This window comes from Coffea eugenioides, chromosome 2 (genome assembly GCF_003713205.1).
Source record: "Coffea eugenioides isolate CCC68of chromosome 2, Ceug_1.0, whole genome shotgun sequence".
Taxonomy (NCBI): Eukaryota; Viridiplantae; Streptophyta; class Magnoliopsida; order Gentianales; family Rubiaceae; genus Coffea; species Coffea eugenioides.
In genome coordinates, this window is record NC_040036.1 from 14,524,948 (window position 1) to 14,630,289 (window position 105,342).

At 36.7% G+C, this 105,342-nt stretch overlaps 13 protein-coding genes, 1 non-coding gene and 1 pseudogene across 18 annotated transcripts in view; 7 read left to right on the top strand and 8 right to left on the bottom strand.

Annotated features, from left to right (window-relative positions):
- LOC113757198 (GDSL esterase/lipase At1g28610-like) overlaps positions 1 to 4,037 on the bottom strand; it is a 12,208-nt gene extending 8,171 nt beyond the window's left edge. Inside the window, exons 1-5 of the mRNA XM_027300606.1 lie at positions 3,752 to 4,037; positions 2,915 to 3,121; positions 2,627 to 2,787; positions 2,249 to 2,525; positions 1,938 to 2,132 (exon numbers count right to left, since the gene is read on the bottom strand). Of these exons, the coding sequence (XP_027156407.1) occupies positions 1,938 to 2,132; positions 2,249 to 2,525; positions 2,627 to 2,787; positions 2,915 to 3,121; positions 3,752 to 4,037 (1,126 nt within the window). The remainder of the gene's footprint in view (positions 1 to 1,937; positions 2,133 to 2,248; positions 2,526 to 2,626; positions 2,788 to 2,914; positions 3,122 to 3,751) is intronic.
- A 1,777-nt stretch (positions 4,038 to 5,814) lies between these two features.
- On the bottom strand, positions 5,815 to 17,234 carry LOC113762315. 4 transcript variants are annotated; one of them, XM_027305706.1, is made up of 14 exons: positions 16,881 to 17,234; positions 16,076 to 16,192; positions 15,512 to 15,644; positions 13,905 to 14,001; positions 12,558 to 12,601; positions 11,379 to 11,535; positions 10,836 to 10,907; positions 10,177 to 10,260; positions 9,124 to 9,225; positions 8,087 to 8,134; positions 7,726 to 7,851; positions 6,763 to 6,855; positions 6,309 to 6,519; positions 5,815 to 6,212 (listed from the first exon to the last, which is right to left on the bottom strand). In XM_027305706.1, the coding sequence occupies exons 1-13, from the start codon at positions 17,173 to 17,175 to the stop codon at positions 6,412 to 6,414; spliced, it is 1,476 nt and encodes a 491-aa protein (XP_027161507.1). In that variant the 5' UTR covers positions 17,176 to 17,234; the 3' UTR covers positions 5,815 to 6,212; positions 6,309 to 6,411. The 4 variants fall into 4 exon arrangements, with proteins under 4 accessions (XP_027161507.1, XP_027161508.1, XP_027161509.1 ...); XM_027305707.1 differs by having other exon boundaries at positions 5,815 to 6,235; XM_027305708.1 differs by lacking the exon at positions 9,124 to 9,225.
- A 906-nt stretch (positions 17,235 to 18,140) lies between these two features.
- LOC113761253 lies at positions 18,141 to 22,203 on the bottom strand. Of its 2 annotated transcripts, none has more exons than XM_027304152.1 (5): positions 21,836 to 22,203; positions 20,800 to 20,970; positions 19,811 to 20,375; positions 18,820 to 18,986; positions 18,141 to 18,577 (listed from the first exon to the last, which is right to left on the bottom strand). In XM_027304152.1, exons 2-5 carry the CDS (start codon positions 20,890 to 20,892, stop codon positions 18,380 to 18,382), a joined length of 1,023 nt encoding a protein of 340 aa, XP_027159953.1. In that variant the 5' UTR covers positions 20,893 to 20,970; positions 21,836 to 22,203; the 3' UTR covers positions 18,141 to 18,379. The 2 variants fall into 2 exon arrangements, with proteins under 2 accessions (XP_027159953.1, XP_027159952.1); XM_027304151.1 differs by having other exon boundaries at positions 18,820 to 18,989.
- Positions 22,204 to 25,648: 3,445 nt separating this feature from the next.
- Positions 25,649 to 26,619, bottom strand: LOC113763304 (uncharacterized metal-dependent hydrolase HI_0454-like). Its single transcript, XM_027307069.1, has one exon. The coding sequence runs from the start codon at positions 26,597 to 26,599 to the stop codon at positions 25,727 to 25,729; it is 873 nt and encodes a 290-aa protein (XP_027162870.1). The 5' UTR covers positions 26,600 to 26,619; the 3' UTR covers positions 25,649 to 25,726.
- Positions 26,620 to 28,658: 2,039 nt separating this feature from the next.
- Positions 28,659 to 31,786, top strand: LOC113763303 (annotated as a pseudogene).
- Positions 31,787 to 35,950: 4,164 nt separating this feature from the next.
- Positions 35,951 to 37,873, top strand: LOC113757208 (GDSL esterase/lipase At5g03980-like). Its single transcript, XM_027300613.1, has 5 exons — positions 35,951 to 36,236; positions 36,678 to 36,884; positions 37,010 to 37,170; positions 37,272 to 37,548; positions 37,665 to 37,873. Exons 1-5 carry the CDS (start codon positions 35,951 to 35,953, stop codon positions 37,871 to 37,873), a joined length of 1,140 nt encoding a protein of 379 aa, XP_027156414.1.
- Positions 37,874 to 47,621: 9,748 nt separating this feature from the next.
- LOC113757217 lies at positions 47,622 to 48,104 on the bottom strand. Its single transcript, XM_027300616.1, has 2 exons — positions 47,819 to 48,104; positions 47,622 to 47,755 (listed from the first exon to the last, which is right to left on the bottom strand). The coding sequence occupies exons 1-2, from the start codon at positions 48,102 to 48,104 to the stop codon at positions 47,622 to 47,624; spliced, it is 420 nt and encodes a 139-aa protein (XP_027156417.1).
- Positions 48,105 to 52,322: 4,218 nt separating this feature from the next.
- Positions 52,323 to 52,429, top strand: LOC113764246. Its single transcript, XR_003467528.1, has one exon. It is a non-coding gene; the product is annotated as a small nucleolar RNA R71 (small nucleolar RNA).
- Positions 52,430 to 56,325: 3,896 nt separating this feature from the next.
- LOC113757245 (LRR receptor-like serine/threonine-protein kinase EFR) lies at positions 56,326 to 63,415 on the top strand. The gene is made up of 5 exons (XM_027300620.1): positions 56,326 to 57,244; positions 58,067 to 58,138; positions 59,258 to 61,255; positions 62,513 to 62,868; positions 63,249 to 63,415. The coding sequence occupies exons 1-4, from the start codon at positions 56,326 to 56,328 to the stop codon at positions 62,854 to 62,856; spliced, it is 3,333 nt and encodes a 1,110-aa protein (XP_027156421.1). The 3' UTR covers positions 62,857 to 62,868; positions 63,249 to 63,415.
- On the top strand, positions 62,931 to 64,645 carry LOC113757252 (probable LRR receptor-like serine/threonine-protein kinase At3g47570). Its single transcript, XM_027300625.1, has 3 exons — positions 62,931 to 62,947; positions 63,523 to 63,661; positions 63,818 to 64,645. The coding sequence occupies exons 1-3, from the start codon at positions 62,931 to 62,933 to the stop codon at positions 64,643 to 64,645; spliced, it is 984 nt and encodes a 327-aa protein (XP_027156426.1).
- A 2,300-nt stretch (positions 64,646 to 66,945) lies between these two features.
- LOC113757264 (LRR receptor-like serine/threonine-protein kinase EFR) lies at positions 66,946 to 74,631 on the bottom strand. The gene is made up of 6 exons (XM_027300632.1): positions 74,515 to 74,631; positions 70,839 to 71,877; positions 70,639 to 70,710; positions 67,666 to 69,669; positions 67,177 to 67,516; positions 66,946 to 67,066 (listed from the first exon to the last, which is right to left on the bottom strand). Exons 1-6 carry the CDS (start codon positions 74,629 to 74,631, stop codon positions 66,946 to 66,948), a joined length of 3,693 nt encoding a protein of 1,230 aa, XP_027156433.1.
- A 2,123-nt stretch (positions 74,632 to 76,754) lies between these two features.
- Positions 76,755 to 79,162, bottom strand: LOC113757274 (probable LRR receptor-like serine/threonine-protein kinase At3g47570). Its single transcript, XM_027300639.1, has 2 exons — positions 77,248 to 79,162; positions 76,755 to 77,098 (listed from the first exon to the last, which is right to left on the bottom strand). Exons 1-2 carry the CDS (start codon positions 79,160 to 79,162, stop codon positions 76,755 to 76,757), a joined length of 2,259 nt encoding a protein of 752 aa, XP_027156440.1.
- A 10,601-nt stretch (positions 79,163 to 89,763) lies between these two features.
- LOC113757285 (receptor-like protein 35) lies at positions 89,764 to 90,991 on the bottom strand. Its single transcript, XM_027300646.1, has 2 exons — positions 90,073 to 90,991; positions 89,764 to 89,846 (listed from the first exon to the last, which is right to left on the bottom strand). Exons 1-2 carry the CDS (start codon positions 90,989 to 90,991, stop codon positions 89,764 to 89,766), a joined length of 1,002 nt encoding a protein of 333 aa, XP_027156447.1.
- Positions 90,992 to 93,908: 2,917 nt separating this feature from the next.
- LOC113757294 (receptor-like protein 35) lies at positions 93,909 to 94,691 on the top strand. Its single transcript, XM_027300655.1, has one exon. The coding sequence runs from the start codon at positions 93,909 to 93,911 to the stop codon at positions 94,689 to 94,691; it is 783 nt and encodes a 260-aa protein (XP_027156456.1).
- A 190-nt stretch (positions 94,692 to 94,881) lies between these two features.
- Positions 94,882 to 102,546, top strand: LOC113757301 (receptor kinase-like protein Xa21). Its single transcript, XM_027300663.1, has 6 exons — positions 94,882 to 94,921; positions 96,739 to 96,810; positions 97,122 to 99,125; positions 99,260 to 99,390; positions 102,189 to 102,315; positions 102,407 to 102,546. Exons 1-6 carry the CDS (start codon positions 94,882 to 94,884, stop codon positions 102,544 to 102,546), a joined length of 2,514 nt encoding a protein of 837 aa, XP_027156464.1.
- Positions 102,547 to 105,342: the final 2,796 nt, after the last annotated feature.

The following is a 105,342-nucleotide window of genomic DNA, read 5'->3' on the forward strand; positions in this document are numbered from 1 at the left end:
AATTCAATTTAAGAGCCAAATTTATCGTTTAAGCATAGTGCAGAAATATTTCCTACGAGTGCAATTCAAAAAAACATGAAGAACGGCTATTCAGACACCTTAACCATGTTGAGCCCAATTCAAAAAGTTGAATTCAAACGACAGCCCAATCTCTAGTCTTGCCAATGCTTTTTTTTTTTTTTTTAAACGACAACTATCTAATCTACTCCTATTCTATGGAAGAGAGGGAGCTTAAAGAGACTTGTAGAAGAATTGGAGGGTGAATCATCTGACTAGACAAGTGCACTGCTGCACCATCTGAATTTTTTTAAGAACAAAAAACCATATGTTTCATGTGCGATGTGATGTACTAGATCCTGACCTAGTGGACGGAGAGTTTCAAACTGGCCATTGAACCAAGGTCCAATCGTTTCTGGTCTGACCAATGCAAGCGAAAAAACTCCCGACTCCTGTATCTTGAGCATTTGTTCTCAATTGGTCACCATGTCTAGGAGATGCATGCTGAGCTTGAAATCAGAGCATGTCAAAGTTGCAATCGAGTACTAAGACAGCTACACCTTCGATCTTCCCAAGGCTTTCCAAGTATCAGAGATTGACATGCTGCCATGAAAGAAGACCTGAGTGCCACTGAGCATGTCAACGTTGCATGTGTGTGGTTTTATTACAAGTCATGAACAGGCAATCTCGTACTCCTACTATTCTACTTTAGATCCTCGGCCCCCAATTCAGAGCCTCAGCTCGTCCTCGTGCTGGAAATGTTATCATGCGTATTAGTTGCAGCAAGCAACAAGTCAGGGTGAACTATTTTATGGAATGTCATAGTTTAATCTTACCTCATCCAAAATATTAAATTATCTTAGCAGAATGCCAATTATATGCCTCGCTAAAAATGACGAAAAAAATATTAAATTATATTATTCAAGCTTTATTTAATTTGATGGATGCTGATTGATCTCAAACTTGAGCATAAGTCTGGATTCAATCTCATATAAGTAAATGGAATGACAAGCACTTTTTAGCCAAATCAAGCTCAAGGATCAGCCGTTGACAGACAATACAAATCATTCCACAATATAATTAGTACGGTTTGGTCCTTTTTTCCTACTTAGTCTTGCTATGATATACCGATTGGCCAAATTCAGGAATGGTTGTACTTTTGAGACACAATATTGATCCAATAAGTCAAAACAGAATGCAGGCATTACCTATTTATCTGGATTGCACTTGCAGGGCACAAAGTATATTTTTGCATTGTATATTCTGCCAAAAACAGATTAGGAAAAAAGTTGATTCACGTATTTCGGTTTATGGCACGATGACGCCCATTAATGCTCGTTAACGAACTATACAAAAACTACAACAGCGTAAAATGGAATATCTGCTACTTCTGTTACATGTACATAGCAGATCTGATGCATCGCTTCCTGCTGGACATCACTACTACATTCCCGAGCTTTGTGTTTGATTCAAGAGTTGAGGACACCTGATTGCAGATTGGGTTTTTTGAGTTTATTAGGCGGTTATGTAGAAAGTTTGGTTTGTTATTAAATACGCAGTGCGGCCCTGACCTTGATAATCAGCTTATTGGCGCGTTTGTTTCAGTATTGACATTTGATACATAAAATTTGTGGGTTTGATTCTTTTGCTCCTTAAGTTAGACGCCTTGATGCTTGGATTGGTAGCAGTTTACAGAGCTTTTCGCCAAGAACTAGATAAAATTATCATAATCTTGAACCCAGTATTATAAAAACTGAAAAAGTTTCATATAAAAGTAAGTGGTCAAACAGTTGGTGATGAAATTAGTCACACAAGAGCTTCCCATTAACTAAAACTAAACTAAGCTACTGGACTGAAAAAGCAAACTGGGACTCGAGTCCTACTACTGTAGGAGCTTGAAGAAGAAGATAAAGTTGATAGAATTGTTCAATGATGGCAACGCAATTTCCAGAAAAGATCAGCTTGCAACCAATCCACTATCATGCGGTAAGCCTCCTGTGTTAAATGAATTCCATCCCAGCTGACGTATCTATCGGGATCACGGCAAGCCTTAACACCTGGAAATCCACACATTCGCGTCTCATTGAAGTTGTACAGCCCTCCAACTCCACAACAAGCTTTTTGTAGCTCAAAACCTAATAAGACAAACAAATTAGATGACCAGATGTGGATGCTTCAGATACCCCTTCCTCCTACCGGAAATAATTGATTTCTTTTAAGAATTCAAACTGGTAAATACTAACTAACATACCTTCAGTTTCACCTAGATTGAGAAGCTGTTCATATGCAGCGTAGTAGTCTCCATAGACGATTGTTACATACGGGTACTTCTCTTGCAGCTCGGCAATCGCCTTCTTCAGGTGATCATTGTGGAAAGTTGCAAAACTGTTCAATAGCCATATGCAATGATTCTCATCGAACTCGTCTGCTTCGCTTTCCAGCCCAAACTTTGTAAGATAAATTGGCAGACATCCCATTGGAAAGTTCCCAGGAACCACTATTGTCCTTGCTCCAAAACTAATCACTTTCTGAAATACAGCATTGAAAGAAAAGGACAAGCAATTAGAAGCAAGAGAATTAAAAGCAGCAAGAGTGCTAATAAGAAGAGGAGGGGCCTGCAAAAGCTAACCTCAACAGCATGCTTAATTTTAGCGACAACTAGAGGTACCAACTCTAGAATTCTAAGCGTATCTCTAGCCTCATCCAAGTACTGAAGGTATGCATAATTATAATCGTTGCCTCCGATTTCACCGACCATAAATAGAGCGTTTTGAAGCTTCCTTTCACAATCTGTTAAACAAAAAGAAAAGGGACAAAATTCAGTGTCATGCCAAAAAAAAAAAAAGTTAATAGAAGTTGAGAAAAGTTGAATGGCTGTCACGATCGAATGCATGACACATATAAAATTTGAATCTACCGTTGTGGCAAAATTTGTGAAAGTGATCTTTCATCCACTGAAGCTGTACGTCAAGGGAACTGTTGGTCACTGGATTTCTAACATGATGACGAACGAGAACAGCTGATGATAGTGCTGTAGCACCGGCTACCGCAAAATTTGCTCCATGCTCAAAATTTGCCTTTGTATCCTTGATCGGATTCAGGAGAGGTAGACCGAGCGCCTGGGCTGTGTTAAAACAACGATCCAAATATTCAGTTAGCGGATATGATTATGATAGCCTACATAAACAAAAATAACTAAATAAACATGGAAGGCAAACATCGATGATGAATCACCACTAGGAACATCAGCTGAAGATTGCAGATAAACATGATGCTGCAGGGTTAACCAGTATAACTAAATGGATAATTAGGGCAAGAATTGCGCATGGTTTTCAGTTAAGGCAGCCAAGAACTGTAATAATAATACTCTGGATAATTTACAATCTAAATTTCCTTGTAACACACCAGACGGTGATAGTTCGAATTTTTTCCATCATGCATGCAACTCATTGGCATCTACGTCCTCCACGCAAATTATTTATAACAAAAACAAAAGAAGAAGAAAGAAAGAAAGAAATTCTTTGCCAGATTTTGTCGCGGAAAAGACAATCAGATATGGAGTGAGTTGATAAAAAGCAAAGCTCTATATCAAGTGTTCAAAAGAAGAATAAACCATACGAAGAAAAAATTAAAATAGCCTGAATTGTGACACACACACAAATAAAAAAATAGCTATTGCAAGTTGGTTGGCAATACTATGAAGAATTAACAGCGGGAGAGGGAGATCAAAAGAATCTTATATATATATATTTACCAAAGTAGTCAATCATGAGAAGTCCATCAGAGCAACGGCCGGTGGCTTTGTGGTGGGAGAAGGTCTGACCGTAGGGGTTTCTGGCGAAAGGTAAAGCGGCTCCAAGTGGAGATTCCCTGATCAAATTCCCAGTGTCTGATATGGAGTCCCCAAGCTGGTACACTTGATCAAAACGGCAGGCACTCAGGAGAGGACTAGCATCAGCGGATGGTGAAGGAGAAAGAAGCAGCAAAGCAGATGCAATAACAAAGAAAACAGCACCAATGCTCGTGCCCTTGACACCCATTATTGCTCAGACAACAACCAAAAGTTTAACTATGTAATATTACTGCGTGGTACCATCAAGGTTGCTTGCTATGTGATTATATAGGGTTGAGAAAGTGTTATAAACCTGTTGGAACTTGGATCAACAATTCGAATCCTAACTGGATTTGTTCTGCAGATGTCAAGCCAAAACAAATACAACCAAAGTAGCACTATACAAAAATACAATAAGCAGTTTCCTAGACGGAATTGACTTGTTTTTAGATTAAGGTCTCTGATCCTGCTTTTGTTGATCAACTTACAGATCTAGCACCAATTATACTAGGATTCAAGTATAAGGTGCAATTCCACTAGGGACGGAAGTGCATAGAAGTTGTAATGAGACAAACACCTTTTCTTTGCAAACTACACTACATTTTATTCCGGACCACCTGTAATTCAAGTTTGACTAACTCAAAAAGGCATTGCCTGGAGCTCAATTCCAGTATTTTGGACAATGGTACCACCCAAAAATTAAAATTTTCAAACTTTTGGAATTATATCATCATGGAATTACTAACTTATTAACTATTGAATTCCAAATTATTTGCTCAAAAATCAAAATCAAAATAGCAGAAAAGAAATTCAAATTTCTTAATTCAATTTAAGAGCCAAATTTATCGTTTAAGCATAGTGCAGAAATATTTCTTACGAGTGCAATTCAAAAAAACATGAAGAACGGCTATTCAGACACCTTAACCATGTTGAGCCCAATTCAAAAATTTGAATTCAAATGACAGCCCAATCTCTAGTCTTGCGAATGCTTCTTTTTTAATTTTTTTTTAAACAATAACTATCTAATCTACTCCTATTATACGGAAGAGAGGTAGTTTAAAAAGACTTGTATAAGAATTGGAGGGTGAATCACCTGACTAGACAAGTGCACTGCTGCACCACCTGAATTTTTTTAAGAACAAAAGCGATATGCTTCTTGTGCGATGTGATGTACTATATCCTGACCTAGTGCACGGGAGAGTTTCAAACTGGCCATTGAACCAAGGTCCAATCGTTTCTAGCCTGACCAATGCAAGCCAAAAAACTCCCGACTCCTGTATCTTGAGCATTTGTTCTCATTTGGTCACAATGTCTAGGAGATGCATGCTGAGCTTGTCAAAATTGCAATCGAGTACTAAGACAGCTGCACCTTCGATTGACATGCTGCCATGAAAGAAGACCTGAGTGCCACTGAGCATGTCAAAGTTGCATGTGTATGGTTTTATTACAGGCCACGAACAGGCAATCTTGTAATCCCATTCTACTTTAGATCCTCGGCCCCCAATTGAGAGCCTCAACTTGTCCTCGTGCTGGAAATGTTATCGTGTATATTATAGTTGCAGCAAGTGACAAGTCAGGGTGAAATATTTGGTGGAATGTCATAGTTTAATCTTACCTCCTCCAAGATATTAAATTATGTTAGCAGAATGCAAATTACATGCCTCGTTAAAAATGACAAAAAAAAATATTAAATTATATTATTCAAGCTTTATTTTATTTGATGGATGCTGATTGATCTCAAACTTGAGCATAAGTCTGGATTCAATCTCATATAAGTAAATGGAATGACAAGCACTTTTTTGCCAAATCAAGCTCAAGGATCAGCGTTGACGGACAACACAAATAATTAGTACGGTTTGGTCCTTTTTTCCTACTTAGTTGTGCTATGGTATACCGATTGGCCAAATTCAGGAATGGTTGTACTTTTGAGACACAATATTGATCCAATAAGTCAAAACAGAATGCAGGCATTACCTATTTATCTGGATTGCACTTGCAGGGCACAAAGTATATTTTTGCACTGTATATTCTGCCAAAAACAGATTAGGAAAAAAGTTGATTCACGTATTTCGGTTTATGGCACGATGACGCTGATGAAACTGCAATTTCTTGCAGATATGCCATAACATGCGATGAAACGCCTCTACTCTCTAGAAAAGCAAACATAATGATAGGAGAGATGAAAAAGCCCATTAATGCTCGTTAACGAACTATACAAAAACTACAACAGCATAAAATGGAGTATCTGCTACTTCTGTTACATGTACATAGAAGATGGGATGCATCGCCTCCTCCACCTTCCTGCTGGAGATAGATGGTATGACTAGCAACGTTCCTTTCCCAATCTTGGATGTAATCTGAACATCTTGCCTTCAATTAACGGCTGCAGCAAAGACAACATCATTGCTATCCAGACCCCATTAGATTCAATATAAATCATATGACTTTATCCAAGTTGTTGTTATAGCATGTTCCTTACCTTGAGGAGAAAAAACCCAAAGTATGAAGATCATAAACAGAAAAAAGTCTCCACCATTTGGCTCCCATTTGTCATTGCTAACAAAGAATGATCAAGTCTTGACTCATTTTACATGAATGGGAGCATGTAAGAGGTTAGAAAGTGCTTCGATCAAAGATTCTGGATCAAATATTACACCAACTTTTGGGTCAGGTATTGAATCAACAGTTACCTACAGAGTTCAATAAGAACACATACACCATCAGAAATCCGTACAAGAAAAGAGAATACAAAAACCTGCTAGCAGATGTCTGCTCAGCTTGTTGTGTTGCCGAGGCATAATTGCCAAGTGCAAGTGATGAGACAGATTCAACGCTCACAAACTTCAAATTCAAGATTATCCTTATGATGTGTCTATAGACAGCAAAATTTATCTTACTTCAGCTAGAAAGAAAGCATAATGCCATATACATACCACGTGGAATATCCCTTGGGCAGTCAAGACTTCAACATCAACAGGAATTTGACCATCCTTGGGAACCAAAATTGTGTTTATGTATTGGTTTGGCTGTGAGAAAAAATGAATCATTATGAGCAACAGGACTTCATCCCCGTTTGAAGGATCATGTCATGATTTTAAGCATTGATATATGAGCCAAATTTTTGCGGAAAAAAGGAATAAGAGAAATATTTATTAAGGAGCTTATGTCATCGTACAGTAAATTAACAAAAGCTGAGAAAAGTGCAAGCATGGTTTTTTTTTTCTCTTTTTTTCAAGAAAGCAATAAATAAAAGACAACGGCATGGCCCCAAATTTCTAACTTTTGTTGGTGAAATGGGCTTACTCTTCCAATTCATCTCCAAAATTGTAGCCCCACTTGAATGACAGCCAAACTAGATAGAATCTACTATCAAGGAATTCTTTGGAATGAAACTAAATGAAAGTTCATTCCCAGCAAATGGAGGGGCCAAATATGTTGCATATCCTTTGAAGACACTACATAAGGATTGTCTCAATAAATCCTATCCTCCTACATAAGAATTGACTGAAAGACTGCAATATGAACTATAAAAACAAGTTTCATGAGAAAGATAAGAGAAAATAATATTTAAACTATTCAAAAACTTGCAGCATAGCTATACTTCCAACGCAAAAAAAAAAAAAAAAATCTGAGAGCAAGGCATTTTATTCCTTTCTATTATAAGGGCAACAGAGACCCTATGTCTCAATAAATTCCATCCTCCTAAGCATTGACCTGTCTACATCAGAATTCCTTACTATGAAGTATTAACAAAAGTGGCAGCAAATGTATATCTCAATCAGTCAAATTCAGGCGCATGACCCAAATAAAGTAGAGCAAAGCACAGTAAAAGAAATTCATATTTCAAAGAATCTCTATTTGCGAACATCACCGCAATGACTTCTAACTCTACTTACAGTATTCTTAAGACAATTTTCCGGGTCACCGTAAGTTCGATTTAGGGCATCGGTAATTGCTGTGACAAAGCAAGAAGCAGTAAAGCCACTAGTTTCCCGATCAGGAGTACCATTTAACAGAAGTACCTGGAGAGGCACAGAATCTAAAATAAGATTAAAATGATAAGAACATCTCAAGCTCTAATGCCATACCAAAAATTATATCCCAAAATGAAGGTACCATTCACCTTTAAAATAAATGTAACCAACCATGAAGAAGATTTAGAAAATGCATCTTTCCCCATCATAGAGAGATGAGGAACACACAAATGACTTGAGTATCAACTATATGTTAAACTATATTTCTAAAAGGAAGACCTACCTTTGGACACCACCTCGATGAGATAATTTCCCCAATTCCACGTAAGACCTAGTAAATTTAGAAAACAAAATACATGAAAACCAAATCAAGCTGAGTCCAGATAGTATAGTTTTGTTTGATGAAAATTGAGCTATCAAATTTGACATCACTAAATATAAGAGGAAAGAAACTACTAGCATATATGATTTGTACAACAAGAATGTTCTGTTTCAGACTGAACAAAAAATAACCAAATATGATGAAATACAAGGCAACATAGGAATTGAAAGCAAACCACCATTGAGAGAGAGAAACATCTAGTGGATGGGCAAGTTCCAAGAGAGATATACATTTTACAGTTTATAAAGCAAGTGCATTTCCCACTGGTGTCACCTAGTTTTGTCACATGTTAGAATTTCAATATTAGCCTTTCAGAAAAGCATATAATGCTATAAACTTTCTCACAAGATATGACTAATAAATAAACCATTTCAGGGTAGTTTTGTAACTACTGGATCACATTTTCCTGCACAATTCCACAAAAAGAGGTATTTTCTATGTGAAATCATTTTTAAACTATGCACACATGTAAAGTGTTCCAAAGTCACTAGTAAATATGGAAGGTACTTGATAAAAATTTGACAACTGTCATAGTATTGATGGAAAATCAAACTAGAAAGGAGTACCCATGTTCTGGTGTTGATGCCTTAATCATACACTAGCAGATGTCACATTAATGAGAAAAAAAGGAAAAGTGCTGTAAACACAACATTATTCCCTGACTGCCTATATTGCAGGATAGTTTTAATGCATACTTGCTTGGCTGGTTAGCCAGCCCAATTCCTCCCAAAAAAAGGCCACTTTTGCGCTAATGAACAAATACACTTGGCAGTAATGCCTTCATAGTGTAGTAACTAAACCTCCCAATACTGACACTGCAGTAATTAGTTACTGCATAAAAATTTGCATCTTTAATGATTCCAGTCTCCCAGGTTTGCCATCTATACATGCAAATGCACAAAAAGAAAGTTTTAAGAATAAGGATCATGTGAAGTTACCAAGGAGGGGCAAATAGAAGTAAAGAGGGATCCCATGGCAAATACAATGCAGTCAACACTCTGTAACTTTTCAAAGACAGTTGGATTTACACTTGGGAAAACCTGTTACACGTCCGAACAGCATAAAATCAGCAGAGAAATACAATCTAAAGCAAATGACATAATATCTAAACAATATACTCCAGAAAATTTGAAGAACCGACTCTCTACAAACATTGTAGCACAAAAAAGATAACCACATTGCAATATTAGCTTGACTTTATTTAAATCAACTCCAAAAACAAAAGATGCAAGAGGCCATATGCAATGCTTTTCTGCCACTTCTCCTTGACCTTAATTACAGTTAAATATTAGTGAAAAGGAAAAGTCAAGATACTTTTACCAATTATAGAAACTAACAACCACCATATGATTTTTTTCCCTTTGACTACCTTATGAACTTTTTTCAGAAGAAATTGTGTTCTTTAGAGTTGGAGGGGGGGCAAAGACAGAGAGGTGGAAGGAGATGAAGAGCCATCTGTGCACTTAAATTTACTGTTCTATTTGTTTCTTAAAGTGAAGGATCATACATCATGAAGAGCGTGTAATGGATATGAATGGAAATTTCTTAAGTTCCTCATTTCTGGCGAATAGTGGGGTAGGCCAGGAGGGATCTACACAATCTAGTATTCTACCTGGAGCTCCTAACTACTATGCAATTTTTAGATCTCAGCACCACAAGAACCAAAAGTTTGGTTTGCAGTAATCAAATATTCCTATCAATACTCCCCCTTCTTCCCTGAACAATTGACCTGATTTAAACATGCAGGTGATCCCCTTTCCCTGCCCTGTTTTGACTCTCTATCTGTTTGACTTAGACATTTTGACAACAGTATGCTAAAGACATCTTTATGTCACCACTATAAAGATGCAAACCCAAAACATCCAAAGATCATGTACGAACAGGGTCACAAAATATAACAAGTTCCAGCACAATTTCTTTTAGTTAAAATTGGATAAGATTATAGCTTCAGTGCTCTTTAACCACTTCAGGCAAGTTAAAGCATCACTTACCTCATGCAACAAATTGCAGCCTTCGCTTGACATATAGAACACTCGTTTTATTCTTGCCGGAAGAGCCGAAGCAGAAGAGCTTCCCTATCAGTATAAAATCGATAAGTAAAATCAAAATTACTTTTGGCTACCAGATGGGGCACAAAAATACAAAAAAGTGCATATTCTAAATCCCTGTCACATTATAACTGATGAAATAAATTCCAGAATCATAAATCAGACTTGAAAAAGGTCAAATTATATTGTTGAACCCATAGGTTGACCCTAAACCAACAATAAGGAATAAAAAATTCCCCATACTTTTGAAATTTAATTATTTTTTATGGATCTTGAGACTCTTAATTGCAGTTGAAAATGACTAGCTTAGATAACTAAACCGAGTTTTCCTCAAATACTCCCACACTTTTTCTTCGTGATAAGCAATATTAAAAAGTGCTTAACCATGTAGATGTGTTAAAAACATGAACCCCAAACATGATTATTATGTCAAGCAACAAAATTCCCATAAGATTGTGAACTAGTACAAACAGGAAAGAACAAATGCAACAACAATATCACATGTACATTACAGTGAAAAAAATAAAATAAAATTAACACAAGTAGCGTACAATAGAAGATGCAAGTTATACAGTTCCTGCATCAGCAGATATTATGTGTACCTTATCTATGGTCTGCACAGAACACTTGCTTGGATGAGATATCTCATTTTGCCCACGAATAATAGTTCCATCCTGAATATTAGAAACACAAACAAGAAATGCAAGTCATCTAGACATTTTTGGTCATCATCTTTGTTTGGGTTGTACACTTTCTTAATTACATACTCCCTCCCTTTTTTTATAACTGACGTTTAAGAAATTTGCTCTAGTGTACTTTTATCTGTCGTTTTATTATCCCCATACAGTATTAATTATTTTTTCACAATTTTACCCTTTTATCTCTCTTTTCCAATGCAGGGTTCTTAATTACTACTCCTAGTAATTATTGCTTCTCTCTTTGTAACAATCCTAGTAATTAATGAGGGTGAATTGGACAATTAATGAGGGTACAAAAGGAAAGTAGTGTACAGATTTAAGCAATGAAAAACTTTTCTTAATTGGTGTGCAAAACCTTAAACGTCAGTTATAAAAAAAGGGAGGGAGTAATTCACAGCCCTAAAGAACATTGACTGAACTTGTCAGTTAAAAAGCTACTAATCATACCCATAATTCACAACCCAATGTAAGCCTGTCATTGGTAGATATCACTGGGAGGACCAGACTATCTGTGGGAATATCTGAAACACGTGAAAACAAAAAAATAGCAGCATCTAGCGACCGAAAGAATATGCGTGCTCCTGCAAAGAAGAAGTTCCCAATGCTGCAAAGTTCATGTAAGTTAGTTGACAAAATATGATCGAAGGTATACCAAAGGAAGCAAAAAATATTTTTTGAGTAACCAACAAACAAGCAATTATAACAAAAATAAAAACACATCTAACAACTGATCATTGTTCAGAAACTATTACGAAACAGAACAAGAGAAAGTCCCTTTAATAGTGGAAGCTCAGACAGGAGCTGACACTAGAAAATCAAGAGAGCCAAAACAAATGCTGGTCTAACAGTGCCAGAGATAATGTAATGGGGAAAACAAAATTAGCACCAATTACCAGATCTGAAATTCTGACACCAATTAGCTCTCTACATGATTGACTATACAACTTACAGCACATCTTGCAACTTCAAAATAGATTAACAATAAATTAGAAAATGAGAGAAGAAATAACCATAACCTTTCCACTTTTAGTTTGAAAGATTACAACAAGAAAGGCCTTGACCCATTTTGAGTTAGCCATGAGAAAACATACTATTAGCCAAAGTTGCACAAATACAAATTGAAGAAATAAAACATATGCAAACTATTATAAATTTCTGTGAATGAACATAATTATTTCTCACACAAAGCTGCATAAGTCCTCCATACTTGTTTTTGCTATTTCATACATATACATAACTCAAATATCATTTTCCCAAAAGAAAAGTAAGTTTAGGAAATATATGTTTATAGAAAGTGCTGTATTTAGTCTTCACCATGAAACATCAATTAGACAAAACATTCTTGCTGAAACATTATCAGATAACATATGGATAATAATCCAGACAAGAAAAGTATAGGACAATATGATGGAACTCAACCATACAATGCTATTTCCAATATACCAGTCCATATGACCCTCTACTATACCCTGAAGATGAAGCAGTAGATGTACTGAAACTTAGCGAAATGAAAACGGTAACAAATGTATCCAAGCAATAAGCTCAGGAAAAGTTAAGAAAATGAAGGAAATATACAACTGAAATATATAACAAATTCATAATTATAGCAAATGGACCATAAGATACCTTCCATTACTAAATGAAAATAGTTCATCTGCATGACGAAGGATCTGCAAACAAAATAAAATAATTATGATCGATTATATGCTAAATTGATGTACAAATAAACAGATGAAACTTTCTGGAAAAACTAAAAGCACAGACAAAACAGGAGGAAAGAAAGGAAATAATTTTGTAGAGATTATAAAAGGAATATCAAAACTAATTCCATCTGAGCATGAAAAATAAAATGGTCAAAACAATGTAATGTTGTACAAAATTACAAAAGTTTCAGAGATGTGGTTCTGAACCTTTAGACAAAATCTAAAACTCAAGAGTACATCAGCATTCAGGGATGTGTCAACTTTTCAATCATGTAAAGGGGAGGTGAATATGTATCAATTGTCAATATGCAAAATACTATCACCAACAGTGAATGCATGAATTTCCTAATAATACAAATTGATCAGAACATCCAAAACATGCATCTTTTTTAATTTTAGTTCAATCTCATTCCAAAGTACACCATGTTAATCAATTGGATTTTTAATGTCGAAATATCTCTTGTGATTTGAAAGTGCTGCCAGTGCCAACTAGTGGCCCCAACATAAAATGCCTTTGTTTTAGATGCTTTATTATCTTTCTCTACTATATAGTTGAAAATGCTCCCTTTTTGTTTTCCGTGATGGTCTCAAACAAGATGGAACTCCCTTTCCTTTGAGGAACTCTTGCATATATGACATTACTCCAAAGCAAAAATCATTTGTGCAACTATAAGATAAGACTATATCATTCAGAAAACTAAAGTGGAATTTACAAAAGAGATGGAAGGCAAGTTGAAAATTTCCAAACATTCTAAAGATCACCTCTTTTGATACAGGATTTGAACAAAGGATCAATATTTTCTGGGAAAAAAAGAGCTAAACTAATCTAGAATGAGAAAATGCACTATTACTGAATGTACCCATGCAATATACTGTACAAAAAATGGACCGGAAATGTCACAGCAACATACTGCTGCATGCATATATGCATCATATGTGACAAAGGAACAATAAAAGTGAAACCTTAAACACATATACCCTCAATCCCATGTATTTTGCCACCTCAAGTTTGGGCACGATTTTCTAGGACTCCAATATATACTGGTTTCAATAATTAATTACCTTACAATTAAAATAAAAGAAAACATAGTTTTGTGTTTAGTCAGGGTAGAATTGGAATGTACATGACAAATTGTTCCCTTGTTTGGAATGGTGACATCTTTTATGGGAATGGGTGACAAAAATGAACGCAACAGAGGAAACACAACTCTTGTTTGACATGGAAGTACTGAAATGGAAGTTGACATTCATTCCAGCAATGCAAATGGACCTGATCTTGAAAATACACCAAGAAAGCTCGAATAGTCTCCCTGTATGGTTTTGAAACACCTTTCCAAAGAGGGTGCTGCCCTTCCACAATATCATACCTGTGAATTCTCAGCATAAGAACACAAATATATACAAAGAGTAAAAGAAAACCAAGATACATATTATCAATAGGCAAAGAAACAATTCAAAAGAGAGACAGGCACAGAAATCCAACCACCAAATAATTTGGTTACTGCTGAACAAGTCATGTAATGGACAACTATGAAACAAATGAAATCATTTTTGTTTCTAAGAAGTGAAAATTACCAGACCTTCAGCTAAGATTTCCAACTTAATTAGATGAAAGACTTGGTTTTATCCTCATGGATATTCGGCACTATTTCAAATGGAATCTGCTAAACTCATCCCCAATAGAAGAGAACTTATTTTCAATCATGAGTTAGATAACATCAGGAGGGCAATGAACCATCTCCCCATTATGCTGAATTAATTGGTCAATCTAATCAAGTAATTTTGTATATTAAGTCTAAACAGGAGAGAAGGGCTTGATGTAGGTAGAAACCATTTACGCCATCTTACTGCTGCAAAAAAGAAGTTCCCACGTGTGGAATCTGTGCTTGATAAGGTCAAAAGAGAGACTTTCTGTGGTAAGCCTCCGCAACCTTTCCTAACAAATAGATGCGGGAGAGACAAGGCACTCCAACATCAAGTATAAAAGTAATTGTTTAAGAAAAAAGAGATCAGACCAAGAACCTAAGTCTTTGAAGTCTCTGAAGTCTTTGAAGCTATAACATGGAAGAACGAATGGGAATCAACAAGCTTCCAAACCATTTCTCCATTTCTCCCTTCTAAGTCATCCCATAATTGTTTCGCATCCATATAGATTGATTTTCTACATATGGTACTCAAACATGCAACTGGAACGAAAATCCCTGACTGATGTTTTCAATAAAAAACATATTTTAATTGCTAAAATTGAATAAGTCAACTTCAGCATGGGTATAACTTGCTTATAAATGGGCTTAACAATAGTCTCGATTTTGAGTTCCCTGAAGGAAATGTATCTTACAAGAAGAAGAATAAAAAGTCTATGGCACCTCCTTTGAAGCAAAAGAAAATAACATGACAACTGAATGAGGATCCTTCCTTTTCTTTACTCTAAGGAGGAGTCGCCTAATTTGAAGGACTATATTTAGGAGTCTTTATACATATCTAAATCTGTTTCCTGTTAGATCCATATGTACTTCTCCCTGCAAATGCTCTTGCAAAGGTAACTTCGACATTTATTTATGTGTATAGGTCCTCCAATTGAAACTTCATCACGGCTTTAGCGAAATTTAGAGATCTTTGAGCTGCTACAGCCGACTGCTATTATTCCATTCATGTAAGTACCAGCTCAGTTCCTAAATATGTCGATTGTTTACTTACCAAGTTTCAACAAGTATGTGTTACACCAATCATTAGGACTTAGAACCAGCAAATTTACCGGTTCAATTCCACATAAAAGGGCAACATATTTCTGGTAAGCAAGATAAAATGAGTTAAAATAAATCCGGAAGCACATAAGCAAACAGAAAAGACCTAAGCAAGCCAAACTTTTACTCCCACCATTCTGATTTAGCTACTTGTGCTTCAAGAGGTAAGCGATAACCGAGCAATGTTCGGACTGCAAGAGCCTCAGAAGTGCTTTGATCTGACAATCTCAGACACCTTGATCGAATGTCTCCAACTGCTGGACCACCTGCAATACAACCATCCACAAAAGCATGCCATAGTTCACTGGCTCTGAGGAACATGTGAAGTATAAACTGGAAGTTTTTTTTTATGCAAAAGGGTATTTCTTAGTTGTAAAGTAGGTTTCGGACAACTGTATCAGCATGCAACAAACATCAGATTAACTATTTAACTAACTTCCTGCTAGTTTGCAAAAAGTCAGCTGAGGATAGGTACTATTTTTTATAAAACAACCTTGCAGACCAAACTTATCAGTAGGTCAGGACTTCAGTATCACTTCAAGTGGAGATATTCCATCCTATGGTGGTCCCTCACACTCAATCAATTGATCATTTCGCCACAATTGAATAGTAGGCTATAAATTAAAGAAAAATGGAATAGGAAGAAATTTATGAAAATTAGTCCATTTTATAGGTTTATAGGTGTAAAAATATTTACCAAGAACACGAACAATCTCAGCAGTACTTCCTCCATCATCAGAGACAGGAAGAACATGGGCAACACAAGTAGTTAATTTCTTAAGCTCTTCTACAACTCCATTAAAGGCCGTCCCACCTGTACCAATACCAAGTACACATGAGAGCATGAGTTTAAGAGCCAAAGCATACTAATATAGCAAAGTGATGACTAAAAACTTTCAGCAGCCTTCACGCAAATGTATAATCAGAAGTTTAACTACTGATGGGGGGGGGGGGGGTCCATGATGTTTTAATAGTCAAACTGTGTCTAAGCTTTCAGAAGATGCAAAAACTTCGTGAACAATCTAAGGAAAAGAATGTGTACCTATAAAAATTCCTCAATTTTTTGAAGCCATCAATTATTTCTAGCATATCATGACTTGTTTAGAATTTGTTTCGTCAAAGTCTCAAAGACTGCTTTGGTTTCTATACTTTCTTCTGCGTCTATAAAGTCTCAGCCATTCTTCTAGTTATTGTAGTTCAGTACCTAGAAACAAGCATGGAACTCGTGCACCCTAAATCCCAAAAGAAAATTCCCTTCGAGATTTCAGCAACACCCTTCAAATTATGCACTCAAAACAAATGGGAATTATGCACCCAAAACAAATGGGACCAACAATACTTTTGATCCTACTTCATAAACAGGCTGAAATCAAACTCCCAGTTACATAATATCACAAACAGAATTTCTCGTAAATTGGCCTAAGAACACCGACAACATTACAAGAAAAGCTGACGTTTCTTCCAAGTTGGTTGGGCAGAAAAAGCAAAATCAAGCCACATACCTGAAAAGACGAGAAGGGACGGCTGATTATTACGGGGAGACGAAGAACCTGAGGAGCAGTGGGAGTTTTGAGCGATGAAACGGATGGAATTACTTGGTCCATTTGGGATGGAAGACATTAAAGAAGATGAAGAAGAAGAAGAGAAAAAGAGAGGTTTTTTGGCGGTGAAGGAGAAATTGCAGGGTGAAGGTAACGAGAGAGAGAATGAAGGGCAAGTCCAAGAAGTGTGGCTTGACAATTGAGAGAAAAGAGTTGTGGGTTTTGATGACGAAGGTCCCAAGCAACTGTCCGCCATATTCCCGCTATTCCATGAATCAATCGAATCAGCGGTTGAAGCAAATAGCAATCCTCGCTTTGTGTGTTTTTTGGAAGCTGACACACTATCAACGGCCACCTGCTACTATATATAGCTTTCCTTTTATTTTTTTTTTTTATTTTTTTGGTTTTCCTTCAATGTGGCGCAGTTTGTTAAAGGAAAGGATTCCTTTAACAAGCATCTATTAGACAAATTATTAAAGGGTCTGTCTAACAGACACTTGTCAACATATATTTTTTGAAAAGATTAATTAGAAAAGTGTATAAATATACTTCAGGTGATAGACTTTTAGAAATATTTTAAGATTAATTAGAAAAAAATATATAAACACAATGAATGATAATAATTATTAGTATGCAAAAATTATGTGTATTAATAAGTGCCCATCGGACACCGTTAAAAAAACCGTTTGTTAAATACCACTAATGTTGATTTATTACCCCAAAGTAGTAGTATAATATTCATCATCTTGATCTTAATAATTGAAGAATGTACTAACATGCAAAGAAATAGATGACATTTATGCTCATCATCTTGGTCTTAATTCATAATTTTTACTTATGCTATAATAGAAGACCAACCAAATAAATAGTTGACATTGTATAAAAGCATTTTTACTGAATAATGCATAATAAGTGTGAAATGATACATTCAAGGATCTAAGTAAAATGATATAGGATGATGTTTTGCTTAATGTTAATTTATAGGATGATGACAAGCAGTTGAATGTTTGAATTATTTGTGGGGCTACATTGTGCTTGTGGCTTTTTCTTTATTTTTTGAGGAAGTAACTTCTTGTTTACATGACTGAAATCCATATATCATGCACCATAATCTTTTGCAGAAATAAGCAAGTATTCGTGATTTTCAAAATTTTTATTTCTTGCATTGCATATGTATGACTTGGGAGTTCTACTATAGGCTAGTTTGATTGCATTGAGAAGAACCTGGAAGATACCACATGGGATTATACAAGCACCAAAAATACAGACACACTCAGAAAACAACTTTGTTTCAATATTATTTAGATTGCAAAATGCAAGTGGTGCTTTTCAGCCTGCCTATTCACAAATCATCTCGATGTCCTAAACTCGAAAAACAAAAGCCCTTAAATCGAGGCATTTACATTATTGCCTTCAAAATGAGATTCCGAGTTTCTGGTACTTGTTTGTTCCATGGAAGCTTAAACGATCACCCAGTCAGATTCACAAAGCTCCTCATCCAGTAACTCTGATTCTCCAGCAAGCAAGGCTTGTGATGGGAGTTTGTCCTCAGGTTGATCAGATTCTGCATTAAAACCCTTCGAGCCAGCTGCCCTCTCACATTCACAATGTTTCTCAAGTTCCATTGCCAAACAAGACTTGCATGCAGATGCAGTTCTCTATAAGTAAACAAAGAAAGAAAAATACGTCAACAAAATTTACTAAGAACATTAGGCTAATTCAACCCTGCAGATATGAATTCAGGCTGCCCAAAAGAGAGGGAGAGAGAGAGAAGGGGGGGGGGGAAGAAGCATGCATGCGCGCGCAAAGGATACGTAGATGAAGAACAAGACTTAGGTGTTGTAAAAGGTCAGCGAGGGGAATAAATGTGGAAAACAGACACTATAAGAAAGAAGTGTACATGATGAGCCTGGGGTTGCTCTGGACAATCAGATGTTAAATGATATTCGTTGCTGTCCAGCACAGTGGAGCTATCCTCAATCTTCAATTTGTTTGGCAGCTGCATAATACCCAGGTCACTAACATGCTTGCCCTTGGTCTCCTCTGCTGTGTGGCCATTTAGTCCCTCTGCTAATCAAATTGAAAGAAGAATACTCATCAAATGATGAGCACAACTATTTTTTCATCAACTCTTAATTTAAAAAGATAGAAACTGTAAACACGTTTTATGGTCAATTCACTCATCCCTAACTCAACCAACCAAAATAGTAGAGGAAATACCAATAGCTCAGGATTTCAAGCATGCAAGACGTTCAAATTAACTATTTTGAGAGGTAAAAGAAGTACTAAAAACTGCCCATTGTTTTACTACTAAACTGAAAGGTAGGTTACCAATCAATTTCTTCTCTACAAATGACAAATAAAAATTTGTAATGAATCCCAACACCAACTCCTCACTCCTCCCCAGGGCTGAAATTTCACAGTTCTGCAACTGTCAGCAGTCAGCAGAAATTCAACATAGGCCCTGAACAGATTTTTTCAAAATATTATATTTTTAATCTAATTAGGCAAAGGGCAAAAATTACTGTGGAAGGAAAACAAACATGTTAAGATTGCATAAGTAACTGATCCCAAACTTAAGCTAATTATTCTTTTATATTTCAATTGTTATTCCTTCCATTTATCACTTAATTCCATATTGCAGAAAATAGATCACAAAAAAGAAACAGGAGAAGAGAAAAGAAAAGACAAAACTAAGAATTATGTGAAAAAGAACATCAGCCTATGAGACCCGTTAAGCAAGTACAGCCTAAGACTCAAACCAAGACATAAAAAATTAGCAACAAATAACTGCATAGCAATGTCTGGAACATCCAACATTTTCTGATGCAGAAAAAAGAACAATGAAACTTAAGCAAACACGAAACAACAACAAATAGAAGACTACTTACCATTGATTAATTCTTTTGACAAGGTGCGACCAGAAGAAGACAATTCATTCTCCAGAAGTTGACGTGCGTTAGAGCCTGGAGAGACAATAGCATTAGGTAAAGGCTGGGCAGTTGATAATTTGGCTATGCCATCTTGAGGATCAAAGTCATTGGTTTCCCCTGCTTCTTTCTGAACACGAAATCCACCACCCCCATGACCTTCAAATTTGAGAATTTCAGATGAAAATTCTGTCTCCTTAACACGATTTTCCTCAAAGCTCATTTCCCTTCCATCATTGGCTTTTAAAGTAAATGACAAAGTAATATCTGCCTCTTCAACAGTTTCCATCAAAATTGGTTGGTTAGAAGAATTACAATCAGATGGTCCGTCTTTATGGCCTGCATTGGCTTCTTTATCCGGTAATCCACCGGCATGGACAACCCTTTTTGCATTTTCAGACGTAGTAGTTTTCTCTTGCAAGGAGTTTATTATACTCTCAGGGAGCACTTCTTCCATGAACTCTGAACAGAATTGTTTCACATTTGCCCCTGCTGTAAGCAACTGGTTTTCACCATATTCAAGATTCTGTCCGACAAAGCAATTAAACCACAAACAGTCAGGTGATTGAAGTTCACTGATCATTGAACCAGACTAACTGATCAGATCAAGCAAATAGGAGGTAGTGGACTATTAAACACAATTGAAGCAAAAACACAATTATAATATCTTGTAACAACAAAAAAAGGAAAAGGGGAAAAAAAATCTCATTGCTAGAATAAATCATGAAAAACTGTAGACAGCTCCATCCACAAAATGCTCATCCTGAGATGATAATGCACTCTTGAACAAATTGAAAAGCCATGGAATTCATCAATGTTATATTTCAAACTAGCCACAAAAATTCAATCCCCACAACCACCATAAGTACTGGGGAAATAATAGCAAACATAAGAAAAAACCAAAACAGTTGTTTCAAAAGTAACAGGAATCAAGAATACAAGTCCAATACCTCCTTTACAATGTCATCGATCTCTGAATAGAAAGTTTCAAACTTTTCCCGTATGTTTCCAATCCAGGATAAACTTTTCACTCGAGTATCCATGACCAGTACATATGCTAGGCTTCAGCCAAATAACACCAAGACCAGAATGCCTTTACCTACAAAAATAACTTCAGAAACCTGCAAGGAAATTTCCACTTCTTAAGGACAAAAGTGAGAAGGCAATTTTATGCATAACCACTTCATATGCCAAAGTGTGTATACATCACTGTCCATCGTTTACTAATTACTCGAATGTTGAGTACATATTGCGAGATATCACTCGGTCATTCTATATATGTTAATAATTATAATATAGATACAAATTGGAAATGCAACCGAGGTAGCCTGACAAAACAAGAGAGTAAATAGATGCCTATGCATGTCCAGACACACAACAGCACAAAATACTGCTAGTGCCTCTGATCAATGCATAAACGCAAACAGAGTACACAAAGGTTCAGGAAGGATAGGCTTATGCGGTCATCAACTAGCACCTTATACTTGCTATTAAGGATCTAACCGCATCCCAGTAATGCTGACTGGGAAATTTAAGCAGGGACATATCAAGGTTAGATACGACAAATTAATGAAAGGACACTCATAAATAAGAATAGCTCCCCCTTCTGCTTCCACCAACCCAGACAGTAAACTTCTTAGCTGCCTTGGTTTCACAATCGAATGTCTAACAAAAACTATGTTCCTCTTTTTTTTTTTGGTGCCAACATCTGGTTCAACATTTAACTATGATCAAAAGTCAGCAACCACAATCTTTAAATGAATTCAGCAAAGTCAATCAATTAAGCTCTAAATGTTACTAGATTATCAGCTTAAACAACTTCCAATTTGTCATTACCAAAGCAAAACATATCAGCCGCAAAAGTAATCCAAGAATAAAAAGAAAAAAGAGTTTATAACTAAAAAGACCATCAGATGAACCTTAAAAGAAGGAAAAGAAAAGAAAAAAACCCTTCTTTCTCCTTAAATTAAAGGTTTGATCACTTACAAGTTCGAATTTTTCGCCACCCCAGACGCTGAATTCTTCAGAAGATCGACAAATTAGCTTGAACCCAGATGAATTTAGCATCAAACACCTCCGGAAAAGTAGTTTCTTTTACCATGTACCGATTACAGGATGTAACTGGAAGAGCAGCAACGAAGGCAAAACCTAGTTCAGTTAGAAAGTAGCAGTAGTGGTAAGTAGCAACAGAGAGAGAGAGAGTAAAAGAGTTGAGCAACTTTAATGGGTTTTCGGAATTTCCGAGGTGCTGTAATTAAGGAGCAATTTTTAGGAAGCCCCATCTCTGATTTGAAAGGATTTGATTAATCCGATTTTTCTTTCCTCATCCTTCTGGAAATTGAAAAACATATAAGCAAAAAGAAAGGGCTTCAAATCCTCTGTTCCCAAAATAATCTCTGTCCCTTCTGTCTCTTATTTGTATAACTGTCACGTGTCCCTAGCTTTTTGTTAACCCAAACTCTAATAAACCGATAATAATCGGCTTATAAGTTTTGTTAACCCAAACTCAAACAAACCGATAACTCAAAACTTTTTTTTTATTTTCTTTTTAATAAAAAAGAGTCTTGTTGATCATAAACATAGAAATCAATTAAAACTCTTCTTTATTTTTGACCCCAAATCATCTTTTTCTTAAACCTTTCCCCAAATCATCTTTTTCTTAAACCCTAACAAGTATTTTGATTCACTCATTATATCTTTAATCTTGCAACAAAAAACCTCAAAGGATCAAGCAGCAAGATTCAATTTCATCTTTATCTAGGTAAAACAAGACTCTTTTTTGTTAAAAAGAAAATTAAAAAAAGTTTGAGTTATCTGTTTTAATTGATTTTGAATAAATTTGTAAATCGATTATTATTAGTTTATTTGAATTTGGGTTAACAAAAGGTTAAAGACACGTGGCAGCTGTACAAATAAGGGACAGAGGGAATAAAGACTACTTTGGGGGAAAGAGGATTCTAAGCCTGGCTCCTAAAATTTCCCCCTTGGAAACTTCTTCATTTTTTGCAACACTTTTAAGAGTTAAAAACCTATTAATTGGGCACATAACTTGATGTAAGAAAATTCTACAGTCCAATACATTTGGGTCCCTAGGGGTAATTTTCTTCTTTTGTTTGCCTTTATCTTCTTCTTCCTTGTATTTATTTATTTTTTCATATTTGACGCGCTTTCTTCTTTCTACTATCATGTCTATCGCTTTCGTTACGAATATTTGCATATGCAGATGACTTTTTTTTTTTAATTTGCTTTATCATTTGTTATTAATCTTTTTGGTAAAGAATGCGTACACAAGAAAAGTCAACAAATGATTAGTTATAATACTCAAGGTCTCAAGCTATGCTCAAACCAATAAATACTATGCACTAACCGGTAATTGTTCAAGGCTAACTATCTCTTTTGACAAAATCTCGTACCTTTAAGTTTTTTCTTTTTTTGTTTTTTTGAAAAACCTTGTGGACTTGAATTCGTTTAGATTGCTATTTTTGAAATTTTTATAAAAAATTATATTGTAGTAATTTTGATATATGTTATATAAAAAATAATTAAAAAAATATGATAACAAAAAATATAAAATATTTTAGATGAAAAATTACAATCCAAACTAAGTACTGCTCCACTGGTAATACTAGGGATGGCAATGGGGGCGGGTGCCCGCGGGCAACCGCCCCACGGGGGGCTCTCAGGGCGGGGGGGAATTTTTTCCCCTCGTTTAGAAACGGGGCGGCCACCCGCAAAAAAAAAATTATATATAATATGTAATTTAATTAGTTATAAACTTATGATAATGATATTATTAATTAGATGTATTATATAATGTATATTAGTGTATGTAATATAATTAATATTATCAATTATACGAATAATTAGACATGTCTACTAATAGAATTTATTAATTAGTTAAATTTACTAATACATTTATACTAAATTTCTAATTACACTTAATAGAATAACACTTTTTTCTCAAAAAAAAAGCACAAACACAATAATGAATTAGTGATTGTATTTGTACCAAAAGTGAAAACTTAACTATTTTAGTTGTATTTATTTCATCATGTTGGATTGTATTCAAATAATTTTTGTTTGATTGTTTTTATGAGTTTCAATTATAAAATTAAAATAAATAATAATTTGATGATGTGTTGATATTTTAGTATTTGATTATTTATTAAAATTTAACTATAATAAAATTTTATTAACCCAACAAAAAAAAATTTATAAGCGGGGCGGGGCGGGGGGAGTTTGTAGGTATCGGGGCGGGGAATAGGGGAGGAGTCCCCCACCCCAACCCCACCCCGTTTCCGTCCCTAGGTAATACCAACCACATTGTACCAAAAAAAAAAACATTTTTGGCACTTTTCTCATGGTTTTAAATGCAATGGTCTATACAAATCACCATATTTACACAGTAATTTTCCGTTTGACCATTTCACCCTGAGGCCAACGGAATCTAATCATCCATGTTTGGTAAACTAAAGTGAAAAGACAGGTCAGAAAGTTGGCAACGTGCTCCCAAAATCGTGTCTAGGTGATATTGGTAGTTTGCCTGTCTAATTGTAGGATTGTCATTGTCCATGTAAACAAATACTAGCAAAAGGGAAACTACCAATAATCCTTTTGGTGCATCTAATTCATTTTCTATCCATTTTTCTTCAGCTTTGGTGATTAAAAAGTTTTACTAAGTTTTACCATTTCAATCCATTTCCTTTATTTTTGTTTTTAACACAAAAAATTGAGCCAAATAAGAAAAGGATAAATCTTTTGTATACTGATTATATATACACTAGTTTTAACTTTTTATTCTTTTGTTTTTGTTCTCTTTATCTATCTCAATCCGCATTAGTTGTTAAAACTTCAAAATATGTTTTTAGTTTGCCCTTCTACTAACTAACTCCATTGAAGAAGCTAAATTTTGACATGATCCTTTTCAAAACTATATGAGAATGACATGTAATTTTAATGACTAAATTGAAAAATTGGAGGGCCCAAATCATCGATATATGTGGACATAAGTCGATAGCCGAAGTCTAGGTACGAGGTTTGAGACCAAGTACTTGAATTACTAAAATGAGCACATCCCATCAAAAATGAATCTCCCACTCTGGATTGTTTCTAGAATCAAAAGCAAAACCTTAGGACTCCATGATCATGAATACTTGCGTTTGTGGAGGATGAGTCACCAATGCATGGGCCTCCAAAATGGACAACTCATATTAGATTTTACAGTGCACGTTTTCGTACATTCGCTATTTCTATATCCTAAAAAAAACATGTTCAGTTTTGTCTGTACAGTACTTTGAAGAATGTGTACAAAATTGGATTAGTCTTGTTCATTCAAGTGGTCCTATCTGGACCATTAGCACTATCCTGTAAGCAACGAAAGGGAAATCAAGAGGACTATGAATTATGGAAAAATACACCGTAATTCTCATACTCCAAACATTCTTTTATGAAAACTCAAGCACATCCATGAGCAAAATGACTTAAGTGAACTTTGAAGTGATAATTGGATACAGTTTTGTTTTATTAATTTTAATTCAATTTTTATGTGTATTTTATGATCCAAATGTCCCATCAAATGAGCCTGGCAGATGAAGGAACAGGATATGGATGATTTTTATTTTTTTTTGTCGACACAGGGGTGTCCGGGTCAATCCTTACGGGGTCCGACTAATTCTTACGGGACCCGACACAGGGATATGGATGATTGAATAATATATAATCTGTTGCAGAACTAAGAAGCAGACTTTTTGACAAAAAAAAAAAAAAAAAAAGAAGCAGACTTGATTCATACATCAGATAAGTTGTAACATTCCATATGATATGACAATCTATCCTTCCTGATTTCAAACTGTTGTAATCAAAGCACAAATGTGACCTTCAAGCAGAAAATTTTGAACCTTCATAAGAGAAGATGTTTCTTGCATTCTCATAGCTTATCTGAGCAAGTTCTTCTTTGTCCATCTCAAGTAAAAATGCAACATAGTTAAGCACATGATGAATGTTGGCTGGATGATTTAGGGTATCTATTGCCAACTCTGATCTGTCTCCTCCCTCATCTTGGAGTATAGAAGCTTCCTTGGCAACAATAGGCAAACAACCTGAATGTAATGATTTTGGTAAAGCATCTGGGGCATCAGTTTCTAGTAAAATTCTTTCAAGAGGAATTGCCTGCAGAATCTTCTTTGCCTTGCTTTCTTCCACAGGCATAAGATGCCCGGAAATCGAAAAATAAGCACCAAGATTAGCTAGTTCAGGAACTAATTCAGCAGAACCCATGTAAGAATGAAGCAAGAAACCAGCAGGGAATGGCCCTAAAGATTTCAATATTTCAATCATATCATCAAAAGCTTCCACACAATGAATTGATGCTGGCCTATTGAGTTCCTTGGCAAGTTGAAGCTGCTGACTAAAAACTTCAAGTTGATCTGCATAATCAACATGACTTGCCCATGGTGCTTTGTCCAATCCAATCTCTCCAACTGCAGCTTCAGGGGTCCACTCGAGAAATTCCTTCAAATTGTTCAGCCAATTGGGAGTTCTGTCAGGGATAAACCAGGGATGGAGACCAAAGTTTGGAATAATACAAAGATTGCCTCCACTCATTTCTTTCACCGACTGCCAGTCTTTTTCAGAAACTCCATTGACAGCAATATGGACTACTCCTGCATCAAGGGCTGTTTTGATTATCTGAGGGGAGATTTTATGGATTCTTGGATCTTGGAGGTGACAATGAGCATCAAACAATTTCATCCCTCTATGTTGATGACCTATTGATGCTAGCTATCTTTGGCTGGTGGATTAGTAGGTAGATTGAAATGGTCAACGGCTAATAGTGGAAGCACCAGCCGAACTCCTCATAGCTAATTGATTGTAGCCAATTATTGTGAAGCTAATGTTTATGTGGAGTTTTTTTTTACCCCTTTCTTCTTCTCGTAATCCATTTTATGGTACTATCCAATATAATTCTTCAATGTTTATACGTTTTTAGTATATATAAAAGATTTCAAATCAGAAACTTCTCACTTACACTTCCTTTTCCTATATTACCCAACCCATTCCCCCGAGGCGTTTATGTAGAGTTTGATTTCATAGCAGCAGCAAATTACAAATATCCTCAGCATTTCTCCATTATTTCACCTTCTCTTGATGTAAACTCAAAAAAAAAAAAATTTAAGATACCCACAAAAAAACAAAAAAAAAAAACTTATAATATATATCTTGTCCTGAAATTATTTTTTAAAAAATCTAAATTAGCCCCTTGCATTCATAGATTAAAACCTCATGCATGTGGGGTCTCATTTGTAATCGTGGGTCAGAAATCTTCCATATGTATTTTGTAATTAGAGGGATTGAATCCAGAAGTAATTTAATTATTCACTTAGTATATTTAATCGGGTCGGTCACATGCCACTGTCTGTTCTAGTGAGTACGTAAATCATATTGATCAGGATGCAAACAAGTGAAAAAATAATTAATAAAAAAATACCAAGAAGAAAAGAAACTTACAAACTTCGGAGAATCGAGCTTTAACCTCGTAATTTCCGATTAAAGCATCTTTCTTGCGCCGCAAACTCCGAGGAAGAATTTTTGGAACCTTAAATTAAAGCTTAATTCCATTAGAGTCCTTCAACAAAGCCAAAATCTCAATTCAGTCTATCAAAGTAAAAATCCGGAGCCAAATTTAATTATTGTATTGCTATATCAAAATTGTTTTACACTCGATCAATCTTAAATTACACAGGTATCATCAATTTATGGTATCTAATAAAAAACTTGGACTTTTATCACATAACCCAGTAGAAAAACTTGGATATTTTTAATCTCCTAACACTTCCCTCGCATTTCACTTGCCAAATGGCTTAACCTAGTTTAAAAAAAAAAAGAAAAAGAACCAAGTCATTTAGTAACTAGGCTTAACTTAGTAGAGAAAGAACTAAGTCACGGGTGAACCAATAAATACGGTAATAAATAAGGAGGAGGGGGATGGGTTGAGCAATATGAGAGAGGAAATATAAATGAGAAATTTTTAATTCAAATCCTCACACTTATGCTAAAAAATAGGTAACAAACAAGCGTGTCTGATACCACGATAAAATACTTGAATTTTCATCTCATAATCAATTGACAATGAACAAGATAGTCCAAGACCTTATATATATGACTAACAATCCTTGAAATATAATTTTTAGTCTCTAACCAATTTTTGTTCATGGACATCTCTACTAGGAAAGTTCTAGCGAGTTTGTTTGAATATTAAATTATTTGACAAAATTTATTTACTTTATAATCAACACATTTTCTAACTACTTGAGTAATTTTATCCTTTCGTTCTATTGAAAGTGTCATACTTTCCATTTTAGTATATTCCAAAATAATTTTCAGATTGGAGAAGTTAAAGCACTTTTTAGTTTCTCTTTTCAATATAATCCTTCTTTTTAATCATACGTATATTATCATTCAAATTTAAAATTTGAATTTATGAGGATAAAATTAAAAATAAAAGTATAAACATCACAATCAAATCATTATTTTTAAAAAGTTGAATTCCCAGACATGACTAAATAATTGGGATGAGTGAGTATCACAAATAATCAACTGTCCAATCACGCTCAGTAATGTCCCGAATGTACCTTCCGTGCTGGATCGGTTGACTTTCTTTGTATCGTTGTACTTCAAGTGTAGTTTTTAAGACTTCAACCTTTGCCAAAGCAACACATCAAAGCAAGATCCGCATTAGATACCACCTTTCTTCACACCATTCAGTATCAATCAAGAAAAATTTTTCTGTGGAAAAAGCACGCAAAAAACAATGGATAGCAGCAATTCCTTTACAATAGAAGAAGCCACCATCCAAGAAATCCACCAAGCATATGCAGAAAACAAGCTCACAACGAGGCAGCTAGTCGATTTCTACTTGCAGAAAATCGACACCCTCAATCCCACTTTGCGAGGTGTGATTGAAGTTAATCCTGATGCGAGGGTGCTAGCAGACAAGGCTGATCAAGAAAGGCAGAAAAATGGCGGTGGATCTCTTGGGACATTGGGAGACTTGCATGGGATTCCAGTGCTGTTAAAAGACGTATTTGGGACCAAAGATGAGATGAATACAACTGCAGGGTCCTATGCTTTGATGGGCTCAAAAGTTCCTAGGGATGCTGGAGTGGTGGAGAAGCTGAGGAAGGCAGGGGCTATCATTTTGGGTAAAGCTAGTATGAGTGAATGGTATAAATTTCGTTCTCTAAGTGGAGTTCCTAATGGTTGGTGTGCCAGAGCCGGCCAAGGAGTGGTAAGTACTAGTCGCATTTATGCTGAATACTAGCATTTCTTTTTTTACCAAAATCTCCCCCTTTATATAGGTTCCCTTGATTTGCATTCCTTTCCATGCCCTGTACTAACTTATGTTCGTTGATGCTCTGCCTGAAAGGCATTGTTACCTTTGATTTCGACTCAAAGTTTATGAAAAAATATATTAGTGTAAGAGTAAAGGGTCTCAATATATTTACATTAAAATGTTTGTTGCTGGTGTTCTCTTATATAGATAAGTAAAGATCTGTAAATTGTAGAAGGTTATTAATTTTAAAAACATCGGAAGTTTAACAAGTCTGACATTTTTTTTGGCAAACGGAGAGTTAAAATTTGTCTTAGTCCTAAAATTGGTAATGTGAGGAACATAATACTTTGATTTAGTTCATCATCCCAAAATGTACAAGACTGTCTTTTTGTTTTTGTGTATGCACTAGCCAAAGAGTTTTGCGAAAAGAGAATCAGGGCATGTACTATTTTCAAGAATTATTGAAAATGGCGTAGTAGCTAGTTTAGTTGGATGAACATTAGGATGGTTCCATGCTGGGACAAGCAGACCAAAGATTCTCTACGAGATTTTAGTGTTCTTGAGCATTTCCAGCTAATCTAGTGTCTAAATTGGGATCACATGAATTCTAGTTTGATTTGTATCATGCCTAAATTGGGATCTCATGAATCCAACCTGGACAGTACGTTCAAAAGTCAAGGTTGTGAAGATTCCAGCTCAACTAAGGGGTTACACAAATATTTCCCTTGCGATGGTTCATTTTCTTTGACGCCTACTCTGCTATATTTGTTGTCATCTCTTTAGAATCTCTATATGGATCTTTCTAACTTGTCGACATTAATTTATCTCCCGAATATGCAATCAATTCTGTAATCTGATTTTGGATTTTATTAATAACATGGTGAAATTCAGTTAATCCTTTTTTTTTCCCTGAAAATATGCAGAATCCTTATGTTCACTCTGAAACACCTTGTGGGTCAAGCAGTGGATCAGCAATATCTGTAGCTGCAAATATGGTGGCAGTCTCTTTAGGAACTGAGACTCACAGCTCCATCATCTGTCCAGCGGATCACAACTCGGTGGTAGGTTTCAAACCAACCGTTGGGCTTACCAGTCGCGCAGGTGTCATACCAATGGCACCACGCTGGGACACCGTTGGGTAAACACATGCTTCTAATGCTTCATAAATCTGCAAATTTTTCACTAAAGGATGATTGTTTTGTGATTATGTGATCATGAATCCAAATGTGTTCTAGACTCTAAAATGTGCCTGAGTTGAACAGCTCTCGCACTTACTTTTAACTGAGAACACTCTTCTTATATGGTTTTACAATGCAGGCCGATATGCAGGACCGTGTCAGATGCAGTTTATCTGCTTGATGTGATTGCAGGTTATGATCCAAGAGATGCAGCGACCATTGAAGCTTCTAAATTTTTTCCCAATGGAGGTTATGAACAATTTCTTAGACGAGATGGTTTAAGAGGAAAGAGATTAGGCATTGTTAGACATCCATTTCTGGAAAAGATACATGATTCCGCTGAGAGTGCATCCTTCAAGCATCATGTTGACAAAATAAGGTTAGAAATTAATACAGCTATTATTACTGTAGGGATAAATGAAGGAGGCAGTCGTAACTAAATGACATGCAAATAAAAGAGCACCATGACCGTTTAAACATAAAAAGGGCTAGTGATCAGTTAGAAACAACCACCAACAGCCTTTATTGTACTAAAAATTAGCAGAGCTATTCCTAATTTTATGTCTATGGTCTATAGAGGAGGAAGTGAGCTGAAGACTAAAAGGGCTACAAGACCCTAACGGCTTGAAATGTTGACATATTTCTATACCTTGGCTGTGATGTTTTCTTGTGCTTCTATATCTGTAAATGCCAACTGAATCTTCTTGAAACTTTTAAAGACAGGAAGGTGCAGTGGTAGTGGATAATCTGAAAATAGCAGATGTTGAGACATTCTAGAACCCAATCACAGTGGCGAAATATTGGTAATGATGGCTGAATTCAAGACTTCCATTAATGCTTACCTGAAAGAGCTGATTGATTCTCCTGTCAGTTCACTGGCTGACATAATTGCCTTCAATGAGAACAACCCTGAATTGGTATTCCACATGACTTTATGTTGTTATATCATCACATATGCAACTATGTCAAATGAGCTTCTTAACTTTTGTGCCTCTGCAATGCTCTTTTCATGCCTTCGTTAGAAGAGTAAAACATTAGTCTGTGTCGCATTTGTATACTAGGAAAAGCTCAATGATCATGATCAGCACACTTTTATCAGTGCCGAAGGAACAGAAGGATTTGGGGAGCAAGAGAAGGCTGCAGCGGAGATGCTGGATAATCTTTCTAAAAATGGATTCGAGAAAATGATGCAAGAATATCAGTTGGATGCAATGGTAACACCAGGATCGTGTGGCTGTGCTGTTCTCGCAATTGGGGGTTTTCCAGGAATAACTGTTCCAGCTGGTTATGGAAAGGATGGCATGCCATTTGGGATCTGTTTTGGAGGGTTGAAGGGCAGTGAGCCGAAGCTGATTGAAATTGCTTATGCCTTTGAACAAGCTACTAGGGTACGGAGGCCTCCTCCTTCCTTTGTATAGGAAAAAGCATACATGCATTGATTAGGTTAATCCGGCCAGCATCATCTTGAAATTTTTCGAGTGCAGCGTGGAGCGACGCTGATGCTTCCAATTTCCTTTATGAATCTGTCTTTGGATTTTCTAGCATAACCAAAACAGAACTGAAAATCTGGTTGAGACACATAACATGTTGAAAGTATTTAGCCCTTTGATTTTCTATAATCCATGTTGAAACCAGATAATGTGTGTGCTTTTAATGCTGTTTAACATCAAGTGCTTTGTACTTTCGCCAGGGTGCACTGGCAGTGTCAAGTAGTGAATAACAGAACTGCAAAGAGAAATGATAGCTAAACTTCCCCATTCTCAGCAGTGGGCAGATTTTGAAGCAAGACTTGTTCCCTCATTTGCGTGGTTCCCTTTTACTTTTGGTTCAAAATTCAGTTCATTTGAACTTACATTTCTGCTTAATATTATCATGTTTTCTCTTTGCCTTTTTTCAGTCGATTTACAATCTTACTCTCAAAAATCTACATCACGTCACAGAATGTCCTCCAGTCTTACTATTGGACTAAAGTGTTCTTCCAACAAGAAGATTTCTTTCAATCAAGAATGCATTGGCAAAGATGTCATTTTGGGAAAAAAAAAAAAACACCCCTGCTGACCTTCTAATTTGGGATGATGTCAGCACAAAATTATGAGAAAAACCCCAAAATGCCCATCAAAACTCTTAACATTTTTTGTTTCTCTTTTTCCTTCTCACAAAAAATGCCAAAACGATGATATGTTATCACTTGTCACAGCAAGGCTCGCCGAATTAGGCGACTTAAGCAAGACCCTACAATTATCATCATTGTTAAAAAGCCTTGAAGCTTTAATCCCTCATTAAAACATTCTAGGAATAATTAATCTCAAAATCACTACAATAACAAAGTGATTATAAGTAAGCCATATTTTCTAAAGGTCTTCAACAAAAGAGTTGTCAAGCTCCACAAGAATAGTAAAAAAAATGCTCATTTGATTCATTGACACAAATTTAAATAAAATTTCCCATTAACAATTAAGGCCCATTAGTTTCGTACCTCCATATTGTGTTATCTATTGTCACATGATTCTTTTAATTTCTTAACATGCCAAAATATCCACACAATCTTCCTCTTTTTCTATAATTAAAGTGAAAATTTGATGGAAAGTTGCCTCTGTAATGTTATTGATTGAAATTTCAGTATCACTCTTAATTAAATATTAAAGATAGCCGGGGGGGGGGGGGAACCATTTTATATAAATCGCAGCAAAATTATGTGTATATATACGCAACAACAACAGGGAATTTAGTGGACACCATAATCTAGTAGACATGGTTCTAGAGTTCGTCTATGTCAATTGCCATAGCCGGAGTTATTTTTCTTCCATTTTCAACTTTTCATGAAACTAAAAAAAAGATTATGTAGATTTTTTAAACATTAAAGTGGTCATGTATAATATAACAAACTATAGGGGATAAACAGTAATTTACCCCTATATTATCACATTACAAAACCAATGAATGCACTCACTTTACAAACAAATACAACAGAGGTGAAAATAAATCGTGAAAAAATAATCGATGAAACAACTGACTACTACATAAAATTGCTTGTACTTACTGGAATTGAGCTCCAGGCAATAATGCCTTTTTGAGTTTGATCCTTTACGAAACAACTTTAGTTTTTCGGCCCTATTGGTTATGCTTGGTGGCCCTTGTTTTCTTATAACACTTGTATTGTGTTTAATAATCTCCTGAATCCAGTCCCTCATGCAAGTCGCTTGAAAATGAGTCAACGTTTATGCGACCCTGGGCTTAGCGTACTAATTTCATTAACATCTTCGAGAAAATTATTCCAATGCACAGAGACTATGAAGTCCAGAACAAAAGAAGCGCCACATCTGGAGCCGGAGGCGTTTTATATTTTACAATTTGATCTTTAAGTTCTCAAAGTCTCTAATACGTAGAGGTGAGCAAACGGTACAAATTCAGTAATTCGGTTAGTTGAATTCGGTTAATTTGATTATTTGACTTATAAAAATCTAAATCGCTTTTAATTTCGAATTGGCTATAACCGAATTCATTTCGCAACCGATTTCGAATTCGGAAATGGTAATGAATTCGGTTAACCGAATTCATTTATATATATAAAAAAAAAAACTGATGAGATAACCCTGTTATGGTCCTGAAGGAAGTGATTGTGTAATTTTTAATTTACAAATTGGGGCTCCTAAATTATAATACATTCATTATGCTCCTCAATGATTTAAAAATTATTACTGATTTGATCCCTAAATTTATTCATAATTTAACACATTACTTATGTTCTAATCATTTTGTGGTTTAATTGGCATTTATTTGATCACTTATACCTAGAATCCTTAGTCTATGATTTAAGGAACACATAAAAAGTGATTAATTTAAACTAGAATAAACCTTAGACTGTACAATGATTAGTGATAATTTATGAATTTATAATTTGCAATGATTAATAATAAGTAATATTAGTTACAAACTTACAAACTACAATGATTAGTGATAAGTTATATTAGTTACAAACTTATAATTTATTTCAAATCAAAATAAAACTTATTTACTTACATATGTTATTGTGAAAGTCAATACACTAATACATTGATTCGCAATTCATATGCATTCACTTACACTGCTTAGTTGTCTTGTCTATACTTAAAGTCTTAAGATTAGTGAATAGAGAATTTGAATTTTTATGTTAAATATGTAATGTAAATTTAGAGCATACTAATACTTGCAAGTTACAGGTTACGCATTCAAATATTCAATAATTCAAACATGAATGATGTATCAAATTACCAATATCTAAACTCTAATTACTAATTATATTTATTGTTTAATATTTAGTATTATACATATATGTATTAATTATTATCTAATTCTAGTCATGTTACTCATGTATAAAATAATAAGTATTATAGTTATGTTATATTGTTATGTATTACTATATATTTGTATTATTATAGTCATATAACAATTAACAAATACTAAAATATGTTGTGCATTATTATATATTATTATTATTATAGGTACATGATAATACCATGTACTAACTATTATTAATAGCGTTTACCTATATAATATAATAATATATTAGTAGTATATACTAATACTAAATAGCATTTATCTATATATTATAAAATTTGATAAACTAATTTGGTATTCGAATATGATAATGCGGTACCCTATTTCATTTTACTGAATTTGAATGTGAAATCGGTTATTACCAAATTCATAATCCCATTACCTATTTCATACCATATTAGAATTCGGGGAATTCGGTACGTATCGAATTTGTACCAAATTACCAAATATCTGATTTTAAATTATCAAATTGAATTTGAATTCGGTTATGAATTCGGTATATACCGAATTTGCTCACCCCTACTAATACGCAGTTGAATTTGCAATTTGATCAGCAGCGGTACAAAACTATATTATTTAACCAATCTTTGAGCCAATATTCCATTCTCTCTTTACCAGAATGAACCAACATTGAACTCGTTTATTTTTTAGATTTACTTCACCATCCAATTAGAATAGATAAAATGTGTACTCGTCGTCAGGATCAAGAGCATCTGGGTCAAAATGTACATCCATTTTCACCTGAAGAATTAAAAATTTAAGGGGGAGGGGGGGGGGGAGCGGCATTTTTTTTAGTAATTACAACATGTTGAGCTGGAAAATAATAAAATCATATAGTATTATGTTAGTCAAACTTGAATTACAGGTGGTCTGGAATAAAATGTAGTGTAGTTTGTAAAGAAAAGGTGTTTGTCTCATTACAACTTCTATGCACTTCAATCCCTAGTGGAATTGCACCTTATACTTGAATCCTAGTAGAATTGGTGCTAGATCTGTAAGTTGATCAACAAAAGCAGGATCAGAGACCTTAATCTAAAAACAAGTCAATTCCGTCTAGGAAACTGCTTATTGTATTTTTGTATAGTGCTACTTTGGTTGTATTTTGTTTTGGTTTGACATCTGCAGAACAAATCCAGTTAGGATTCGAATTGTTGATCCAAGTTCCAACAGGTTTATAACACTTTCTCAATCCTATATAATCACATAGCAAGCAACCTTGATAGTACCACGCAGTAATATTACATAGTTAAACTTTTGGTTGTTGTCTGAGCAATAATGGGTGTCAAGGGCACGAGTATTGGTGCTATTTTCTTTGTTATTGCATCTGCTTTGCTGCTTCCTTCTCCTTCACCATCCGCCGATGCTAGTCCTCTCCTGAGTGCCTGCCGTTTTGATCAAGTGTACCAACTTGGGGACTCCATATCAGACACTGGGAATTTGATCAGGGAATCTCCACTTGGAGCCGCTTTACCTTTCGCCAGAAACCCCTACGGTCAGACCTTCTCCCACCACAAAGCCACCGGCCGTTGCTCTGATGGACTTCTCATGATTGACTACTTTGGTAAATATATATATATAAGATTCTTTTGATCTCCCTCTCCCGCTGTTAATTCTTCATAGTATTGCCAACCAACTTGCAATAGCTATTTTTTTATTTGTGTGTGTGTCACAATTCAGGCTATTTTAATTTTTTCTTCGTATGGTTTATTCTTCTTTTGAACACTTGATATAGAGCTTTGCTTTTTATCAACTCACTCCATATCTGATTGTCTTTTCCGCGACAAAATCTGGCAAAGAATTTCTTTCTTTCTTTCTTCTTCTTTTGTTTTTGTTATAAATAATTTGCGTGGAGGACGTAGATGCCAATGAGTTGCATGCATGATGGAAAAAATTCGAACTATCATCGTCTGGTAGATGCCATGTTTATTTAGTTATTTTTGTTTATGTAGGCTATCATAATCACATCCGCTAACTGAATATTTTGATCGTTGTTTTAACACAGCCCAGGCGCTGGGTCTACCTCTCCTGAATCCGATCAAGGATACAAAGGCAAATTTTGAGCATGGAGCAAATTTTGCAGTAGCCGGTGCTACGGCACTATCATCAGCTGTTCTCGCTCATCATCATGTTAGAAATCCAGTGACCAACAGTTCTCTTGACGTACAGCTTCAGTGGATGAAAGATCACTTTCACAAATTTTGTCACAACGGTAGATTCAAATTTTATGTGTCATGCATTCGATCGTGACAGCCATTCAACTTTTCTCAACTGCTATTAACTTTTTTTTTTTTTGGCATGACACTGAATTTTATCCCTTTTCTTTTTGTTTAACAGATTGTGAAAGGAAGCTTCAAAACGCTCTATTTATGGTCGGTGAAATCGGAGGCAACGATTATAATTATGCATACCTTCAGTACTTGGATGAGGCTAGAGATACGCTTAGAATTCTAGAGTTGGTACCTCTAGTTGTCGCCAAAATTAAGCATGCTGTTGAGGTTAGCTTTTGCCGGCCCCTCCCCTTCTTGTTAGCACTCTTGCTGCTTTTAATTCTCTTGCTTCTAATTGCTTGTCCTTTTCTTTCAATGCTGTATTTCAGAAAGTGATTAGTTTTGGAGCAAGGACAATAGTGGTTCCTGGGAACTTTCCAATGGGATGTCTGCCAATTTATCTTACAAAGTTTGGGCTGGAAAGCGAAGCAGACGAGTTCGATGAGAATCATTGCATATGGCTATTGAACAGTTTTGCAACTTTCCACAATGATCACCTGAAGAAGGCGATTGCCGAGCTGCAAGAGAAGTACCCGTATGTAACAATCGTCTATGGAGACTACTACGCTGCATATGAACAGCTTCTCAATCTAGGTGAAACTGAAGGTATGTTAGTTAGTATTTACCAGTTTGAATTCTTAAAAGAAATCAATTATTTCCGGTAGGAGGAAGGGGTATCTGAAGCATCCACATCTGGTCATCTAATTTGTTTGTCTTATTAGGTTTTGAGCTACAAAAAGCTTGTTGTGGAGTTGGAGGGCTGTACAACTTCAATGAGACGCGAATGTGTGGATTTCCAGGTGTTAAGGCTTGCCGTGATCCCGATAGATACGTCAGCTGGGATGGAATTCATTTAACACAGGAGGCTTACCGCATGATAGTGGATTGGTTGCAAGCTGATCTTTTCTGGAAATTGCGTTGCCATCATTGAACAATTCTATCAACTTTATCTTCTTCTTCAAGCTCCTACAGTAGTAGGACTCGAGTCCCAGTTTGCTTTTTCAGTCCAGTAGCTTAGTTTAGTTTTAGTTAATGGGAAGCTCTTGTGTGACTAATTTCATCACCAACTGTTTGACCACTTACTTTTATATGAAACTTTTTCAGTTTTTATAATACTGGGTTCAAGATTATGATAATTTTATCTAGTTCTTGGCGAAAAGCTCTGTAAACTGCTACCAATCCAAGCATCAAGGCGTCTAACTTAAGGAGCAAAAGAATCAAACCCACAAATTTTATGTATCAAATGTCAATACTGAAACAAACGCGCCAATAAGCTGATTATCAAGGTCAGGGCCGCACTGCGTATTTAATAACAAACCAAACTTTCTACATAACCGCCTAATAAACTCAAAAAACCCAATCTGCAATCAGGTGTCCTCAACTCTTGAATCAAACACAAAGCTCGGGAATGTAGTAGTGATGTCCAGCAGGAAGCGATGCATCAGATCTGCTATGTACATGTAACAGAAGTAGCAGATATTCCATTTTACGCTGTTGTAGTTTTTGTATAGTTCGTTAACGAGCATTAATGGGCGTCATCGTGCCATAAACCGAAATACGTGAATCAACTTTTTTCCTAATCTGTTTTTGGCAGAATATACAATGCAAAAATATACTTTGTGCCCTGCAAGTGCAATCCAGATAAATAGGTAATGCCTGCATTCTGTTTTGACTTATTGGATCAATATTGTGTCTCAAAAGTACAACCATTCCTGAATTTGGCCAATCGGTATATCATAGCAAGACTAAGTAGGAAAAAAGGACCAAACCGTACTAATTATATTGTGGAATGATTTGTATTGTCTGTCAACGGCTGATCCTTGAGCTTGATTTGGCTAAAAAGTGCTTGTCATTCCATTTACTTATATGAGATTGAATCCAGACTTATGCTCAAGTTTGAGATCAATCAGCATCCATCAAATTAAATAAAGCTTGAATAATATAATTTAATATTTTTTTCGTCATTTTTAGCGAGGCATATAATTGGCATTCTGCTAAGATAATTTAATATTTTGGATGAGGTAAGATTAAACTATGACATTCCATAAAATAGTTCACCCTGACTTGTTGCTTGCTGCAACTAATACGCATGATAACATTTCCAGCACGAGGACGAGCTGAGGCTCTGAATTGGGGGCCGAGGATCTAAAGTAGAATAGTAGGAGTACGAGATTGCCTGTTCATGACTTGTAATAAAACCACACACATGCAACGTTGACATGCTCAGTGGCACTCAGGTCTTCTTTCATGGCAGCATGTCAATCTCTGATACTTGGAAAGCCTTGGGAAGATCGAAGGTGTAGCTGTCTTAGTACTCGATTGCAACTTTGACATGCTCTGATTTCAAGCTCAGCATGCATCTCCTAGACATGGTGACCAATTGAGAACAAATGCTCAAGATACAGGAGTCGGGAGTTTTTTCGCTTGCATTGGTCAGACCAGAAACGATTGGACCTTGGTTCAATGGCCAGTTTGAAACTCTCCGTCCACTAGGTCAGGATCTAGTACATCACATCGCACATGAAACATATGGTTTTTTGTTCTTAAAAAAATTCAGATGGTGCAGCAGTGCACTTGTCTAGTCAGATGATTCACCCTCCAATTCTTCTACAAGTCTCTTTAAGCTCCCTCTCTTCCATAGAATAGGAGTAGATTAGATAGTTGTCGTTTAAAAAAAAAAAAAAAAGCATTGGCAAGACTAGAGATTGGGCTGTCGTTTGAATTCAACTTTTTGAATTGGGCTCAACATGGTTAAGGTGTCTGAATAGCCGTTCTTCATGTTTTTTTGAATTGCACTCGTAGGAAATATTTCTGCACTATGCTTAAACGATAAATTTGGCTCTTAAATTGAATTAAGAAATTTGAATTTCTTTTCTGCTATTTTGATTTTGATTTTTGAGCAAATAATTTGGAATTCAATAGTTAAGAAGTTAGTGATTCCATGATGATATAATTCCAAAAGTTAAATTGATGGATGAATTTCAATACGCACTTATTCAACTCACTGCAGAACCTAAGTCCTCCAAATCCTTTTTTCTCCAATGAGATTTGGGTAGTTTTCCCCGTCAAATGGTGCCCTAATTTTTCCTAATTACTTTCCCTGGTTTGAAGAAAATTGAAGCCAATTTTAAATTTTAAATAAGCTTTGGCTTGTTCTTCCAAAATTGATAGTCTTTCGTGCAGAAAAAATTGTTATCCTATGGCACCAACGGAAAAAATTATTAAAATTGAAGACAACACTTGAGGTAGAGGAGGCAAAAATACCCAAGATCGAATGGGTTCCCATACCCATATTTAATTCGGGCGGGATGGCTATAAAAATATGCGATTGAACATTATTGAAAATATACCCAATAATATCCATTTAAAATATATGTCTACTTGGGACTCTCTTCAGACTCCCACGAGTATCTATCAAAATAACAAACAGTCTTTCTTTCCCATTTTCTTCAAACCTCAACCAGCCAAATTCTCCAAAGTTCAGTACCCACATCTGAAGAAAGCCCATCACGCTTCCACAAAAAGTTAGCAGACACGATGGAATTAGGGGTGGCAATCGGGTCGAGTTCGGGTTGGCGGGTTGGGTTGAGACCCGGGTATAACAGAAAACCCGCTGACTCGAACCTGACCCGCCAATCCGAAACGGGTCAGGATACCTGACACGAACCCGAAAATTTCGGGTTGGCGGGTCGACCCGAAATGACCCGAAACTTAATTTTAATTTATTAATTTATCACTGTAATTTCTAATAAAATCAATTTCTCACAAAATTAATTACATAATCAAGTAATAAAAATTTAAATAAATAATTCCAAACCAAATCTAAAATAAATTAAACACCATAAAAGTGTTTTATCCCAAACCAAATATAAAATAAATTAAAACAGTATATAAGTAAAAAATAATATAATATATTATTTGTCCAAATATAATAATTTCAACTTCACACAAGTTAAATAAATTCATTTAGGATTAAGTAATTAATGCCTTTAAAAAAAAGAATAACTTAGTTTAGTTAGATAAATTATTTTTATGTTTATTAAATTATTTTTAATTCGTAAACAGGTCTTATCGGGTCATATCAGGTTACCCACAAGTTGACCCGAAATAGACCTGTTTTCTTTTCGGGTTCATCGGGTTCGACCCGATTCTGACCCGAACTCTCGAAACCTCAACCCAAACCCATTAATTTCGTGTTAAGTTCGTGTCGTGTTTTCGGGTCGTGTCGGAAATTGCCACCCCAAGATGGAATGGCCTTAGAATTGGAAAAATTATTAGCTTGGGTCTGGAAGGTTGAGGACTAAAATAACATACATGAGTAGATGGATTGGCAGGTTGTCGAAGCCTGTACAATAATAAAATCAAACCTAATTGCCAGTTAAAATGATCAAAACCCAATTCCAAGTACTGGAGTAGGGACTCTAGGTGTGCAATGGGTTACTTGATTCACCATGTTCCCGAAGAGTTTGCTTGATCCGATATATCCGAATGGGATGGTTTTTTTTCACAAATAACTATAAATTTGTAAACAGGGCAAGTAGAGTCGTATCCTCAGGGATTGGGTATATTTGTCTCTTAAGAAATCCAAAGTAACACAGGGGGTGATTTTGTAGGAACGACGACAATCAAATAAATGTAAATAAGAAAATAAAAAAATAAATAACTAACTAGAAATTAAACAACAATTCACTGAACTCAGAGTAACAATAATTAAAGGCCTAAATCAATTAAAACACGAAAACAATTAAAAATAAAATAAAGTAGGCAACTAAAAGTCAAATAGCAATTCACTAAAATCAAGATAATAGCAATTAAAGATCTAGCCAAGGAATAATTGCAGCAATGGTTCACCTAATTGATCATCGATACACAAGCAATTTCAATTATTTATCAATAAATAGGTTATAACTGCCAACCAAGCGATGACAGTCAACCCCTCCTTACTGTGTCGGTGATCAAGGTACGCCCGTTAATCACTGCTCTAATTGGAGAACAATCCTAGGTACGCCCGTAAGATTTAATTCCCCAATTGCCTTTCGTATTAGAGGAGCCTTCTTCTAACCAAATAACGCACTACCACGGTTATTTCAGATTAGCCCACGTATCCCCCTGACACAAATCTAATCATGCCAGTTGTCACTAATTCAAAGCAATTAAATAATTACGGATTTAATGCCCTAATTGACAATAGATTGTCAGACTAACTAATCATCCGGATCCAAGACAATCAATTAATTAAACAATCATAAATACTGCAATAAAGGGATATGCGAATACTAATAAATAAAAGAAAAAGATAAAATTAAATCGATCTCACATTTTTAGGTGAACCAAAGCCTCCGTCGTTCCTTGACTAGAGTGAAGAAATTAGTTCATATTTAACGAGCAAAACCCATGGAAGATTGCAGCAAGAGTCGCGGCCATTATCACAGAGATTGGGAAAATGCAATTCGTTTGCGCGATGGAGGATAATGAAGCTACAGAGAAGAATTCAATGTTCCAAATCGTCCCTGACATGCGAGGGAAAGCAAACCCACTAAAGACGAAAAGCTAAAAGCTAAATAAAAAATACTACAGAGCATAATTCAAGTCTTTTCTTTTGTTCATGACATACGTGAGCTCAATATATCCCAAAGCTCTCCATGGAAAAGTCAACAGAAGCTAGCCTCCAATCTCCTGACATGCGTGGGAACAAGCCAAGAAAGAAAAGTCCACCCCTAAGCTAAAAGACGAAAAACTCAAAAATAATCAGAGAGCTCTTATCATCTGCAATCTTCCATTTTGTATCTGATAGTCTCCTCCTTGCACTGTGCGGCGGCTCCCAGGGAAAACAAGACGTCGGTCCAATGACCGAAAAGGGCTTGTGTCCCTTTTTCCAAAAGTGCCCTTGCAAGCCTTCTAATTTATTTCTTTCCCGATGACTGTCAAAGTAGCAGTGATTGTGGTATTTTTGATCTACTCCCTGAAATAAATACAAATTACGAAAAGTGAGTAGAATCCAGCAATTAATCCACATCAAGTCAGGTAATAGGAGAAATTAATAATAAAATAAAAAGTGAAATTGCAACCTATCAATTCCCCCCACACCTAAACCATGCTTGCCCTCAAGCATAAGAAAAGCACACAGACACCAAAATTTGATAATGGTCATTGCTCTATCTACCAAACTGCCAAGATATCAAGAAAAACCATATGTCGAGCACTAGTGATTAAAATCCGAGAAGCATCCCCCCAGTTAGCCTCTAAACCACAAATTCCTTCAATTTCCAAATTAGCTAATCTAAGAAAAAGGAATGGCGCATAACATTTATCAGCAAACAACCCAAATATTAACCAAAGTCTCCATATTAGGTCCATAAATCGGCAAGCTGACCTCTAACACACTAACACAACCTGCACTATTTTTCTTCTTTTTTTTTATCACATTTCTATTATTTATTCTTTTTCTCTTTTTTTTCCTTTTTTTTTTCCTTTTTTTTCCATTCTTTTTTTTTCCATTCTTTTTCCCCCTTTTTTTCCTTTTATAAAAATAACAACACAAAAAGACTTAGTCTCTAGTCATTAGAGCCTTTTGACGCGAACTCCAATATTTTTAGATGAAGGAGCCCGGTTACTCAGCTCCTATTGCTATCCGACCACGTACTCATAGAAAGTACTACCTTTTGACGCGAGAATCGACACTTTTAGGTGCAGATCCCCGGTTACTCAGTAGTAACTAATAGTGGAGTACAATCAAACTTATTCACAGCCAAACAATGCAAAAACGCAAAACAACACTAAAAATAAAAAAATAGGAGCAGCTCGCCTCATTATTGCCAAAAATAAAAAAATAGGAGCAGCTCGCCTCATTATTGCCAAACATGGAGAGCTAGAGTCAATATTGGACCAATTCACATTAAAACGCCAACAGTCATTCCCTATGCCTAGAAAAGTTAACAAAGAGATCAAAAGAGTCAAGTAGTCCGATATTCACCAAGGAGATGTTTTGGACTCAACCACATTAACTCGATACACTTTTATTTTAAAAACTTGGCAAAAGTAGAGTTAGAATCAACATCCCAACATCAAGTCCAGGTGTTCACATGAGAGATAAGCACCAAAAAGAAAGAAGGAAAATGAGCGACAGATAGACAAATGATGAACTAGAAATAAAACTAAAAACTAAAAACTACTAAAACTAAAAACACTAGCACCCCATTAGACCCCCCCACACCTATAGGACACATTGTCCTCAATGTGACAAATAAACATCAAAAGTGGGAGAAAGAGCAGCAAACTTCCCTGAAGTCGGGTCAAAGTGGTGGGCGAGGCCGAAATGGAGGAGGAAAACCCGCATGATGCAAAAATTGCGCCAAATTCTGCGCTATGCCGGCTACATTGAGGTCGATGTTGAGCATCCGAGCCTTCAAACTCTGAACCTGCTCCCGGAGTTGTTACCATTCAGGAGCCCTAGGTGGTGGAGGTGGTGGGGCGGAGGTAGACGGTCTAGCAGTGTCCTCGCCCGACCCAGGGAATGAAGAGGGTCCCGCCTGTGTCGAAGGCTGCATACCCGATGCTCGAACTGGTCCCGGAGGGGTAAACTGGTGGAATATTTTGGGCAGGCGCTCGACGACTCCCATTTTCTCTAAGTAGTCCACGTCCAGGCGCTTCATCTCAAATGCCAAATGTAGGTCGTGGTCATCCAGATTAAGAACTCCCAACTGGGTCGCCAAGTGGGTGATGTAGGACCCAAGGATCAGAGGTTTGTTCTTTTTGGTCAAAACAGTCTTGAACTATGCCGCCAACCAATACCCCAAGTTGACCTTGATATTGTTCTTCATACTCCAGATGAAGAAAAACTCAGGTCGAGAGAGTATACCGGAGCTGTCCTTGCGCCCCGAGTAGCTGTAGGCTAAGAATCGCTGAACATATCGGGCACTAGGATCCTTAAGAAAGGAGCTCCTAGACCTAGAAGGGTCGTAGCGGTGCCGATCGACGGACATGTCCTCCCACACATCATGGTAGCGGGAGAGAAATGGCTCTATGTAATCACAGGCACTCTCCGCATACTCCCTAGTCTCAGCATACTCTCTAGTAATAAATCCAAATGCCAGATTGAACTGGGTAATGGAGAAGTTGAACTCCCGACCCATTAGACGGAAATGAATGACATTCGGTATTTCAACGGTGTATCTCGTAGGCAACTCGAACTCAAAGGTGGAGTAAAACTCCCGAATCAGCTCAACAAAAGCAGGGCAAGAAATATCAAAATACGGGCGCCACCCAATGGCGGTGAACATCTGATCAACCTCCTCCCGTATACCGAGGGCAGTCAGAGAGAGTTTATCACAAGATTTACAGGATATGATACGCCTCTCACAGACCTTAACGTATCTCTGCTGATCGGCGGGTCTGGTGAAGGTCAAGTGCCCCCCAAAGTGAGCTGGGGTATCTACCTGAGCACCCCTACCCCTACCCAAGTGGGTTTGAACACTAAAAGAGGAGGGTAGGTTGGTAGGTGTATTCACAGGAATGGAGGCCTGTGGAGGGGGTTGAGACTGAGAGGCCCTAGACCTAGAGGATGATGTTGGTCTCACCATTTCGTCTAACAATAAACGCAAACCAACAAGAACCCAAATATAGAGTTGCTAGCACACAAAGCAAGTAGCACGAGCAGGGCAATAGCAAAGCAGTAGTCCCTGAATATGCACTCAACCACCAACAAATATGAATACCCAGTGCCCAACAGTGAGTCAATTGGGGCAGCAACTGGCACAATTGAATAGAGCAAAAACACAGATAGAGTCCCTCCAATTCAGAAATTGAACACAGCAACCAGGATGTTATCAAGAGGTCGATAAAACACTACTAATGCCAACAAGGAAGTCAATTGCTGAATTAACTCAACCAGAATTTCACCAATCACTACCCTGGCCGAGTTGCCTTCCAATTATCACAGACAATTGTAAAATCCACCCCACCCAAAAACTAAACAATTCCACCTCAAAAATTGAACAAATGTCCCCAGCAGTGCACCCGTAGCAAGAGCCCCAAGGAGTCAACAATCTAAGCAAGAATAGTGCAGAAGCCAACAATAACAACTTAATCCCAAGCTTTCAGCTTCCAATCAGTTAGCCCATAGAGTAGATTAAACCCAGTGAAGTCAAAATACCCACAGAGTCGAGGAAACAATTGCAACAGCTGACCCACAGTAATGAAAACCCCAACTATACCAAGTACGAACGCGGAATTGGGAAATGAGTTTCAAATACCTCCACTGACCGATAGGTGAAGAAGGTGGAACTGGTGGCGGCTAACAAAGGGGCAGCTGCGTGCAGTTGACGCTGGGTTGGGCGGCGATGAAGTAGAGCTGGGGTGGAGGTGAGCTATCCGCGCGGAGAGAGAGAGAGAGATTCGGAGGAAGAGAGAGAGGCGGCGTGCGGCAGAGGCGTCGAGCGGTGGGCGGCGGCGGTCTCGCGCGAGGGCCTCTGGGTCTCGGCCAAGGGGGAACGTCAGCGCAGAACTGGTCGTCTCGGTAGGGGTGCAAGGAGAGAGAGAGACGGTGGACAGCAGCTCGCGACACACAAGTGGAGAGTCGCGGCGGCGGTCGCCTTGCTGCGTACGACGCGTGCGCAGTCAGTCGCGGCCGCGCGAGTGACCGAGAGGGAGAGAGAAACGCAAGAAGGGTCTGCGGTGGTGGGGTGAAGCGAGGCGCGCACGGGGGCGGCATACTAGACCAGGGTTGCGAGGGAGATGCGCAGAGCAGCGGCGGCGCGGGTGGCTGGCTATCGCGTGCGGCTGAGAAGCTGGGTTGCGCGCGAGCTGGTGGCACGTGGCCGTGGGCAGGAGGCCGCGACTTTGGAGGAGATCGGGTGGCAGCAAGGGCGGTGGTCACCAAGTTGGAGGCGCGCGTTTAGCAGGGAGCGGCGGACCAGCAGAAGAACAGAGTAGAAGAAAGAAAGAAAAGAGAAAGAAAGCAGAAGAAAGAAAGAATGAAAAAGAAAGAAAAAGGAAAGAATGAAAAAAAAAGAAATTTTTTTTTTCTTTTTGGAAATTTAAGCTACGGTGAAAATAAAATTTTGTTTTTTTTTATTTGCAAGACCTTATTATTACATAACTTATTTTTGAAATTAAAAATTAGAAAATAATAGAAAATGAATACATAACTTATCTCTTTTTTTTTTGAATCCTTACCTTTCCCGCGAACGGGGCGCGGCACGTCAAGAAGGCACGGGATAAGGAGCTCTTCAGGTCGCTTGACGTGGGCACGTCATGAGAGCAAGAGAGCTCTCTGACCATGAGCTCTTCATGGGACTTGACGCAGGCACGTCATGAGGATCGAAACCCCTTCTGATGATTCTGATCGGGAGTTTCCTATACGTTATGATGCGGGCGCGTCATAAGGGAAGGAACCCCTTCTGACGCTTCTGATCATGAGCTCTCTACGGTCGCGTCATTAGGGCAGGAACCCCTTTTGACGATTCTGATCATGAGCTCTCTATACGTCATGACGCAGGCGCGTCATGACAGAAGGACACCTACAAATCATCAAAACGAAAATTGAAATCCGAAATCATTCAAATTCAAGGAAAACATATTTAAACTATCACACGAAATCAAACAAACAATTAAAAGCAACAATTGGGTTGCCTCCCAATAAGCGCCTTTCTTTAATGTCTTTGGCTAGACATGGTAAAGTGTCACTGATTAGGACACGGTGGTGCGTCTAGACTTATTGTCTCCACTTCTCCACTTGAAAAACTTTCGTAATAATGTTTGAGACGGTGTCCATTCACCACAAACTTGTTGTCTGTCTTAACACTCTGGATTTCAACTGCACCATATGAAAACACGTGAGTAACAATAAAAGGTCCAATCCAACGGGAACATAGCTTACCTGGGAAGAGCTTAAGCCTGGATTGGTACAGGAGGACCTTCTGACCAACTTCAAAGGTTTTTCTAGAGATTTGTTGGTCATGAAATACCCGACTCCTCTCCTTGTAAATTAGTGCATTTTCATAGGTTTCGTTCCGGATCTCCTCCAATTCTTGTAAATTCAACTTTCGTTGGGCACCGGTCTCTTCTAAGTTCATGTTGCATTGCTTTATCGCCCAAAAAGCCTTGTGCTCGAACTCCACTGGCAGGTGACACGGTTTCCCAAATACTAGTCTGTACGGTGACATCCCTATAGGGGTCTTGTAAGCCGTCCGATAAGCCCAGAGTGCATCTTCCAACCTTTGACTCCAGTCCTTTCTATCCGGTCACACCATTTTCTCCAAAATGGACTTAATCTCCCGATTCGATACCTCCGCTTGACCATTGGTCTGAGGGTGGTACGACGTTGAGACCCTTTGGAGTACACCATACTTGCAAAGCTATGATTTTGTTGCAGAAGTGTGTTCCCTTATCACTGACAATAGCTCTTGGCATTCCAAATCGCACAAAAATATTAGACCTGATAAAATCTGTAACTACTTTCGAATCATTAGTCCGGGTGGCCTTGGCCTCCACCCATTTAGACACGTAATCGACTGCCAACAAAATATACACAAAATCAAAAGAGGTAGGAAAAGGTCCCATGAAATCGATACCCCATACATCAAAAATTTCAACAAAAATTAACGGAACTTGGGGCATCTGATCTCTACGGGCTATATTACCTACCCTTTGACAACGGTCACACGACTTACAAAACACTTAAGCATCCTTAAACAATGAAGGCCAATAAAATCCACTTTCCAATACCTTATGAGCAGTTCTCTTAGGTCCAAAATGACCTCCACAGGCAAAAATATGACAAAAAGTTAAAATCGATTGAAATTCCGCTTTACTTACACACCTCCTCATCACTTGATCTGCACATCTCTTTCATAAGTACGGGTCATCCCAGATAAAATATTTGGCGTCGCTCTTCAATTTATCCCCCTTCGATTTCGACCAACCTGCAGGAAAATTACCCGTTACTAAATAATTGACTAAATCGGCATACCAAGGCAATTGAGACTTTAAAGAAAATAGATGCTCTTCAGGGAATGCATCCTTCAATGGTTCGTTCTCCTCCCCAACTGGTATGCGACTCAGATGGTTGGCTACTAGGTTCTCTGAGCCTTTTTTATCCCTTATCTCCAGGTCAAATTCCTGTAGTAGCAATATCTACCTGATGAGCCTCGGTTTTGCATCTCTCTTGGTCATTAGGTACCTTAATGCTGCATGATCAGAAAATACAATTACTTTAGCACCTAACAAATATGACCTGAATTTTTCTAAAGTAAAAATAACCGCAAGAAGCTCCTTCTCAGTAGTGGAGTAATTCAACTAGGCCCCATTCAAAGCGCGGGATGCATAGTAAATGACGTGAGCCGCCTTTCCCACTCTTTGGCCCAACACAGCCCCTACAGCATGGTCACTGGCGTCGCACATAATCTCGAATAGCAAATTCCAGTCAGGAGGCTGGATGATCGGGGGTGAAGTCAACAGTTTCTTCAAAATGTCGAAAGCTATCTCACACTGGTTATCGAACTCGAAGGTCACATCTTTTTGTAAAAGTTGGAACAACGGGGCTCCAATCTTTGAGAATTCCTTGATGAACCTTCGAAAGAAACCTGCGTGGCCAAGAAAAGAGCGCACTTCCCGCACACTCGCGGGGTAAGGTAAAGCAGATATAATGTCTATTTTAGTTTTATCAACTTCAATACCTTTAGAGGATACAATATGCCCTAAAACTATCCCGTACTCAACCATAAAATGATATTTTTCCCAATTAAGCACAAGATTAGTCTCTATACACCTTAATAAGATCAACCTCAGGTTATCTAGACATGTATTAAAACTATCACCATACACACTGAAATCGTCCATGATAACCTCAATTATTTTCTCAACATACTCAGAAAAGATGCTTACCATACATCTTTGGAAAGTTGCAGGTGCATTGCACAACCCGAATGGCATCCGTCTATACGCAAAGGTCCCGAATGGGCACGTGAAGGTCGTCTTCTCTTGATCCTCCGGTGTAATTGCTATCTGAAAATATCCTGAAAATCCATCCAAAAAGCAATCGTAAGCTCCACAAGCTAAGCGTTCAACCATTTGGTCAATGAAAGGAAGAGGGAAATGATCCTTTTTGGTGACGACATTTAGCCTGTGGTAGTCAATACACTGTCTCCATCCAGTGGGTTTGCGCACTGGCACGAGCTCACCCGTTTAGTTAGCCTCTACCGTCACTCCTGCCTTCTTTGGGACTACCTGGACCGGGCTTACCCAAGGGCTTTCTGATATCGGAAAGATGATTCCCACATCTAACAGTTTCAAAATTTCTTTCTTCATCACTTCCATCATGAGGGGATTGAGCCTCCTTTGAGCCTGCCGTACAGGTTTAGTATCCTCTTCAAGTCTAATCCGGTGCATACAGATGGAGGGGCTGATTCCCTTGATGTCTGCGATGGTCCAACCTATCGCCTCTTTATACTCTCTAAGAACTCGGATCAGTTTCTCCTCCTGGGTTTTTGACAGTACTGATGAGATAATCACCGGGAGTGTTTCGTTGTCACCCAAATACGCATACTTCAAGTGCTCTGGTAAGGATTTCAACTCCAATTCAGGTGCCTGCACCACAGATGGTAGTACCCTTCGGTGAGGTTCGGGAATGAAAATTGGAGAGACTTCATACCTTTTGTTATGGTTGGCAATGAGTGCAATGCCCCTATTGTGCATTTCAGATCTTCACTCTACTCCACCTCAGGAGTTGTCTCCAACTCGAGGTGCTTGGTTAAAGCAACTTCTAACTCATCCTTGCCAACGGTTTCAAACACTTCCTGCACCGCAAGGTCAATAGCACTCACAGAGAAAACGGAGCTAAAGTTGGAGTTTGAGGGGTATTTCATAGTATCAAAAATATTAAAATGCATAATTTTCCCATCAAACTCCATGGACAAGATACCCTTATTAACATCAATTTTCGTTTGTGCTGTGCTCATAAAGGGTCTACCTAATAACAAATGTGAGAGATCGGGTGAGTGATCATCATTCATATCAAGTACATAAAAATCAGCTGGAAACACCAAATCATTAACTTTTACCAACACATCTTCAACCAACCCATCAGGATATGTATTAGTTCGGTCAACTAATTGAATGATTATCCCAGTTTCTTTTAATGGACCTAGTTTTAGAGGAGCATAGATAGATTTAGGCATGGTATTAATTGATACTCCCAAATCCAACATGGCCCTTCTAATCACAGTGTTGCCTATCCTACAGGGAATAGTAAACATACCTGGATCCCCGCACTTTGGTGGAAACTTTCTCTGCAGGACTACTGACACATTTTCCCAACAATGACCCTTTCATCTCCCCACAACCGCCTTCGGTTGACACACAAGTCCCTTAGGAACTTGGCATATTTCGGTACTTGTTTGATTGCGTCTAAGAGGGGGATATTAATCTCTACCTTGCGAAACACCTCCAGGATCTCCTTCTCCTTATCCTGCTTCTTCGATTTTTCCAGCCTGCTAGGGAAAGGGGGCGGGTTAGTTTTAACTGGAATTATTGGGTCTGGAAGTACCTTTTGATCTGCACCATTGCTGTTCTCCCTCTCAATCTCATTTTCGATCTTTTTCTCATCTTTGTCCTTAGGGATCACAGGCTCAGGTCCCAGAATTTCCTTCCCGCTCCTTAGGGTCATCGCGCTTACATTTTTCGGGTTCAATTCAGGCTGAGACGGCAATTTACCTTGCACTTGGGACTCCAAGCGGTTGATTGTTTTGGCCATTTGATTCATCTGATTTCTTATGTTCTGCCTCTCGGAGTCCGTCTTTTGTTGATTAGCAAGTAGTTGCTTCATCATCTCCTCCAAAGATGGACTAGAGCTCGGGGGCGGAGGTGGTCGGGATTGGTATTGCTGCTGGTACCCTGGTTGCTTATTTGGCACGAAATTAGTCTGTCTGTTCCCTCCATAGCTGAGGTTAGGGTGGTCCCTCCAACCAGGGTTGTAGGTACTTGAATAGGGGTCATAGGACCGTCTTGGCGCGGGCGCGTGACCTGCCATGTTCACTTGCTCTGCACCCTCCTCTTGCATCATTGGACACATGTCTATAGAGTGACCCATACCAGTGTAAATCCCACACACCTTGGCCTGTGATGCATTTCCTACACCAATTGCCTAAACAAAAGAAGTCAACTTAGCTGCTGCTGGATAGAGGATGTCTCTACCTCATTCACTTTGCGTATTGGGACATCCTCCTCGTACCGAATTGTTGTGAATTCTCTGTCATCCCTCAATTAACTCCCATGCTTCCCGAGGGGTTTTGTTCACCAATGCCCCTCCACTTGCAGCATCAATTATGCTCCTGTCTCTGAAAAGGAGCCCCTCATAAAAATACTGTATGAGCAACTGCTCACTTATTTGGTGCTGGGGGCACTTGATGCACAACTTCTTGAACCGCTCCCAATACTCATAGAGTGACTCCCCTGGGTGCTGTTTGATCCCGCAAATTTCTTTCCTTAGACTTGCAGCCCTGGACGCAGGAAAATATTTATCTAAAAATTTTTTCTTTAATTGATCCCACGTGGTGATACTACCTGGTGGTAGGTAGTACAACCAGTCTTTTGCTGAATCCTTCAGGGAGAAGGGGAATGCCCTCATTTTTATCTGCTCTTCTGTGATTTCCGGGGGTTTCATACTATTGCACACGACATCAAACTCCTGCAGATGCTTATACGGCTCCTCACCTGGTAAACTATGAAAAGAAGGTGAAAGATGAATTAGACCCGATTTCAATTCAAATGAAGTGTTATCACTCAAACTCGGGAAAGTAATGCATAAAGGCTGCTGAGTTAAATCATGAGTAGTCAACTCCCTTAATGTTCGTGTATTAGCCATAGGGACTTCTTCCTTGGCACGAGTCACTCGAAGTGTCGCCAAACGAATCTGCTGGTTCAACTTCTGGCTCAGTCTCTGAGATGTAGCACTGAGTGCTCTTCTCTGAGTTGTCTGGTCTCTTTTCTTGTTCTACGCGCAGTCTTCTTTACCTCGGGGTCAAAAATTAATTCACCTGTACGAGAAGAACGAGGCATACACTCGAAAAGCACCAGAAAATTAGAACAAAAATGAATTTAAAAAGAAACAAATAACTGACACCAGTCCCCGGCAACGGCGCCAAAAATTGACAGGTTGTCGAAGCCTGTACAATAATAAAATCAAACCTAATTGCCAGTTAAAATGATCAAAACCCAATTCCAAGTACTGGAGCAGGGACTCTAGGTATGCAATGGGTTACTTGATTCACCCTGTTCCCGAAGAGTTTGTTTGATCCGATATACGCGAATGGGATGATTTTTTTTCACAAATAACTATGAATTTGTAAACAGGGCAAGTAGGGTCGTATTCTCAGGGATTGGGTATATTTGTCTCTTAAGAAATCCAAAGTAACACAGGGGGTGATTTTGTAGGAACGACGACAATCAAATAAATGTAAATAAGAAAATAAAAAAATAAATAACTAACTAGAAATTAAACAACAATTCACTGAACTCAGAGTAACAATAATTAAAGGCCTAAATCAATTAAAACACGAAAACAATTAAAAATAAAATAAAGTAGGCAACTAAAAGTCAAATAGCAATTCACTAAAATCAAGGTAATAGCAATTAAAGATCTAGCCAAGGAATAACTTCAGCAATGGTTCATTTAATTGATCATCGATACACAAGCAATTTCAATTATTTATCAATAAATAGGTTATAACTGCCAACCAAGCGATGACAGTCAACCCCTCCTTACTGTGTCTGTGATCAAGGTACGCCCGTTAATCACTGCTTTAAATTGGAGAACAATCCTAGGTACGCTCGTAAGATTTAATTCCTCAATTGCGTTTCGTATTAGAGGAGCCCTTTTCTAACCAAATAACGCACTACTAGGGTTATTTCATATTAGCCCGCGTATCCCCCTGACACAAATCTAATCATGCCAGTTGTCACTAATTCAAAACAATTAAACAATTACGGATTTAATGCCCTAATTGACAATAGATTATCAGACTAACTAATCATTCGGATCCAAGACAATCAATTAATTAAACAATCATAAATACTGCAATCAAGGGATATGCAAATACTAATAAATAAAAGAAAAAGATAAAATTAAATCGATTTCACAATTTTAGGCGAACCAAAGCTTCCGTCGTTCCTTGACTAGAGTGAAGAAATTAGTTTATATTTGACAAGCAAAACCCATGGAAAATTGCAGCAAGAGTCGCGGCCATTATCACAGAAATTGGGAAAATGCAATTCGTTTGCGCGATGGAGGATAATGAAGCTACAGAGAAGAATTCAATGTTCCTAATCATCCCTGACATGCGAGGGAAGCAAACCCACTACAAGACGAAAAGCTAAAAGCTAAATAAAAAATACTAAGAGCATAATTCAAGTCTTTTCTTTTGTTCTTGACATACGTGAGCTCAATATATCCCAAAGCTCTCCATGGAAAAGTCAACAAAAGCTAGCCTCCAATCTCCTGACATGCGTGGGAACAAGCCAAGAAAGAAAAGTCCACCCCTAAGCTAAAAGACGAAAAACTCAAAAATAATCAGAGAGCTCTCATCCTCTGCAATCTTCCATTTTGTATCTGATAGTCTCCTCCTTGCACTGTGCGGCGGCTCCCAGGGAAAACAAGACGTCGGTCCAATGACCGAAAAGGGCTTGTGTCCCTTTTTCCAAAAGTGCCCTTGCAAGCCTTCTATTTTATTTCTTTCCCGATGACTGTCAAAGTAGCAGTGATTGTGGTATTTTTGATCTACTTTCTGAAATAAATGCAAATTACGAAAAGTGAGTAGAATCCAGCAATTAATCCACATCAAGTCAGGTAATAGGGAAAATTAATAATAAAATAAATAGTGAAATTGCAATCTATCAATTTTGTTGTGACTTAAATTTTGGTGATCAACAGAATTTTATCTATTTAACATCACTTAGTTGCAGTTCTTTTGAAGGATGCTTACAGTCAGCATGAACTCAAAAAAAAAAATAAAAATTCATCCACTTACTTATATGAAGATAGTCTTTTGTGAATTTCGTATCTAGTAAATTTTATTTAGTTAGAAAAAATTATCTCGCAATATGTAAAGATATATAGAGAGGAGTGTAAAACTTTTACATGGTTAAATAAACAAACTAAATGATATAAAAGAAAAAGCAATATTGAGGTATTCGATTGAGGAGGGGGAGGGATGGTTGGATGTTTTGGGGGAAGGAGTATAAAGGTCTCGAATTCGAGTTATTCTACTTATACTAAAAAGAAAGAGGTATTTGATTGAGGAAAAAAGAAATTTTCTTAAAAAAAATAAAATGGGATTTATTAGATATTTGGGCGGCATCAAAATGGGTTTAGCCCATTTTAGTTCCGCCCATACTGGTTCCAAGACCAAAATGGAACTATTTGGATATAACCCATATTTTGTAGTTCCAATTAAGTTTCGCCCAAATCGAGGTATTTAGTTGAGGAAAAAAGAGTTTTTTTAAAAAATAAATAAATAAAATGGGATTTATTGGGTGTTTGGATGGGATCAAAATGAATTTAGCCCATTTTAATACTGTCCATACCGGTCCCATGACTAACATTTTGGGCTTTCAGTAAAGCCCCGTCCAAATCTCGTCCATCCCATCCATTGGCTACCTCTAATTTGAGGACAAAAACAAATTAGCTGGGATAAAATTTCCATTCAACAAAAATTTCAAGAGCTAAGTATTCTTGTACATGTTAATTAATGAACCAATTTACTCTTAAAACTAATTGCAGTAAATATCACACTGATGTTAAGCGAGTACATGAGCAAATATTCTCTTCTTGAAGTAGTTTTCCAAGCAAAGGGTCAATCAAGAAATAACCAAAATCCCGTGCATTTAATTTTTCCACACATTCCACCCGTTAGTTTTGGAGTATTCATATCGGTCATGATCTGAGTCTTTCCACAATTCAAGAACTTAATGTTTAGGAAACTTCAAGCCCAAACCCATCTCCACGTTTGTCCTTTTTTTCTCTACTCTGTCCAATATTCCGTGTTCTTTGCACTATTTTTGAGTGCTTTATTCTTGATAGAGCTCACACAACAATTCAAATCAAAGTCATTCATCCAACAAAGTCTCCCTTCACGTTCACCTTCAATGAAAGTAGTGGTGCGTTTTCGAAGACTGGAAAAACAATTTTCTACAACCTCTTATTGACCAACTCACATATGAAGGAAATAAAAATGTGATTTGCAAAACGTCTTTAAGAGTCTTCGGAGCCTTTGGAGACTCCAAAGACAGTTCTCAAACACATCAGCGTCCATATAGAGCTGAAGAGTGTCATTAAAATCCCCAAATTTTAACCATCCCTCTCTTGCATATACTGTCACGTTAGCGATTATGATGGGCATGGCAAAAACAGGCAACTTCCTGTTTCTTCTTGCTGTCCTGCTATGCTTTCCTGTGGTTCCCTTAGCCAACATCAAGCGCAACATTTCCACGGATCTATCTGCGCTGCTTGCCTTAAGATCCAATGTCTTGGATCCTACACATGAATTATTGACAAAGAATTGGACCACGAGAATGTCAGTCTGCAACTGGCTTGGTGTCAAATGCTCTTCTCGCCACCATCGAGTAGTCGCTTTGAATATGTCTTACATAGGCCTTCAAGGTAGCATTCCTCCGGAAATAGGAAATCTTTCCTTTCTCAATTCATTTGATTTCCGATACAACAGCTTCACAGGTCGTTTGCCTCAGGAGATGGCCCGTCTGCGAAGACTCAGATACATTAATCTCAGCTTTAACAAATTTAGTGGAGAGGTCCCTTCATGGTTCGGCTTTCTGCCTAATCTTCAATACTTGTTCATCGCAAATAACAGTTTTACGGGTAGCCTTCCCCTTTCCCTGTCTAATGCATCAAAGTTGGAGGTCTTAAATGTGCAGTTCAATCAACTGCAAGGTAATATACCCCAAGAAATTGGTAATCTTGGCAAGCTGAAGATCTTGAATCTGCAAGGTAACCAGCTTACAGGGTCTATGCCGCCAGCCGTTTTCAACATTTCATCGTTGCAAAGACTGTCTCTGACAAGCAATAGTATTAGTGGTATTCTTCCCGTAAACATGTGCTTTAACCTTCCAAAAATTCAAGCCATTTTTCTATCGACAAACCAATTTTCAGGCCAAATTCAGTCCAGGTTCAAGAATTGCTCAGAGCTTCAAGTTCTTGCACTGAGCATCAATAAATTCAGTGGAGCAATACCACGAGAAATTGGAAACTTAACCATGTTAAGCATAATCTCATTGGGAGATAATTCCTTCCAAGGTTTGTTACTAAATATCAGCATGTGTCATTTTGCGTTGTTGATTTCTCACAGAGATTCTCACACTACAGCATCAAATATTGTTTTGATAATTTACACGTAAAAGTTATTTTCAAAGTTTAAAAAAAGGGGAAAAGAAACCTCCCCAAAACCCGGACTGTTAATTGAAGTACGTAGAGAAAAAGTATAAATGTGCAAATATTTATACGGGATTTATTTTAGAAAATAGCGTTTTCCACCCTTATAAGAAAGGAAGTCTGGAAAAAAAAAAATTGCATTAGCATATGTTCCATCTACTTCAATATTCGTAAGCATTGCACATGATTGGGGGGTGATTTAGGCAAGCTAGAAAATTTAACGTCTAAAGTGTTCAAAGTTAAAAAAGGGGCTGTAAAATAGTAATAATTGGTGACATAAGGGTGTAAAACTTGTATTTGAAAGTGCAAAATGAGAATTAACAAAATATAAATTCAAAATGAAATTAGGTCTCTTTATGATAGTAATGTACTTGTGTTAACATCTGCTTTTATAATCATAGATTTCCGCTAGAGCCTCATATGGGGTTAGAATTTACAAAACAAGTCCACGAAAGGCCTCTTGGCCAAAGTGGAAACATGCAGTTGCCTTTCATTTGTCTTGAATTTCCGAATTTAGCACACGAGGTTTAATTACTTGTTTCTATCTAATTAAGAACTGCTGAGAACGTAATTAATTTTCATTCTTGATTCTTAAAGTACGGCTATTATTCTCTAAGGAGTTCTCTGGCAAGCTATATGTTTTCCCTCATAAGATTTATTTTTTTTCCTCGTGTGTATAATGAACAGGTGAAATTCCGCGAGAGATAGGCAATCTCCTCAATTTGGAGATATTAGAGGTCGGATATTCTTCACTCACTGGTAATTACTAATCATCTCGATTCTCAGCTTTGATTACATTTCATCAGCTTTCCGTTTCTTCCAACTCTAGTGGTCGAGATAATTGATTGCTCAAGATCTCGATTTGTAGGGTGAATACAATTTCTTGGTTCTGAGACAATTTAGGTTGGATGTTGAGTTTTGATCGTTCATATCGAAATTCTAAACCTTAGAGGTGGCAATGACGAAAAACACTTTTAACTGTAGTTTGCACGAATTTGAGTTTTTAAAACATTTTTGTCATTAACTCCATCAATCCCAACCTTTTGTTACTTTTCGATAATACGAGTATAAAATTAAATGTTTTGGTTATGACATTAGTGCTTTCCTTTCCAGTTTTGTCCTTCAAAATTAAAATTTTAAATTTGAATATGGCATGACATAGGATAAATGAATGACAAAACTGTTAAACACATCGTAGATAGTTTTGAATTTTTTAAGATGATAAAAAGTAAGGATAAATTACATATAATTCCTTTGTGTTTTCATCTATTGCTACATGTGATCCCTCTAAAGTTTCAAAATGTCCACTTCATCCCTTATGATTTTATATAAAGTAGAAACTAGACGAAAAATAGCATATGTAATGTTGTTAGGTGACATATCGATGGTATCCTTACTTAAATGCTAAATCAATTGACGGCTTATTCACCTTGTATAAAAATATAGGAGAATTATCTGGATAAAAGCAAAAATTATAGGGGGGTAAAGTGGATATTTATATAAATCATAAGGAAATTACATGGTTATTAAGATTTTAGCACAAGCCTTTTAAAGTGTATTGGATATAAACGCCGTAATTCATTGCACATTCTAACTACTTTTCATTTTACATAAAATCACAGAGGAACTATTTTAAAACTTTAAAGGGGTCATCTAGCATTCTGTAAAACCTTGGGAGGTAATAAATAACTTACCCAAAAGTAATAGTCCTCGTAAGTTGTCTTGTACAATTCGAAACACACCACAGACACTGAGAAGTGATTCATTCATTTGCTGCTCAACAAGTTCATGTTTTCACGGAGAATTCTTGCAGCCATCAGTTGTAGTTTACCAACACATACATATGATTATGGATTCTGAAGTACTGGCAAATTGCAGGTCCAGTCCCGGAAGAAATTGGCAATCTTCAGCAACTAGAGACCTTGACATTCACTTCAAATGCCTTGAGCGGTTCAATTCCCGCATCCATATTTAACATCTCATCTCTAGTGGTAATTTCATTCACCTCAAATAACCTATCGGGGAGCCTTCCTCCTGGTCTAGACCAGAAGCTACCAAATCTACAAATGTTGTATCTTGGAAATAATAAACTTACCGGTGCTATTCTTGATTCCATCTCAAATGCCACGGTACTTGACACATTGGAACTTGGCAACAACCAATTCACTGGTTCCATTCCAACCTCGTTAGGCAACTTGAGGTTCCTTGAGACCCTTGGTCTTGATAGAAACTATTTCACCTCCAATTCGCCGGCAGAGTTGAGCTTTCTTTCATCTTTGACGAATTGTAGAGGTTTAAAAACTTTGTCCATGTCGTTGAATCCTCTGAAAGGAACTCTTCCCTCTACAATAGGGAATTTTTCCAGTTTGCTCACATTCTTTTATGCAAGTATTTGTGAAATTGAAGGCAACATTCCACCTGAAATTGGTAATCTAAGTGGCCTATCAGTCCTCAGTGTTGGCGACAATTACTTGACTGGACCACTACAAATGACGTTCAATGGACTGTTGAACCTGCAAGCTTTGGACCTACAAGGTAACCAAATTCTAGGGACTATTGCTGACACATTTTGCAATTTCAGGAAACTGGGCATATTGTATTTGAGTCGAAATCAGTTCTTTGGTATGGTGCCAGAATGTTTTGGAAATATTACATCACTGAGAAAACTGCACTTAGATTCCAATGGGTTCAATTCAAGTATACCTGCAAGTCTCGGAATCCTGAAGGATTTGTTGGAGCTAGACATTCATTCAAATTCTTTGAGTGGTTTTATACCGACAGAAATTGGAGATTTGCGGGCTGCATTGTACATGGACTTGTCAGGCAATAGATTTTCAGGCAATATTCCCACAACACTTGGTGACCTTGAGACCTTGATCAACCTCACCCTGGCACATAACGAATTACAAGGGCCAATTCCTGCAACATTTGGCAAATTGGTAAGCCTGGAATTGTTGGATCTATCTCACAACAACCTCTCTGGAGAGATTCCAAGATCATTAGAATCACTTTCACGGTTGCTACACTTCAATGTGTCCTTCAATAAGCTACGAGGAGAGATTCCCTCAACTGGTTCTTTCATGAACTTCACAAACGAATCATTCATGTCAAATGAGGCACTCTGTGGTGGTCCTCCTCATTTGCACTTCCCTACTTGCGCTTCTCCTCGGGGATCAAGGATGAAAAGCTTGCGCTTAGCCGCTTATGTCTTGCTACCGAGTGCATTCTTAGCTTTTACTTTAATTAGCATTGCACTACTGTTCATGAAAAAGAGAAGAAGAAACCAAAGTACTGCTCAAGCAGATTCACCTCCGGCAATAACACCTGAAAGGATTCCTTACTATGAGCTTCAACATGTAACCAATGGCTTTAGCGAGAGCAATTTACTTGCAGTGGGAAGTTATGGTTCAGTTTACAAAGGGATGCTCAGGAATGGAAAATTGTCAGCCATAAAAGTTTTCAACTTGCATTTAGAAGGAGCATTCAAAAGTTTTGACACTGAGTGTGAAGTTCTGCGTAATCTTCGCCACAGGAATCTGGTTAAAGTCATCAGTAGTTGTTCTAACCCAGATTTTAAGGCTCTAGTCTTAGAATATATGCCTAATGGAAGTCTTGAGAAATGGTTGCACTCTGACAACTATTTCTTGGATTTTGTCCAAAGATTAGACATAATGGTGGATGTAGCAGCTGCATTGGATTACCTTCATCATGGCTACCCGTCACCTGTAGTCCATTGCGATCTAAAGCCCAGTAATGTTCTTCTGGATGAAGAGATTACTGGTCATGTGAGTGATTTTGGCATTGCAAAGCTATTTCATGGGGATGAAAGTACGAGACAGACAAAGACACTCGCAACAATTGGTTATATAGCACCGGGTAATTTAAAGTTTTTGCAAAAAGTTGATAGACAAATTGATATATTCATACTATTTGAGTTCCAACTTTGTAGTATACTAGTAATAACTTACACGCTTTGCACGTGAATATATTTTTTTTAAATATAAAATCTTTAATATACTAAATTTCTATGTAAAATTTTGATTGTTGGCATAATATAATCCGAGAAACTATATAATAAATAAAATTAAGCAACTGACAGTGGTACAAAATGTTTATTACATACAAAATAATTACAAATTTATTGTGCATTCTACGGTTATAAAAACTTTGAAAATGAAAGATTATCATATTTAAACTAAGTTTTTATTATAATATTGACTAAGAAACCATATGATAAACAAAATTAAACAATTGTTAGTTGTACAAGACATTTATTATATTCAAAGCAATTAAAAGTTTATTGTGCATATTACAATCACAAAAACTCTGAAAATGGAATTGTATCGTTTCTAAACTAAGTTGTTGCATATTTTATTTGAATTATGATAGTAAGAAGGAGAAATTTTTTATGTTGTATCAAACTAGTGCATGGAACAAAACTTGTGCACAGTATATACTCAAACATTCTGATTAGGATACAACAAAATTTTATTAATTTCAGGAGTTGTAAATCTTTTCTATTATATATTTTTTTTATAATTATTGACAACTTTTTTTGAGAATTTTCTTAGACAATATGACATAATATAGTGTATTTAATAATCAATTTAACCTTTTGTTTTCTCATTGATTTTTTATAACCTTTTGTCTTCTTATTAATTATGATTTTCTTCTAAACCAATATGTATGTAATATATAGTTTACTTTAATTATCACACATAACAATATAATAATTTGAGATAATTTAACACATACAATAATTGGAGATGTGGGAAATAATTGGTGAATATAGTTGTAAATGGACAGTTTATACTTTTAATAACCAACATTTTTGAGATGTAATTTTGTTGAAACTTTTCATTTCTCTTTTTTTTTTTTTGTCAAAAGACATGATAATATCTCTAATTAGTGTCATATTGAAATGCAATAACTCTAATTAAAAGATATGAGGGTAATTTAGACAAAACAAAGATTAAGATCAAAATATCCTTACACTCTTATACTCCCTATTTTTAAGACTCATCATACTTTTAATATAGTAATGATATATAGGAAGGATCTTTACTCGTGCCTATCTTGCTTAGCTCTCCCCAGGAAGTAGAATAGTGATTCATATTATGATTTTCTTTATAGAGTACGGATCTGAAGGTATAGTATCCACTAGATGTGATGTCTATAGCTTCGGCATTCTCTTGATGGAAACATTTTCAAGGAAGAAGCCGACTGATGAATTGTTCTCTGAAGATTGGACATTGAAAGACTGGGTAGCTGAGTTGTTGCAAAATTCAGCATTGGAATTCATTGACCAGAGCCTCCTAACTATCCATGAGCAAAATCCAGCAAGATTGGTGAAATGTACATTAAAAATCATGAACTTGGCCCTTGCATGCACAGTGGAGTCAGCAGAGGAGAGGATCGACATCAAAGATGCTCTGAAAGAACTCAAAAGAATCAAAGTTGACTATGATTCAAAGTAGATTAGTGAAAAGGTAATTTTTCTTTACTTCAACTGGCAATATTACATGTACAAACAGTTAAACGAAGCACCCAAATGTCATCACATGATAGGTAGAAGTCTGTGCAAAACCTCCACTTAATCTTGGTGATTTCTTTTATTTGTTCACAAACTAATGAATTAGTACTATGCCAGCAGTTGATGCCATTAGAAAACCAGATTTGAACTCAAAACAAACTTCGCTGCAATAAACTAAAAATTAATAAGTTGTGTGAACCTTCAGCAATGGATTTGTTGTAGTCCATCTTTGCTAGCTCTCACAAAACCTGTCGCATATTTAAGAGCTAAATGATCTGTTCCCTTGTAGCCTAGATTTGCTGTCATTTGTTTAATGTTTTGCCCAATTTACTCCAGAAAAGGACGTGAAGGCCAGCTCTCAAATTACAATAAAGGGAAATCAATGCTTTAAGAAGCAACTACATGATTTGCATCAAGATTTACATATGCAGCTTTCAGATCATTCAAGACTATTGTTTTTCCATAGGATAGCTGTGTTTTCAGTGATTTGTAGGTGCTTTATTTGTCACTGCTTGTAATACTCTTTTTTTTATTATTATTATTGGATTATAAACAGATTCATACCATCTATATTCAATTTGTACAACCAGATACACTTCAAACTGTGCAGACGTGGCCTTGTCAAGTCTGAAAATGAGAATCACCAGCTGCACCATTTGCAACAACTACTTAATCTGTTTCTTGAATTATTTCACACTCCATACATGGTTAATTATTCAGTTCTTAAACCCACACCTGACTTTCAAAATGTAATAAATGAAAATTAATGTATATATATTCCGTAGATTAATTGGCAAAGACTTCCCTAAGCTGATCTTTCCAAAACTTCTTCCTTTTTCATAAAGTTGTGTGGACCCTGATCACGAAGTCAAAGTTTATGAAACATCAGTTGGTGTTCCCCACAGTCTCTGTCAAATTTTAGTGGTGATATACCTCAAGAAATTGGAAATTTGAATGCCGCAGTATCCATAGACTTGTCAGGGAATAAGCTTTCAGGAAATATACTGACGACTGTCAGGGATCTGCATAACTTGATTAACATATCATTGGCAGATAATGAATTACAAGGGCCTCTGCCTGAGACTTTGGGAAACATGTTGAGCCTGGAATCATTAGATCTATCTCAAAAAAATCTCACCGGAGAGATTCCTACATCATTAGGATCACTCTTGCATTTGAAGTATTTCAATGTGTCATTCATTTACTTAAATGGAAAAATTCCTGCAAATGGTTCTTTCCTCAATTTCACGGCTGAATCTTTTATGTCCAATGAAGGATTACGTGGTGGTCCTCCTTATATGCGATTCCCTCCTTGCCCCAAATCAAGGAGAAAAAGGTTCCCCAGAGTTTTGTTCATCTTGTTGCCAATTGCATTGACTGTCTTTGCTATAATTAGCATAGTGTTGGTTCTCATGAAGACTCTGCGTAGAAACCAAAGTAATTCTCAAACAGATCCACTCAGTCCAACATTGCATGAAAGAATTTCATATTATGACCTTGTACATGCAACTAATATTTTTGATGAAACAAACTTGATTGGAAATGGGAGCAATGGTTCAGTTTACAAAGGGGTTTTGAGGGATGGGAGTGTCTTGGGAATAAAAGTTTTCAATTTGCAAGTAGAAGGAGCATTCAAAAGTTATGATGCAGAATGTGAAGTTCTGCATGACACTCACCATCAAATCTGGTTAAAGTCATTAGTAGTTGCTCCAACAATGATTCTAAAGCTTTAGTTTTGGAGTACATGCCTAATGGAAGCCTTGAAAGGTGGTTGTACTCTCACAACCACTTTTTGGATTTCCTGCAAAGACTGAACATAATGATTGATGTAGCAACCGTAATGGATTACCTCCACAACGGCTACTCGTCAACTATAGTCCACTGTGATCTAAAGCCTGGCAATGCTCTTCTGGATGAAGACATGACCGGTCATGTGGGAGACTTTGGCATTTCAAAGTTACTTAGTGGAGTTGATGGAATGGCACAAACCAAGACAGTCGCAACAATTGGCTACATTGCACCAGGTGACTCAAAACTTTGATTTTGTATTAGCATCCTGATGCATTTATGTTGTAAAGTTCCACAGTTTTGATCTATTTATTTTTTTCTTGTGTTTACTCCATTTTGTTTTCCTCCACAAGCAGAGTAATAATATTGATTCCATAATTTGCTGCATAGAGTATGGATCTGAAGGTAAAGTGTCCATAAGCTGTGATGTCTCTAGCTTTGGCATTCTAATGATGGAAACATTTTCAAGAAAGAGGTCCACTGATGACATGTTCAGTGAAGAACTGAAGATTGTGGATTGAAGGACTGGGTAAGGGATCTGATGCACCATTCAGAAATAGACTTAATAGACGACATCTTAATAACATTCCAAGGCATGAATTCAACAAGAATGGTGCAATGTATCTCAAAAATCATGGAACTGGCCTTGACATTCATAGCAGAATCATCAGAGGAGAGGATTGACGTAAAAGATGCTCTAAATGAACTCAAAAAGATCAATGTTCTATTTCTTTCAAAGTGAATAGTCAAAAGGTATGAAATGCTCTTTACTTCTACTGGAAATATTACATTTACAAACAGTTAAACATTTGTCCAATTCATTTGCAATATTTTTAAGCAATAAAATATGTAGGAACTAGGTGGTTTCATTTATTTGTTTGTCTTTTTCAAATGTTGCTACAAGCTAATGAATCAGTACTATAATGGCACTTGAGGCCATCACAAACCTCTCAATTTGAAACAAACTTCGATGACTATGAATACACTGCAAGAAACCAGAAATAAACTAGTTATATGAATCTTGATCTCTCAAGGAATATCAACAATTTCTGAAAAAACCTGATTTTCTAAGTTGAGAAGCTTGGTGTCACCTTATGAGATGATTTTAGAACCTTTTAATTGACTGCAGAGAAGGGTCACGGTTGTAAAAATTTAAGTCACTGAAAGCCTCTAAAGATCATTCAGGGTGCATTTGAGATTTAAGCCAGTGAATAACCAAAAAAGAAAATTTGGATGAAGAGACTACTACTCTAATCAAAAGACAGATTGTGAAAACATATTTTGATGTACAGTGAACATACCACGTATATATTCACACGTAGCATAAAGGTAGAGAGTGGCATAGAGATCAATACAAGAAGTGGCAACGGGAATCTCAAGTATTTTTTCACCCATGAGATGGGCATTTTCCAAATTTCCTTAAACATTTCGGTTAAAGAGAATATATTAACATTGGAGCTAGACTGCTATTTCCATTTCTGTTTGAAAGATTCCAGCAGGAACTAAGGGCAGGAACTGGACTATTCATGGTCCTAAATTTACTAACAAGGTGAAAATTCGAATTGTAAGGATCAAAAAATACTGTTACGTAATTCTAGCATTCCTATTATTTAAGGGTCCACATGAATAATAATTCAATAAAATGTCCCTGTTATGAAGATGTACAAACTATTTACATTAAGTTACAACTTGTTAAAAAGCTCTTACATTGCTCAGAAACGGCTGCATCCCTTTCCATTGTGGTAGTTTCCAGTGTCTTTCCTTGTTGTAGTATGTTTTACCCACTTTTTTTTGGGAAATTTTTCATAATAACACTAGGACGGCTTCTATTGTCTTGATTCATTGAAATATACGATTTTGGTTAGATATTTGAGATTCAAATTAAGATAAAAGAGTATCGTTGTCATTGAGTTGGCAAAAGAGGTGAGTGAAGAGTATACATCTTATGCTAATTGCATTGATTGGCAACTTGATTAGTCGAATCAAGTTTGGTAACTAATTATGATCTGCTGCACTGACGATGGAGCTTTGAGTCTCCATTCTTAGGGAGACTACTTTACTCTCATAGAGAGCTGGGAAGAGTTGTTAATTCCAAATTGCATTCGAAACAAAGTTTCAAAAGAATCACATTACACAGCTATCAGCATCGTTGGGATTTGGGAAAGCAACAACCAGGAAAGAAACCATCGAACATAGATATGAGATGGTCATACACTGAAATTTACCTTAAAATTTATCGAATGCATCATGCAAGCAAGCCTTCTTCTAGGCACCTTATAAGTCGCAGCCTGTCAGCACGTTCCATTCCTGAATCCGCATTCGATGAAGGTAGTTTCATTTTTAATTTGGTTTTCTGATGGCTTAACCTGGATTTTGCGTTCAGGTAAAGAAATTCTATGCATTTTGTTTACTTAATTTTACTCGGTCCTTAAGAAGTGATGATGGAGCATGGAATCTTTACCTTTCGATAACTCACTTGAAGAGAAATTGAACTTTGATATTTTTGAGTTCATTCAAAGCATCTTTTATGTCAATCCTCTCCTCTGGTGATTCCACTGTGCATGTGACCGCCATTTCCATGATTTTGAAGATACATTGGATGATTGTTGTTGAATTTTCATCCGGGGGAGTTATCAAGTTGTGGTCAACTAGATCCAGTTCTGGATTTTGAAGCAAATGCCTTACCCAATCCTTCAATCCACAATCTTCTGTGAACATTTCATCAGTCGGCTTCTTCCTTGAAAATGTTTCCATCAACAGAATGCCAAAGCTATAGACATCACACTTTCTCGACACTTTACCTTCAGATCCATACTCTAGTAGAAATTATAATAATCACAGTTAGTATCCTGCTCGTTGAGAAAGGTAACATGAGATAAACAAGAGAAAATTCACACAACGAGGTTATGAATACAGCATTTATTCATCGGTTGGGGTATCGATTAGGATTAGAAAGTTAAGTCACCTGGTGCTATGTAGCCAATTGTTGCAAGTGTATTTGTTATTGCTTTACTTTCACCTCCACTAAGTAACTTTGCAATGCCAAAGTCACCCACGTGACCGGTCATGTCTTGATCCAGAAGAACATTGCTGGGCTTCAGATCACAGTGGACAATAGGTGATGAATAGCCATGGTGGAGATAATCCAGTGCAGTTGCTACATCTATAACTATGTTCAGCCTTTGCAGGAAATCCAAGAAATAGTTGTGAGAATACAACCACCTTTCAAGGCTTCCATTAGGCATGTACTCCATGACTAAAGCTCTAAAATCATGGTTAGAGCAACTGCTGATGACTTTTACCAGATTTCGATGGCGAATATTACGCAGAACTTCACATTCTGCATCGAAGCTTTTGAATGCTCCTTCAACTTGCAAATTGAAAACTTTTATTGCCAGAATACTCCCATCCCTAAGGACTCCCTTGTAAACGGAACCGTAGCTCCCTTTTGCAATCAAGTTGCTTTCACCAAAATCATTAGTTGCATGTACAAGGTCATAGTATGAAATCCTTTCATGTGTGGTTGGAAGGAGTGGATTTGTTTGAGCACGATTTCTGTTTCCACGCCTTGTCATGGTGAGCACCAACACGATGATAATAACTGCAAAAACTGTGAACGCAATTGTTAACAGGATGTATGCAACTCTGGGGAATTTTTTCGTCCTGGATGCTTGAGGAGAATTGTTTGGGCAAGGAGGGAATCCCAGTTGAGGAGGGCCACCACATAATGCTTCATTGAACATAAACGATTCAATCGTGAAATTGAGGAAAGAACCATTTGCTGGAATTTTTCCATGCAGGTGGTTGAATGACACATTAAAATGCTTCAACTGCAAGAGTGATGCCAATGATGCAGGAATCTCTCCAGTGAGATTATTTTGAGATAGATCCAATGATTCCAAGTTCACCATCTTTCTTACTATCTCAGGAATAGATCCTTGCAGTTCATTGTCTGCCAATGTGAAACTAATCAAGTTCTTAAGACTTCCAACCAATGCCGGAATATTTCCTGAAAACTTATTCCTTGACAAGTCTATGTCTGTTGCGGCCAACAAATTTCCAATTTCTTGCGGTATGAAACCACCAAAAGCATTTGAGTGGACATCTAAAGACATAAGATCCTTTAGGTACCAGAGGCTGGCCGGTATGGTGGCATTTAATCCGTTGGAGGACAGATTAAGCTTTCCCAGAGAAGACATATTTCCCAAGCATTCTGGAAGTTGACCTGAGAATTTATTTTGACTCAAGTCTAATAGAGTTAAACTCCTGAGATTGCAAAAATTAGGTGAGATGGCCCCTGAAATCGTATTATTTTGAAGTTCTAATCCTTGGAGATTCGGTAACCCTTGGAATGTCAACGGAAGTTGGCCCTTGAAGAAATTGCTGCTAAGATCCAGGCTTATCATCCTACTAAAATTTCCAATCTCAGGTGGAATGCTGCCTTCTAATTCACAATTACGAACAAGGAATTTTTGAAGAGAATTGGAAAAATTGGCTATGGTACGTGGAATAGTACCTTTAATAGAAACATAATCCAATATCAAAAGTTTTAAACTTTTAAGATTCGTCCAAGATGAAATAATGCTTAACTCGTTGGGGTAAGCTGTGGTTAAATAATTGCTTGCAACATTAAGAGTTTCAAGGAGATTCAAACTGCCAAGTGATCTGGGAATTGAACCAGTGAAATGGTTCATGCTGAGCTCCAAAATAACTAGCTTAGTCATATTTGAGATGGAATCAGGAATCACACCAGATATTTCATTATGCGCCACATTCAATCTTTCTAGATTGGGTAGCATGCGGCCTATGCTAGGTGGAAGACTCCCTGAAAGGTCGTTCATGGTCAATAAAATCCATCTTAGGGCAGAGATGTTGAACATGGTTACTGGAATTTCACCACTCAAGCCACTAGCAGCTAAGTTTAATATATTCAATTTCTGAAGATTGCCAATATCTTTCGGTATTGGACCTGCCAAAATTTGAGAATGCAAAAAAAAAAAAAAAAAAAAGTTTGAGAATACTCGTGCATTCAGAGTCAGTTGTTGCATTAACAGCTGGAAATATTACCCCTCTAGTCGAGTGTTTATTTGAGAAAATCAAGAGAACAAAGGATTTGCACTTACTTCTTTTGCAGAAGAAATGAAAGAAAAAATGGGCCGTACAACAGCGACCCCCTGATTGCCTAAATCAGCGTTTATTTAACCAAAAAAAAACACAGATACTATGAATTAGTGATAGAGGGTAATCTTATAGTTTGACCTACTGTTGACGGAAATTATTTTTGAATAGATAAATAGGGAATGATATTTTGGTATGGAAATGAAAACAAGGTTTCGTATAGTTCTAAGCAAGCCATAATAGTAATTTACAAGCCAATGAATGTCAGCTGAAAAAAAATTTCTTTTTTTTTGGTCTACAAAGATTGAAAATGTTTGGACCGCGTTACACACCGCCTGTTTCTTATAGTTAAATCACCTCTATATATGTTGTTAAAACCTTTGTTGCCAATTATTAACATCTAAAGTAACAACTGGTTGGCCCAATAGTGGGGGAGCGATTTTCGAGTTTTACCCATTATCAGGTTCAGGGGTCGAACTCCAACCGTTAGAGATAGGAAGCGTATGAGAAGAGGTGCGAGGGTTAAAAAAAATTGATATCTAAAGTAAAGTAATACAATATTTTTTGACGTGTAATTGCACAAAGAAGGTTGAACTCTGTAGCACTAAATGATTTTCAAGAGTTATCGGAATTTTCTAGTAGAGATCAGATTATATTAGTAACTAAACATAAGCGTATCTTATAAAAGTTGTAACATGACAAAATGAATTGCCAACTCAAGATTTCTCTAACTATTTAATTAGGACAAACTCAATTCGTTTCCTGCCGAAGATTAGTTCCTCAAACCATTTAATTACACCAAAACAACTTTAGTACTTACCGTTAAGGGAACATCCATCAATAGCTAAAGACTCCAAATTCTGGAGATTACCAATCTCCGCTGGAATTCCGCCTGCAATGGTATTGTGCACAAAAATCAAATCGCCAGCCATAATATCATGCAGATTTCTTCCTTTTTAATGCAAGAAAATATGACAGCATTTAAAAACCATGACGTCTAGAAGAAAAAAAAGAAATTACCTGTGAATCTGTTCTGACCCAAACCCAAAAGCTTTAGCATGGTTAAGTTTCCAATCTCTCTTGGTAGTTTTCCGCTTAAATAATTGTTGTTCAATGAGAGTTCTTCAAGTTCTGAGCAGTTGTCGAACCGTGACAGAATTTGGCCTGATAATGTGTTATAGGATATGTCAAAGCCTTGAAGTCCTGAAAGCTTAGAGCACAGGTTCACCGGAAGGTTGCCAGATAGCAAGTTATTTGTCAAATTGACTATTTGCAGGGACGAGATGTTGAAAAGGGTTAATGGTACAAACCCTGTAAGCTGGTTCTTTGCCATTCTAAAGATCTTCAAGTTGACAAGATTGCCAATTTCTTGGGGAACATTTCCTTGCAATTTATTGAACATGATACTTATGGACTCCAACTTTGATGCATTAAATAGGGAAATCGGAATGGCACCTGTGAAGCTGTTATTTGACAAATCCAGGACTCGAAGGTTAGGCAGAGAACCGAACCACGAAGGAACCTCTCCACCAAACTTATTGAAGGCAAGACTAATATATTTGAGTCTGTGTAAATGCACCATTGGTTCTTCCATGGGCAAATTTCCATGGAAATTGTTGCCACTGAGGTCAATAGAATTGAGAAAAGAGAGGTTTCCTATCTCTGGTGGGATGCTACCTTGAAGGCCCAAGTAAGAGAGATTCAAGGAGACAACTCTATGGTGGCGAGAGGAGCATGTCACTCCAATCCAGTTGCACACTGACACATTTGCAGTCCAATTTTTCCTCAGTAAATTCGAAGAATCGAACAGTTGGGATTTTAAGGCAAACAATGCCGATTGATCTGTTTGGATGCTACGTTTGATGAGGGCTATCGAAACAGTAGGAAGACTTAGCAGCAGTACAAGATGAAAAAGGACAGTAATTATATCCATGAGAACAGAGGAGGGAGGAGTTGCAGAGGAAATCAGTAAAGACGAGGTTTGTGAAACTGAAGATGAAACAAACAGCCTGATGCGTCGGTAGTATTTGTAGTTTTGGAGCCACTTTGTCTGAACACCCTGGCAGCTAAAGATGGTCCAACGTCAAAAGAAATAATTTGACGAGTAAAAATTATTATATTCACTATAATAATGGATTTATACGCTAATTAGATTTACTTACCCTACCCTTGCAAATGACGGTGATAAATAGAGATTAGCAAATTTTAGTAGTATATATATATATATATATATATATATTTTACCTTTTTTTTTTAAGTGTAAGCAGGAAAACTCGAACCTCGAACCCGAGACCTCTTGCTTACACTCCCTCCCCCCGTACCACCCAACCCATCCCTTCCCCCCCTCCCCCGGCGTTTTAGCATCTTTCTTTTTAATACCCAAATGACTTTATTATCATCTTTATTATATATAAAGCTCGAGGGAGAGATTTGTGTAAACAAATTGTGTCATCTAATATGTTACTTACTCTATTCTTTTCGATAAAGACAACTAAATCATTTTAACTATCCATCTCCCTATTGCCACTCTACATTTGTTGAATTAACTACCACTCTCTTAATAATACAAAAAAACTACTACTTCTCTAAAATACTAAACATTTGAACTATTTTAAACTACTATTTTCCCAAAAAAAATCATACTAATCATTTTTATATCTTTTTATTAGTTGCACACACATGAATATTTTCAACCACTAGTTATTATTCATTTGGGTATCCTAGTGTCCTAAGATTTAACAGAAAGGAGCGAGATTTAAGATGCGAGAAGAAAGGAAGGAAGGAAGAAAGACTTGAATCCTAAACCTCTACGTTCTCAGACCTTGGCCAAGAAGTAGATAAGGTTGTCAAACAACTGATTGAATTTCTTTATTTATAGGGTAAAATGTTAAAAAACTCCCCGTGGTTTGATAAATGTTCAATTTAACTCCTTTTGATTTGGAAACCTACACTATAATTTCCTGTGATGTTAACTAAATTGAAAATTAGACAGAAAGTATCAAGTCTAACAGTTGTGTGTAAAATATCAATATTGCCCCTCCTATACGTGAGATGCTTTCCATTCAATTTTCAATTTAGTCGAAATCGTAGAGAGTCATAATGTAATTTTTTAAACCAGAGGGAGCTAAATTAAACATTTGACAAATCATAGGGAATTCATTTATATAGGAGCAATATTGACATTTCATCGTATAACTATTAGATTAGATGCTTTTCGTTCAATTTTCAATTTAGTTATAACTACAGAGAGTTATAGTGTAGATTTTCAAATCAAAGGAAGTTAAATTGAACGTTTAGCAAATCACAAGGAGTTTTTTCATATTTTACCCTTGTTTATACTTGTACTTTTATTTTTATTAAAATCATTAACAATAGCAAGTCACGTTACTCTCATAGCCCAGCTTCACTTGGTCACTAATACTTCATTCATTGAAAATTTGTACGGTAGCAAATAAAATATTTAAAGTATAATTATTGCAACTTTCACTAACTTTTGTGAAAGAGTCGAACTTTTAACTTTCTTAAAAACGTGAATTTTAAGAAAGTTGTAAGGGGCCCTCAAGTCAACATTTCCTCATAAAATAATTATAACACGTAATTTTACCAAACTTTTGAGATTTATGACCAAATTATTATTATAATATAATCCCAAAGTCACGCATGGAGGCAGGGAACAGTGGGGCTGCCGCCCTATGCCTGAGTTTTGAGAAATTTAAATTTTATATTACACAATTTTAAGAATTTCGACATTAACTCCATCGCCTTTCACCCAAAAAAATTTCGCTTAATTTCGTCCCTCTCCCCCTAACTTCTCTCTTTAACTATATTCTGACACTTTTTTGTTGTTTTTTGTACTATTAATTTGTAAATGGATGATTAATTTCTTGTTTTAACTAATCACACATGCGATTATACTATTGGTGTAATTTCTGTGTTTTTCTTCCTTTGTGCCTAGAAAAGAATTATCTTATTGAGTCGAACAGTTTTCATTTGCGACCATCCTTTGAATGAAAGAAAATTAATTCCATAAATTTGCTTTTACTTCTCCATTAACATTCTTTAAGAATTAAACCAAACTACAAAGTAAAAAAAAAAAAAATTAACCATTTTCAGTCAATTTAAGGAACTATACCCAAACAAACTAATCCCCATTTGCTCAATCTTTACATTTCACAGGAACAAGCAAGAAAAGGGAAAGGAATAGCCAAATAATTCTTGGACAAATTTATTATTTACCATCGTAAGTTGTAACTTATAAGGTTTTGTGGCTTAATTGATTCTATATTCTTTGTAGAACAAATATTTGTTGCAAACCATATGACAAAACAAGAAAAGTACATCACAATTATGTTGAATTTCATTCAAGTACATTTTGTCATTGAGTTGGCAAAACGGATGATCGAAGAGTATGCATTTTATGCCAATAATATAGATTGGAAACGTGTAAATTAATCGGATATAAGTCTGGTAACTAAATAGTAATTATCTGCTGCACTGATGATGGAGTTGTTAATTGCTAATTGCAGTCATAACAAAGTTTCAAAAGAATCACGTTACACAGCTATTAGCATAGGTGGGACTTGGGATAGAAATAACTGGGAAAGAAATCACCGACAGTCTCTGGCTGTCCCATTCCTCACACTGCATTCAATGGATGTAGTTTCACTCTTAATTTGGTTTTCTGTGATGGCATAACCTTGATGTGGAAACCAAATGAAGTATATTTCTTCTCCTGCTTTAACTTTGCTGGCCATGGTTCAAAATCACGATCGCGGTCGTGATTGGTCGAACTATTCCACATCGATCTCGACATTTTCAACGTGGTCTCGGCGAGACGCAATTTTTTAAAAATTTAATATTCTGAAAAATTGTAAAAAGATATGATAAATAAAAATAATAAAAAATTAGCAAAAATAATAAAAGTTTTAGTTGATTCGGGACGACTCTACCGTTTCTTTTCTTCTCAAAGACGTCTCGGTGACTCAACCGAATTCTTGGCGATCCATTACCTTAAAGTCATCTTGTCCCGGTATCGGAACGAAAAACCCTGCTCTGGTGACGACTCGGCCGAGTCTTTGAACCATATAATGCTAGGTCATTTAAGATGTGATCAAGCTTGGTATCTTCACCTTCGGAACGATTCACTGACTAAGAAATTGAACTTTTTTTTTTTTTTTTGAGTTCCTTCAGAGCATCTTTTATGTCCATCCTCTCCTCTGGTGATTCCACTGTGCATGTAACGGCCATTTCCATGACTTTGAAGATAAATTGCACGATTCTTGTTGAATTTTCGTCTGGGGGAGTTATCAAGTTGTGGTCTCCTAGATCCAGTTCTGGATTGTGCAGCAAATGCCTTATCCAGTCTTCAATCCATAATCTTATGTTTATGTATCTGTATATGTATGTATGTATTGCACATAAGTGAAACTACATATGGGAATTTAATGCAAGAAAAAGGAGGAAATCTTATAAATGCATCGTAGCATAACAATTGTCAGTGTGTACATTTGCATGATAGGTTTGGTATAATTTAAGTAATTGGCATCTTCGGTACAACTATCCGATACCAAATTCAGTGCTCATTTCACTTATCACGTGAGGATAAAAGAAACTTGAGTTAAACCAAATCAATTTGATTTATTAAAAAAATTAAAGAGTACGTGACAAGTTAAATAAATAGAACAATTGACATAAATATAGAAATAACATTGGGTTGCCATTGGAAAGTGATGCCGAGGGTGCCATGTGTAATTTAGGTATCTCAATTAGTGTTCACTGAAAATCCGTTAGAAAAAAAAAAGTATAATCAAGCATGCATTCATTTGAAAATCCGTTAGAAAAAAAAAAAAGTATAATCAAGCATGCATTCATTTCATCATTTAACATGTACTATGATCCCACAGACGTACTAGCATTTTTTTCCACCCATGAGATGGCCTTTTTCGTATAGCTTTTTTCAGATTTCCTTAAGCATTTTAGTTAAAGAGAATGTATTAACATTGGATCTAGACTGCCATTTCCATTTCTGTTTGAAAGATTCCGGCAGGAGCTAAGGGCAAGAACTGGACTATTCATGGTCCTAAATTTGCCAACAAGGCAAAAATTCAAACCGTAAGAATCAGAAAACGTTGCTCCATAATTCTAACATTACTATTACGCACGGGCCACATGAATAGTAAATGAGTAAAGCGTCCCTGTTACGATGATGTACAAGCTATTTACATTGTGTTACAACTTGTTAAAAAGTTTTTACATTATTCAGGAACGGTTGCACTTGCACCTCTTTCACTCATAGCAGTTTTCAGTATCTTTGTTGCAGTGCATTCTACCCACCACATTTTTTGGGAAAATTTTCTTATTAACATTAGGACTGCTTCCATTGTCTTGATTCATTGAAATATACGATTTTGGTAAGATATTTGAGGTGCAAATTAAGATAAAAGAGTGTCGTTGTCATTGAGTTGGCAAAAGGGGTGAGTTTACATCTTATGATAACTGTATAGATTGGCGACTTGATTAATCGAATCGAGTTTGGTATGCTGCACCGATGAGGGAGTTGTGTGCCTCCATTCCTAGGGAGACAACTTTACTCGCATAGAGAGCTGAGGAGAGTTGTTAATTCCTAATCACATTACACAGCTTCTAGCATAGTTGGGACTTGGGAAAGCAATAAGCGGGAAAGAAACCATCGAACACAGATATGAGATGGTCACACACTGCAATTTACCTTCTTGTAGGCACCTTATAAGTCGCAGCCTGTCAGCAAGTTCCATTCCTGAATCCACATTCGATGAAGGTAGCTTCGTTTTTAATTTGGCTTTCTGATGGCTTAACCTGGATTTTGCATTCAAGCAAAGAAATTTTATGCATTTGCTTTACTTTTACTCGGTCTTTAAGAAGTGATGATGAAGCATTGAATCTTTACCTTTTGATAATTCACTTGGAGAGAAATTGAACTTTGATATTTCTGAGTTCGTTTAGTGCATCTTTTATGTCAATCCTCTCCTCTGGTGATTCCACTGTGCATGTGACCGCCATTCCCATGACTTTGAAGATACATTGGACGATTGTTATTGAATTCTCATCTGGGGGAGTTACCAAGTTGTGGTCAACTAGATCCAGTTCTGGATTTTGCAGCAAATGCCTTACCCAGTCCTTCAATGCACAATCTTCTGTGAACATTTCATCAGTCGGCTTCTTTCTTGAAAATGTTTCCATCAACAGAATGCCAAAGCTATAGACATCACAACCTCTCGACACCTTACCCTCAGATCCATACTCTAGTAGAAATTATAATAATCACCGTTAGTATGCTGCTTGTTGAGAAAGGTAGCACGAGATAAACACAAGAAAATTCACACAATGGAGTTATGAATACAGCATATATTCATCGGTTGGGGGATTGATTAGGATTAGAAACTTAAGTCACCTGGTGCTATGTAGCCAATTGTTGCAAGTGTATTTGTTATTGCTTTACTTTCACCTCCACTAAGTAACTTTGCAATGCCAAAGTCACCCACGTGACCGGTCAGGTTTTGATCCAGAAGAACATTGCTGGGCTTTAGATCACAGTGGACGATAGATGATGAGTAGCCATGGTGGAGATAATCCAATGCAGTCGCTACATCTATCATTATATTCAGCCTTTGCAGGAAATCCAAGAAATAGTTGTGAGAGTACAACCACCTTTCAAGGCTTCCATTAGGCATGTGCTCCAAGACTAAAGCTCTAAAATCATGGTTAGAGCAACTGCTAATAACTTTCACCAGATTTCGATGGCGAATATTCCGCAGGACTTCACATTCTGCATCGAAGCTTTTGAATGCTCCTTCCACCTGCAAATTGAAAACTTTTATTGCCAGAATACTTCCATCCCTAAGGACCCCCTTGTAAACTGAACCATAGCTCCCACTTGCAATCAAGTTGCTTTCACCAAAATCATTAGTTGCATGAACAAGGTCGTAGTACGGGATTCTTTCATGCGTGCTCGGAGGGAGTGGATTTGTTTGAGCACGATTTCTGTTTCCACGCCTTGTCATGATGAGCACCGACACGATGATAATAACTGTAAAAACTGTGAATGCAATTGGTAACAAGATGTATGCAACTCTGGGGAACTTTTTCGTCCTGGATGCTTTAGGAGAATTGTTGGGGCAAGGAGGGAATCGCAGTTGAGGAGGGCCACCACATAATGCTTCATTGAACATAAACGATTCAATCGTGAAATTGAGGAAAGAACCATTTGCTGGAATTTTTCCATGGAGGTGGTTGAATGACACATTAAAATGCTTCAACTGCAAGAGTGATACCAATGATGCAGGAATCTCTCCAGTGAGATTATTTTGAGATAGATCCAATGATTCCAAGTTCACCATCTTTCTTGCTATCTCAGGAATAGATCCTTGTATTTCATTATGTGCCAATGAGAAGTTAATCAAGTTCTGCAGATTTCCAACAGTTGTCGGGATATTTCCTGAAAACTTATTCCCTGACAAGTCTATGGATATTGCAGCCTTCAAATTTCCGATTTCTTGAGGTAAATATCCACCTAAAGCATTGGAATGTACATCTAGGTACAGCAGATCTTTTAAGTTCCCGAGGCCGGCAGGCATGGTGGAATTCAATCTGTTGGAGCTCAAATAAAGCTTTCTCAGAGAAGTCATATTTCCAAAGCAATCTGGAAGTTGACCCGAGAATTTATTTTCAGTCAAGTTTAACAGAGTTAAACTCCTGAAATTGCAAAGATAAGGTGGGAGGGACCCTAAAATCCCATTATTTTGAAGGTCTAACGCTTCAAGGTTCGATAATCCTTCGAATGCCAATGGAAATTGCCCGGTGAGGTAATTGCTGCTAAGATCCAGATCCGTCAGCCCAGTCAGATTACCAATTTCAGGTGGAATGCTACCCTCTAGTTCACAAGTACTAGTTATGAACTTTTTAAGAGAATTGGAAAAATTGGCTATGGTACGGGGAAGAATACCTTTTATAGGATTATGTGCCAATATCATAACTCTTAAACTTTCACAATTCACCAAAGATGAAATAATGCTCATCTCTTGCGGGTACCCTGTGGTTAATTGGTTGGATCCAACATCAAGAGTTTCAAGGACATTCAAGCTGCCGAGTGATCTAGGAATTGAACCAGTGAAATGGTTGAGGCTGAGTTCCAAAATAACTAGCTTAGTCATATTTGAGATGGAATCAGGAATTACTCCAGTTAAATGATTATGTGCAACATTTAGTGTTTCTAGATTAGGTAGAATATGGCCGATACTAGGTGGAAGACTTCCTGAAAGGTTATTCAGAGTCAATCTAATGTATGTCATGGCTGAGATGTTGAACATGGTTACTGGAATTTGTCCTTGTAAGGCATTACTATTCAAGTCTTATACATTCAATTTCTGAAGGTTGCCAATTTCTTCCGGTATTGGACCTGCCAAAAATTCAGAATGCACAGAATCATGCTTTAGAATGATGGATGTTGCAGCCAGACTGATTAAGTTTTATGATGGTAATTGAAAAAAAAAAATTAATGATGACGTTGAGGCCTTTTGGGGCGATTGGTCATTTGGTCCAAACCAAACTCCCAAGTAGGATAATTAGGCAAAGTCTGATTGTTTAGACCTATACCCGGAATTGTGTGGCAATAAAAATTTTGGTCTAAATTTTTGGATGATCCATATGAGGTGTTGCAATTTATGCAATTATAATTTCCGAAGCTCCATGCATTAAAGATATATGTTTCATATACTGTTGGTGTAAAGATTTTATTAATACTAAAAAATTTGGATGCATGAAATATGTATAAGAAGAGATTTTTAATACTCAGTGTTTTTTAAAAAACTAATTTTTCAAATACAATTCCAATTTTTAAAAAGTACTCTAAAAGGTAATCTAAAAATTTTTTAAAATTTTCTTAAAATTTTTAAAATATCTCAAAATATATTCCAGAAACTGTTCTACTCGTAAATATTCCAAAATATTTTCTGAAAATATTCCAAAATATAATCTAAAAACTCTGCTATAGCAAAATTTTTAAAAAACACCCCCAAAAATAGCTAATCCAAACGGAAGTGTTACAAAAACAAATTCTTAGATGACAGGGTGTCGAAGCCTGTGCAATAATAAAACCTGCTCAAACTAAAGGTAATTTCTGTAGATAGTGGTAAGCAGGGTCGAATCCACAGGGACTGGGAGTAACTGTTCCTTTTCAAGTTCACAATAACAAAGGGGGTGTTTTTATGCAGAAGGTGACAATCAAAGAAATTCAACTAAAATCTAAGAAACTACTAAAAATTAAATAACAAAATACTAAAATCAAATGAGTGATAATTAAGGATCTAGCCAAGGAATAACTTCAGCAATGGTTCACCTAATTGATCATCGATGCAAAGCCAATTCCAATTATTTATCAATAAATAGATTATAACTACCAAACAAGCGATGGCAGTCAACTCCTCCTTACTGTGTCGGTGATCAAGGTACGCCCGTTAATCACTGCTCTAATTGAGAAATAATCCTAGGTACGCCCGTAGAATTTAATTCCCCAATTGCCTTACGTATTAGAGGAGCCATATTCTAACCAAACAACACACTACCAGGGTTATTTTAGATTAGCCCGCGTATTCCCCTGACACAAATCTAATCATGCCAGTTGTCACTATTTTAGAGCAATTAAACAATTACGGATTTAACACCCTAATTGACAATAGATTACCAAATCAATTAATTATCCGGATCCAAGACAATCAATTAATCAAATAATCATAAGCACTGGAACCAAGGAATATGCGAATACCAATAAATAAAAGAAAAAGATAAAATTAAATCGATCTCACAATTTTAGGTGACTCAAAGCATCCGTTGTCCCTTGGCTAGAGTGGGGAGATTAGTTCATGTTTGATGAACAAAGCCCACAGGAAGTTAGAGAGAAAATCGCAACCATCAATTGGTAAATGGATGAACTCAATTCGATGGAATACTGACCAAAAGAAAAGCTACAGGAAGTGCTTGAGTCCTTTTTTATTGTTTCTCCTAACATACGAGGAGAAGAAAGCTACTAACGAGAAACCAAAAAGGAAAAATCCAAAGCTGCACTAAAAGACGAAAAACTAAGAAGCAAAGCTAGTACTAGTTTCCTGCCCTCAATTCTTCCTTTCGTGTGCGGCGGCTCTCCCTCCGGAGAGGAAGAAGACTCGATAGCCCCAAGAAGACTTCGGCCTCCTCCTTTTAATGCTGTCTTCGGGCCAATTACCAAGAAGGGTTGTGGTTTGATATTCCAAAAATGTCCCTAGATGCCTGCTACTTGAACTCTTTCTTGATAACTGTCAAAGTGGCCTTGATTGTGATATTTTTGTTCTACTCCCTGAAATAAATGTAAATTACGAAAAGTGAGTAGAATATAATACTTAATTCACATCAGGTCAAGTAATAGGGAAAATTAATAATAAAATAAATGATAAAATTGCAACCTATCAATTTCCCCCACACCTAAATCATGCTTGTCCTCAAGCATAAGAATAGTAAACAAACACCAAAATTTGATTATGGTCATTGCTCTATCTACTATATTGCCAAGATACCAAGAAAAATAATAATCAAGTATCAATGGTCAAGATCCAAGAAGTATCACTCCGGTTAGCTTCTAAACCACAAGATCCTCTAATTTCATGTTAACTAATCTAAGAAGAAGGAATGACGCATAACATTTATCAGCAAATGGTCCAACTATTAACCAAAATCTCAACATTAAATCCATAATTCGGCAAGCTGACTTTTATTACACACTAACACAACATTCACTTTTTTTTCATATTTTTCTACTTTTCTCTTTTTTTCTTTTTTTCTTTTTCAATAGTAACAAGACTTAGTCGCTAGCCATTAGAGCCTTTTGACGCGAACTCCAACATTGGCCAGATGAAGGAGCCCGGTTACTCAGCTTCTATCGCCATGTGACCACGTACTCATAGGAACTACTACCTTTTGACGCGAGAATCAACACTTTTAGGTGCAGATCTCCGGTTACTCAGCAGTAACTAATAGCGGAGTACAGTCAAGTTTATTCATAGCTAAAAATCACAAAAACTCAATATAATACAAGAACCAAAAGAAAACTTGCATCAGCTAGCCTCATTTTCAAACATGGAGAACTAAAGTTAATAACCGGACCAATTCACATGAAAATGCCAATAATCATTCCCTATGCCTAGGAAAGTTAACCAAAAATTATAAGAGTAAAACAATCATTGATATTCACCAAAGAGATGTTTTTGGATTTAACCACATTAACTTGGTACCCTTTTATTATTAAAACTTGGCAAAAGCAGAAATAGAGGCAACAATCCAACATCAAACTTGGCAGAGCTAGACAGATAAATGACAAAAAGTAAGCGAAAACTAGACAAATAACAAACTAAAAATAAAAGAGAAATATCTGAAAACTAAAAACTAGAAAAAGAAACTAGCACAGCTGCCCCCCCACACCTAGATCCTACATTGTCCTCAATGGAGGAAATAAAGCAATTAAAGTGAAAAGGACAACGAAACTTCCCTCTCGAGTGACTAAGGGGTTGGCGGGAACGGCGGAGGGGAACCGATGTGGTGAGACATCAATTCAACCAGCAAATGCAAAACTCTGTCCACCCAAAATCTCAACAAAGTCTCCAATAATGTGCTAAATCCAGCAATATCAGTTCAGGACTTTAGTAATAGCAGCGCAGTCACAAGCCCTTGGCAGTCAATCAGATCTCTAACCAAATAGAGTTAACAAGTACTCGCACCCTTACCATTGGTGCAAATCGCAATTCAAAATCAATGAGATTTCTATAGCAAAGCAGATCAGTAGTAAAGCAATAACCCCAAGTGTTAATCTAGTCACAAGAAAGATTCTAAACCTCTAAAGAAGAGCAACAGGCGACTAGAATTCCAATGAATAGAGCAAGTAGAGGAACCGTAGGTGGGAACCCAGTCCACCGAAGTCAATAAACAAACCCATGAAACAAATAAGTCCGCAAATGAGTCAACAAATTGTACAAATGATCAGACCAAAATCACAGACACTGCTCCTCCAAATCAGCAATATAAACCAACATCCAGAATGTCCTCAAAAACCGATTAAAAACTACTAATGCCAACAAGGAATGCAGTTGCCGAATTAAATCAACCAAAATTTCAACAAGCACAACACTGGCCGAGATTCTTCCCAAAATATCACAGACAATTGTTAACATTCCAGCCCACCCGAGAACTTCAACAATTCCCCCCAAAAGTTTGAACAAATGCCCCTCGGCACTGTGCTAGAGCACAATCAATTTCAACGAATGTGCTAATCAAAGAGGCTAAGAGCAGGGCAACTGTCAAACACCCAACAACCCAAAACAATTGAACTCAAATCCACAAAAAAAAATGCAATAAATATTCCCAAGAATTTGGCCGACCCGAAATAGCAAGTCAGAATATAGACAGTAGTAACATAGACACCATCTCCGCACTCTCAATTAGGTAGGCAACAACAGAGAATGAACAAATCCGGCGTAAAACAACACAGCCGCTAAACGATACCAATCAACACCAAAAATTTTTGAGATCGAGGTTGAAAGACCTCTACTGGCCGCCAAACAAAGAACTGGAGTGGTAGTGGCTGGCGCGGCGGCGGCCTGGTGGTGAGAGGCCCGCTAGAGAGGTAGAGTCGCGGGTGGAGAGCTCAGGCTGCTGAGCTGCGGCGACTAACCGCGGATGGCGGAGCTGCTGCTGGAGTCGCATGATTGGGTGCGGCGGGCAGTCAGCGCTGGTAGGAGCTGTGGAGTGGGTCTGGTGGTCGGCGGACAAGCTGGAGTGGATGCGGCGTGAGTCGTGGTGGCGTGCTGCTGGCGGCGAGCAGAGGTGGGAATTTCGTGCGGCAAGGGACAGAGGGCGTGGGCGGCGTAGTAAGATGCGAGCGCGAGCGGCGATGACGGTCAGTGGAGCGGCGTGCGAAGTGGGAGGAAGAAGAAGGCGGCGTCGGCTTGGGCTCGCTGCAGTGGCTGCTTGAGTCGCTCGACAGGGGAGCGGGGCGAGCAGCGGTGAGCCGGCTACGGCGCTGCTGGAGGCCGAGGTTGGCGGCGGACTGAGGAGCTGCGGAGGACAGGGGAGATGTGGGCTCAGCCGTGGGCTGCTGCGTCGCGAGCTTCGGGTGGCAGCGGCGAGCTGGGCTGCCTTTCGATGGTCGCGCGGTGGTCGTTTGCGAGGGTGAGAGTGACTTGCGGCGCGACGCTGGTCGCGCGAGGTGGTGGCGATGGAGAAAGCGGCGTGCGTAGGTGGAAGAAAAGAAAGAAGGGGCGAACAGGGGCAGCGGGAAGAAGAAAGAAAAGAGAAAGAAAGAAAAAGAAAAAGAAAGAAAAGAAAAAGAAGGAAAAAGAAAAGTTTTTTTTTTTTTTTTTAAGGAAAACTGAGCTACGGTGAAAAAGGGGAAAAAATCTTTTTTTTTTTTTTTTTGCTTTTTCATTTTTGATTTTTTTTTTTTTAGGGAAAGACTCCCCTCTCTTTTTTTTTTTTTTTTTTTTTGGTGGAAATTTTTTTTTTCATATATCATCTCTTTTTTTTTTTTATTATTGACAAAATTTATTTTTGAAATTCAAAAGTAGTGATTAACCGGAAATCAATAATCGTTCTTGAGTTTCTTTGAATACTTACCTTTCCCGCAAACGTGACGCGGGCACGTCAAGAGACCAAGAGAGCTCCCAGAAGTTTCTGGTCGTGAGCTTCCTGCACATCACCACGCGGGCGCGTCATGAGGGCAAGAGAGCTCCCAGAAGTTTCTGATCGTGAGCTTCATGCACGTCACCACGCGGGCGCGTCATGACTGAAGGGCACCTATAAATCAGCAAAAACGAAAACTGAAACCCAAAATCAGTCGAATTCAAGGAGAGCACATCTAAACTACCACACGAAAATGAACAAACAATTAAAAGGAACAATTGGGTTGCCTCCCAAGGAGCGCCTTTCTTTAATGTCTTTGGCTAGACATTATCATGTTTTGCTCATGGAGGATAAAATCTTGTGGCTCGTCTTACTGCTTCATCCTCTATATAGTCCTGATAACCCTCGTAAATAGAATAATCCTTGAGCATACGAGTTACGGGCTTCCATGGACTAGTGAATGGCGCCAAACGAGTCGATGATAATTTGCATTCTCCATTCACTCCTCCCTCACTTGCAGTTATTGGTTCAAGATATCTTGCCATCGCCACTCTTAATTTATTCCTGTCATGAAATCCAAAATTGTCTGGTATAATAAAGTCAATTTCGTTAACAGGAATTGAAGAGTAAGAGTCAGGAGAATATTGATGAAGGAGTGGAGGAGATGTCACCGCATTTGGAGATTGTTCATTGGATTATTTCACTTGAATGGGTTGTGGTTGGGGTTCCATTTCTTCCTTTTTGGCTTCTTTTTCAACTGCATCTGTAGATTTCTCATTTTGACACTCTTGCATCTCCTCATCACTAGTCAAGCAAATTGCACTCTCATTTTCTTCTAGATCAACAATGGTTTCCGAGGGCAATTCTTCCATTTGAGAAGCCAATCGATTCATTCTAGATGTCAATAGACACAGTTGATCTGCCAGATAACTCATTGCATCATTCATCATCTCATTCCTCATTTGTGTCTCCTGTTGGAATCGGTATGTATTAATAAATAATTCACTCAATTCCTGAAGAGACATACCTGACATGGACGATGGTTGTTGAGACTCTTGCTGTTGAAAATCCATTGGCCCGGTCGCATAATCAAAATTGGAATTATCCCACCATCCTTGATCATACCCGTTTGAATAAGGGTCATACTGCGTTTGATATTGGGGTGGAAAATCTCCAAAAGTATCAATTGGAGCGCTTAGATTATCTTGAAATGCGGGGCATGTGTCAGTTGAATAACCTGAATCAAAATAAGTTCCACAATTTGCAACAGCCCATTGATCATTAGGAAAAACATGAGTCTCATAACCCCATTCAGGAACAAAGTCCAGTCTATCATCAAAATATGGAATGTTAGCAGCCATAAAAAAATAAAAACAAAAAAAATAAGAGAAAAATAAATTAAAAAAAATGAAAACAAGATAAACTCAAAAAGAAACAAATTAATCTGGCACCAGTCCTCGGCAACGGCGCCAAAAATTGAAAGGGTGTCGAAGCCTGTGCAATAATAAAACCTGCTCAAACTAAAGGTAATTTCTGTAGATAGTGGTAAGTAGGGTCGAATCCACAGGGACTGGGAGTAACTGTTTCTTTTCAAGTTCACTAGAATCAAGATAATACTAATTAAAGATCTAGCCAAGAGATAACTTCAGCAATGGTTCACCTAATTGATCATCGATAAGCAAAGGCAATTCCAATTATTTACTAATAAATAGGTTATAACTGCCAAACAAGCGATGACAGTCAACCCCTCCTTACTGTGTCGATGATCAAGGTACGCCCGTTAATCACTGCTCTAATTGAGAAATAATTCTAGGTACGCCCATAGAATTTAATTCCCCAATTGCCTTACGTATTAGAAGAGCCCTATTCTAACCAAACAACACACTACCAGGGTTATTTTAGATTAGTCCGCGTATTCCCCTGACACAAATCTAATCATGCCAGTTGTCACTATTTTAGAGCAATTAAACAATTACGGATTTAACACCCTAATTGACAATAGATTACCAAATCAATTAATTATCCGGATCCAAGACAATCAATTAATCAAATAATCATAAGCACTGCAACCAAGGAATATGCGAATACCAATAAATAAAAGAAAAAGATAAAATTAAATCGATCTCACAATTTTAGGTGACTCAAAGCATCCGTTGTCCCTTGGCTAGAGTGGGGAGATTAGTTCGTGTTTGATGAACAAAGCCCACAGGAAGTTAGAGAGAAAATCGCAGCCATCAATTGGTAAATGGATGAACCCAATTCGATGGAATACTGACCAAAAGAAAAGCTACAGGAAGTGCTTGAGTCCTTTTTTATTGTTTCTCCTAACATACGAGGAGAAGAAAGCTACTAACGAGAAACCAAAAAGGAAAAATCCAAAGCTGCACTAAAAGACGAAAAACTAAGAAGCAAAGCTAGTACTAGTTTCCTGCCCTCAATTCTTCCTTTCGTGTGCGGCGGCTCTCCCTCCGGAGAGGAAGAAGACTCAATAGCCCCAAGAAGACTTCGGCCTCCTCCTTTTAATGCTGTCTTCGGGCCAATTACCAAGAAGGGTTGTGGTTTGATATTCCAAAAATGTCCCTAGATGCCTGTTACTTGAACTCTTTCTTGATAACTGTCAAATTGGCCTTGATTGTGATATTTTTGTTCTACTCCCTGAAATAAATGTAAATTACGAAAAGTGAGTAGAATCTAATAATTAATTCACATCAGGTCAAGTAATAGGGAAAATTAATAATAAAATAAATGATAAAATTGCAACCTATCATTAGACTAAAAGTAAAGAAGAACTAATCTTTAGTTCAGTGTTTTTTATTTGAGAAAATAAAAAAGAAAAACAAAGATATTGAAGCCAGAATGGAACAGAAATTACAAGAAGAACCATCTTCCCATGTTTTTAAGGGGCAATTAGCAGACTAATTGTTTTTGAAATAGGGGTAGGAATGGATAGAAGGCCGTTTTCAAGCAACCACTTGAAAAGATTTACGATCATTATTGGTCAAAATTCAAATTTTGTAAAAAAAAATTGTGATTACTTTTGCTTTGCTTTGCTTTGGATCTGTCCCTTACTATTTTTTCTGCATAGGTTGTTTTTGCTTTTGTTATAGCTTATGATTACTTTTTCATGTAATTTCTAGTTGTGCATAGGTTGTAAACTTCTCTTGACAGTGCTTCATTGATGATCAATAAAAAGCAATGAGCTTACCAAAAAATAAAATAAATTGTACGAAAAATAAATAAATAAATAAATAAAAAGTATGTTTCTTTATTAATAAAAATGATAGCCACATGTACTTGTTATCTTTTTTTTTTTATTTAACTTTTGCCAGTGATTATTAGTGTCTTCAAAAGAAAGCCAATGCCCAAGCAGAATTTCCGAATTTAGTATAGTTAAATCACCAAACTTTAAAAACAGAGCGTATTACAATGTCACTTTCTTATAGTTAAATCACCTTTATTGATTTTTTTCGGCTGTACAGGATTAATTTCCCAAGATAAATGTCTCTAAAATGTTTAAGGATTTTTTTAACAGGTGTCTAACAAGCACTTGTTAATACACCTAAATCACACCTAAATTACTGTATAGATATATAGTCACATTTGTTGCACTCCTTAAATTGTGATACTGTCCCATATATATAACATTTTTTCAAAAAACTAATACTTGAGCACCCTCATATCAAGTGTCCAATGGACACCTGTAAACCTAACTGTAGTTAGTTGAATCAATTATTTTTATTTAGTACTTTAATCATATACCCCTTTATCATTACAAGATTACTCATATTTACCCCATTCAAACTAATGGCTCACAAACTAGATCATTTTGGAACTTATCATTCTAATATTAGATTACTCATATTTATTGATAAAAATACACATTAAATATGGTTGCTAGTTAAAATCACAAGTAGGCTACTCATTTGAAAAGGATATAGATCTATAGTTTGAAATATAGTTATTAAATTCAACCCGACCCAGTAGTTCAACCGGTCAAACCGATAAACTAGCCACCCTGGTTCCTAATCTGATCATTTGAATAAATGAACCGATAAAAAGTCAATACCCGTTGATTCAATCAAAAGAACCGAAAACCAGCCTGAGTGTTGAGCATTCCAGCTCGCACTTGGAGCAAAATTTGAGACACATTCTACTTGCACAATTCAAACTTAAGACCTCTCACACAATTTCATGCCCTTTGGCTAGTGGCACGAACACTTTTATGCTGCAAATTAAAGGCTATAATGTCTTATATTTGATTCCCTTTCCCCAAAGCCTTCAATCTTTCTTTTTCTTCTCCTTAAACACTCCTCAAATAAGCCTTTTCTCAAATTTTTAGTACTCTTATACTTTATCCTAAAAGTAAAGAAATAAGTTATCAAATGATATATTACCATAACTTATTCCCCTTAAACACTTCTCAAATAAACCTTTCCTTGAATCTTTAGTAATCTCAGACTTTATCCTAAAAGTTAGAAAATAAATTATTGAAATGATATCTTAACATAATTCATCCCTAACATAATAATTACTCTTATAAAATCTTGTAATTGAGAGCAAAAAAAAAATGCATAAAAACAAGATATTATACATTAAAGTTAGTTATGATTCCTAACATCAAAATAATATCTTACCATAGTTCATCCCTAATATAATAATTACTCACATAAAATCTTGTGATTGAGAGCAAAAAACTACATAAAAACAAGACATTATACTTCAAAGTTGGTTTCGATTCCTAATTAAATTTATCTTGTCTCTTGTCGGTTCTTATTATGAAGAATGAATTTTATGTTTATGTTTGAAACAAGTTCAATGTAGATGATAATTCAAACTTTGAATCTTTAAACATGCAAGATTTAACTGGATTGGTTTTATATTTTTAAGAACTTGAATTCCTGTAATTTAATTTATATATTTATTTATTATATTTTGAGAACCCAGCGGTTGAACCATTGAATCACGGTTGAACTAACAACCCACTAAACCATTCCTCTTGCGGGGTTCATGACTGGGTTGGTCATAATAAATTTGGTGTTTGGATTGCATAGTTTTGAAATAAAATAATTTACTTCACAAATTTCAATCACATTTTTATCTCACATACATCACATCACAAAAAGTATTACAGTAATTATCTCAAATAAATCATCGAAATAAACTCTTATCCAAACAAAAACATTTCTTTACGAGATTGAAAAAGTATATATAATTTTCTTTGGGCTTGCTCTTATAACACCTAGTTCCTTTAAATTCTACCAGAAAAACTTCAGAACTTACCAGTAAGGTCACATCCGTCAATAACTAACAGCTCCAAATTCTGAAGCTTACCAGTCTCCGCTGGAATTCCACCTGCAATAGTATTGTGCATAAAAATCAAATCGCCCGGCATAAATATCACGTCAATTTCTTTTAAAGCAAAATGATAGGACATCAATTTTTAAAACCATTATATCGACGAAAACGAGTAGTCAAATGTAATAGATCCAGTTTCATGAGGACAAAGTGCAAATTACCCTCTAAATAAATCATGACATATAGTTTTAGACTGAAGACAACAAAAGAAAAGTAAAATTACCTGCGAAGGTGTTCTGTCCCAAACTCAAAACCTTAAGCATGGTTAAGTTCCCAATTTCTCTTGGTAACGTTCCGCTTAAAACATTGCTGCTCAATGACAGTTCTCGAACTCGAAGTTCCGAGCAATTGTCGAACCGTGACAAAATTTGACCTGATAATTTGTTAGATGATAGGTAAAACTCTAGAAGATTTGAAAGCTCAGAGCAAAGGTTCACTGGAAGGTCGCCAGTTAGCGTGTTATTTGTCAAATTAACTATTTGCAAGGACGAGATGTTGAAAAGTGTAAGTGGTATAAACCCTGTAAGCTGGTTATTTGCCATTCTTAAGATCTTCAAGTTGCCAAGATTTCCAATTTCTCGGGGAATATTTCCTTGCACTTGGTTGAACATGATGCTTATGGACTCCAACTTTGATGCATTAAATAGGGAAATCGGAATGCCACCTACGAAGCTGTTACTTGATAAATCCAGGACTCGAAGATTAGGCAGAGAGCCAAACCACGGAGGAACCTCTCCACCAAAATTGTTGTTGGCAAGACTAATATATCTGAGCCTGCGTAAATGTACCATTCCTTCTTCCATGGGCAAATTTCCATGGAAATTGTTGCCACTGAGGTCAATGGAACTGAGAAAAGAGAGGTTTCCTATCTCTGGTGGGATGCTACCTTGAAGGCCTAAATAAGAGAGATTCAAGGAGACAACTCTATGGTGGCGAGAGGAGCATGTCACTCCAAACCAGTTGCACACTGAGACATTTGCAGTCCAATTTTTCCTCAGTAAATTCGAAGAATCGAACAGTTGGGATTTTAAGGCAAACAATGCTGATTGATCTGTTTGGATGCTACGTTTGATGAGGGCTATCGAAACAGTAGGAAGACTTAGCAGCAATGCAAGATGAAAAAGGACGGTAGTTATGTCCATGAGAAAAAGGGAGGGAGGAGTTGCAGAGGAAATCAGTAAAGACGAGGTTTGTGAAACTGAAGATGAAACGAACGGGCAAGATGACTCACTATTTATAGCTTTTGAGTCTCGTTGTCTAGGAAACAGACGGGATCCTCTCACAAGCTGAGCTCTATCCAATTAATTTTGGTGTAAATTCGCATAATTTGAGTATGAATTTGAATTTGTAAACTCATACCATAATATAAATTCATAATTACATCAAAACTGTAAAAATTTGCATTAAATGTGATAAAAAAAAAAAAAAGCATACGAATGGATTTGAACTAAGATATCACTCAACTATTGAGACCCCGAGTCCCTTTGTCTAAAATCAGTGGCTACTAAAGATGGTCCAATGTCAAAGAAATTTGAGGAGTAAACTATTTTTATTTACTAAAACAAAGGATTTCTACATAATCAGATACTTGCAGAGGGACATTTCGGTGATAAAAATATTCTAGTTATTATTCAAGTAGTAACTTTCACCAATTTGTGGGGAAGAGTCGCATTCCAACTTTCTAAACACGTAAATGGCTGGAAGTAATAAGGGGCCTCAAGTCAACCATTATATGTTGAAAATATATTATATTGCAATTTTTCGACATTTGTGGAGTTAGACAAATGACCAAATTTATGGTATTAGGACAAGGTCAGGCATGGAGGCAGGAGGACAAACAGAAACAGGGCTGCCCCCTGTTCCCAACTTTTGAGAAATTTAAATTAGGATTTTTCTTAATAACACTTTGCCTCCCTTAGTAGGGGGCGAACACAATTTATCCCCTCAACCAAAACAATATATACTTTGCGCCACTGGCCATTTGGTCCAGTGGTCATCACCATTAAAGGTGATGCTGGAGGTCAGGGGTTCAATCCCCGTCTTCCACAAATTTGCCACAATTTGTGGCGGTCTTAATTGACCTTCATCGATGGAGTCTGTACTCACATCGAACCCCCTCCCCTTCTCCTTAGGCTAGGCTAGATTAGGTTATAGGACATCTATCGTTTCGACAAAAAAAAAAAAAAATATATATATATATATATATATATACTTTGCTCCTCTAGAAAAAGTTAATCATTAGTTTTAGTAACACCGTGATGAATATTGATGCAATGATTAAATTGCCCATGTTATAATGATAAATAGGCAACAATACCCTTCTCTTATTCAAGTAATACCAACTTAAGTTTTGGAGTTATATATATCTTTTAAAACTGTAGGGGGTTATATGAAAATTAGCGATACCACAGGGGGTATAGTGTAATTTGGCCAATTGCAAAACTTAAGTTTATGTTTAAATTTTACATTAAAATAATTTCATATCATAATAAATTTTGAATTTATGTTTAAATATCATTGACGTACTATTGTCTTTGATGCATAAATGTTAATAAAGTGCTTCCAAATATTTGTTAATAAAATTTTGCCTAGAAGTTCTTATTAATGTCAAATTTATTGATTTCTTACGTAACTCACTTTTGGAAACCTCTTCACATGAAATATCTACCCTTAGTTTGCTCAAAAACTACCTCCTTTTTACTCACTAGTCCACATTACTAGAGAAATAGGTTCTATTAACACACTTAATAAGGCATTTCTCTGCAAACACAACAATGGAACGTTAGAGTGAAAACATATATCAAGAGACTGATTGCAGCAAATAGGAAGATTTAGAGCAATATTTTGCAACACAAACAGAGAAAAATATTTTAAATGGCACTCCTGTTATTTTGTTTTTATATATTTTAGCTTTAGGAGGGTTTTTTTTTTTTTTTTTTTTCTTTTCCCAGCCTTTTGCTACATAAAGAGTAAGAAAACTTTGAGGGTAACATCATCATGTCAACCATTCTGATTGCGACATCTGGTATATCATACGGATAGGGGGAGGTAAGTGAGATTTTTTTAATTTTGAAAAGTCTAGATGATATTAGAATAAATCTCAAGGGAGATTTCAGAAATTAATCTTACATTTAAAGAGGAGAAAGAACTATCTTTTTTTAGCAAAAACTCAGGGGGAGAGGGGTCAAGGAAATCTAATGAAATTTTTTAGGGGGCCTGGCAAAGAAATTAATGCCAAAATTCTAAAAGTTATATATTATAAAATTTAATTTTCTCAAACCTTAGGGGTGTTGGGGCGGCAGCTCCTGTTGTTCCCTGCCGCCGATCGTGGCAATGGCCTTCTTTCGTAGTATTACAATTTGGTCATTGCTCTAATTTCAAAAGTATCGGAAAGTTAGATGTTATACTTATTTTAAGAGGAAATGTTGACTTGATGGCCCCACCCCCATCCCCGGGTCAACCTTCAAGAATCCACGTTTTAAGAAAGCCGAAAGTTTGACCCTTCACAAAATCTTACGGAAAGCTACAAGAAGTATACTTCAAAACATGTACTTGTACAAATTTTTTATTGATGAAGTCACATATTTTTAAATTGAATTTAAACTTCAAATTTTGCATATATAATATCCATCTATAGTCGCTAGTATATAAATTGTCGATGTATGCAAGATTAATTTTAACGTCGTTAGATATTAAATAGAAAAATTGCTAAAACCATTAAAATTTACGAATTTGTATTTACCACCGGCATTTGCAAGCGCAACTGAAAATCTGATTAGTGTATAAATCCATTATTTTAGTGAATGAAATCTTTTGCTTCTCATATATTTCTTTTGACGTTGGACCATCTTTAGCAGCGCCAGAGTATAGACGAAGTGGCTCCAAAACTACAAATAGTATTGAGGCAGCTGGCTTGTTTGTTCAAGTCTTCAGTTTCACAAACCTTTTCATACTCATTTGCTTCTCAAACTCAAATGTTTACTTCTTAAGGTCCTATTTTGGTGTTAAATTGGTTTGCTTCTCAATTTTTTATTTTTATTTTTTACGTTGGACCATTCAATGAGGCTCCAACACTACATATACTACGGCATCTGGCCTGTTTGTTTCGTCATCAGAGTCAAGAACCTCGTCTTTGCTTATTTGCCCTGCAACTTTTCACCTTTTCTCATGGATATTTCTGTCTTCCTTTTTCATCTTGTACTGCTGCTAGGTCTTCCTACTGCTTCGATAGCCCACATCAAACGCAGCATCCAAACAGATCAATCAGCATTGTTTGCCTTAAAATCCCAACTGTTCCATTCTTCGAACTTACTGAGGAAAAATTGGACTGCAAATGTATCAGTGTGCAACTGGATTGGAGTGACATGCTCCTCTCGCCACCATAGAGTTGTCTCCTTGAATCTCTCTTGCTTAGGCCTTCAAGGTAGCATCCCTCCAGAGATAGGAAACCTCTCTTTTGTCAATTCTATTGACCTCAGTGGCAACAATTTCCAGGCAAATTTGCCCATGCTGGTGCATTTACGCAGGCTCAAATATATTAGTCTTGCCAACAACAATTTTGGGGGAGAGGTTCCTTCGGGGTTCGGTTCTCTGCCTAACCTTCAAGCCCTGGATTTGTCAAATAACAGCTTCACAGGTGCCATTCCGACTTCCCTATTCAATGCATCAAAGTTGGAGTCCATAAGTATCATGTCCAATCAATTGCAAGGAAATATTCCCCAAGAAATCGGTAATCTAGGAAACTTGAAAGTCTTAAGAATGGCAAATAAACCAGCTTACAGGGCTTATACCACTAACACTTTTCAACATCTCGTCCCTGCAAATAGTCAATTTGAGAAATAACACGTTATCTGGCGACCTTCCGGTGAACTTGTGCTCTAAGCTTTCAAGACTGCATGGGTATTACCTAGCCTATAACACATTATCAGGCCAAATTCTGTCGCGGTTTGACAACTGCTCAGAACTAGAAGAACTGTCGTTGAACGACAATGACTTGAATGGAACACTACCAAGAGAGATTGGAAACTTAACCATGCTAAAGCTTTTGAGTTTGGGTCAGAACAAATTCGCAGGTAACCTTTTTTTTTTTTTCCCTTTTGTTTTCTTGAGTCTGAGCGTATATGTTTGGATTTATCTATTAGGTGACTTTGATTTTGTGCTCATCAGGTTTCCATATAGTACTAATTATGCCCTCCAAAATTACCTCCCAATTTTTTTTATTTGCTCAAACAAATATATCATTGCTATTACTTCATTTTGTTAGGTTAATGGAATTTTGATCGAAAGAAAAGCATTTACATTTCAAAATTCAAAAGAAGCAGAGAGAGAGAGGGACTATATAAAAAAGGGCAAATTTCACTTTACCCCCCTGTGGTTTAGCGTTTTTTCACATAACCCCCCTATGGTTTCAAAAGCTATAAATAACCCCCTTATGGTTTGGATTAAAGTGTCAAAGTAACGGAAGTAGTCACTCGTAACGGCGTCACCTAAAATGTCAAAAATATCCTTATGTAAGGTTGAAATTTATGTATTAACCAAGGGGGGTTATGTGTATATTTTGAAAATCATAAGGGGGTTATATGGTAAAGTATTAAACCATAAGGGGGTTATATGATAAAATATAAAAATCATAGGGGGTTAATGTGTCATGTATTTATAAGGGTAATTTCGACATTTTTAGAAGTTCCGTTACGAGTGACTATTTCCGTTACTTTGACACTTTAATCCAAACCATGAGGGGGTTATGTATAGCTTTTGAAACCATAGTGGAGTTATGTAAAAAAAGGGTAAACCACAGGGGGGTAAAATGTAATTTACCCTATAAAAAAAAAACATCCATCATTGCCTTTGGATATTTCAGTTTATTCATTTTGTCATGCACTCACATACACACGTATATCTTTTACATTAGCACTCTCCTAAAATGGTTTGTGTAGGAAAATAATTTAACCAAGTTTTATGGTACTCCTTTGTCCCATATATTTAATCATGTTTGGGTATATGTGCTTTTTATGCCTAGTACACTTTACCACAAAGTTTTTTTTTATTCCACTTTTATCCTTAATCATGTGCTGATCAAGGTAAGAAGTAGAAAGTAATTCCATTTTATTTACCTTTATGCATCAGTAATGAAGGACATATGGTGAATTTCAGAGTATAAAATAGTTGAAAATATCAAACATGACAAATATTTTGGAACAGGAAAAAAAAAAAAGTACGATACTTTCAATGGGACTGAGAAAGTATTTATTTATTTTATTCAATTGGTGCCATGTGTCATGATCTGTGCAGTTAGTAGTTAAAAGTATTAGATGTATTAGTTGCATAGGGCTTATTAGTTAGGAGGAAAGATTCATATATAAGTTTGCAGCCTCGTTGGCTTTTCTTTCGTTTTGTAAGAGTATAGCCGCGGCCTCCTATATCAAATTCTTGTGATTGTTCCTGCAGATTCATGGTTGTTCATCGATTTGGTTCCATCAGTTTGTAGTCGATAAAATTTTGATGATGTAGATAAATATTATATATAGTAGCCTTCTCTAAAGAAAAGAAAAGGAAAATGTCAAGATCAAGTTATGTAACTTGGAACTAATTACCAAAAAAAAAAAAATTGCAGTTTTAAAATTAACCTAAATGAAATTAACCATAGTGTATCTAAGGCCATGCATTCATTAATGGAAAAGGAGGCAAAAATCTTTTCACTCTTAATTTGGAAGTCAATCTCTACAGTTCTTTCTATTCGTACCAATTAAGTAGCAACCTTGGATCAATTCGTTTCCAAGACGTCGTCATGGTTTTTAAATGCTGTCATATTTTCTTTCCTTAGAAACTGAAAAATGTCCGTGATGTTATATGGCTGGCGATTTAATTTTTGTGCACAATACCATTGCAGGTGGAATTCCAGCGGAGATTGGTAATCTCCAGAATTTGGAGTGTTTAGATATTGAAGGATGTGCCCTTTCTGGTAAGCTCTACAATTAATTATTTTGTTTGTCCTAATTAAATAGTGAGAAATCTTGAGTTGGCAATTAATTATTTTGTGGTTATGGTTTAGCAATTAATAGTGAGAAATCTTGAGTAAGTCTAAACAATTGCTGAGTAGTTTAGAATTTAGAAACATATGAAACCTTTTTGTGGTTATGGTTTAACTTCTCTTCTATATCTAATTAGAAGAATCATATTCTACTCTTGCTGCTTAAAGGTAAGGAGAATTTCAGCATCAGGATCCTAAAGCCTTTTTTCTTTTTCCCGTTTTGCATTCTCAAATTTTGGCAGGTACAATACCGAAAGAAATTGGCAATCTTCAGAAATTGAATATGTTAAACTTTGCTGTTAACACCTTGAGTGGTCAAGTTCCAGTGACCATCTACAACATCTCAACTATGACATTCATTAGATTGACTGACAATAAGCTTTCAGGAAGTCTTCCACATAGTATAGGCCATCTGCTGCCTAATTTAGAAACATTAAATGTGGCGCATAATTACCTAACTGGGGTGATTCCTGATTCTATCTCAAACATGACTAAGCTAGTTATTTTGGAACTCAGCATGAACCGTTTCACTGGTTCAATTCCTAGATCACTCGGCAGTTTGAATCTCCTTGAGACTCTTGATGTTGCAGGCTACTGTTTAGCCACAGATTCCCCCAAAGAGTTGAGCATTATTTCGTCTTTGGCGAATTGTAAAAGTTTAAGAGTTCTGATATTGGACGGAGTTTCTGTAAAAGGTACCATTCCCCCTACCATAGCCAATTTGTCCAATTCTCTTGAAGTATTCCTCGTTAATACTTGTGAACTAGAGGGTAGCATTCCACCTGAAATTGCTAATTTAAGTAGGCTGACAGGAATGGATCTTAGCAGCAATCACTTCACGGGGCAACTTCCATTGGCATTCCAAGGGTTATCGAACATCCAAGCATTAGAACTTCAAAATAATAGGATTTCAGGGGCCATCTCACCCAATTTTTGCAATCTCAGGAGTTTAACTCTATTAGACCTGAGTCAAAATAAATTCTCAGGTCAACTTCCAGAATGCTTGGGAAATATGTCTTCTCTGGGAAAGCTTAATCTATCCTCCAACGGATTAAATTCCACCATGCCTGCCAGCGTAGGGAGCTTAAAAGATCTGCTGAACCTAGATGTACATTCCAATGCTTTTGGTGGTTTCATACCTCAAGAAATTGGAAATTTGTTGGCCGCAATATCCATAGACTTGTCATGGAATAAGTTTTCAGGAAATATCCCAACAACTGTTGGAAATCTGCAGAACTTGATTAACTTCTCATTGGCACATAATGAGATACAAGGATCTATTCCTGAGATAGTAAGAAAGATGGTGAACTTGGAATCATTGGATCTATCTCAAAATAATCTCACTGGAGAGATTCCTGCATCATTGGTATCACTCTTGCAGTTGCAGCATTTTAATGTGTCATTCAACCACCTGCACGGAAAAATCCCAGAAAATGGTTCTTTCCTCAATTTCACAATTGAATCATTCATGTCCAATGAAGGATTTTGCGGTGGTCCTGCGCACTTGAGACTCCTTCCTTGCCCAAACAATTCTCCTCAAGCATCCAGGACGAAAAGGTTCCCCAGATTTGCATACATCTTGTTACCAACTGCATTGACAGTTTTTGCAGTAATTATCTTCGAGTTAGTGCTCATCATGGCACAGCATAGAAGCAGAAATCGTGCTCAAACAAATCCACTCCCTCCAACCACACATGAAAGGATTTCATACTATGACCTTGTACATGCAACTAATGATTTTGGTGAAAGCAACTTGATTGCAAGTGGGAGCTATGGTTCAGTTTACAAGGGGGTGCTTAGGGATGGGAGTATTCTGGCAATAAAAGTTTTCAATTTGCAAGTAGAAGGAGCATTCAAAAGCTTCGATGCAGAATGTGAAGTCCTGCGGAATATTCGCCATCGAAATCTGGTAAAAGTCATCAGCAGTTGCTCTAACCATGATTTTAGAGCTTTAGTCTTGGAGTACATGCCCAATGGAAGCCTTGAAAGGTGGTTGTATTCTCACAACTATTTCTTGGATTTCCTGCAAAGGCTGAACATAGTTATAGATGTAGCAACTGCACTGGATTATCTCCACCATGGCTATTCATCACCTATTGTCCACTGTGATCTAAAGCCCAGCAATGTTCTTCTGGATCAAGACATGATAGGTCACGTGGGTGACTTTGGAATTGCAAAGTTACTTAGTGGAGGTGAAAGTATGGCAATAACAAATACTCTTGCAACAATTGGCTATATAGCACCAGGTGACTCGAACTCCTAATCCTAGTCGACACAGCAACTGATCCATTTATGCTTTGTTTTAACGCCCTTGTGTTTATTTCCTTTGGCTTTTCTCAACTAGCAGGATACTGACTGTGATTATTATAATTTCTACTAGAGTATGGATCTGAGGGTAAGGTGTCGAGAAGTTGTGATGTCTATAGCTTTGGCATTCTGTTGATGGAAACATTTTCAAGGAAGAAGCCGACTGATGAAATGTTCAGAGAAGATTGTGGATTGAAAGACTGGGTAAGGCATTTGCTGCAAAATCCAGAACTGGATCTAGTAGACCACAACTTGATAACTCCCTCAGATGAAAATTCAACAAAAATCGTACAATGTATCTTCAAAGTCATGGAAATGGCGGTCACATGAACAGTGGAATCACCAGAGGAGAGGATTGACATTACAGATGCTTTGAATGAACTCAAAAATATCAAACATGAATTTCTTTCCAAGTGAATTGTCAAAAGGTAAAGATTCCATGCTCCATCATCACTTCTTAAAGACCGAGTAAAAGTAAAGCAAATGCATAAAATTTCTTTGCTTGAATGCAAAATCCAGGTTAAGCCATCAGAAAACAAAATCAAAAGTGAAACTAACTTCATCGAATGTTGATTCAGGAATGAAACTTGCTGACAGGCTACGACTTACAGGTGTGTAGAAGAAGGCTTGCTTAGCATGATGCATTCGATAAGTTTTCTTCACGGAATGGAATTTGTTTAAGGTAAATTTCAGTGTATGACCATCTCGTATCTGTGGTCGATGGTTTCTTTCCCGGTCATTGCTTTCCCAAGTTCCAACTGTGCTAATAGCTGTGCAATGTGATTCTTTAAAGAAACTTTTTTGTTTTGAATGCAATTAGGAATTAACGACTCTCCCCAGCTGTCTATGGGAGTAAAGTAGTCTCCCTAAGAATGGAGATTCACAGCTCCATCATCAGTGGAGCAGATGATAATTAGTTACCAAACTCCATTCCATTAATCAAGTTGCCAATCTATACAAATTAGTATAATATGTATATTCTTCACTCACCCCTTTTGCCAACTCAATGACAACGATACTCTTTCATCTTAATTGGCACCTCAAATATCTTACCAAAATCTTATATTTCAATGAATCAAGACTATGGAAGCTCATGTCCTAGTGTTAATAAGAAAATTTTCCCAAAAAATTTAGGTAAAACATGCTTCAACAAGGAAAGACACTGGAAACTGCCACAAGGGAAAGGGGTGCAACCGCTCCTGAATAATGTAAAAGCTTTTCAACAAGTTGCAACACAATGTAAATAGCTTGTACATCTTCATAACAAAGATGTTTTATTCGATTACTATTTATTGAGTCCATACATAATAGTAATGCTAGAATTACATAGCATTTGTTGATCCTTACAGTTCGAATTTTTCCCTTGTTGGTAAATTAAGGACCATGAATAGTTCCTGCCGGAATCTTTCAAACAGAAATGGAAATAACAGTCTAGTAAAAAAAGTTATAAGAAAAAGCTCATCTCATAGGTGGAAAAATACTTGAGATTCCCATTGCCACTTCTTGTATTGATCTCCATGCCACTCTCTATTTTTATGCTACATCTGAATATATAGTGGTATATTCAATGTACATTACAATAGTTTTTTAAGTAATATTACATGGTGCGAGAAAACAAAATGTAGTACATTACATACAAAGTCCCAGATACCATTGACAATTTAAACAAATACAAAAAAAAATTTTGAGAAAATTGTATGTAATAGTTCATATGTCGCAAATGGAAAAGAAAATTCAGGATGTCTTTTACCTACAACATGACGTCTAGAAGATAGCAACCTATTCATCAGAGGTACTACGTACCTTTACTGTTTCTGTAAATGACAATCTATGGCTCCCTCTAATCATAATTTTCCATGGACAACAACTTTGTTTTGTTTCATCTTCTTTATTGCTTTTACCTAGTTACATTTATGGTTTTACCAACTCCGCTGGCGTATCCTAATATTTGCAAAGAAATCATCATTCTGCTATTTGGCCAGATCTTTTCTTTATTTTTAATAAAAAATTTCATGTACTCTCACATTTGGCAGGTCCAATTCAAACTGAAATTGTTGGTACGTAGTCTTCAGAATCTGAAGATGCTGTCATTTACTACAAATGATCCAAGTGGTTCATCCCTGCAATCCATGCTTAACACCTCTTCTCAAAGAGTTCCATTTAACTTAAACAATCTTTAGGAAGTCATCCTCCGTATATAGGACATAAGGTACCAAATCTTGAAGAATTATACCTTGGTGTAAATAATCTGAATGGATTCATCCTAGATTCAATCTCAAACTTGATAAAACTAACCAATTTAAGATTGGACAACAATCAGTTTGTTGGTTTGGTTCCAACATCACTAGGGGAATTAAGATCCCTTGAGAGTCTCATTCTTGGTGGAATCTCTTTCACCTCTGACTCAGAAATGAGCTTCCTTTTGTCTTTGACAAATTGTAGAAGTCCAACTGTTTTGTTGGTATCAATTAATCTACTGAAAGCTGCCCCTCCCCAAGCCATTGGAAATTTCCCTAGTTCTCTTAAAAGGACACATGCAGATTATAGCAGGATTGCAGGAAACTTCCAAGTGCATTTTTCCATAGACATGTAGAAGAATAATCTTTCAAGTAATAAATTGGAGGCTTAGAGAACATGATCAGTACATTGAATTCCAAGGGTCTATTCCCAAGACATTGAGATATATGGTAAGCTTGGAAATATTAGACCTATCCCATCATAATCTGACCTGGGGTGATCTCTGTAGTATCAGAATCACTCCAACATGCAGTTGAAACAGTTTTTACGCGTAATTCAAATCATGGGTGGATATGGGGGTGGTGCGGACAATCCAGGCCCTAAGATTTTAATAAATTTTTTCACCAATGTCCTTGTCAAAATTAGACTTTGCTACCCGAAAACATAAGGCATATATATATATATATATATAGATATATATATATCCCCTCAATTGTAGATCTTTATTAGTCTTGCGCACCTTAAATAACTTCTCGTTGCACCAGTCATTCAATCACTTAGGAGGGGAAATTCCAGAGGATGGTTCTTCAATAAATTTGAGGAATGATTCGTTTGTGCCACATGAAGCACGTCTTAGCGGTGCTGCTAATTTGCAATTCCCTACTTGCATATGTTTTGTTATCGAGATATTATTAACTCTTTGGCTTTTGCTATGGTTATCATTCTGCTGGTATCATGCTATGAACTTCAACATTGCAACCAGTGGCTTCAATGAAGGCAACTTGCTTAAAACTGGGAGCTGTGGCTCAGCTTAGAAATGCACTATTTCCCAATGATGTGACTGTCTTGGTGATTACAGGCTTTGAATTTGCAGCCAGAAGTAGCCTTCAAAACTGGGGCTGAGCGCAGGGGGACAGCAGGGGTAGCCGCCTCCCAAGTTTTAACAAAATTTTGTTACAACCCTAGAAATTTTTAATAATTTTCATTTAGAACCACACTTTCCAGGCACCCAACGCCAAACCTAACTTTTAGTATCATGAAAGATATTGACTTTTTAGTCTTTCAATATTTTTAGACTGCGATTTAGTTACTTGATCTATTAAAGTTAACTTCTTATTAAATGTTTTATTATTATATTCTCAAAAATTCTATCTATTGTTTTCAAAAACATCACTTTATCAACAATTATAGCTAATTGAATATTTCTTTCTTTCTTTCTTTTTTTTTGGGTCCAGGTAGGAGGACTCATGTTCGAATCTCACTGCCAACTTGTTAATTCCTTCCGGTCAATTCAAGCAAATAAATTTGATTATTCTTAAAGCTAAGAGAAATAGAGACACTGAACAGTACAATTAACTAGAAAAATCTTCGGGTCAATTTCTTATTATCAAGCAAATTCAATATTTGAAAGCAATTCTCATTCACTCGATAACAGCCTTGAAACAAAGAATACAAAATTTATTCCAAACAAATGTTCAAAAGTTTAAACTATTTAACTTGACTTAGTTCTCCCTAGTAAATTACGGATTGGAAATAACTAAAAACATATATGCAATTTGTAACGCCCCGAGCCCGCACGTGCCCGCCACATGACATTCGCCGTACTCTCAAGTCCCACTCAAGAATACAAGGCTACATTAACTAGTTTAACTTTAAAAGTACTAAATAATTTAACTAAATAAAGTGCGGTACAAACCACGTATAAGAGAAAGTCTCCAAATGTTCGAGACGTTCATACATTTATTCTTTGATTGAAACAGCGGAAATGAAAGTAGATAAAACTAGCAACTAGAAGTAGCTAGCTTGTCAACTTCTTTTCATCTAAAACTAATAAAAGTCATCCTCAGGATCTTCTACGTAAACCAATTCATACTCGTCAGAACCTGTAAAATAGTAAGAAGTGGGTTGAGCGACACCTCGCTCAGTAGATAATATTTACCCCTCTGTTGGACCGTGCACTCTTAACTTTATAGGTACATATATAGATAAAATCAAATCGTTGTACCTTGTTCACGTCTAAATCAGAAAGGCAACGTTGTTTATAAAACAATCAGTAGTAAATAATGGCAAGCAATTTAAAAGCATCTTGTTGGTAATTGTACATGAGAAATCGTAATGTCGTAAATCACTTTATAACAATTCATCAGTCTCTTCATATCCATTCATGAATCATCTCTTAAAACGTTGCATATCAGTACATAGATCATTTCAAATCAGTTCATAAATTGTTCCATATCAACTCATAAATCATTTCATCTTAGCTCATAACAAGTACATGCAATGACCGATTACTGAGTACTCAGCCTAGAGATTTTACCCCTTCTAGGTGGGCGACCAATAGGTTTCATGACTACCGATTGGTCTCATTTCATACATGGGTCAATCGGCCGGACTTTATATCGGGCTACCCTGACCTTGTCAATCGGCTGGGCTCTATACCAGGCTACCATGACTTTATCCATCGGTCAATCGACTGGGTTTTATACCAGGCTACCATGACCGTTATACAGGACTATAGTCCCTACCGTCTATCCCATGACTGTTTTGAGCTTTACTCTTCAAAAATTCATTCCACACACCACATATATAAATCTTTGAGTACATAAAAGATTCAACTCCTTTGGTATATAATAACATATCAAAACATTTCAAATAAGTCACATGGTCCTTTTTGTATAGTAAAATATAACTTTCATAAATATCCAAGTAAAGCATTTAATCAGACACCTTTCGAGTCAACACAACAAAATAGGATTGAAAACAAGAATTTCATTTTGCATATTTGAAATCTCAGAAGGGTAAGTACCACCTACCTCTGTTTGGCTGCTCGAGTGCAACTACCTTAGATCCTTGTACTGTACGTCTGTACCTATCAAATGCATAGGTTCCCTTTTTAGTTGCTATTTCCTATAGATGCATAAGTATACAACCTCTAAGTAAGTAAAAGATAAAGCTTCCTAATTTAAAAGAAAATAATTATTCGTAACCATATTTATTATCCTGACCACTATCTCACTATGTTTATTTGTAATTTATAATTATTCATTATTATTATTATCACCCTCGTCGTCACTAATAAATCTTATTACCATATATATATATATATATATATATATATATTAGTTACTATTAGTTTTCCCTTTATTTTCATTTCTATGCGCGTGCAGGTGTTATTATTATTTATGTATACATGTACCTATATATGATATCTATATGTATATTGACTTATTATCATTATTATTGTCTTAATTTATTTCCCTCGTATTATATTTTTATCTCCGTTTATATCCTTAATTCATTACCTTCCATGTCCATATTATCACTATTCCTGCTATCATTGTTTTACTAATTGTTATTTACTATTATTATTATTATTATTATTATTATTATTATTATTATTATTATTATTATCATTTTAAGCGTTTCGTTTAACAACTTAGAATTTATCTTACTTAATCCATTAAGTGAAATTTTAAATAACTAACCCTTCACTTCTCACAATTGCTTTAAATTGGGTCTTGAGTTTTTTTTTTTTCTATTCACGCTACACTATAAAAATGAACTAGTTATATAAGAAATTTTTTATTAAGCACTTACTAAATTTTATACTATAGTTTGGCCAAATTTAAGTTGCTTCCCTTTTTATTTATTAATTATTAATTATTTATTTATTTATTCGTTATCATTATTTTATTATTT

Bases quoted from the DNA above. Each gene is read 5' to 3' on its own strand.
- LOC113762315 (XM_027305706.1), bottom strand. From the start codon at position 17,175: ATGGCGGACAGTTGCTTGGGACCTTCGTCATCAAAACCCACAACTCTT. The intron at 10,908-11,378 runs GTATGATTAGTA...TCTAATATTCAG, and splicing joins CATTGGGTTGTGAATTATGG to GATGGAACTATTATTCGTGG. The intron at 6,856-7,725 runs GTAAGTAGAGTT...TTTTTCTCACAG, and splicing joins AAAATTGTCTTAAGAATACT to CCAAACCAATACATAAACAC.
- LOC113761253 (XM_027304151.1), bottom strand. From the start codon at position 20,892: ATGGATACTCGAGTGAAAAGTTTATCCTGGATTGGAAACATACGGGAA. The intron at 20,376-20,799 runs GTATTGGACTTG...TTTGTCGGACAG, and splicing joins TCGATGACATTGTAAAGGAG to AATCTTGAATATGGTGAAAA. The intron at 18,578-18,819 runs GTACACTTCTTT...GTTTACTTATAG, and splicing joins AGCAACCCCAGGCTCATCAT to AGAACTGCATCTGCATGCAA.
- LOC113763304 (XM_027307069.1), bottom strand. From the start codon at position 26,599: ATGAAATTGTTTGATGCTCATTGTCACCTCCAAGATCCAAGAATCCAT.
- LOC113757208 (XM_027300613.1), top strand. From the start codon at position 35,951: ATGGGTGTCAAGGGCACGAGTATTGGTGCTATTTTCTTTGTTATTGCA. The intron at 37,171-37,271 runs GTTAGCTTTTGC...GCTGTATTTCAG, and splicing joins AAATTAAGCATGCTGTTGAG to AAAGTGATTAGTTTTGGAGC. The intron at 37,549-37,664 runs GTATGTTAGTTA...TTGTCTTATTAG, and splicing joins CAATCTAGGTGAAACTGAAG to GTTTTGAGCTACAAAAAGCT.
- LOC113757217 (XM_027300616.1), bottom strand. From the start codon at position 48,104: ATGTCACCGTACAGACTAGTATTTGGGAAACCGTGTCACCTGCCAGTG. The intron at 47,756-47,818 runs GTAAGCTATGTT...CATATGGTGCAG, and splicing joins CAGGCTTAAGCTCTTCCCAG to TTGAAATCCAGAGTGTTAAG.
- LOC113757245 (XM_027300620.1), top strand. From the start codon at position 56,326: ATGGGCATGGCAAAAACAGGCAACTTCCTGTTTCTTCTTGCTGTCCTG. The intron at 57,245-58,066 runs GTTTGTTACTAA...TATAATGAACAG, and splicing joins GGGAGATAATTCCTTCCAAG to GTGAAATTCCGCGAGAGATA. The intron at 58,139-59,257 runs GTAATTACTAAT...GGCAAATTGCAG, and splicing joins CGGATATTCTTCACTCACTG to GTCCAGTCCCGGAAGAAATT.
- LOC113757252 (XM_027300625.1), top strand. The intron at 63,662-63,817 runs GTAATAAATGAA...TGTTCCCCACAG, and splicing joins CCACACCTGACTTTCAAAAT to TCTCTGTCAAATTTTAGTGG.
- LOC113757264 (XM_027300632.1), bottom strand. From the start codon at position 74,631: ATGTCGAGATCGATGTGGAATAGTTCGACCAATCACGACCGCGATCGT. The intron at 69,670-70,638 runs GTAAGTACTAAA...AAATTTTGGCAG, and splicing joins TGATGGATGTTCCCTTAACG to GTCCAATACCGAAAGATATT. The intron at 67,067-67,176 runs GTGAGTTATCGA...CGCAAAATCCAG, and splicing joins AAAGTTCAATTTCTCTTCAA to GTTAAGCCATCAGAAAACCA.
- LOC113757274 (XM_027300639.1), bottom strand. From the start codon at position 79,162: ATGTTCAACATCTCAGCCATGACATACATTAGATTGACTCTGAATAAC. The intron at 77,099-77,247 runs GTGACTTAAGTT...AATTTCTACTAG, and splicing joins AATTGGCTACATAGCACCAG to AGTATGGATCTGAGGGTAAG.
- LOC113757285 (XM_027300646.1), bottom strand. From the start codon at position 90,991: ATGGACATAACTACCGTCCTTTTTCATCTTGCATTGCTGCTAAGTCTT. The intron at 89,847-90,072 runs GTAATTTTACTT...ATACTATTGCAG, and splicing joins GGGACAGAACACCTTCGCAG to GTGGAATTCCAGCGGAGACT.
- LOC113757294 (XM_027300655.1), top strand. From the start codon at position 93,909: ATGAGGCTCCAACACTACATATACTACGGCATCTGGCCTGTTTGTTTC.
- LOC113757301 (XM_027300663.1), top strand. From the start codon at position 94,882: ATGCTAAAGCTTTTGAGTTTGGGTCAGAACAAATTCGCAG. The intron at 99,126-99,259 runs GTGACTCGAACT...AATTTCTACTAG, and splicing joins AATTGGCTATATAGCACCAG to AGTATGGATCTGAGGGTAAG. The intron at 102,316-102,406 runs GTTTTGTTATCG...CATTGCAACCAG, and splicing joins GCAATTCCCTACTTGCATAT to TGGCTTCAATGAAGGCAACT.